This window comes from Pyrus communis, chromosome 12 (genome assembly GCF_041283825.1).
Source record: "Pyrus communis isolate YQ-2024b chromosome 12, ASM4128382v1, whole genome shotgun sequence".
In the NCBI taxonomy this organism is placed as follows: domain Eukaryota; kingdom Viridiplantae; phylum Streptophyta; class Magnoliopsida; order Rosales; family Rosaceae; genus Pyrus; species Pyrus communis.
Genome location: NC_142576.1, coordinates 8,159,700 through 8,277,378, shown reverse-complemented (window position 1 = coordinate 8,277,378; position 117,679 = coordinate 8,159,700). Strand labels below are relative to the sequence as shown.

Genomic DNA, 117,679 nt, shown 5'->3' with positions numbered 1-117,679 from the left:
GGACGCCGTGAATGCGTTGGCAGTGTCGAATGACGGGACCTTGTACACCGGGTTGACGGATTGTCGGATCTGGGTGTGGTCCAAATCGTTCGGGGAAGATGGAGAAGACGGGAGCAGGGTGGGATCTAGGTTGGGTGGTTCTGGTTTTGAGTTTGGGGAAGACGGGGAGCGAGGGGAAGAAAAGGTGAGGGGGAGGAAGGTTGGGGGGGATAGGTGGGAAGGGTTTGAGGGATGCAGGTGGGTGTCCAAAGAGAGAGAGAAGAGAGAGAAGAGAGAGGCGAGACAGAGAAAGGGTGGTGGATGAAGGTTGGGGGGGACGAGTGGGAAGGGGTCAGGGGGGGTCAGGTGGGAAGGGGTTTTGGGGATGGAGAGGAGAGATAGGCGAGAGAGATGGGGGAGAGAGAGATTTAATATATATTTTTTTTAAATTTTAATTATTAAAATATATATTTAATTATATTTTAATCCAGTTGGATTTGTGAGTGGTCCCCATATCTAACCACATCAGCACTTGACAGAAAAACTGACGGAGGTATGACATTAACACAAATTCGTAAGATGAGGTATGACATTGTCATTTTAAAAAGATGAGATATGAAAATTTCGTGACACCAATAGTTAAGGTAGTTTTTTATACTTTACCCTAAAATAATTTATGATCGCACGATGTAGGATGAACGGACACGATTTGAGAATCTCTAGAATCATCATAAAGAGAATTCAAAAATGATTCTCTTTCGTAGCTATAAGGGTTATGTATTCTGCTTAAGCGCGTTTTTTTAAATAAAATAAAAAATACTGAAAAAAGGTGATAAATTTGGTAGTGAAAGATAAATATGCAGATTCTATAAAGCATAAATGAAGGACTAAGAACCAAATTAAAAATAGATGACAAATTGAAAAGTGTCCCTGCCTGTCCAGGTCAAAAAGATTAATAAAGTTATGAATAATTCCCATGCAAAAGTTAATCATTTACTATTAAATTATTCATCAGTGGATTTTATATGGACCATGATTTTAATACAATTATTTATTAATTCAGCTGCTTCCAGTGTGAAAGCGTGAATATTAAGGGTGGCAAATTCACTATACTTTTGTATTATTTAACAAACAAAATATCAATGACCCAAAAAAGAAAGAAAAAAAAGTTATCATTATATTTAAAGAATTCTGTGGTGTATTAATAAGATTAAATATGAAGCCAATTTACTATATATTAAACACAACTTGTATAGTATATGAAAATAAATATGTAGATGCACAAGCCACTTAGTAGCACTGTATAATAATATTGCTAGCTTATTGTGAGATTAATTAATTCCATTTCTTTTGATGTTGATAAAATTGTTTGTTAAAAAGAAAAAGACAAAAGACAAACGAGGAACCATGATTGCTTGTGTGCTACACCATATAATTAGAGACAACATATGCATAGTGCATGTGCAGGTCCCAACCTTGCTGCTACAAACATGGATTATTGAATTTTTTAAAAAATACAAATTTCTTCTAAACAACTTTTGTCTAGGACCAGGACAAAGTCAGAAAGCTATATGAATGGAAAATCCTTAAACAACAAAGTCATAAATTAAAAAGTTAAATAATTACTAAACAAAATACTTATAAATTAATTCATAATATTTTTCGTACAACATATTACAACCTCTCTCCACGCGTTTTCATGTTTTAAAAGCGTTGTATGACAACTTCATTACTAATACAATCAAATATATTTCACTATAAAAATATCCATATTTCCCTTCATCCGTTAATTACTTTCCCATTCGATTTATTAATCGTTGGTTCAGAAATTTCATGGCATAAATGCTCTTTCAACATTGACAGTAGCAACTAAAAGAGGTAATGTTAATGTCACAAACAATCACATTTTTTTTTACCACCCAAAAACAAAAACAAAAAAAAAAAAAACTGAGTGGTGGCGTCTGCCCCTGCTGAACCCAACGTGGCTCTGTCTATGGCGCTAACTCATGCCGCAACTCACAATACGGCAAGTTTGGATGAAACCCACCCGTAAAGAGTAGGGGTGGTTCGGTATGGGATCCCATACCGAAATCCTTGTCCCGATTCTCAAACCGAAATTTTTGGGAATCTCAAATTCAGTACCAATCCCAAACCAAATTTTCGGGAATCCCAATTTTCGGGAATCCCGAAATAATTTCGGGATTTCGGGACAAATCGGGAATCCCGAAATGTTTTTGGGCTTTTGGACTAAAATTTGACATATTATGTTTTTGGGCTAAAATTTGACATATTATATTTTTGGGCTAAAATTAAGCTTCAATCTACCCACTACCCATTAAAGTAGGTTGAATATTAACCGATTTACCAGTAATCATCTTAACATTTACACCAAGGTTAAGAGCCTGGCGGATGGTTTCTGCACTATCATGTCTTGGAGGGTCGAAAAGAGGCAACAATCCAACGAACTGCCATGGACCACCAGAACCTTCTTTTGTTTTCGCCGGCACTTCCTGTAAACATATACCAATCACAATTATAAGCCGGTGCTCTACTTCTTATAAAACTGAAAAAAGTGCAAGAGATGCTAAAAACGTCAAGGTTGAGTATAAAACCTGTCTAGCAACAGCCAATGACCGAAGCCCACGTTCAGCATATTTGTCAATAATGGTAAAAGCCTTCTTCTTGAAATCTTCTTTGCAGAGGCAGAGGTCCAAAATCTAATTACAGAAATCAATTCATTAGTCTGTGAGTATGAAGTTCACCTCTCTAATACCAGCTCGGGCATGCGTATAAATGAATTCATTAAGATGAGCATATCCATTGAAAATTCCGTCCCAGAATTAATGAAGAATCAATTATAGGGCATACAAGAAAAGTTGGAAATGATTTATACCTCCTTTGGGTCGGCAAGCATTCCAACCATAGCAGCATCAATGGCATCCTGGTTTTCAGTTCTGGATGACCTTGCAGCTAGAAGAATGACATGATCTTTCTCCACACCCTTTGCAAACACCTCAATTAAAAAATAATATATATATATAAAATATTTATTTCTATTCGGTATGGGAATACCGAAAAAATGGAGATGTAATACCGAATCCCATACCGAAAATTTCGGTTTGGTTCGGGATGACATACCGAAATTTTCGGGAATTTTGGTTTGGGATTTTTTTGGTTTGGGATCGGGATTTTTTCGGTTTGGTTTGGGATTTTTGGGATTTTTTTCCAGCCCTAGTAAAGAGTGCTATGCACTTGTTGTTGGAAAATTTAATATTAATTTTATTATATTAAATTAATTAATTGAACGAAAATTAGAAGTGATGCCTTGTGGTAGAAATATGTGTCTATTCTAATGAAGAGTTGTAGCTTTTGACTCTTCATGAATGGTCGCATGTTTTTCAAAGAGGTATCTCAAATTCTATAAATATGAAAGCCCCCTATAAACATAAGATAACTTTTTATTTTTTTTTTAAATAATCATGTAGAGTGTATTAAATATTAGAAAGTCTCATTGAGTCCATATGAGAGGATTTTCAACACAATCGTGATTCATGGAGTCTTGTGATTTGGAGTGCTACTATTACAAGGACATGGTCGTTGTATCTTGGGAGACATACGCTGATCAATCATGAGCACCGTAGTGGGGAGTAAACTTGTCTTAAAGACAAAGTGTCTAACACTTGCCTCGATTGAATTTTTAGGTTTTTTCTAATCTATTATGTCATGTTCATTTAACATTGGTTACTCATGTGCATGCATTAATTTTGATATATAATTGCAAAAATTATTTCTTGATTTTCCATGTGATTTAATATAGCAATTAGAACATAATTTTTCCAACACTTGTGTACATAAAGAGTACTGTGACGTGCGTGGAGCTGCCTTAGTTTAGATCTCTAGCAATTTTTATATATTCACACGAAGGAGTGGAGAGGTTTAAATCAATAAAAACTCATCATTCACAAGATTAGAGATTCAAGTTATCTTGTGAATTAGATGCACAAAACCAAGGTTCTAAAAGACACTAGGCGCTAATCGGGCAACAGGTTGGGGCCTGTCGCCTAGGTGGACTAGGTGAATTTAAATAAATCTACTATATTTCGTGTAAATAAGTGTCTGTTTATACTTAAAATATATGTAATTTCATCATAAATTACAAAATAGAATGACATATATATTATGAAGTATTAGAACATATTGAAAACATGGGTAACAAGCATATAATGTGTGTTCATTTAAATATTCAACAAGTCTCTTACAATTTATTGAAACAAAAAAAAATGCAAAATGAAAGTTATCTATTTTCTATCTAATTGAGTCGCAACCTAGGTTAGTGCCTAGGTGAGTCTGGACAGACTAGGTGGTCTAGGTGTCATTTCTTAATTTTCAAACGTCTGAGCATTAATTGGGGTAGTGCTAGGCGAAGATTTTTAGAACAGCGCACAAAACAAGTGGAATTGGCATGTTTGAATAGTAGTCCACAAAATAATACTTCAAGCAAAACTTTGTTGATCAAATCTGCTTTACAACTAAATGTGTTTGTTTGTTTGTTTTTTTTTTGGTTGCTAAAAATGAGGGTAAAGGCAAAAGTTTAGACAAACTACTCAATAATAAGGATAATGCTAGAAACATCAAAACTTTAAACCAAATGATGTGTCATCAACAGGAAATAAACACGTTAATAACAATTTAAGCAATAATCTAATTATTAAAATACACATCATTTGGTTTGCAAATTTTGGTTTAGGAATTTGGTATCCCTAGCATTACCCCAATAATAAATCAAGACAGGAACATCCCAAGTCGATCCTCATAAATAAAACTAACTGAACAAGAAGGACAAGTATCAAAATAAAATATCCTAAATCAAAATCAAGACTATAAGTTGCTAAACTATCCGCTACAAAATTCTTTTCTCTATAGACATGACGAGGTTCTCATTGCCAATGTCTTAAAAGCAATTTTGGGTAGGCCAAAACAAGGGGACCTAAATGATGATTATTGTCAGCAACTTACAACATCAGATGAACTGTGACTGCAGAGTCTGATTCTGTCAGTAATTTATCAATCCTTAATCTCCATGCCAATTGTAAGCCTAAATAGAGACCCCATAGGCAAAACCTTTTTTGGGGCTTTTTATACAATTGAACCTCGTTCTTTGTAAATTTTCGAGTGTTTTTTTTTTTTTTTAAATGAATCTACCGCTTTTACAAAAGAAAAAAAAAAAGGAAGAAAAAAATCTACCTTACAGCAAGTGCCATATTATCAAATTTAATAGCGTAACGATGAATTGCAATTTGCAACATGTATCCATCGGTGACTTTACTGATCACCAACCACTGGAAGATAATATTTATAAAAATAAAAGGGAACAAGAGGACAAATGCTTGGTTGCTTTAAATTGAGGTTTAAGTATAAGAGGAAGCACAAGTAATCATGTTTTTTATTAGTCACCAAAACAAACCAACCCCATAATTGTATTATCCATTGGTGGCAAAATGATGTCAGTTTCTTCAACTCGTTCAATCTAACTGTCGAAAAGTGAGAGTGATATGTAAGAAATAAAAATGAGTGTGTAGATATCACTATCCATACTGAAGTTAGTTATGATTAAAATCAAGGCAAAGTTACATAAAAGTGGGAATATGAAGGCAATGTAATTGCCAAACTAATCATCTGTATCCTCCGTATAATGAGAACAGCTTACGTAAGACGAGTTCACTTTTATTGTAACACCTCGATTCAATATTGAATTCCCCTTGTCCATAACTAGAATTCCCATTAAATTGTCTTGGTGGTGGTGGTGCGTATATTCATCAAATGAGTTTGCCCTCACATTTTCTCCTCTCTTTTGGACGAAGAGTTCGGCCATTGCATTAAAAAAGGTAACATAAAAGAAAAGGCGTATAAGAAATGGGCCTTAGTCGATTGAACGGGCTATATTCCGGCCCAACATTTTTGTCCTTTAAACTCTGTTTAGGCCAGCCATTTAGTCCACCAACCCAACCCAATTTACCATCTTGATTCCCTGCCGGTGAGAACAAAGCATGGTGATCCAATTGCATGGTAACAAAATAAAATTGACTTTATTTTATCAACTCGAGGGATCTCTAAAATCCGATGGTGTAGGTTTAAATCCTAAAAAGCGTGATTCTGTGTCACTATTCTTTATATTTCCAATTAATATAACGGAATCATAATTTTATTCACAGCATCATAATAGATTACTTTTATGTCTGAAATCTAACGGCAACAAGTATTTCACGTATCCAATTTGGGTTGTTTACCCACGTGGCCTAATAACACGTTCAATGATAATGGACAACTGGGCGGAGCGAGCCCAGCCGATTCTTCTAATTTGCACCCACGTGTCTTACGCGTCAAGACACACATCTTTCTTAGCTTTGCTTGCGCTGCCGGCTTTCCGGTGTTGGGACTTGGATCGATTCGATGCTTCCGCCAGCCGCCTTTATGGATTTCTTTCCCGCTTCCCACGCTCTTGCCCAAGCGCGTCGCCTCCACAAATTCACTTATACTCTTGTATCTTTCGTTAATAATTCATTTGCAACAAGTCATAATAAATTGAATTTTCACACTTAATTTACTACATCTGAACCATTTATATTCATGTAAATTAAATATAAGACATCTTTTAACAAACTGAAGGTAAACTGATGAAGTTAAAATAACTAATAACATGTATACGTTGATCGCCATATAAATATTTGCACAATAAATTATTGATTTGTTCATAACAAATTACAATGAACCACAATTTACTATTAAATGTTTTTCCAGTATACTGGTCCATAAGACAAACTAATATTTAACGACTAGTTTGATAATGTTATAATCCAAACAATGTGGAATACACCGCTACGTTGTAAAATTTTCAAAGTTGAAAATGCGCGTACTCTTCAAAAGTTTGAAATTAAATTCAAGGGGAGAAAATATGCTTCCGTTGAAGTTGACTTCAAACATAAAAGTAGCGCCACCCAGAGTCGTTACTAATCCTCGCTGTTTCCTCTCTTAATTTAAATCTCTGGAAAATCCCAACATTTCCACCTCGCCCCTCTCTCTCTCTCCCTCGCTCGCTCGCTTTGTATTCTTCTTCTCCAGAAGCTGCTGTGAGAGCAAACCAGAATCTAGGGTTTTTACATCGGCGATGGCTTCCAATCCCAAGGATCCGAAGCAAAGCGGAGGTTTCTTCGCCTCCATGGCTTCCACTTTGACCAATCTCGGTAGCTCCATGACCAAATCCGTCAACGGGTATAAGTCAAAATCCCTCTTTGATTTCATCTTTCGAGCTGATTTGATTCGTTTGGAGTTTTTGGGCACGGGGATTTGGATTTTTGTTGTTGTTGAATTATGCTTTCTTGGTGTCAATTTTTAGCTCTGTTAGTGTTAGCGGTTACTATGAGCTTCCAATCTGATCCAGTTAGTTACTAATTTGGGATTTCTATTGATTTGTTTTAGAGTTTTTGATCAAATTGGGTGTCTAGTTTGTTGGATTTGGGCTGTACTTGGTGCTTAATTACTTGTAGTTCTGCCTAGTTTTGAATCTCATGTCTGCCAAATCGAGGTTTTCTGTTATGTGGTTGCTCCGTGCGGTTCTGATTCAATAGATTAGTAATTTATACTCAGTTTACTAAATTCAAAATGCATGCTCAGAAACTAGTTTTCGATGTGTGTTGATAAACTAGTTTTTGTATGTATTGAAGATTCAGATTGTGACAATCCCTGGTGTTTCAATGTGCAGCATAATGGGTTATGAGGGGCTGGAGGTTATCAATCCAGACGGAAGCCATGAAGATCTTGAAGACGAAGCAAGGAAAGGAAGATGGAAGCAGGAGGTACACTATTTGTTATGGAAATACCAGTTTCTCTATATGATAGTAGACATAAGGTTAATGTCTTGGGTTTGTTCTAATATAGGTGTTAGGGGTGCAATGAATATGTTACATTTGCATTTTGAGCACGATGGTCTGCCCTCATAGCTCGTCTTGCATGACCTTTGAAGCAGCGTTATTACAGAGGGCCATACTGTGTACAAAAATAATCACATAGGTGATTTAGTACACCTCTAAAATCATGCATCATGACATTTCTAGTTTTCCTTTGGAGAAGGTGGAGTATCTTCTTTATTAGGTGACTCAGAGGAAAGTTCTCAGAAGAAATGAAATACTCAAAACTAATGATAGATCACATATGCATCAAGCAGAAATATAATTATTTTAGGGAAGTGTTATTGGCACTCCAAAAATCTCATTCTACACTCCTCACAAGTGTGTTTTTCTTTCCTAAGTATAGAATGAGATTTTTGGAGTGCTAATAACAATTCCCTTATTTTAATACTAAAGGAATTTTAGTATTGTTTATCTCATGACGAGGACAGAGCATGATCACAGATATTAGTTAGCCTATCACCATTAGATTGTGTTTGTTTTGGCTAGATAGAATTAAAGGACACAACCTTCGCTAAACCTGGAAAGTATTTCAAAAAATTTGTCAATGTATCTACCAGCAGGCTGCCCTCATCTGGGCTTATCACCATTTTTTTACTTAGCCTGTTTCATATTAATTTTTTTCCTTCATCATCAAAACCATTTTGCTGTATTCTCTCTTTGGAAATCACCTTTTATGGCCTTGAAAAGTTTCCAGCTTAGTCTTTCCAAGTTTAGTAATTCAATCAGAGCAACAATAAAGCACATAAGATGTCAGTTTCTTGTATGGCAGCTTCTATGTGTCCCATAGATTACTTGTATAGTAAGATCGTACGGGTGGTGAAAAAACCTATAAAATAATTCTTTCAAATGCTTTCATGCATACTCATTATAGAAGCTCTTCCCATTTTTTCTTTTTTTCAGGATCGGGATAGTTACTGGAAGATAATGCAGAAATATATTGGCTCTGACGTCACCTCACTGGTGACCCTTCCAGTACTTATTTTTGAGCCGATGACTATGCTACAGAAAATGGCAGAGGTTTGTGTTATCTGTAATTAAATGGTACTAGAAAATCTTGGTTCAATCCAATACTGTTCTGCCCAGAAAATCTCACAGTTTTCCAATCATGTCACAGCTTATGGAATACTCCCATCTGTTAGATCTTGCAGATGAATGTGAGGATCCATACATGAGATCGGTATATGTTGGTATGTATTCTCTCTCTCCGTGTGTGTGTGTGTAGACATAGATGTTTTCCACTCTCCTCTCTCTCCTCTGCTGTTTGGGCATGCACTGTTTGGTGACTAAGTTACGATTGCTGTTTGCAGCATCATTTTTCATATCTGTCTACTTTGCCTATCAACGAACCTGGAAGCCATTCAATCCAATACTTGGTGAGACTTATGAAATGGTTAATCATGGGGGCGTTACATTTTTATCAGAACAGGTGTGTTCTAAGCACCAAAACTATCAATTCTATGTTTACTTGAGATTTACGATGCTTAGGCATGGAAATAAAAGAGTGTATTTTGTAAATGAATCTCATATTGTTTGGTTTGTACTTGAAGGCTTACTGTGATCATATAATTGTTGCTGCAATTTGTATTTTATTAAACTTATATTCTTCGTTTATTCCTTCCAGGTCAGTCATCACCCTCCTATGAGTGCTGCTCATGCTGAGAATGAGCACTTTATTTATGACATAACTTCAAAGGTGAAAACCAAGTTTTTGGGGAACTCAGTTGATATCTATCCAGTCGGAAGGTAACCCTATATGATCTTTCTCTGTGGAGCTGAAATTGCATAGTGAGCATATATTTAGTAATAACTTATGCAACCTTTAAATGTTTTTCAATGCAGGACGCATTTGACCCTCAAAAGAGATGGTGTAGAATTTGAATTGGCACCCCCTCCAACAAAAGTTAACAACTTAATTTTTGGACGAACATGGATCGATTCACCAGGAGATATGGTTCTGACCAATTTGACCACGGGGGACAAAGTTGTGCTGTATTTTCAACCATGCGGTTGGTTTGGGTATGACATCTTTCTATTGTAGTGCTCATCACTTGTAACATTGTTTGCATCATATGAAAGCTTATTTGGTAACATCTTGCGAGAGGGTATTTTGGCCGTACAGTCAAAGTTCCAGGTCAAAGGATAACCTTATAGCCTTCTATTAAAAAGACGTTATTCTAAAATTGCGAGTCTACCTTGATATTGTCATGTTAGTTACCTACTCCAAATGCGAACAGTTATATATAACTATTTTCTTTAAACACCATGTATAACTTCGTTCTTCCCTTGGTCGTGATTGTGTTATTCAAATTCATGCACCATACGATTACTTATAGAGCATGACTGGTAAGTCAAACTATTCACATGATGCGATGATCAGAAACAAAAATCTGCTAACGCCACGATTTTAGACAAAACTGAGTGGCAGGGGAAAATTCCAAGGATTGAGGACCAAACTGATCTGAAAAAGACACGTAACTAAGCCCAGTCTTTTGGGATGAAGACTTGGTTTGGGTTCAAGGATTTTAATTATTAGTTATCAACTAGTGCATGCTCTATGTTGGTTTCACACTTCTATCTGAAGGAAATTTTTGGTTTCAGATCTGGTCGCTATGAAGTAGATGGATATGTTTATAGTTCTGCCGAGGAACCTAAAATATTGATGACTGGAAAATGGAACGAGTCAATGAGTTATCAACCCTGCGACGCAGAAGGGGAACCACTTCCTGGCACTGAACTGAAAGAGGTTTAGTTTCTTACCAGCTACACATTGCAGCTTGTTGAATCTTATTTAGGAAAACCTAGAGTGAGCTTCTGTACTGTGCTTGTAAAGTGGAATTGCATGCACCGACTCCTAAAGGAATTGAAAGCTATATTTATCCTTTATATATCTGGTGTCCAGTTGATGTATGAAGTTGTAGAAACGAATAAATCTTTACAGTTCATAGGTGCTCCTAATGGTTTTGATTGCCATTTTAGAGAAGATTCGTTAGCTATTTATAAAATTTTGGTTCGTTTCCGATAGGACAAAAGAAACGCTAGGAAATTATTCTATTTTTTCAGTACAGGAAGCTGTGCCAGTAAGCTCATAGGAAATTATTGTATTTTTCTATTACAGGTTTGGAGAGTTGCTGATGTTCCACAGAATGACAGTTTCCAGTACACACATTTTGCACACAAAATAAACAGCTTTGAAAGTGCCCCTAAGAAGTTGTTGGCATCAGATTCTCGCTTGCGTCCTGATAGATACGCACTGGAGCAGGGTGACCTATCCAAAGCCGGTTTTGAGAAGAGCAGGTCTCGATCTATCTTTAATTCTCTCTCTCTCTCTCTCTCTCTCTCTCTCTCTCTCTCTCACACACACACACACTCACACACACACTTACAAAATACAGTACTGAAGGGATTACGGATATCCACAGCAAGCTTGATGCTTGTTTTGACTGTACAATTTTACATCGATTTAGTAACACAAACCCGAATGAGGAAACTGACATCTTAAATACATCTACCTGCTCTTTGACCAGTCTGGAGGAGAGGCAGAGAGCTGAGAAGAAAAATCGACTGGAAAAAGGACAGGAGTTTACTCCAAGGTGGTTTGACAAAACAGATGAAGTCTTCAAGACAACATGGGATGACATGGACGTGTACCGTTACAATGGGAAGTACACCGAACACCGGGCTGCAATAGACAACTCAGACAGCGTCGAAGCGTTTGACATCAAATCAATAGAGTTCAACCCCTGGCAATACGAGGATTTGGCTGCTGCTTAAGGTGTATCGTGTGATTGTTTTTGCCTGTATAATATTTTTTTTTTCTTCTTATTTGTTGTTCTTACCTCTGCTCGCTCCCCTTCGGAGTTAGTATCGTGACGATGGAACCATAAGACTCACAGGCTTTTCCGACTATGATATTGCTGTGTTGTGGTGTATCTCTCGCGATTGTTTATTTATGAATAGAAGTTAACAAATTGAAGCCTGACTTCTTGTCTGCCTGAATTTCTTGAAATCGAGTAGCATTGTCTGGTGGGAGCATTTTAGCTCACCACCTTAACCGTGGGTACGTGTGTATGACTATATGAAGATCCTTGGCTGCCGCATGGGAGGTGTTTTGCCTTTTCGCAAGTCAGTTTCCTGACGATAGTTATAAGACGGGAGAGAAAGGATTCTTGCCGGATCCTCTTTGGGAGGATTCCGGCGTCTTTCAATCACATCCATTTGTCGTGCATCGTGCAGTTAGTTTTTATTAAATACTATTTATATTCAATTTTAAATAAAAAAATTTACAATAATTTCTGACCACGTGATGTACGATGAACATGATCCAACGAGGATCCTCCTGCTAAGACGAGAAATGATTTCTGTACACATTTTTTCTTCTTGTACACATGGATGGATAGGCTTTTCCGGCTATGACACGTGTAAGAGAGCGAGCTGCTTCCAAAGTTCATGGCGATGGAGCCGCTTGCTCAGAGAAAGATTAGGGTTTTGTCTTTTTGAGATGTCTGATGTTTATCTTTCAGTTTCTTTCTCCTTCGTTCTCTCTCAAACGACCTTTTCAGACTTTTGCTTTCATCACTTGGTCCTCCCTTATCCACTCTCTCTCTGTCTCTGTCTCTCTCTCTCTCACCACAAAAAATTAGGCCTCCCTTTATCCCCTTAACTTATCGTTCTTTGCCTAAATTTGTGAGCTTGGACCTTCTATTGCAAAATATAATGTGGATTCGGGGTTTAATTAGGCTCGTCTGGAAGTGTTTTTAAATGTTTAAAACATTTTTGATGAAAATATTTTTAAACTCAATCCTAGGGATGACAACGGTTCGGTTTGGAGACGGAAATACTATATCTATCCCTATAACTGCAAAAATTAACCATAACCATAACCATAAATTAACCATCAGGTATTATCCATAACCATACTCACCGGGTAACGAATTCTCCATTGGTTAACGATTATATCCATCTTCATCAATACAAAAAATATATTCGTCCAATTGACGCATGATAATTTAGGAAATATATTAATTTCATCACTATATAATTGATGATAAAATGATTTAGTGAATAGATCTTGTAAAGCATAAAAATTAAAGCTAAACATTGATAATGTTGGCTAATCTTTGATATCTCATATAAGTACCATTGAATTATCATATATTTTGATTCATATATAAAATTTCGAACTTTCCCACAAAATGAAACTCACACAATGCAATTTTTATATTTTCAAGGTAATGGATTTGGTGAATAATGAATATATATATATACACACACACACACACTATTTAATACTTTAATATTATATAATTATATTATATGGTTTGGATTCGGAGATGGATATGAATTGGAGACCTCTATAACCATATCCAAAACCATAACCGAATAATATTCACGGTTTTTCTGCATACCCAAAATATACCCAAATTTTCATATTTAAATCCAATCCATTTGGACGGTTAACTGCGGTTATCGGATCTAACGGTTAGAATTGCCATCCTTACTCAATCCACAACCTAAACGTGAAATCAGAAACAAAAGCACAATTTAATTAATAAAAAAAAACGAAGATACGCTTCTTGAATATAATCAGAACAATACTAACATTGACAATAAGAGTTTAGCTCATGACTCAGTGCATCATGTACTTGTTGAACTAATAAACTTGTTTTCAATAAAACTTTTATTAAGCAAGTTATAAACTTTTTTTTTTTTTATAATTTTAAAAAACGACTAATTTGACTTTCTAAATTGAATTATTACCCATTTTCTTCCTTTTTTTTTGGTAAATGCAGTTTCATCCATTTTCTTCCTTTTTTTTTTTTTACGATTGATTTTTCAGTGTGACTGATAGTAGTACACTAAGTGTTACGATATAAATAATAGGATATATATGTTAAAAAGTTAATAATTTAAAAAATAAAATTTCTCACTACTTATATAAAAATACGTAATGTACTATATGTGTTTCTTTTATACACATGATTGGTTGGTCAGACTAAAAACGTGGAAGTCGGAGGAAGAACCTGAGCAAGTGCAGCAAACGTCGCCCCCCACGCACGTACAGTAAAAGTATCCGTACAGGTACAGTAAATTTTAAATTATTTGCAAGTACAAATTTACCGCAAAGAGAGATGATTTTATGTGAACGAGATAAGATTTTAAACCAGGAACCCGGAGACAGTTACACGTGTCGAAGACGCAAGTGATGTGGCTCAAACGTAGGAACTGGTCCAAAGAGGTTTTGCTTTACGTAGCCGGTAAAAAACCCCACCAGTTACCGGTTGGCTCCGAATTATGGGGACGAGGTTCAAAACCTTATTGGGGGTTTAAGAAACAAGAGAAAAGAGTTGGGAGGTTTTTGTGGGGGGTTTTTGGTGATCCGACACAGACAGACCCATTTTCGTAGGTGAGAACATTTGTGTTTTTAGACACCGATTTTTGTGTCTTTTTATGAAGAAACAAGTATAATTCTCTTTTTTGGTGCAGAGATTTTTGATTTGGATGGGTGCTTTTCTTCATGAAAATGAAAACCCAGATCAGATTTTTGAATTTATTTATGTAAAGTTGATTTTTTTTTTGTTTAATTTTGTTTGCTCTGATGTGTTTTTGTGTGTTTGTACATTTGAATTTCTTGGAATTTTTGTCTGCCTAAATCTGATCCCCCTGTCCTTTTCCTGTTAAAATATATGAATTCTAGAAAGTGTGTGTGTCTTTCTCTCTCTCAAATATAAATATGATTTTCGAGATTAAGCGTAGCCAAGTTGGATAGATAAGGAGAATTCGGATTAGATAAGAATATTGCTCAAATAAAAATATATAAGTATAATTTTGTGATCTGCCATTTTACATTCTGTCAAGAGTTTAATATTTTGGTTTCATGCTGTGTTATTAAAATATTACATCAATATATATATATATATATATTTTTTTTTTTTTTAAATTGTTGGTTGAATAAAGAAAGGTGTGATCATTTTTGTTGGTTTTGCAGAAACTGAGGGTTCCATTTCCATATCAGGCTCAAGTTATTATATATTGTAATCTGCAATGGGTTGAATTGGAGGTTTTCCAACTACCCCTTTTACCTGTAAGCCTTCTTTTACCCTTTCAAGTTTCAACTGTCACCCTTCTTGTCTGCATTGATGCATTTTGCATTAATTTTTCCTTTATTTTATTTTATTTTTATACAAATGATATGAATTTGGGTCCTAATTCCTACACTTACTTATTTTTCTCCTTATTCTGAAGATCTGGAAGTAATAAATAAAATGTTTGGTCAAGAATTAAAACTGCATTGAATCCTTAAAATGCTAAAAAAAATAAATAATTAACTTCCCAGAGTAAACGAGAGGGAAGCAGGAATACTTCATTTGCTTGCACAGAATTTTTGGAATTTATTTTGACTATGATCTGTTGTTGTTCCGTGCTTTACTTGGTTGAATTGGTCCCGAAATTAGTCTTCTGTTTGTTTCAGAGCTCAATTTGGCTTTAAAATGTCGGGTTTCGCAGCAATTGGGACAACCACTTAGGAGCATATAAGAACTTATCTACATTATATCAGTGTTGTTAAAAAATAGTATGACTTGTTTGATATGTTTCTGTCTTGGTGTTGTTAATCAATTTCCTCTCAAACTTGGTGCGTATCTATTTCGATTATTTGGCACAAGTTCTGTTCTTGTTTCATCAGGATAATCCTGCAATCCACTGCCCAGCTTCACACCATACGTTTATGATGTGTCCTATCTATGGAACATGACAGAAACGTTAACCTATATTCCGAACGTTAATTGCTGATGAACTTCTGTGGTCTTTTTTTTTTCCTTCACATGCATTTGATGCAGGACTTTCCTGGCTGCTAATTTGCTAATTCTTTTGTCTCCAGTTTCTGTGTGTATCATCATTGAATGCAGATGTGAATATCAGGTCATTACTCTTATCATATGTTTTTTATCTTATTGCAGTGGCAGATGTTACTTTTAGCGGATGACTCTTTGTACTTGCGATGAATGACTGAGATATGGTATTGCAGCGGAGGTTGGAATATGGATTCAATGGCTACCGGGTGCCTGAGGTTCCTCGAGCTTCTAGATCAGCTAGGGTAAATAAAGGCTCCCATGACCCATCTTATAGTCGTCTATTGACAATTTTTTTCATGTGTATGAGGAGTCCTGATTGCATTTGTCATTATTATGTTTATTTTAGGGGAGGGGACCTATCAGGAGTAAATTTGAGGCCAGTCAGATTCATGCGTTTGAGAGTTTGGCTAGTGTAGCTGGTAAACTATTGCAGGAGAGCAAAGACCCTCTGCCAACTAATGATTCTTGTGGAAAGGATCCGCATTTCAAATTTGACGTTATTACTAAAAGCGAACAACAGGATAAAGGAAACTTGTTGAAGGAAGAACCTTGTGAGTTGGGAAGCTGTGATGAGGAAACCTTTTTATACGTGCACGGGTTGCAAGAGCGCCGAGAAAGCTATACATTGAATGGGGTTTCACATTCTCAGGAAAATTTTAGTTATGAGATCAACACGGTGTCAAAAAGTTTAGATTCAGAGGGGATCAATATTGGTAGGGGATTGGGTGCAGTTGATAGCAGAATTTTTAGTGGAAGCTATTTTAACAAAGTAGTCAATGACTCTCCCTTATCCGGAGAGACCATTGTAGATCTACTTAAGAGGAAGCGAGCGACTGAACCATCACAGGATACCAGTATAAAGGAAGAAAGAATCGAGTTTCTAGGCAGTTCAGAGGATGTAATGGAAGTAGAAGAAAGGCCTCATGAGCTGGTCAGTTCTGGACATGATGTGAAGACTCTGTTTTCAAGGGAGTGCAAAAATCGAGGACCTTTTCTCCGCCACCGTTCTAATATTAGAGAAGTTAATAGAGATGATGATGAAAACACCATGACAAAGGAATATGAACACCCACCAGACAACGGTGATAGGACAATAATGAATCTGGCTGCATCCGGGCATGGTAATCGGCTTTACAATGCACTGTTGTTTTTAATGTAAAGTAGGTTTTGGGTTCTGTGGTAGCAATTCATGATCATATCAGTGTTCTTGTCTTACAATGGAAACTCTTTTTCTTGTGTACTTTTATTGTAATCACCACACCTTTCTGGATTTTATGTTATTTATGATAAGTAATAGCTCTGATACCTAATTGATGGTTTCAGATGGGAAAATAAGGCAAGTTAACCGCAGTTGGAGAACTTGCTACGCACATCAAAGGTCACAAAAGATTTATCCTTTCAAAAAGAGAAAGCTCTTTAATTGGAGTCCACTCAATACATCTGATAGAGGGTGTAACTGTGAAGACATATTCAACTCCCCCGACAAGATAGTAAATGGCGACAACTGCAGCGCAGGTTCAATGATTTGTCTGCTTTCCATTTTCAACATATGTGTAGATAGTGATATACTCTGCGTTTACGTTTAGGGTTTGGATTTTAGGGATGTATTCAAGTTTGGCTGAAAAGTCCTAGTTCTTGAATGCAGCAGTTGGATCATCCTCAACGACGGGTCAGCAAGTGCCTCCCAAGTCTAACAATTGTAATGTTATGAATGTCTGCAGTAAAGCTTTACAACATAATTGTCGTTTTATGTTATGATTGTCTTACACACTTATTTCTTTTGTTAATCAGTGAAGCTTAGTATTAAATCCTTCAAGGTCCCTGAGCTCTTTATTGAAGTTCCTACAACCGCAACTGTTGGTTCATTGAAGGTTTGTGTTATTGCCTTTTCTGATATGTTCATACGTAAACTTTGCGTGCATATTGTTTCTTTAGGCCTAGTTCTATCTTTTGAGGGGATGGCGGTGGTTAAAACTAAAAATACTCTCTGGTTTTTTGAATTTCATATGAAAGATCAGGTCAAATCAAATGTGTTACACCCGAGCGATTGAAGATTACTTCAATTTATGTCATACGATTTTTTGACATTATTCTGGTTTTCCTTGAGCTGGATAAATTAAGCATGGTTGTCATATATTGATTTGGATGATTGTAATTTCTTACACCGAGCAAGGTTGGTTGGGTGGAGTGTATAGTTTCAGCCCTGGGTTTATATTTTTTGGGAGCACTAGTGGCTGAAGTAAGGAGGCATTTCGCTTTTTTGGTTGTTCATTGCTGGAACTTAACTACTAGGTTATGATTAAGAATATGCTGAAGGTATGTAAATTCTTTCCTTTTCCGTGTATTTGATGTGGCATCTTAAGTGAGTAGAGGAACAAAAATAGATCCATAATTCGTTCTATCATTTTGTCTAGATTTTTTTGGTGATATCTAGTTAGGTAATTTTTCTGCAGAGGACAGTAATGGAGGCAGTAACGTCAATACTCGGAGATGGATTACATGTTGGCATCCTGGTCCAGGGAAAAAAGGTCAGAGATGACAACAAGACTCTACTTCAGACAGGGATTTCTCAGGATGACAAGCGACATAATTTGGGTTTTATATTGGAGCCCAAACGGGCAAAGCTTACGTACCCTCCATTCAGTGAAGATCCATCTTTGGTATCTGGCAGGTCTCAGGAGTTAACCAGGTGACCATATAAAAATGTGTTAAAACTTATGATTTAAATCATCATATTCGTGCCCCACTCTGGGTAGTTCATACTCGGAATTACTTCTTGGTTTTCAAATCTTAGATTTAATATCGTTGCTTATGTTTATGCCAGTATGTTTTATTGACAGGCATTCGACATCTTTGGTGTCAGAACCGGGGACTTCAGATGTCTCGATGAATCCTCCAATACTCAGTTTGGGTGGTCTCAATGGTAGAGACTTCAAAGTTCCTTCTCTTGCTGGTACTTCGATTGGCAAAACTCCGCCAACATGCCAAGCTCTTGTTGCAGTTCCACCAGTTAGCATGAAGGCATTGGCTGTGGTTCCTTTCCATCGGAAATCTGGGCATCAAGAGTATGTACAGCGCCGAATCAGGAGACCTTTCTCTGTTCCAGAAGTAGAAGCATTGGTTCAGGCTGTTGAGAAACTTGGAACGGGAAGGTTGGTTTGAACTTTTATTATAATTATTTCTTTTGTTATGGCTGAGGAAAATTAGTGGCACGATGCAGATTGTGACAATTTTCTTCGGTTGCAGGTGGCGTGATGTTAAGTTGCGTGCTTTTGAAAGTGAAAAACATCGAACTTACGTGGATTTGAAGGTTTGTGTTTTATCTGATAATTGTTTAGTAGAAGCAAAAAACGGAATGGTTTACAACATTGTTGCCATTTAACAAAATGTGGAAAATGGGAATGGGGCAGGACAAGTGGAAAACACTGGTGCACACAGCAAGGATCTCCCCGCAGCAAAGGAGAGGAGAGCCGGTTCCACAGGAGCTTTTGGACCGGGTCCTTGCCACCCATGCCTACTGGTCTCATCGGCACGCCAAGCAGCAGGTGAAAGTGGCGGTCTGAGCCCGGGGCTTTGTAAAAGAGAACTGGAAGGAGAAGGGTATGTTGTCTATATGTAAAGATTACAGACAGAAAACTTGACATGTAAATGTGACTTGATGTAAAATGCTGCCTTTAACTTGACCCACAAGACACCAAATCTTTTATTTCCCAGTTAAGTAGTGTCTTGTGATTCAATGCACAATTAAATTTTCAAAATTTTGAGGGTTGTTTCTAGCAACATTTGACTTGTCAGGTATACCTTAATCTTGTTGTGTACCTAATACTTTGTTTTCTATCCTCTCTCCCTAAAAGTCAATTTCGTCAAGCCATTTGAAATAATAGTTTTTGAGTTATTCTTACACTTGAATATTCGAGAGATACTCTTTGTAATCAATTTGTCACGCGGCAAGTTTTTATTGGATAGGTAGTTCGGTTTTTTCAACACGTAGTAAATATTGATTGGTTAAGTGACGTCACGAAAAGTCTGAGACTATAAATAGATTGTAAGATTGAAATTACGTGTTCATAACATTAAATAAAACAAATGAAACAGCTGATAAGACAGAAGCGTAATCAACAACAGGATCACAAACACACATTATTAAATACATAACTAAGATCTATAAACAAGAATCCTCAGGGTGTTGTACTATGCACATGGTTCACCATTGGTGAGAGAAAGGAGCATGTGAAGGAATTTCAATTGGTGGATTTCTCATCTGTGTTTTGGGAATTCCATGTGCTTAACTTGGGGTGTGCTATCCACACACCCCATTTTACTTCTCACACACCCCTTGATTTTTGTCTGTTGATCTTCTTCAATTCATCCAATCCGACGGCAGAAAATTAAAAAAGTGTGTGAGAAGTAAAATGGGGTGTGTGGATATTACACCCCGCTTAACTTGAGTTGATCACTTAATTAAGCACTAATTAAAACTAGAATTATTATTTAAATTGAGTAGGTAGAGAGTTATGTGAAGTCAGCTCTTACTACAAGCAAAGTTACATTAATGATGATCCATAATTAATAATTAGAGGATTCGTTTATAAGAAAGTCTTGTGTATTTGGTATGGAAGTTGTGTATAATGCATTGAACTTATAAATTTGATAAAGTATTAGAGTTAATCTTTTGCATCTGAAAATCACGGTTAAATTGTTTGTTTGTGATGAGAAATTTTGTATAACGGTCATTCTGTTACATGGATGTTATTGGTAGTTTGATATGTGTCTACTTCACTTAGTTTTACGGTTTGGTCGTATTTGTTTTCACTTGCACTTAAGAAATTTTAGTTAACAGGAGACATCCCGATATCATAACACGAACCGAAAAGCAAACTCTAACAGAGCTTCTTTCAAACAACATAATTGTCCTATTTTTTCTTCTTATCTTCTAATTTATTTATCTTATGTATTCATCTTTTATTAATTTTTTTATTCATAATATTTCTATTTTTGGTTTTTTTTTTTTTTGAATCTTATAAATGAAATGACGAATTCGATTTTAATTTATTCCCATCATCTCTTAGTGTAAATATATTAACGTCTAAAAAATGTGATAATGATTAGACACAAATCTAAAAATTTAAACTTATCAAATAATAACAGATACAGGGTGAACAAAAATATTCTAAGTTGAAAACTGGCACCAACACTTCCTTTTTATCCTCTTGCATTTGCCCTTTTGTTTTTAAGTGCAGGATAGAACAAATCGATGAATGATCAACAAAAACAAAAAAGAAGTGCACAGTACACAGACACAAACACACAAACACACATGACCAATCCAAGTGAACGAGTCAACCTCCAATTGGAACAATTTGTTGTGGGAAGCACTTTCTATCACCGTCTTTCGATGAGAATTAAAAACTCATCCTTTTCCTTTGGTGCCACTTTCTGTTTCTGCTTTTTGAAAGATGCCCCATTCTCATTTCTCCTGCTATTTCCACTTACTATTTCTTTCCGACTAGTTATAAAATAAACCGTTTAAGTTAACAGTCTAATAACATACCATAATTATTGTTTAATGAGATAAGATGGTGTCATTAAACGACACGAACATGACAAACACGAGATGATTGCCAAGTTTAATATCATTTGTATGTGCGTAAAGGAAGGTCAAGCTGTATGGGGGTCCTTCACTAGATCCCTTTCACCTTCCCAAGTATTGTGTGGGCGCATGAATGACCTAGTTCTAGGCCTTAACGCGAGAATTTCTCGATAAATAGAGGGGTTTTTTTTTTCTTCTCAAAAGTGAATAAAACGGGAGCGCAACGCACAAAGATAGGTTGGTCATTTTTGGATGTCCTCGTCCAATAATGATTTGTCGTTATTTCTCTTTTGACTGTATTATTAGACTAAAACTCGACATTGTATATTTATTTTATATAATTAATTCACGATTTTATGACTAGAATTTTTCTCCAAAATTGAAAAGAGTAATGAGATAACTCTGTTTTCATATTGACACGTGACCACTAGGAATAAAAACCGTAGTTGAAGTTCACGAGAGATTTTAAATATGCTCCGGATATAGACGTACACAACATGTCATTACACAATTAGAGAGACAAAGTAAAAAAGCTTTTCTCCACTTAAATACTGACCTGTCCTAGTTCAACCGACTCCAAATCGACGGTTGCTGTTCCTCTATTGACCCACAAAGGAAACCTTAAAATTCTAAAACCCAAACCTCAGATTGTTCCCTCTCTCTCTCTCTCCCCCTCTCTCTCTTCTGTAATCTCTCAGTGAGCTTCAGAGCTGGAACTTAAAGGTAAGTTTTTGTTAGTTTTGTTGTTCAATATAACTGTAACCCGTTTAGCGGTTTTGTTTGACCAGCATTCCTGGGTATTTCAATCGTTTTCTGTTCGTAGTTGACTTGGTATTGAATTAATTAATTAATTCTGTTTTTTTTTAATCGAAAAGTTTGGTCCTTTTCTTCTCATATGTATTTGCTTTTTATCTGTCAAGTTTAAGGTTTCTGCTTGCTTTTTATGCTTTAGTTTGTGAATTTCTGAGGTTTTAAGGTTTCCATGTTTGTAGATTTACTTGCAGAGGTTTTGATTTTCATTTTTGTGTTCTAATGGATTTTTAGGGTTGAAGAGGGAAACTGATTTGGTAGGAAATTCTGCTGCTTTTTCGGATTTGGGTTTTCTCTCTTAGTTGAGATTCTAGAGAGAGAAACTGTAGAGAGAGAAATTGCAAAGTAGATGACCATGGATCCTCGTCTTAGGGCTTTCTCTGATTCTTTCAATGGAGTTCAATTGGGAAACCAACCTTTACCCATTCTTTCACAACCAACCGTTGTAGCCGGATCCCGATTCGATGGTAAAACCTGCTTGGACAATAATTACAGAAATTTCGATTACCCTCAACCCGGTCTTACCCCGAATAGTGTATCTTCGTACTCGAGTGTGAGTCCTGAGGATGATTCTGCCGAAGATTGTGACTTTTCGGACGTAGTCTTGAAGTACATAAACCAGATGCTCATGGAAGAAGATATGGAGGAAAAAACCTGCATGCTTCAAGAGTCGTTGGAGCTTCAAGCGGCCGAGAAGTCATTCTATGAGGTCCTTGGAAAGAAATATCCCCCCTCCCCTGATTTATACCGGGGTTATGCCGGTCAATATGGTGAGAGCCCGGGTGAAAGTTCATCTGGAACTTGGAGTAACTATATCACTAGTACTTGCAACAGTGGTGGTTATTTCGGTGATAATTCCTCGATTCAAAGTCCAGATGGATATTCGTCTCAGTTACAGGGTCTTCCGGATTATAGCATTTCTCAATCATTTAACGGGTCTTCAACTAGGGTCAGTAGCCTCGACGGGCTGGTGGATGCTCCTAGTAGTAGTATTTATACCCCAGATTTGAAGACTGAGAGCCAATCTGTTTGGCAGTTCAGGAAGGGGGTTGAGGAGGCTAGTAGATTTCTCCCTTCCGAGACTAGTTTGGTTGTTGATTTGGAGGCAAATGGGACGTCGGTACATGCGCCAAATGTTGGGACAGGTGCGCCATTTGTCAAGGCGGAGAGAAAGGATGGAGGAGAATATTCTTCTGGTAGGTCAAGGGGAAAGAAGAATCTATATAGGGACGACGAAGATGTGGAGGAAAAAAGGAGCAGCAAGCAAGCCGCTGTTTCGTCTGAATCTCCTCTGCGGTCAGAGATGTTTGATGTTGTATTGCTTTGTAGCACAGGGGAGGGTCAGGAGCGTTTGGGTTCCCTTCGTGAGGCCTTGCAAAATGGAATGAGCAAAAGTGTGCCACAGAACGGGCAATCCACAGGATCTAAGGGAGGAAAAGGTCGTGGTAAGAAACTAAGTGTTAAAAAGGAGGTGGTGGATTTGAGAACCCTCCTAATTAGTTGTGCACAAGCAGCTGCAGCTGATGATCACAGGACCGCAAATGAACTGCTAAGGAAGGTCAGACAACATTCCTCACCTTTTGGAGACGGGACACAGAGACTTGCTCATTGCTTTGCTAATGGCCTTGAGGCACGCTTGGCTGGAACTGGTAGCCAGATTTATAAAGGTCTTGTTAGCAAAAGGACATCGGCTGCCGATTTCTTGAAAGCTTATCATCTGTACCTTGCTGCATCTCCATTTAAGAAGATGTCTAATTTTGTTTCGAACGTCACAATAAGGAATTTAGCAGAAAAATCGACAAGGCTCCACGTCATTGATTTTGGTATCCTTTATGGTTTCCAGTGGCCCACCCTTATTCAACGGATCTCATGGAGGGAAGGCGGACCCCCAAAGGTTCGGATTACTGGAATTGAATTTCCTCAACCAGGATTTCGGCCAGCTGAGCGAGTTGAGGAAACAGGACGACGTTTGGCAGCTTATGCTGAGAATTTCAAAGTGCCGTTTGAGTACAATGCTATTGCAAAGAAATGGGAAACCATTACACTTGAGGAACTCAAGATTGACAAGGATGAAGTTCTTGTTGTGAACCTTTTATATCGGGGTAAGAACTTGCTTGATGAAAGTGTGTCTGTGGATAGCATAAGAAACAGGGTTCTTGCTTTGATAAGGAGAATCAATCCAGACGTTTTTATCCATGGAATTGTTAACGGAGCGTACAATGCCCCCTTCTTCGTTACCAGATTTCGAGAGGCGTTATTTCATTTTTCTGCGCTGTTTGATATGCTTGAAACTGTTGTTCCACGCGAGGATCAGGAGAGGATGTTAATTGAGAAAGAGATCCTTGGTAGGGAGGCTATGAATGTTATAGCCTGTGAGGGCTGGGAGAGAGTCGAAAGGCCAGAAACGTACAAGCAATGGCAAGTTCGTAACTTGAGGGCTGGATTTGAGCAAATACCTTTTGACCGAGAGCTTGTAAAGAGGGCGGCTAAGAAAGTGAGCTCTCTTTACCACAAGGACTTTGTCATTGATGAAAATAGCCAGTGGCTGTTGCAGGGGTGGAAGGGAAGAACCGTCTTTGCCCTCTCTGCTTGGAAACCTGCTTAAGAAATGTCAAACGATACAGTGCTTATAATCTGCTTCTCAGCTTCTTCAACACGGATGCTTGGGGAATTAAAGGTAATCATGTTCCTGGATTCATGTTTTTGTAATCTTTAAATCCTCGTCTCTCCCTCCCTCCCCTTGTTATCATGCTCTCACATTTGTAAATATGTGGCAGGTAAATGGGGTTGCTGACTTTAATTGTTGATTGTTAATTACGGATCAAGGATGCTAAGAGATGTTCATGAGAGATGCTTTGTCTCCTTGGTAGAAATCTTGCGGAGTTGTCGAGTAACTCTTCTCTTCGGTCAATTTGGATCGTGTGATGTACTCTTACCATGGTGTCTGATAGTCCGATAGACCCATCCAGCAAATTACCGGCTCGTTCTTGTTTGATTTTAACAACCAGCAAAACATAATGTGCAGTTTTACACCAGTTGTATTAAGGAAACTCTTTACTTTTGCTCATTAGTCTCCTTCCTCCTTTGTCTTTTTAGTTAGAAAGGAGTGCAGCTGAACATTTTGAAGTGTCAATAACAACTTTCGTAACATATTATTATTTCTGAGACGTCTGGCGTTGTCCTGCATATAACATTTGGTATGGTAGTTGGCATTTCCCTTGTTTGTAAACCCTACATGTCACGGAAGTGATTGTCGCACGCCCTTTGATCTCTATTTTTGCTTTTGGATTGAATAAATCAAAAGGCAGACAAATAGAAGTGTGGAATGAGAAAGTGGTGTGCGGCAATCAACTTTCCAACATCATAATAATAAAAGAAGGCAACTCTTTTGCCACTTTGATGGAATTTAATTAATCCTTCAATTAGTACATGAATGATAAACAGCTGTTAGTGACTATTATCATTTTATTAGGCAAACCCATAAAATAATGCAATGTAAGCTCATCATTTTACATCTCTTGGCGTGTCACTTGGATGTGCCAAGGGCGTCGCACTGACGGTAAACTTGTTCTAAGAAAGTCATTCCGCTTGGACAATCAACCACAGGTTGCCATGTACGAAACTTTCTAATATTTTGGGAGAATCTGCGGTCTTCCGATGTGTATACACCAAAATCTCTGGCTCACTCGTCAAGTTCTTCAGGCAACCTTGGCTCGTCGAACCATCGAGGAGGATCATATCCAGTCCCACCTAAGAAAAATGAAAAATGAAACAATTCACCTAAACTTCAGAGACCCAGAAAAGGATTAAATGAAATCCCAACAAAGTTAATTAGGAAAGTGTTAAGTTAATTACCAAGAGGATTACAACGACAGATTCGCCAAGCAGTCAAGATGGAACCTTTTGCAAATCCATACTTCTTGTAAGCTTGCATCGAGTACTCACTGCAGGTTGGTACATAACGGCAACTCTTCAACATCAGAGGTGAGATTTCCCCTGCATTTTTTACCCAATTAATTTACTTCATTTTTCCTTTGACAAGCGATATTCTAACTACTCTAATTTAAGTCGAATGGAGAGCAGAAACTGCTTTAGCTAATTGGTCTAACCTGAATTGGCTATTAATCGCGTTTTTCTAATACAATTAGAGGTGAGATTTACACTAAGTTACACAGTACGCCAACCATAATTTAGTATCGAAGTAGCCATATATGGGAGTCCATCGCGGCCTATTAGTCTTAATGAAGAGATATATCACTAAACCGTAATGCTTACGTTTTAATAAGCGATAAATAATAATTAGAAAAGAAACTTACTTCTGTAGAATTTGAGTAGAGATAATGCAGCTTTAACCCCCAAACTGTCCACTTCCTTATCTGATTACAAGCAAACTGCCTTATGAGCATGGAAATGTTCAAAAATCGAGAGAGAGAGAGAGAGAGAGAGAGAGAGAGTACCTTGTGGATTGTTTGGGTCGGACTGCGAGTCTCCATTGGCTCCATGGATTATTGGGCGACGACGAGCCGTACAAGAATTGTATTGAATGGGGTAAATTTTGCCGGAATTGAAGCTAGGGTTTTGGGATTGGGGATGAACAGCTATAGCCAGAGGTTTCTGGTAGTTAACCAACATAACGACCGCCATCTTCAGCTACCCCTTCCAGTCATACGTGCTTACGATATTTTCTTCGTTTTCTTTGTTTTTTATCAGTTTTTTTTTAAATAAAAAATATCAATATGAAATTATTTGGAGAAACTTATTTGAATTTCTTAAATAGTACATAATATTGGATGATGAGAATATATTTTACGGTACTTTTAAAATAACTTATAGTGCTTTTAATGAAAGTGATTTTGAAATCAATTATTAGTAAAAACATAAGTGAATCATTGAAAATCATTTAAAATACTTTTTGTCCAAAATACGCTTTTAAGTATTTTTAAGACTCAAAAACACTTTTATCAAAAGCACTTAGTAGTTTTAGCACTTCCAAATAAATCCTGAATGGCTGAAACTAAAGATAAAAGATCTTTATAGTAGAAATCAAATTTAATAGCTAAAACACTCTTAGCATTGTATCATAATGTCATTTAACATTATTCAATAAAAATATTATTTACAAACAAGTAGCAAAGAGTTGTAGCCACGAACAACAAAAAGCAGAGGCCAACAAAGCTGCACCAAAGTAGCAACAAAAGACGGAAAGAGTACACCAAGTAAAGCGCAACAGACAAACACTAACTATTCATGGGGATATTCCATTCCCATGAAATAATCTCATTGGCAACGGGCAATTTCAAAAATCTTATCAAAAGTCTAATAGTGGGCAATTTCAAAAATCTTATCAAAAGTCTAATAGTGGATTTAATTGAGTTGAGAACCATCGTAGTCGGTTGACATTTATTCTTGAATATACGTTTGTTCCGCTTCCTTCAAATATAAAAAACAGTAGCAGCAAGACACAAATACAAATGACAATAGAGATTTTTTCTTTCAACCGTAAACAACCCACACGAGAAGAGGAGGCCAAGGGAGCTTTAGCCAATACAACACTCGATCGCCGCCGAATACTAAATACCATCAATATAAGGACATCGAAAAAAGAGGTGGCAATGAAATTCTGTAGCACTAGAGTAGAGGACGCACAAGTGATACATAGCAAAAATCAAAATCCTGTCTATAATGTAAAGCTTGCATTTAACGGCCAACCAGAGAGAAGAAGCTCGTCTGATGAATATTTTGATTATACCAGACAAGTTTAGACCAATATACATTAGGCTTAGGCTGTCGAAACCTATCCAAAGCAGAATAAGTAGAGTAGATGCTAAAAGACAAAGGAGTCCGTCGAATCATATTAACCAAGCTAGGATTTTGAACAATATTAGACAGAAATTTAAATTTCCAACCACTCATGAGAAGAAGTGTGAGTTCAACACAAATTAGAACCATTCAGAATATTGCAAACCAAAGCAGTTTTAGGCAGTGCGGAACACAATGATATTGCAACCCAAATTGACAACAAGATGACCAACGGATGCCAATTGTATAAAAAAATATTTTACCTAGTGTGAGCTTTTATATAAATTTAGTTTGCTTAATTATTTTTCTCTCTCAACGCTCAAGGTTGAATATCTTTGCTTAAATGAATATCGTATTTGTTAATAGTGGCATACTATGAAATCATTTTATGGCATAAGCTTAAAAAGGTTTGTTTGCACCATACTTCATTAATCTTGAAACTATCAAGTACCGTCAACTTCATACATTCAGGGACGTATTGAAGGATTGTGTTGAGGCACCTCTGGCGAAGCACAATAATTTTTCTCCAACAGGAGACCAATCATAACACAACACATGTCAACATTAGAATAAAACTCCTAGAGTCCCACATTGACCGTGAACGAAAGCCGAAGACCCTCCTCAACTATAAAAGGAGATCTTTCTTCCTACAATCAAGGACAAATGCCATTATTGTACTTAAACTCGTCATTAGAACTCACTAGTGATGATTATGCTTGAACCTATGTGTTATGTAATCTTTTCACTATTAATGAGAGCTCTACTCTGTGAACGTAGCCCAACTTAGGATGAACCACGTACATCCTATGTTTGCTTCCCTATCTTTATCTTTCTACAAGTTCACCCACTTAGGATGAACCACATACATCCTATGTTTGCTTCCCTATCTTTATCTTTCTACAAGTTCACCCACTTAGTGGCTGGAGCAACTGTGCGAAGTTGCAAACTTACACACTTTACGTTGTTCCAAAGTCTCACTGATTTTGTGCATCAACAAGGTTAAAACTTATTATTCCCAAACACGACCATGTCCTACATATTTTAATAAGTTTAGGGCTTGTTTGGTAAGTGCCTTTAAATGACTAAAAGAGTTTTTAGAGAAAATAATTTTGGAACCAATCCTTATTAAAAATGTAAGTTAATCATGGAAAGCACTTGACGGGCTTCCTGCAAGAAGCACTTCCAATGCTTTTAAAACTCAAACATTTTCCCTAAACGAGCTTTCAATCATTTAAAAGTACTTCCTAAACGAGCCTTTAGTTCTCAATTGGCAAGGCAGACAATGAAGGAGAAACTAAGGTTTCCCTGTCAAAGAACACCAAAATTCACAAGCCAAAATAAGGGAAAAGGTAAAAACAAGCTCTGGCGCATTATTAAAAGTGCAGGCACAGTGACATGCTAGTTCCTTGATCCCTGCATTACAAATTAAAAACTGTTCAAGCTGCATACACATATGCTATTCATTTTCTACCCTTTTTGTCCCAGTATAAACAGAAACTCATACGGGGAGATGTTCGCTTTGGCATTACAGAAGCCAAAAATCAAAATCGGGTAGTGATCTGGGAAAATAAAGCCTTAAAATCCTTGGTCGGTGTCCCAGTTCCCTCCGGCTTTGAGGCCAAATCAAATGCCTTGAACTTGGCCTCCTCGAACTGCAGTGCCTGATCAAAACGCAAACAGTTCAGCACAATGCATAACAATTGCTCGAAAAGTTGATACTGGGATGCATGCTAGCTTTGAGGTAAGCAGAGAAAAAGGAAACAAAGAAATTATTTATTCGCACACCCCTGTACACAATACCTGAACGCAGACTTCTGCGACATCAGGTCTAGCGATGGTTCTTGTTTCGGTCTTAAGAAGCTCGTCATCCTTCCCTATAAGTAGTTCACGGATGCCTCCTTCTTTGTCTTGCAAGCCTCCAGCCCTAGTTTAACCATAGACGTCTAAGTCAGTTGGAAGTCAAGGAAAAAAAACAAGACCAGATCGGAGCATAACTAGGTATAGAATTTAGTGATTTGAACTTCTGTTGACACTAGACTGATGCACATAACAAGCAGACAATCTTTAGTAGGAAATGAAATCTAGGCATCGTTCCAGCAGACAAGATTTAGTATCTGTATTCATGAGGGATCACAACAATAAAGGGCTGTTTTGGTGTTTTAGAAGTTCTCAAACATTGTGTTGGCCAATGCAAAGCAGCATAAACAATGGCTTCGTATATCATCATTGTGAGGGTGGTTGTCACAAAAAGACTTGTATTTTTCCCGTAAGAGTAGCAAGGAAAGCAACCAGTGATTTTACAAAGTCTATTCAATACAAACATATTGTTTGAACCGAGTCTGAATATAACTGGACCAACCTTATGATTGTGTATGGAATTCCGGAGTCAGCCAAATACTGCTCAGCCTTCCTCTTCCAAACCTGTGTTGTAATATATTGCATAAACATTTATAATTAACATATAAGCAGGAAGGAATAGATCAGCAAAGTCAAATTCCATTTCCACAAACAGAAGGCCGAAAAGCAACCACAAAAGGTGGTAATTCAAATGTAGAAAGGGATTACTAACCAATATGTTGCCATTAGCCAATTTGTTCAGGGGATTGTTAAGATCTGTTCCGCCCATAGACCCAACTAACACAATCTGCTTCACTCCCGCAGCCTTAGCTGTTCACATTTATCATATAATTCAAAAATTACAAGTTGAAATGAACCATGTTTCGATTGAATGGAAACAAACATAAAAATTCTCACCAGCATCTATTTGGTTTTTCTGTCCAATCCAATCAACCTAAGATGCAAACCATGTATCAGAACAAGGAGCAAACCAGAGATTCTGAACACCACCGTTGTAGAACCACCTACTTACAATGTCCTAAAGTCATAAAAAATGACAGAAATTACCTGTTCAGGATACGACCCGTCTTCAAAATAGAACTCAGGCCTCCCACCTTTGGTCGGATCAAAGCCAGGTTTCATCTTAGGCACAGCGCTTGTAAGGATTATGAGAGCATCGATGCCTTGGATTGCAGGTAGAATGCTGTCAGCATCCCTTATATCTCCAACATAAAGATCATCTGCTCCGCCAATGCTCTGTTTGCTCTCTTCAGTCCTAACCAGACCCCTAGCAACATACTGGTCTGACCTCCCCTTTAACTTCTTATAAACTAGTTTACCTGCCAAGTTTCCACCAATAATACATTTCAATCAGAAACCTATCCTTAAACAGAAGGGAAATACAATTTCCTCTCCTGCTTCCGTCGCCATAGATGTTGAGCAAAAATAACCCAAACAAACACATTCACAGTAACAAAACATACTTCCGTTGCCATAGATGTTAAGTCAACTCAAACTACACACATTCACGATAACAAAGCGCGCTAACTGTTACCAAAATCACAAAACCCCAAACCCTAAACCGGTCACTTTACGCTTCCAGCGTGCAACACACCGAGCATCTCTCCCACTCAACAGACATGCTTCTCCACAAAAAACACCCAATTATCTCACACATTTCTGCTCACACACTATGGGACTTCACAGGTCCAATTACCCTACCATTAATCCCACAACCCAAATACTAAAATACACATCTTGTAATGCTTTGCACTAAAAGTTCTTAAATTTATTGAGTCCATGACTCACTCAGCATTACAGATTCATAATCTAGGAAATATAAACAATAATCTACTCGAATTTTGAGAGCTGTTATTGGTACTTCAAAAATCTCGTTTTGCTCGTGTATTTTTTATTTTAAATATAAAAAGTTTGGACTACTAATAACAATTCATAAATTTATTGTGTAACAATTTATTAGTTTAGATGAATTTAGTTTAATTATCTTTATCGTTTATAAAAAAGAAAACTTGAATCCAGATTAAAACTATATAATCTATAAAACCGAGCGCCCAATCAACACCTATTAATTAATTAAATTAATTTAAAACAGTCAACTTCGAGGTGTGTATTCAATTGGAAATTTGAAAGATTTTAATGGAATTATAATTCCATAGATTTTTATGGAGTTTAACTGATTTATGGAAATTCTATGTAAAATTTTAATTCAATTCCCTCGAAATCTCATGAGAAGAGATGAGATTTGTAGATGCTTAAAATACCCTACAAAATCTCTCAAATTCCCTCAAATTCCTCAACTTTTCCAAATTCTTTAAATTCTAATTCTAATTAGGGGTGGTTCGGTATGGGGTACCATACCAAAACTAGTATCCCGAATCCCAAACCAAAATTTTTTGGGACAGAAATTTGAAGACCAATCCTAAACCAAATTTTCGGGAATCCCAAATTTCGGGAATCCCGAAATATTTTCGGGATTTTGGGACAAATCGGGAATCCCAAATTGAAATATGAAATTATGAATTGTTCTTCAAATATATAATTCAAGAACTAGGAATTTCATTTCATTCACACTACCATTTAATTGAACACTGGCATGCCTGACTGTTTTTATCATAGTCAAAATTCAAATTAATTAAACCCTTTTTGCAATATGTTGAGAGACAAAAAAATCAAGCCTTCTAAAATCATCAGCCATGGCAGCAGCAATAATAAAATCCACATGAATATCAAACAAAACATGAAAAATATGCAAGGTGTAGGGCATTCCAGGTTGCAGAGCATGAATTAGAAACTACTAGCATCAATTATAAAAGAATAATATATATATAATAATTAATATTATATATTTTCGGTTCGGTATGAGATTCCCGAAATATCGAGAAGCCAATCCCGAATCCCATACCGAAATTTTGGGATCGGTTCGGGATAGGATCCCGAAAATTTCGGGAATTTTGGTTTGGGATCGGGATTTTTTCGGTTCGGTTCGGGATTTTTGGGAATTTTTTCCACCCCTAATTCTAATTAAATACATCGGAAATATTATAAATTTCTTTAAAATTCTAATTGATTACTCCGGATTTATAAGGATTTTAATAAATTATCTTAAAATCCTGATTGAATACATATTGAATTTCAGAGAATCACTTCCAATCCTAATTGAATACCTAAATTCATTAAAATAATTAAAATATCTCAAAATTCCAATTGAATACCTGTTAAAAATTCTTGTTCAATAATTAACAATTAAAACTTCACTTTCAAAAACTAATTAAAAACGAGAGAGAGAGAGAGAGAGAGAGAGAGAGAGAGTACCAGTTCTACCACCAGCTCCAGTGACAAGGACGGTGCTTGCACCCGAATCCGCCATGGCCTTCGTGACAAGAATACAGCACAAAATGAAGTGGATTGAAATAAAAGGGTCATCTTTCTGGAACTGCCACCCAACTACATTTACCATCTTTCTGGAACTGCCACCCAACTACATTTATGACATTGATTATTATAGATAACCAAGGGAACACGTGCGTGGTGCCACTGCCACCGTTGCCATCATCACTGATGAGACCCAAAACTTAGTTGTACGGACCAGTTTCCATTTGCTGAATTGTTCTTCACTGGTACCTGTTAATTCAATGAGTTTTGTCGGTGGGTTGCTAATCCTTTTGCTCTTGTGAAATTCTATTACCTTATTATGCGCCTTATCTCTTTGTCATTTGGTCATGGGGACATGAACTTACATGTAAATGATTTACCGCGACATACGTTCTCATAAAATAATGATATGCGTAAGATTTTTAATATAAAATTATTTATTAAATCGAGATACATTATGATGATGAAGTGTCCGGTTATTGGTTTTGATGTTTTACATTGGATTCAGACACTGCAATGTAGTGTTCATTTCCTGGTTCAAATTTTTACATTTGGATTCGGACATTGCATTGCAATGTCCGTTTCCTTTTTTCTTTTTCTTTTTTTAGTTGAGTATACTCCTCCATGTAAATGAAGAGCGAGAGAGAGTGATAGAATATACATGTTCTAACTATTTATAGGATTAAGTCATCTCAAGATCAGTTCCATATGAATAGAAATTAAATGGCCAAAGCCTCTTCCCCGACCTCTCTTCCCCCTCAACTCCTCTTTCTCTCTCGCACCCCCACACCCCACCGTTGTTAACAAACCCAATTCAATTGCAGGTCATCTGTGCTAAGTCTAATTTATTTTTTGGCAATCCCTTATTGTTTTAGCTTGTTATTTGTCGTCTCTTTCTTCTTCTTCTTCATCATTGAGATTTCTCTCTCTATAATTCTTCCATAGTTACGAAAAAAATCTCTGCAACTAGAAGACATTGGTTTGCACGGCCCCTCTTTTTGTTGTTTCGTTAACATTAGCTGAGATTTTAAGGTTAGGGGACTTGCAATTGAGGGATGTGGCGGTACTTGGGCTGATTTTTGAGAGGGTGAGGTAGTAGGACGATTGGGGTTGGGTGGGTTGTGGTGGTGTTGGGGCTGATTTTGAGGTAGGATTGAATTTAATTTAAAATTTGAAGAGTTGGTGGTTCAAGGTTGAAAGCTTCAAAGTGAGGGAGAAAGAGAAGAGTTGAGTGGAAAAGAGGAAGGATAAGAGATTTTGATCATTGGATTTGTATCAATGGATGAGATCGATTGGTCTAGAGGATCTCCACAAAATTAATCCGAAGAGGATCTAAATCTGTATTTATAATAGCTTAAGCCCATATGACATTCATAGAAAGAGAAATAGAGAGAAGGATGTAATAGTCAAATTCTAACTATTTATAATGACTTAAAACCTATGTGGTAATGTATCATTGACCTATGCCTAACTAATAAAAATATATTATTGATTAAGTCCAAAACAAAAATATGGCTTCATAGTAAAGTTTTTATTGACTTTTGGCTAAATTACCTTACGATTTATAATCCCATTAACAAGTTGTAATACAGAAACAATCAAGGACAGATCTAGAGGGTTCTCTTGGGTCCCTGGATCTTATGAAAGTTGAAAAATATTGAGAGAAAGTCATTGGTGGAGCCTATGCTTATTTAGTATGGGACTTGAGCATGTCCACAAACTGTTCGATGAAATGCTTCTTAAACAGAATTTGACAAGTTCTGGCAAGTGATGTTCAACTGACTTTAGGTGGGACAAGCCTTGACAGGTAAAGCTTGGCATCATGCCGTGGAAGTTTTAAAATAGAAAAGGTGAAAAAAATTTGGGCGCTAAACACGCTCGAATCTTATACATTGGGACCCTATGAGGTTAGACTTCCAGATCTGCCATTGAAAACAATAATCAATCAGATGCAAGTTAATTGGAAAATCATGTGAGTTTCATTTACTTTTTTAGCAGAATATGGAAGTTACAAATTTTCACAAATTTGACACTTTAGCATTCCCTTCTTGGTGACACGTTGCGACTATTAAAATCCTCAGATCTAGAATGGGGCAAGGTGAAAAACAAACGGAATCAAAGTCATGCTTGAAGAAAGAAGTTTGGACTGACACTAAGATCTGGAGACCATTCTAGACACGACTCGTCACTTTCTCATCCTTAATCCGATCAATGCATCATAACAAGTTTGGAGCAAAGGATTTTTCAGGAGTTTTAGACTTGGCACTGGAGTAGGGTGGCACTCTTATTATCCAAGTGGAAATCTTTATAAACACTAAGATTGGGTGGTAGCATTTTTTACCGAGGGGAGTCTAAAGCTCTATCCCGGACCTACAAGCTTATTCCTATTTCACTTCGTTACTCATTACGTCAAAGTTAATTTATTTCAAAAAGATTGTCAGATTAAACTATATTCCGCAATAAGGAAGCAAAAGACGAAATCCAAGTGTTTTACTCTAACAAGCCTAATAACTTGAGTAAAATAAACTTAATAAAATATCTCCTAAGGCATCTAAGTCGTTCCAGGAATACAAAAGCGAATTCCATCTTACATCCAACTTTTCAGCTATGCATGTTGAACTCCGATCATAGGTCTACAATATAGTTAAGAACTCCAAAATATTAGATCTTTGAGAGACAAGCAAGCAGGATGAACCAGAATCGGCTAACTCCAAGCCAAAAAAGTAGTTTGAAGGTGCCACGCCCAGGACTTGAGATTGGTGGAAAAATAACCTCAAATCCAAAGCACGAGCTAAAAAATTAAAATAAATAAAGAAACAGAAATAATGGAGTGCAAAATTAATTCCTCTTATAAAAAAAAAAAGACTCAAGAATTCTTTACAAGGCTACAAAGAAAACAAATAAATTAAACTTCTCTTTCTCACATCTAATCCAATCTCATCCCATCTATCCTCTTAGATGGTTTAGTTCGTAAACTTGCATAATAATAGAGGAGTGCGCTTCAACAGCTCAGTAGGGACAGAACATTGTTACAGTAAATTAACAATACTAAATTAAGTGTCCTGAAATCATATAACAAAATACCAAATTATTAGCAATGACAATGCATGAGTTCAAATGCAAACTCTTTGACTATTCTCGTTAATTCATATAATAAAACACGTGGACCTGCACGTCCTATACCGTGCATTTTACCTCTGTAGTGGTGGTTCGAATGTTCTATTATACAAATTAACCACATGTAACTCAATCATCTCAATTTCCCTTTTTGTTAGTCGTCTTGCAAAACTCTTCGTCGCCAATCCCGAATTACCCTAAAAGCAACTGTGCACTGTGGGTTTGCCTGAGACTTCGTACCTAATAAGAGTTTGGCTCAACTACACAAAAGATCATTTCCATTACCCTCATTTCTAATTCCATTCTCAACACCGAAGCTCCAACCACATGACACATCATGAGTGATTTACAAATACTTTCATTTCATCATTCACATATACCACAATATATTCTCAACCAAACATAATTCCCTGGTCAATAACAAACATACACCCAAGAGAAACATTTAACAAATTAGCATCAAATCACATCAATCAACCAATAAGATCAATAATAATAACATAACACTTCGCAAAATTTAATATAGCCAATCTCTATAAAGGTCTGCCATATTTTCCCTACTTGGGCTCCAAAGTATTGCACAACTCTCTATTACAAGAGTTCACCACCTTGATAAAATCCTGAGATTGTAGTACTCTTCTCCATATATCATTAGACGAAAACGAAATCAAAATTGAGATGAAGTATGGTTAGGGTTTGGGATTTTTCTTTATTTCCACCTAAAGAGCATAAGAAAGAAATGAGAGTTTTCTCACTGATCGAACTCTCTCTCGCCCTCTCTCTTTCTCTCCAACCCGACAAGGGTATATATAGGCATCCTCATCTTCCTGATTTGCACTGCCTGCATCTTCTTATTCCTTTGGGTTCAATCATCACTTGCCATGTAGCTAAAATGCCACTAACCTAATCAGAACAACCCCCTATGCTGTCTGATTCTAGCTGCTGTCACGTGGCAAGCTAGCCACTCATTGGCTGCCACATGGCGCTTATTCATTGGCCCAACATGTATATTACCTTAAAAATTCATCGAGTTAGGAAAGGTAATTGAAAATATGCTAAGAACTTGTATTAACGTCCACTATCTTTTTATGAATACCTTCTCAATAAATAAGCTAAACATATATTTTTTTTCAAATATTTCTCTTGTTAATAAATTCTTGGGATCTCACAGAAGGTCATTTTGTTATGCATTCCAGAGAAGTTATTCTGGGATAGTTCGCTCATGGTCCGTTGGAAACTATCTATCTTCGAAGCAGAGCACTCTCAGAAGCATAGTTATAAGCAATTATGGGACCATGATTTTCTGGTCCCATGACGAGTGGCACCTTGGGTGGCAAGAAGGACTGGAATGCACATAGCCCATGAAGTTCAGAAGATCGGACTAGCTAGGCTTCCTAATCTGAATCGGAGTAAGGTATTCGAACATGCTGACTAGTTAGAGGCATCGTTAGACATCCATTTCACAACTTGCATTACTTGTCTCAAGTACAAAAACTCTAGTTCAAGTCCAATTAGAATATCTTGGTGATTAGGCAACTTAATCATAATCCTAGGAGGATTGGATTGCTTATCCTAGACTTCTTCCTAAATAGTCTCTTGATCTAACTGGGATTACTTTCCCTACAAGGACTCCTGAGATCTCTATAAATACCCTAACTTGGGTATTTATCAAGCGTAATCAATCACATATGAAGATACATCTCTCTTATATTCTCTTTACGACTAATAGAGGCTCATCTTTCTACACGTTGCCATCTATGCGTAAACATGTCCACAAAGAACTCATCTCATCACGCCCCTCCATAGGCTATTCGTCAAGGATGTATTCTAATGTATCACACATCATATCTACTCCTTTCTTAAAACTACAATTGTGGTTTTATTCTCCTTCGGATATATGTAAATAGTCCAATCTGGATTCAACCACACCCCCAAACAACCCAATTCTCCTTTTCACCATATATCATGGATCATTCAGCCTAAATCCCAACTCCACCAATAGATGTGTGCGATTTTAGTTCCAACAATGAACCCTATTTATAATTGGAACCATAGTTACTTATTAACTACTCACACAAGCTTCGTTACTTATCCGAATTTTTATTTTCCGGTGCACCATTCCTATGGTGTAGTATTGGTTTAGTCACGAGGGACTTCAAGTGCAGTTATGTTGGAGTTGAGCATCTGAATTGACTAGGTTCATTGCCTTTATTTATCATTTATTTCAACACTTCGATTTGCGAGCTTACTTGCTTGTTTATTAGGTACTTATCTATGTATTTTATTAAAGTACTAAATCAATTTGAATTTTATTTTAGTCATACAGTTATGTTCTGACTTATCTATCTACCCTGAATATATCTGGAGACCGGGGCGTGACACTTGATCACCCTTGAAAGGGTGGAAAGGTTAAATTCAGTTGCTTTTTTTTCGCTTGTCTTTTTCTTTTCCAGAATGTTTGAGGTGTTTATGTTTCATTAAATAAGGTTTAAGTTTGGATGGTATTAGTCGTCTCTGTACTCTTGTCCACTTATTAGTTCTATACGTGTATGATGGGCTTGATGTTGTGGATACTTTTGTGGATTGATAGAATAAACAAAATTGGAGTAAAAGACCTAAACCCAAACCATCGAACCAAAAAAAAAACAAACCCCAAATTGTACAGTAATTTCAATTCGATTTTCGGTTTGTAAGGGATCATTCACTAACATTTGAACAATAAATCTCATATAGATGTCTTCGTCTATATACCCCTTGAACTTGTACACCATATCCGTTTCTACTTTGAACTTTTATTTGGCTAATTACCCTCGTGAATGTTTATAAATAGTTAATTACTTCTCCACCATTAGGCTACTCAACATCGCATCCAAAATTCCTTTCATCTTTATCTTTTTCACGTGGCATCACGTGAGCCAACTAAAAGGGTAAAAACGTCTCATATGTAGATAAGCCATTGTTATACTCTATATAGGGATTGATAGATCAAGCTGCCCACACAATCTAAATGGTTGGATTTACCGTGGGCCGAATAGTCATTTTACACTCGTAATTTGGTCATAGGTTGCGCACATGACAAATATGAACGGAATAGTGTAAAATTTAAAAATATGATGGCGATGAGGAAATTGACTATTTGAAAAAGTTCAAAAGATAATTGATTAAAATAAATTCAGGTCATTAACCAAATACGACAGATGATTCGATCACAACGTAAGGAAAAAAGTGAAAAAATATTAATGCAAACTTCTGAATACTCTGGGATACAAACTTGGGATTTGCGATCCCTAGTAAGACCAGTACATAATCATGGGGCAATTTTCTCTTAGATAGGAAGGGCTCTTGCACAAAATATATGTTAGTAATTGTTCTATAGACCTATATGAAGAAGAAATCATGTAACAAAAGAGATTCTCATGTATTCAAATGTTACTTTGAACTTGGAACGAGCATGAAAAAAAATTAAAAATACTTAATTAACATTGACTTAAAAATTCAAAACATATATAGGCGAAAATGTCTCTAATGTAATCTAGATACCAAACAATAAACCCTAATATTTTGAAGTTATTCTGGGCTCACAAATACATGACATTGGGTTATGTTGTCTTCCCAACTGCCAAGTCGTTTCCTTTCCTACTCTACACGGCTAATTCTCTGATGAAAAAAGGAAGCTTTTTCACAGTATTCATCTGAAATTGAGGACACATAATGCAACTAATTCAACTTCTCTCTTACTTTGGCTAACTCAGCAGATTCATGTGATTTTCCAAGTCAATGATGCCAATACAAGTGTGAAGTGTCTAGTAGTAGTATCCAGAGACTCAAGAATATGGTGATACGATTGATAGAAGTATATTACTAATATAGTAATAATATGATGAGTAGACTTTTGAAACAGTAAACGCATATAATATTCACCTGTAATCTTGAACACATCATTTTCCCACGCAGTTTCTTGCGCATCAATTATGCTACACAATTGAGTTGTTAATTATAATTAATATCAATGTTTAATGAGTATGTCCCTTTCTTTGCAAATGTCGACTAAAATGCGTACACACACACCTTATGATTATTGTATATCTAGCGTGATTAGCATGAAGTTCCACTAATAATTATACTTGTGATTAAATTTTGACTCCTTAAAATCAGGAGTAAGAGGTACGTGATTTTCCTAATCACGACAGTTCGGTATACGTTAATGTTATGTTATTAAATTATTTAATTACACAGGTTGTTATTTGAATGTTTTTATTCACGACAATGTGATACACGTTAACGTAAAGTTATTACACTGATTGACTAGCTCTTAATTTTGTGGTATTTCTGTTTTTTATTTTTAACTTTTCAAAAATGAAATGTTTAAGTGAGGGAGTAGGATTCTCTCCCCTTTTTTTTCCCTCCCCTTCCCTCCCCTCCTATTTGAACGGTCATTGTTAAACCACATCAACATCTTATACTAATTTTTTATAGCAAGAGAAACACAAAATAAAAGAATGTGAAAGGAGGGGATGAAATGGGATGGAAAAAGGAGGGGAGAGAATCATAATCCCTAATTGAGTCGTTATTTGAATTTTTCTAATCATGAGAGTGTGACATGCGTGATGTTATTAAACTAATTGATTTGGTATGAGCAAATGTAGTGGCTCATAGGCTTGGAAAGTATAACTATTTAAAGGTGTTTTTTTTATTTGTATAATGTGCCCTTTCATTTTATTATTAAACAATTTGGTGAATCGTCATTTGAGTTTGTCATATTGTTAAATTGATTCATTGTGAATCGTTATTTAAATTTTTTTAGTATTAAATTGGTTGATTTAGTGAATCGTTATTTGAATGTTTAATTCAAATTTACAATACGAAAGCATACAATATATATTTTATTATAATTAACATCGGATCACAATGAGACAAGGAAAATGAGATTTTTTTTTTTTTTAATTTTTAATTTTTATGATGAGGAAAAATGGGATGGTAAAATCCCAAAAACATGAATATTTCCTCATAAAAACTTAGTGCATGTAGGGCACAAATCTAAGCTGTGACTGATGTCTCCACTGCAACCTTCCCAGAGTAACCAACTTTAGATTTCCTATCAGCCTCCCAAAGCTCTGGTATTGCTTCCCTGAGGTTGTGAATGCTTTCCAAAGCATAATCTGCACCTTTTACTCTCTGAGATGTGCCAACCTGTAACATTCAATAGTGACAATAAGATCGCATCAGCTTATGACCAACTTTGCCAACCTGTACTGATGTACAAGTTGATTGATGATGATTTCTTTAGGAGTTGTGATGAGGTCCGTTGTATGTGAGTTAGTATGATCGTGTCTGAATATTTTTGGTATAAAGTTGTCAATAGCTTACCAATACAGTTTGAAGTCCCACTCTTTTGCCAGCTTGTATGTTGCGGACACTATCTTCAAAGAATAACTGAAAGAGCCAAAAATACAACCAAAATTGGGCATAAGTGAATGATCTAAAGAACCTGGAGATATTCAAATTTTGAGAAGAAAATATAAATGTTTCTTACTGTTCTCTGAGGGTTAATGTTGGCTATCTTGAGAGCCCGTTCGATGGCATCTTCGGATGGTTTGCAGACAATTGGAGTTTTGGGTAGTTTGGAAGTGGGGTTTGGTGTAGCAAAATGGCCAATGATGTCAAAAATCTGGGAGCTGCTAGTAGTGGTGGTAGTGCTGCTTAATCCCACGAATTCTATGTCGTCTTCGTCGTCAGAGACCGTGTTTTTGTGAATCGGATTGAGGGTCTCAAAGCAGATAATCCCTTCAAAAATGTCTTCCAATCCAAGCCTGCTTAGTGCTTTAGCAGCATGGATCTTGTCTGCATTTGTGAAAATCTGTTTCACATATAAAACAGAAATAATTAGCATAAAGAAGAAAGCTTGAAACTCTTGTCACGTGATGTGAAAGACAAGGGAATAAATAACCGGTTACACAGTAGGTGCTTACAATTTTCCTGTAAGGCAGGTTCAGCAAGAGGCTCCTCAAAATTGGGTCCGGTTTTATGTTCTCATAAGGTAATCTTCCATGGACAAAACTGTGATATTCATCGTAGTCAAAGTCATAGCCAATTGCCTGCAAAGAAGGACCCGCAAAGTTATGCATAATTCATTTGAAAAGCTCAGAAATAAAATAATAAAATGTCAAAAATATGGGAAGAATTTAGAAAAGAAAAAAGTACCCTGAGACCAGCCATTGTTGTTCCATAATTCTTGTACAGAAGGTTACCCAACTCAGGGATTATGCTCCTGTCAATGCCAAGCTTTTCAACCATATAATCTGGAGGAAAAGAAAAGGGGAAATAATCAATACAAATTATATTGATATGAAAAATGTGGAACGGAAGGTTTCCTCAACTACCCTAGCAATCTGGCCTAACCCACGTCTGCAGTTCCAAGGCCTAACTTAGAATAAAAAGTATTACCTTCTATATTGATTCTGCATGCTGTAGCAATGCCACTACTATAGGGATACAGTGTGTCATCAAGATCTGCAAAAGTTCAAACAATAGTGGTCTAAGATGATTGCTTTACAAGTGAACTCGTATTCGCACATAAATTTCCAAAATTAAAAGGCTTACCGAACAAAAGGCAGTCGAACTTTGTCCTCTGAGCCTGCATGAATCGATCGTCGAATTCCATTTCAGGAAACCTTCAGAAAACGGCGAAGAGAAGTGAACATTAAGTTCCATGAAAGCTTAAATCGACACAAGTTTATATCAAGTTTCATTTTCAGTCTCAAACTAAACTTATCCATCATCATATATGGATGACAAAAAAAAAGTTGTGGCCCTTATTGACTCAGATTACCACCAAAAGAAGAAAAGGTTTTTCAAAGGTGAGTAATCTGAGGCCAATACCTAATAGCTTAGCTTGGAATTGGATAAGGGTTTCTTAGTTTCTGAATGGACAATAAACAGCCGCTACTATAAATTGAATCAAGAGAAGAGGTGGACCAATGGCTTTATGGGAATTTAGGTTTGGATATAGATTAATATTACAACCTAGTAAAAGTTGTATTTACTTTATAAGATTAGGCGTTAGATTAATGCATAAAGCTAAAAACGAAAGTAAACTTAAACAAAGTTTCATGTGATTATTTCAAGCACTTCCCGTAGTGTATCATAACTTTAGGGAACAAGAACAACTCATTCAATAAATTTTTACAACTTAAAACTATATTTAATTTGAATCACAAGAAAAATTATTGGGTTCATTGGGCGAGCCTCAATGTATGAACTGCTTTAGATAATGATTGGGTTCATTTGGTGTAAATTGGATTTGATCTAAGAACCAAAATTTTTGTGCAAAGTGGATGTCATATGAAATGAAATGAACCACTTTTGCTTATATAAATGATGTTTGAAGGAAACCCAAATCTTCAAAAAATGGGTTGGAAATGCCTTTGATCAAAAGATTGAATATTTGACTTACCAGATTAGAAAGCCAATACCAAATTGATGAACTAGAGAGAAAGAGAGAGTTTCTTTCTTGCAAGAAGAGAACTCTGGGAAGAGAGAGAGAGAGAGAGAGAGAGAGAGAGAGAGAGAGAGAGAGAGAGAGGGAGGGAGAGGGAGAGGGAGAGCACAACGCTAAAGGTATTGAAGAACGAAGGAGTGGGAGGAGGAATGAGAGGAGAGGAGGTGGGTTTAAATAGGCAAAACCGTTGAGAAATTCCCACGAGTTTATGTATTTTAAAATGTTTAATTAGATTATTAATTTTTTTTCATCTCAAATCACGTTCAGTTAAATTAATTTTTAAATGTCTAAGACTCAGAGAAGTAACAAGAAAATGAGAAAGAAAGAAGGTAACAGGAAGAAGGCAACTGGTTTCCAAGGATTGAAAAGGTTGAACCAAACGTTGTATTATGTGGACTCTCTTTGTCCAGACATTTCCAGTTTTGCCACAATCTCCATCTCACCTCCCTTCACGGTCCAAATTTACCCTTGTAGTCCAGACATTTCCAGTTTTGCCACAATCTCCATCTCACCTCCCTTCACGATCCAAATTTACCCTTGTAGTTTATTCTCAATATTCCATAAATACCCCTGCATTTGAAAGCTAGTAGTAACTGGTAACTTGTTTTTGAAACAAGTGGATGCCAAAGATTGGTGCCAACAATGATGACAAAGGTGGTGGGAAGGTGCATATTATCCTTTGGTTTGATCTAAACTCTCTAAATTCAGCATTCTTGCTAAGAGGTATATATGCCAAAGATAAATATTAATGGGGTTTTCTCAAAAGTGGAACTTTTTATGGATTATGTCACCTCATATTTTTGGCACAATGTTTTATAATTTTGATACATGTTGACGTTAAACTGTAAGTGGCAGAAAGTTTATGAAAAATCCCACTTTTAAAATCCTAGTATTTCTCGCTTATCTAATATGCTAAGAAACTGCTATTCTAATTTGGGAAGGAAAAAATTGAAGTTGCTTACAGCATACTCAATAGGATCCCAAGTATTCTTATCTTATCCATTCATACGCTTGACTGTTAAAGGTGTAATAACTAATTTCTACGACTTGACGAAAGATAATTGGATTCATTAAAGTTGTCAAGGTGATCCTCTTAGTGTATACCAGTTGTGATTCATATATTTTTGTCGTATACGTATTATAATTTGAATTGATTATTTTCTTAAATATCATTTAAAGAACAATTTTGACAAAAAAAAAAAATCAATGAAACGATAAATTATTTAATCTATGTATGAGCAAATTCATGGTATTTGTAACAATTAGGAACTTTAGGATGAACTAGCTATTTTATTTGATACATATCGATGATTACATTTGATTGAATTTGTTCAGCGATGTTCTTCAAATGATGTTTAAGAAAATGAATTGTTTTTTTATGACATTTGTACGATGAAAATTCGTTAATCACAAGTATTTCTTTAAGGAAATAATATTAACTAAAGAATAATACTTATGTGATTTCAGGACGTACCTTATATTGTGATCAACAAATTCTTGATTATACATATCAAAATCGAAACCGTTCATGACATACACAAAAAAAAAAAAAAAAAAAAAAAAATACATTTCTTTGTTTTAATAAAGGTATGAAGAAATTATAGAGCAGTATTAGTAACAATTGTTTAGTTGCCACTTAGTATTATATAGTCTAGTGGTACTCTTCTTTACTTGTAAGTGAGAAGTCTTAAGTTTGATTCTCGTCAAAGACGATTTTAATCACATTATTGCTAACCTATTATGAGGCTTAACCCACTCCCTTAGTGCAGATAAAATCGTTTGTTAAAAAAAAAAAAAAAAAACAAATTTTTTGTTAACTAAAGTAAATTGCAAAATAAAAAATTGGGGGTTGGCCGATTTAATTGGTACCCAATAATCTAGATGCTTCTGGACACAGGTTGCATCTAGGTGGATCTGATATTTATATATATCACTGTCTAAAATGAGCTCTAATGAGTAGTAGAGACAAAAACCAGCATATGGGATGGTCTCTTTCATTCTCAACCTTCACTCAACACAGCTTTAACTTTACCTAAACAAACTGGTTGTGCAAGCTACAATTATGAGCCTGGACACATGTCATTGCATATGATTTCGCTCATACTTTTCTCTTTTCATTTCTTTTTTCTTGAAAGAAGGCAAATTTCAACAAGCAAACAATGATATGAAATGGAGTCTAAAGATTAACTTTAGGTCAATCAGAAAGATGATATTTTATGCATGAAACTAGACAATCATTGAGGGTGCTAATTAGTACATTAATTGGTTTAATTAATTATAATATTTGTGGTTGAAAAATGCAGCTAACCTCCACCATTTGTGGTATGCATATAGCAATGATGGTTATAAATTACCGTGTCACACTTTCTTCATGATTTACAAACCCCTCTAACTCTATTTTTTTATTCAATGTTCTAAAAATCGACTTTGGCAGTCATCGACGTTTAAGCAAAAGAATTATGCGATGGTTAACCGTCGAAATTAACCAATAAATGAAAAAGAAAAATTGAAAAAAAAATCAGAAAATTGCCTAAAAAGTCTAAGTAAGCGCCTGAACGACCTAGGTGGCCTAGGTGGTCTATGAGGTCTTGGCGTGGTTGAAAACTCTATGAAAATCAGAGTATGATCATTATGGTTTCAAGATTTTTTCAGAAGAGAATTGCGCGCTGAGCTTCTCTCTGCCCATTTTGGGTTCCAACGTAGAGGAAAGAGAAAATGTGTACATCTCCAATTCCTAAGTGACCATCTCTCACCCTTTTCTCTTTTATATTTTCACCGTTATCCAATGAGGCTGTGCCACCCAACATTCTAATTAACAGAAGTGTCAGCCACCTTCCACTCAGCCAATACTTTTTATACCACGTGTTTGATGCAGTTATTTTTCTTAAAATTCACCACAAATGAATACAACATCTAAAAATATTTTCTAAAATACTATTGACTTGTAACCACTTGAACACTAAAGAAAAAATTTCAATAGTTTTATATGTCATATTTTAAATAATTTTTTTGAAAGTACATCGATATTTTTACACTAGGGAGAAGGGGAGTTCGGCTAAATCACACAATGGGTAACCTAATTTGGTATTGAATTCACCATTCATGAGATTCAAACCAAAGACCTCTCACTTCTAAGCAAAGAAGAATACCACCAGATCGTAGTACTGAGTTGCAAATAATAAATTTAATTAAAAAAAATGCCTAGAACTCATTTAGGCTAGCATAGGCATTTAGATGCTAGGTTCCTCCTTGCCCCTCAGCTAGCGCCTAACTATTTTTAGAACATTATTATTTTTTAATATAATGATATATTACACTAAGAAGTGCGGAATTTGGGTAGGATATCATAATAAGCTAAGTCATAATAATTTGATATTAAATTAGTCATACACGAAAGTCGAATCTAAGATTTTTTTATTTACAAGTAAACAATAATAACACTAATGCTAAGTGACTACGTAACATGAAGTTTAAAGCAAACCATTGCGTCATTTACATGATCAACACGCGCGCACTAGCTTGGTATCTGACACGCATAAAATTTTTTTGATAACTTGTATGATATGCATCAAATATTGCTCAAAATATTCAATATCAGCTCCATTCAGTGGATTGTGGAAGATGTCTGCATCTTCGATTTGTATGAATTATATACCATAAATTTGAGAGCCTAACCTCCATAATTGAGGGATGGTGGGGGAAGTCATATCCAATTTTTTTTTTTAATAATTATAGATGATAAATTGTATGAATAATTGTTGAAATTAACCTTTTAAATAATAAAGGTGTCACCACAATATAGAAGATATACGTGATCAATTTGGAATAATTTATGACTTTACATGCCCTTAGCTAGGTGTAAACGCAAGATATATTGGATTACTTTGTGATCTATCTTGCTTCCTTTAAACTCATCAATATATATATATATATATAGGTAGCTCAAATATATGTTAATTAATTAGTAGTTAGTGTCATGAGTTAATGTGACACTAACTACTTATTTTGGTCAGGCCGTCTTTGAGATTTTAGGATCCTGTGCGAAATTTATAAAAGCGTCCCTTCTTAAGATAAGTCTTAACAAATGTAGGACAATGTATTGACACTAGAAAACAATCACTTAAATCAAAATAAAATTTAACACTTACTGATTGCAAGTTTGAAAATGTCATTAATAATAAGTAAAAACAGCTACAAACATAATGTTCACTAAATAATCAAAAGCAGTTCAATCTTAAACAACCAAACAAGAAAACAAACTTCAAAAACTCTAACTTTAAAGTTTCACTTGAATATGTAACATTATTATATAATAATATTGAAAAAATATCGTCTTTTATGGTATATTATTGGCACTCAAAATATCTTATTGTATTGTAAATTTTTGTATTTAGAAAGAAAAAAAATTACGCTTATAAAGAGTGTAAGATGAGATTTTAAAGTGCTAACAAAATCAATTTTTGAATATAGAACATTATTTCATAACAAAAGCAATTTTAAATATAAAATATTATTACATATAAATATTAGATGACAAAAATTTTGGGAGCCCCTTCAAATTTGGGGCTTTATGCGACTGCACCTTTCGCACCCCCTCAACGCCCCCTCTGATTTTGGTTCACTCTAGAATATACTCATATGCTAGAACTGTTCATTTTAAGATCATATTGTAAAAATTCACTGAAATTGAAAAATTCTTTAGCTATTTGATGATTATTATGAATACCGTCATAAGAGTATTGAAGTTTTGCAAATATTTCTATGATGACATAAAACTTGGATATGTTGGAGAATTGGATCTCACATTGGTCATATAATTAAATAATGTCCAATTAATATTTGAGAGTTTCCACCTCTAATATCATTGAGGCATTTATGATAAAACCACACACCTAGTAATTGGTTATGTTGAGATAATCGGTAATATTGGTAGTGGACCATATTGAGCCTATAAGGTTTATCAACACATACAGTTTGGATTATATGATCGTTATTTAATCGTCATGTTTGCTAAAATTACTTGTTTGCCTATTAATTAGAAAACTAAATTATATTGTAATGTAGTATTGAAGTTTGGCAGAGTTGTATTTCAATGAGAACTAAAACTTAAACTTAAACATGCAGTTTGAATACATTGTAAAATAATTATTAAAAAAAAACGAGTGGTTAACACTGTATTAATTTATTAACTCGTTAACACTTGAATGCTGAGCTATATATGTGTGCATAACATCAATAAACATTTCTAAGTTGGCCTTATTGAACTTTATTTTATTTCAATATATGATGCATGTGTATGTACAGACATGTATCTAAGATAAATAATATGGCCACTTACGATTGAAGCTTGTGCCGCCACTAATACTAATAAAGTTTAAGGGCCACCATAATTTATAAGGAGGTAGATTGTCTGCCCTCTTATTTGGTGCTCTTCTCATCCCATCTTATTTTGTGCGGTCACGGTTAAGTCACATCAATATTTTATATTGATTTTTTTTTATAGAGATAATAAGACAAAAAATAATAGGAATATAAAATGTTGACGTGGCTTAACCGTGACTGCACAAAATAGAAGGGGATGGGAAGGGCACCAAACAGGAGGGCAGACAATCTGCCTCCAATTTATAGAGGGCCATGACACATGAGCCTTGATTTTTTTAATGTGCCACGAGGAAATGATTGAATGTGACGATCCGTTCCTAATTTTTCATGTAATTTTCTCTCTAAGTGTGTAAAATGATGTTTATGCCCTTTTTGGCAAAAGTGGAACCTGACATAGACGTAGTTATTCGGCTTCAAATTATTTTTCTCGTTATCGTAATTAAATAGTACTCGTTGTTATGGTCGTGTGAACGTAAATTAGACCCAAATCAGACTTGTAACGAAAAAGTTACGCCTAGTTAAAGTGAGTTAAAAACGGGTAGATTATGTACACGTGCGTGTTAATTATTCAATGTTTGAAAACCACTATTTTTTATAAGGCACGTTAGATTTCGTGTGATTTCCACTATACAAAACCTTATCATTTTTCTCTGTAAAAATATGACCACCAACCAATTAGCCTTTCTCCTCATAGAATACAGAGAATATTCCGTTAAAGTTAATGGAATATCAGATGCCATTAGACTTAATGGAATATTCCGTTAGTTCTGCCAGCGTGTGGCCCTCGCATGTGGCTGTGACTTGGCAGCGCATGAGGGCGCGTATAGCCACCGACCGACGTGTGCTTGACATGTACGGGTCCGTGACATCGAGTAGAATGCTTTGGTATATTTAAACCCTCTGTTTGAGCAAACTATGGGGGTTTTTCCTAACCCTTTTTTTTATTATGTTCTTATTAATTAATTAGTTTAGTTATTTCCCGCATAGGTGAGACTTATCCCAAGGATGTACGAGGACAAGCAAGGCTAAGAGGCTATGATCCATCGACGTATTAGTGAGTGGGCATTTGTTTTCGTGTGTGTGTGTGTGTGTGTGTGTGTGTGTGTGTATAAACTTTATAGTTTTCACAAATACTTTTGGATTGAATTATGCCTATCATGCCATGTTTTATTTAATTTTAGAAGATTTTTTTACATGGTTGAGATTTATATACTATCATGGCATGTTCATATACATTTTACCTGCTTATCATACATTGCTACACCCGGTGTTAGTGCTCGCCTAGGGACAGGGCCAGTCTTTCACGTGTATGTTCACATTCACACCGCATGCTCGCCTTAGATCCAAGTAGGTGCCAGTCCTGTCGTACATGTTGCAATAGGCAACTCCGACTCGTATGTGACTGCAAATAGCACCAGTCTTCACGTGATTGTAGCACTAGAGCGTATATTATGATTACACCCAGTCCTGTTCATGTTAGAAAATCCTCTACATGAACTCATGTGTCAGCATAGATTGATGAGCACCTAATTTTATTATAGTACTGTTGAGATGTGGTGATTTGGCATACTTCTGAATATACTGTTGATTTACATTTGATTTCATATTTATACGTAGTATGATTTTCTGGAAACTATACATGTTTTATGGCAAGGGGTTAGTATATTCAGAAAATAAATGAGTTTTATAAACCTTTGTTTTTGCCCACTCACCCTTCTATTTTTCGCCCGTCCAAGTCCTAGTTAGCTAAATTATTCTGTGGCGTACAAGGAATATCCGGCGGTTCTGACATATCCATAAATAATATAGGGACTTTTCATATTGTGTAATAAGTACTTAACTAGTTTCGACTGCACTACTTGTGTCATCTATGCTCTGAACATTTGTTCTTTATGGGTTCTTCCTACTACTGCGCATTCTCTACTTTAGTTTAAATAATTGTTAGTTTTAGTTTAAATTTATCCATATTTTTATGCTTCACTTCTCTTTTTGGTTACGTCACCTTCGAGTGATGGCCAGCATGCCTCGACTTCGATCGGAGTGTGTCATTGAAGGCCAAATATTACACTAGAGGGAAAAGAACAAAACAAAAAGGACTCCAAAGAGAAAATGGGTAGACCCTTGTTAAGTCATTCTTTCCTATTCACCATATCCTTAAAATTAAAGGGCAAGATCCTTACATATATATTTGGGTGTTTCAGTCCTTTGAGAGAAACACTCGACACACTTTATGTCGTATTTTAACAATATAATTGTTTATTTATTTTAGGTCTTTCTTCAAAATTATCTCGGTTATAAACCACTTAAAGAAAAAATCCTATGACCATTGTTTTGAATAATAGGCATTTTAGTGTTCTTTGAAGTACTGCATTCATCTATTTTCTTAAATAAAATATGTATATTTTAAATTTATTATTAAGGGAGAGATGATGGTTTGAAACTACTACAATAATTTAGGGAAGATGAGAGTTTCAAACTCGGGACATATGGGTAGAAACTAAACACTCTATGCACTAAGATACTAGACTACATGCACTGCAACATGTATTGAATTTGTCTAATTTTTTATAAAAATAATCTAAGAATTGGTCAAGTTATAAATTATTATAAAAGGAAAAAAATATTGCAGAACTTGGTGGTGGCTTACAACCAGATGGGTCTTATGAAAGGAGCATTTCTGACTCTTTCCCCCTCAATTATTTGAACTACCTGGGCTGGCGATGACCACGACCCTTGTATTGTTGTTACTAATATACTATGATTTATAATAGTATAATTATTTGGACTCCTAGCTTCCAGTTGGTGAGGTTGTTTAGGAGAAAGCTACACCAACGGAGAGTTGTAAGAACCATGATCTGTCTGTCAATATTTTACTGTTGCATTCGTTTCTATGCACTCGATCTAGGAGTTGTTAGGATTTTTTTTTATATTTTTTTTGCATAAAGCCAAACATGGTTCGCATAGTTTTTTGGTTCCTCTGCATATAATTTGGTTTCATCAGTACATTTGAGAGAAAATTTTCAAGACTTTTCTATCATGTACGTCATTGCGACAGTGTCAACTAATTGAACACTCTAGTTAAATTGAGCGGCAGAAACAATCCCGCATAAATATTTCTCTATACCATGAGATGAGTATCGTGTATGAACGTATAAACGCAATAACGGTAGTATACACAAAAATATCTTGGTCTAAGGTCGTAGATTTATTGGCCTTATATCAAATGCATGTTCTGTACGGCAACACCAATAGCGAAGGGCCTTTCGTTTCCAAAGTAGTTTATTGATTTCTTTAAGTGAAAAAATGGAGTTTAATATTTGATTTAGCGAGGGAATTTCTTTTGCAGAATTGAGAAGTAACATCGGGGTCAAGCTTTTACTAAATATATTTAACCAATCAAGAGCAGGTAGCATAATAACGATCAATCTGGATTTTTTTAAAGTATTTAATTTGTTCTTGAATAGGCTAACTGTTGTCTCGTGCTGCATCAGATGAGAGGAGCCAGACGTAGACAGCCAGCCTACGCGCAAGCGGTATGCGTACTCAGTTTTCTCTGATACCATAGTAACCATACAGACTACAGAGTCGTTTTACTTACTAATATATTTCAAAGTTTTGAATTCTACGTACATGTGTAAGAGGAATGTTATATATACCCGGTGCCTTGTAAGAAAGCGCAAACAGACTAAACCATATGATTCGCCTTCGTGTGTCTGTTTCACCATATATCAAAGTTATTAATTTAATTAGTTGGGGTGTTTAGATTGGCTCCTCCAAAATATTATTTGAGTTTCGAATATTTGTACTTTCGTGCAAAGGCTTTATACATTTAGCACTATCAAATAAGAAAAGAACTTTATCTGATTAAACATAAAAAATAAAAAAAGTGTCAATTAAACTCACTTATTTAAATTCTCCAAATATTATGAGAGTTTTAGAAGTGCTAACCTTTGACTGTTGGGGTTTGGTAGATTAATAAGTGTTCGGCGACTGGGAGCATAATGTAATGGTGCATGCCGCAAATCCTACGATGTGCTAAACTGTTGAGATCACCGGAAACCCTAGGATCTGCTCCTTGACAATTATCATCTCAACCATTCAATTTCCCTCGACAAACCATCATTTAATCCAACATATGATTCACTAACACTATTGTCCAGTAATCTTTATGTTCACTTGTAATTAAAGAGGTCATAAGTTCGACTCTCATGAATATGGAGAGTTTGTAATCAGTTATTAATTAATAGTCCATTGTGTGACTTAACTCAATCCTCACACTAAAATCATTGTATCAAAATTTAAAATGTTATTATCTTGTGTATATAAACTCTCTAATAAGCTCTTAATGATTTAAGAATTGTGGTAGCAAAAATATGTCATTTTCAATTTTGACAAATTTGTACCTACAAAATAATTAAACACATTTGGCCAATGGATTTATGATCCCTAAGTCAGTTTCTCTAAAAAAAAAAGAGTTTAGGACTCAATTGCATATAGAAAAAAATTTCTAGAAATTAGTGTAGAATGGAGTATTTATAGGAGATGTGGCTGGCCATAGGGAGAGGGATCTTGAGCCATGTGTCGGTGTCATGTTGGCCAAGGTATGTCATCTGTTGGATGGAGGAGCGCATTATCAAAGATATTATTTAATTACTATTATCTTAGAATTATCTCGTAAAATTCTTGATTAGATTTGATTGTGATTCCTTACTTGATTGGGTTGGTCTTTAATAAGAAAAGCTTAAAAATAAGCATTAGTTATTAATCCTATCTTTAATTCTCTTATCTTATCTCCTTGCCATCGGCAATAGAGCTTAGAGAAGTCATAGTCAGTAGTCAGGTCTTTTTGAAGGTTGAACTGCACATGGCACAAATGTGGACCTCCAATTTAATGAGGGAATTCCCATCACTTGTGGGTAAAAGTCCACGTGTTAGCTCCTGGATTTTTTTAATTAATATTATCTTAGAATTATCTCGTAAAATTCTTGATTAGATTTGATTATGATTCCTTACTCTCTTGTCTTATCTCCTTGCCATTGACAACAGAGCTTAAAGAAGTTGTAGTCAGTAGCTTAGAGTTTTTTGAAGGTTGAACTACGCATGGAAAAAATGTGGGCCTCCAATTTAATGAGGGCATTCTCATCACTTGTGGGTAAATGTCCACGTGCTAGCTCCTGGATTTTTTAAATTATTTTTTGCTCCATGAATGTCCCCACACCTGCCGTGCTATGGTTAGGAAGTACAAGAGGTGTAAAAATCCCAAGTTAAGAAGCCTTGTCAAAAATGGATTTTTCGATTGCATTGATTATGAGCTTTGACTTGTAATAAAAGTCTTCTAGGAGATGGAGTCCAATTGCCTACAAAATTTATTTTAGGGTTTGTTGGATATTAGGGCTTAAAAAGATAACTCTTTGAGCATAACCTGAAAGGCTTTATAATTCTGAATTGGAAAAGGATCCTCTTCGGATCCCTTCCACCTAATCCTTATGACCCACAAATCCAAGTCCTTGAAATTTGATCCAACGGCTAAGTTATTAAAACTTTTAATGGGGCCCTTTGTTTGTAACCATTTGATCAAATTTCAAAGGCCCAAATTTGTAGTTCATGAGGCTTAGGTGGAACGGATCCGGAGAGAATCCATTTCCTTCTGAATTTGATCTTTGTTTAAAAATAGGTAGACACATCATCTACAATGATATCCATAGATTTTTCTATTATTTACAAGCATGCCAACCTAGTAACATTAATGCTAGATTTGTAGTGGAATGCGGTTATATCCCAAACGTGGAAAGTATAATTTATCAAGTTAATGCAAGAGTCAATTTTTAATTTTTAATTTTTTAAATTACTATACGTTAATGCCATATTTACTGCTTCAAATCTTTGAATACCTTTTTGCACTCTTTGTCCTACTTGTGCCTCTACACCCTCTTTAAAGCCTTGAAAAAGGGTTTTCACCGGTTAGTTAATCATAAGAGGAGTTTGAGAATTGTTGCTCGTCCAGTTAGACTTTGGTTCTCTTTCAAAGTGATTGGGGACTTCACATTTAGGATGACTCGAATCTACTCTAGATGTGCGTCGTTTGTGGTCTCAATGCGCTGGAAGTTGGGGCAATGGTGATTTCGGTTACCCTCGACGGTGGTCTGTAGGTTTATGATGCTCTTCCCGGCGATCAACTCGTCTGTGTGTTGGTTGCGGTACACATCATTCGTCTCTAGCTAGCGAGCAAGCTGCTCATGATTGCGTTTGGTGTTAAGCTCAAGTTGAACTTGAACCTGACTACCCTAAAGTTTCTTCATGTTCCCTGTGTTGCCTACTTCGATGTAAGGTGTGAGGAATTATCTTTGAGCCAAGTCGAGATTGGAAACTGCACATGGGTTCAGGGTTTAAGTGTTCATTAGAGCGTGGGCCCAACCGTGAATGTATACTCGTTTGCGAGCCAAGTCGGTAATGAACACTTCTCAGCACACTAAGGCAGAAGATAATGTTTTCACAAGGGCCAAGGCAAGAGTGCACGCTACCTAAACACCTGGTTCGTGGCTGGTTTAGTAGTTGCTTGTCGAGACACTTTTGGAAAGAAATATCATCATCAGCTCCTATCCTACATCGGGTTACCTCGTCAAGAGTACGCTGCATTTTGATGTGCTTAATGAATAAATTCTCCAAGGTGGTTTAATACGTGATGGCATTTGTCAAGTCTAACATGAGGGCATTTGTCAAGTCTGCAACTTACTGGGATATTTTGGATCAACATTTGGAGTGTTGAAGCTCAGTTGGTATGCATTTTTGTGAGTGGTGGAAGTGTTGTGAACAGTGGGCACGAAATTTAAGTTGAATGGGTCAAATTTTTTGAATAATGGGGTTTAAAAAACCTTTGGTTCAATCGTTAGTCCAGATCAAGCGTGCAAGTCCAGTCTGAATCAAATTTGATCTAGAGATCAAGGGCCGATCCAGTTGAACCACTCTGGGACCGAACCAGGGCTTGGGAACCAGGTCGGACATGTGAGCGGCTGGAACGGGTCAGGTTGGCCCACTTGGCCTTGGGTTGGCGTAACCTAGGCTTGTGAGGGTTAGGCTACACTATAGCTGTCTGCGTGTGTACTTAAGCCTGATGTGCTTAGGTTGCTTGTGTAGCTGTTAGAGCTGCTCTGTGGCCTACTTGTGACATCCCACATCGCTCAGGGGAGTGATCCTTATATGTATATTCTCATCCCTACTTAGCACGAGGCCTTTTGGGAGCTCACTGGCTTTGGGTTCCGTAGGAACTCTGAAGTTAAGCGAGAAGGGGGCTAGAGCAATCCTATGATGGGTGACCCACTAGGAAGTTGCTCGTGAGTTCCCAAAAGCAAAACCGTGAGGGTGTGGTCGAGGCCCAAAGTGGACAATATCTTGCTACGGTGGTGGAGCGGGCCCGGGAAGTGATCCGCCCTGGGCCGGGATATGACAATTTGGCTTGTGTACTGATGATGATCGTGGTATATGAATTGACGTGCATATTCGAAAGGTGTTTGATTTACATAGATGGTATGTTATGATGAAATATGAGTGACAATTTGGTATCAGAGCCTAACCCTGGTCGCGTGTGTGCCGACGAGGACGTCGGGCCCCTAAGGGGGGTGGATTGTGACATCCCACATCGCTCAGGGGAGTGATCCTTATATGTATATTCTCATCCCTACTTAGCACGAGGCCTTTTGGGAGCTCACTATCTTTGGGTTCCGTAGGAACTCTGAAGTTAAGCGAGAAGGGGGCTAGAGCAATCCCGTGATGGGTGACCCACTGGGAAGTTGCTCGTGAGTTCCCAAAAACAAAACCGTGAGGGTGTGGTCGGGGCCCAAAGCAGATAATATCGTGCTACGGTGGTGGAGCGAGCCCGGAAAGTGATCCGCCCTGGGCCGGGATGTGACACTATTAGTTCTAGGCTACTATGACTGCAAGTTTTGAGCTGTTAAAGTGGCAACATTATTGGATGTGGCTCGTGGTAGGGGGCATCCAAGCGCGAAAAGCGACGGCATAGGGTCACGTCATGTCCCTTATTCTCTAGTCTATGTCCATGTACATAAGGGATATTGTTCATCGTGATTTCAGAACGTTCAATCATGTTTTTCCTTCTCTAGGCCAGCACTATAATCAAAGAATTAAAATTTTGAAGATTAGAAGCACCTAGAAAAATTCAAAGAAGGGGAATTTTGAAAAGAATTTGAGCGAGAGCTTCTTTGAGAATTAAATCGAGCTCCCAATGAAAAGCATCAATTTGTGGTAGCAAAAATTCACCGTCTTTAGTCTTGACGAAGTTTTACCTATAATACTTTTGATCAAAGAGTGTGGGGTAGGGGGTGTTTTGCTAATGGATCTTCGATACTTAAGTTAGTTTTTCTGAAAAGAGATAGAGTTTAGAACTTAATTGCATAGCAAAAGCTTACCAATTAGTATAGAATGGTATTTATTGGGAGATGTGGTCAGCCATGGATAGAGGGATCTCGCGCCATGTGTTAGCGTCCAGTTGGCCAAGATGTGTCATCCGTTGGATGGAGGAGAAAATTATCCTGAAGATATTATATTATTTAATTAATAATATCTTGTAATTATCTCGTAAAATCCTTGATTGGATTTGATTGTGATTCCTTACTTAATTGAGTTGGTCTTCAATAACGAAAGCTTAAAGATAAGGATTAGTTATTAATTCTATCTTTAATTCTCTTGTCTTATATCCTAGCAATAGGTAACATAGCTTGGAGAAGTCATGGCCAACAACTCATGTCTTCTTGAAGGTTGAATTGTGCGTGGAACAAATGTGGGCTTCGTTAATTTAATGAGGGCATTATCATCACTTATGGGTAAAAGTCTACGTGTCAATTCTAGAATCTTTTAAATTACTTTTAGCTCCATAATTATAATTGACTACAATTTTTGATATCATGATAACAGTTATCTGACAACTCATATGTTCATTAACAACTGATTATAATAATTGACATAATTAGTACAAATCAATAAGCATACATGTACCTAATTGAGTAACGTGATCCGTTAGTCTCAAATCGTATATCAACAACTCAAATAGATCGAGACTGACATGCAATTAAATGATATGTCAATTTGTCAATATTACTAGCCCCACAAATTATTGGTGATGAAACATTGTGATCACCATCTTTGTTTGCTTTCCAAGAAGGAGGCCATTAGGGTTTGGATTTTGATGAGGGTTTTTTTAGCCTCAAAAGGCTGTAGTAGTTTGTCTATTTTGATTTACTAGGAAGCCAATCAACAGCCTTCATTCTATCTAAGGTCCCTAGAAAAATGAAAGTCCCACACAACAGCTATCATGCATATACAGATTGTGGAGTACCATCCAACTCAAAAACAAATGCATGCAGTTCTATCGATCCCCGATTCCCATTTGTCACATTCTTTGGTTAAAAAGGAAAGAGATCCCTCATCGTTTTTATTCATTTACTGATCTAGGTCAAATATATGTAGCTAATGCTCCTTATTGTGAATGCAGTGTCCCTATGAAGTGTATGTTCCTTGTTACAAGAGCCTAATCAGAATCAAATACTAACCAGCAAATTATTGAGTTGGGAGATGTAAATACTTGCAGGATTGATCAATAAATCGGAACGAAGGGTCATTTGATTCTAGAGAACAAAGAGTCTCGTTTGGTAAGCATAATTAGATTGAAATTCTGAAAGGTCATTTAAAAGACATGTTTGAAGATATTACAACAAGCCGCATATTTGTAAATTTACCACCAAACTTTAGGACCTAATGAAAACAGCTGTATGAGACACACTTTTGTTATATTATATGTGAGCTCAACATCGCAATCTACTTGTAAAGTCGGTTCCTCCCAAGTAATTTTAAAAAAAGGCATTCGTCCATTTCTCCACTAAATAAAGGAGAAAGCAACAAAGTCCTATATAGTCAGAATCATCACACATTCACTATGAAAGATGCCTGAAAGTGACCCCTCTCATCCAGAAGAAAAGAACAAAGCAAAGAAAACAAAAGGCAGTACCGCCCGTCGCTCCTCCTCCATGAAACTCAAAGTCCATGCCTAGATTAGTAGATTCTGACTTCTAATCCAAGTGTCAAGTCCTAAACCCTAGATCTACTGCCACAACGTTCACACTCACATAAGCTCTACGACGACTATAACTCATCATGATCCATGAGACATTTCGACCCAAAAATAGAACGATCCATGCGCCTGAGAGCTCAAGTTCAACGATCGGTGTCCAAGGGCTTCAAGTTATGATTAAATGTTTTTAACCACTTCAATTACAAATTGTCTAGAATTTAAATATTTAGAAATACTTTTGGGAGGTTCTATGGCCACCCCCAAACTATTAAAAACAGTCTTACACTGTGGAGACACTTGTTTTCTCTAACATGACATAACTATGGAGGTCATCATGAGTCGTAGTATTTGGTAGAAACCGTATTAAATTATTTAATAATTCAGTAGCTAGCAAATAGAAAATCTTTAAAAAATTTGGTTGATTTCCTTTAATACTAGAAGTCCAACACGAGTCATTCGGTAGCAACCAACTGAAAATTGTGCACATATATCATAGCTAGAAGCTTAGCATCCTCAAAATTTTCTATTGCTCCATATGGAACAGTTTCAGTGGTTAGCACCATTGTCACCATAATCGTTGTGATCTCCATCGTTGTCTTCATTTACAATGGAGGGTTTTATAGGTTCTGGAAGCGGTTCACAAACTAAATTCTAAGTTGTGTTAATCTATTTTGTCATGGTAAAGGGATAGTTACTAAGGGCCTTTTAGGGGTGTTGAGAGGGTGATTTTAGTTTTTTCTTTCCGAAATAATAAACTTCATTCATGATTAGGAATATTTATATAAACAAAGTAGATAAAAAAGAGTATAGGGATCAAAGTTAAAGAACACCTACAACATCAAACAAAGAGGGAGACCAACACAAACTTAGGTCAGGAAAAATAAAAGAAAAACTAATGAAAATTGCTTGAAAACTTTGAGTTTTAACGATAATGACAAAATAAAGGGTAAAGTGAATAATACTAAAATTGACTTTTTAATATTAAAATGTGGTTTTTCATTAAAGTGAACAGTACCGGAACTTTTCGTTAAAATTTCCTAAAATAAAAGACAAACAACCATAACAAAAAGAAACCTAATTTCCAAAGCAAAGTGCAGCTCCCCGCCGCCGCCACATCTACTGAGCCAATAGCCACCACCAAGGTCGACGCCAATAAGGAAATAATCCGAGGTCGAAGCCAAAAATAGCATTGCAGCACCACACTAACCCCAAAATTTAAAAAAGCACCCGAGCCAAGAAGTCACCCTCTCTAAAATCAAGGGAGATTTTAGTTAACACATCAATTTAAGTGCATGTGGAAAGTACAAATGGTGAATTGCCCTAATGGTTAGGCTTCATTTTCAATCTATTGTGTCTTGGATTCAAACAAAGGCCTCCTCTGCTAGTATAAATAATAGAAGAGTGTTATCCACACACTCATTTATACTTCTCACACAAATTTTTTAAATTTCGACCGTCGAATCAAATCAATTGAAGAAGATTTATAAAAAAAAAATTAACAAAATTATATAAGAAATAAAAATAAACATGCTAATAACACTTTTTAAATTTGCATTTTAATTTTAGTAAGGGGTGCCTTCAATATAATTTTTATTTTTTATTATTGGTCAATGGTGCCTTCAATGGTTTTTTTATTATTTTATTATTTTATTATTGGTAAACGTGTACCTTCAATAGTTTTTTTATTTTTTTATTATTGGTCAACGGGTGCCTTCAATATTGAGTGTAATAGAACCACACGTCTTTAACTTCCAGTTTGAACTGTTTGTAGTAAAGACGATCGCTTATAGAGAACCACACGTTTTTCCTTCCAGTTAGAACAACTCGAGCATTTGTTAACTTACATCTGAACTGTTCTGGTAAATCATGATTAGGAGTGGGAATAAAAATTGTGAAACCAAGGAACCGTACCGAATTCAGAAAAAAAAAAAATCAGAAAAAAGCAAGTTGACTAAAAGTCAATTTGTTTTCAAAAACCGAACCGAACTGGATCTGTGTAATTTTAATTCGATCCTCTCCTTAACAGAACCAGTCTGAACTTAAGGTATCGTTTGGTATACAGACAGGACGGGACGGAACGGAACGGGAGCAAAGATGCCTTCGGATGGAAACAAGGAGGAAGAAGGAGACGAAGAGGTTATAATTTTGTGTTCCACGGATGTGGAATGAGTCGTTCCAGGGGGTGAGGTGGAACGAAAATTGACCCAAAACTCATCCCGTGGAACAGCTCGTTCCACCCGTTTTAGGCACACCAAACGTGGGACGGAACACCTTGTCCCACTCTGTTCCGTCCCGTCCCACGTACCAAACGGTACCTAACTGAACTGGTTGTATTTAATATTTGTTTTTTTTAGATATCAAATAACCTTAGCCAATTCAACGTTCATTTTTTGCCATTTAGTACTATGGTCTAATGGTATTCATCTTCACTTGTAAGTGAGATGTCTTAGGTTCGATTCTCGTCAAAGGCGAATTTGAACCATATTATTGATGGTCTATTATGAGATTAAGTTCCTCCTTAATTTAGATAATATTGTTTTTAAAAAAAATAAGGACTATTTTTTGACCCAAAAAAAAAAAATCAACGTCCATTCTTTTAGGCCCAAAAAAAATATAACTAAACTAAGGCCCAAAGCCCTGTAACTATACTAAAACCTAATACCGAACACATGTACCTGCACCAGGGATGCAAGTTGGATTGGAAATTCCAATTTGGACCGATAAATTTTGTTCCGAGTTCGAACATATCTGATTTTGAAAATTTCTGAAAATTTTGGTTGGCAATTGGAATGTGATCCAAAATTTCTCAAACTTAGTTTTATAAAAAGAAAATGGTACATATATTAAACTAAGGATAAAAGCATACGAATTATTTATCTTGTTTATTTTTATTTTATGTCATACACACGTAACAGCATACAAATATCGCAACAATTCAGAAAGAATATTAAATGCTGGATACATAAAAGCTTGTAAATTTTCAAAACAATGCAAAATATCCGAATTATGTTCTGAAAATTTTGTGACAAAGAAGTTTCTAGTAAATTTCGATAATTCAAAATTCTAAAATTGAAACTAATATTTGATTCCGAAACATTTTTGAATTGGTATTGAAATTGGTATTGAAATGCTTCTCTCTGATCCGATCACACCACTCCCTCACTTTCTCTCCCTACACTTTTCTCGGGTGTCAATCTTGGTTCTTCTCCACTCCGCTTTATTCCCTTTCTCCTTTTTCTTCTTTTCTTCTTCTTTCTTCGGTGTGCTCTTTTTTTTTAAAACGACGTACGGACGTAGAGAGTGGCCGGAATAAATGGCGTAATATATGGGAATTTGGGGATTCGATTATCAGAGTTTAGAGTTTGTGATATGCCGTGTTTGGATCTTGTGCTTTCTTTTCTTTTTTTCTCCTACACAAAGATATACATGTATAATTCGATTAGAACCGAAAACCGGTCGAACAGAACCGAGCAAAACCGAACCATGCCAGTTTAAGAAATAATTAAAATAATTTTAATTTTAAGAAATAATTTTGTTAGAATTTTGTCTAAAATTATCGAATGTTATAAATAATAGTTTCTTCTAATGGTAACTTACCCGTAAAGTTGATTACATGAACATGCCCTTTGATTTATTGTGTTTTCACACAACCCCTCAGATTTAAAGTTTTCTCACCCTGAAGTTTTGAACGTTACGGTCCCATAAGGTTTAACATGCTTTCATATAACACCCTTCAACTAAAATGAGGCCATGGATGAGGGGGATTGGAAAACAAGAAATGGTATTCCTAAATTTTCATAAACAAGAAATCGTAGCCGAAGCCAGACCGCACCTATGGGATATACAGAGCATTTTTACAGTCACTTTTGGCAAAAGACGTAGCCTTTTACCCGATTCATCTCATATAAACACATAATCCCCAAAAAATAATCACTATGCACCATGCAGGCACAACATCCGGCTGAATGGGTATCTTTACCCTCCTTATCTTCTTCTTGGAACCCTTCCTTGAATCTGTCCTAGTTTGTGTGCTCGTTCGACTTGAATGGCCGTTCTCCCAATACTCGAACCAAGTCCTCTTGGTGAAGGACTTCCTTTTCCAGCAACAGCTCTGCAATCTATCCTATCTGCTCCTTATGCTCCTCTATTAACTGAATGGTGCGGATGTATGCTTTACCCACCCATTCAATAACTTCACTGTCAATGATTGCACCGTTTTGCTACTGTAGGGCTTCGTCATCTCAAATGAATCGTCCCTCTGAGGAAATGAAAGAAGACCTACCTTGTTGCTGAAGTCATACACTGCAACTTGAGCATAAGTCATTTTGGTCACTTTCTCCAAGTCGTTCTGCGCTCCAGTTGAAATCTTCCCCAACAAAACCTAATCCAAAAATATCACCGCAGTTAATGACAAGTCAGTTGAAAAAATCTCATAAGCTACGAAGATGTCTTTCGTTTTAAAATTAGAATGTGGTGCCATCATAGGCTCATAGCAATACCCCAACTTCAGCTTTCTACATACATGAGCCTGATCATGCACAACTAGCCAGAATTTTTGTTTCTCTAGTAAACTAAGATGTACTGTCACAGATGTTACGAACTTTATTTTTTCTGTTCAGTCTGAGGCATTGTGCTTGATATTTAAGACAATTGGGTTATTGTAACACAAGACTGTCTGCAGTCGGAAACTATTCAAACATTGCAACACAACATATATTATTACTAATTATACAGATTTAAAGGACAAAAGGCATAATATACTTTCGGAATTAACCCTTAGAAGTTTTCTTTGTTGCCAAGATGGCATCCTTGGAATTTTAAACGCTATATTTCAGGTGAATTCGTACTTCAATGAGTGTGAGACCATACTAAAGTGCCTTTGTAACGTTTAAGCGTTGAACCAAAATCCTAAATTGGGGAGCATATAAGTACCATTCTTTAATAAATCAAGATTTTCCTTCTTAATTATAGAGCTTATCAGAAATTCTGGGAAAGATGGAGCTTCACCTGCTCAGCAGCTCGGCCACCAAGGGTCATGCATGTCATATCAAAAAGCTGCTCTTTCGTCATAAGAAGATTTTCATTGGAAACATACTGAGCAAACCCCAATGCTGCAGTACCACGTGGAACAATAGTTACTTTAAGTAAAGGTTCTGCATATTCAAGGAACCAACCAGCAACAGCATGACCAGATTCATGGTAAGCGACAGTCCGTCTTTCCAGCTTGCTTATAACCTGCATAAAGAGTCCAGCAAACAGTTAAATATCTTGGTAAAAAATTTAGAAAGTCTCTCATGATCAAACAGTTGTTTACACCATTGTTTTAGGTCGCGCAGGTACAAACTTAGAATTAATGATGCCAAAAAAATTATCTCACTGTTGCAGGTCCATAAAAAAATCTCCTAATTCTCAGCTATTAATCTTTGAATCATAAGGGAGTCGACAACTGCACAGATTACCATGCAGTGGCAACAGATACCTTGTTCTTCTTTTCTGGGCCGCCTATCACCCTGTCTATAGCCGCCTCAAAATGTTTCATGGTGATCTTTGGACTTTCATTTCTTGCAGCAATCAAGGCAGCTTCATTGCAGATATTTGCAATGTCTGCTCCAGCAAATCCAGGAGTGAGAGCAGCAAGCCTCTCAGAGTAAAATGACGGTTCCTGATCCAGCTTGAGCTTGCTCAGATATATTTGAAAAATCTGGTTACGACCTTTGATGTTTGGTTTATCAATGGTAGTCTGACAGTCAAACTGACCAAGCTTCAAGAGATCCAGAATATCAGGCCTATTAGTGCCAGCAAGTACAACTCTAGCAGTGGTTCCAAATCCATCCATTTCTACAAGCAATTGATTGAGAGTACTTTCAGGCTCGTCATGGCCTCCTGAACAGCCTCCACGCCCTCTTGCCCGGCCAATTGCATCAATCTCATCAATAAATATTATACTGGGTGCGCACTGTCTTGCCCCTAATAAGCTTCGAACCCTTCCCAACACCAACAAACATTTCCATAAAATCTGAACCAGATATAGATAGAAAGGGCACCCCAGATTCACCAGCAGTTGCCTTTGCAAAAAGCGTCTTTCCTGTTCCAGGAGGACCAACAAGAAGAGCACCTTTCGGAATTTTGGTTCCCAATTCCTCATATTTCTTCAGATGTTTTAGAACGTGCACAAACTCCATTATTTCTTGCTTAGCCTCATCGCAGCCAGCTACATCTTTAAAGAGAACCTGAATCAAAATGTGGACACTAAAGAATTGTTATGTAAATAACTGCATCCATGTTTGACTTTATTACTAATAGAAGAAACATGATGAAGGCAACACAAGGAAATGAAATGCATACTTAACCTTGTTCTTAGCATTCTTATCCAACTTTGTGACCTGTGCTTTGCCTATGTTGAATATTCCTCGGCCGCTTTTTCCACCTGGACCAAAATGCTAGGCATTTTTCTGCTCATGAACCAAAGGGCTCCCAGAAGCAACACTGTTGGCCCGTACCTTAACAACTCTTTGGACCACATTACTTGGGATACATAAATTACAGGAACAAAATCATGACGGTCAATCCCTAGAGCTTCTTGGGCTTCCTCCAACTTTTCTTCAAAAGATTGAACACTCCCAATGTTAAAATAATATTTAAACTGGGTTACATTTCCTTGGGAAGGAGAACCATTAACAGTATCACGGACAGAATCATCACTATGAACTTTTTCACGTACGGAGCTCCTCGCGTACACTTTTGCAACTGATTTGTTTGCAACTTCAATGTGATCGACCAACCCAAGTTCAAGTAGCTTATTTTTTTAATTCTTGGAAACTTATCTGGGAAACAAATCAGCTTAAGCAGAAATTACTAATGAAAATGAAATGGAAAAAATAAGCCAAATAACAACATTGATGCAGAATGTTTGACGCGAACTTAGACAATAAAGATATATAGACGAGAAGACACAGAGGCCTCAGGGAGGAACATCTGTTTATTCAATCATTCGAGACTCCCTCTACTGAACTATAAAGGCTCTATTATATAGACCTTGCTAGAAACACGAAGGTAACGTATTCAACAGAAAAGTAATCTGTTTTTTTTTTTTTTTCTCTGTCAAACACATTAAGGTAATCTTAATCCTACGCGAAAGCAATCCAAATAAACTAGTGTCTCTAATTGTAGTGATTACCTCCTTCGTTTGATGAGGATTAAGGAGTAATGATGTGACAATAAAGCCAAAGAACATTAGGAGCAATAAAATCTTGAATCTGCTTCGAAAACTGTCCCTGAGTATTCCCCTGACCACCTGCACTTGATCCCTCTGATGAAAAATGAAACTAATGGGCATACTAAAACAATGTTGCACTTACCCAAAACACATCAATGGGGAAAAACCTACAAAAATCAGAATGTGGCACACCTTTGGACGCTGATTTCTGTTCGCCCCCTTTCGGAATCTCCTTCTTATTTTTCGGATAATAATTTTCGTAATCTATAAGACCAAACCATTGCAGACATCCAAACATAAACACATTATGCTAAGCATCAAATTTTATCAAACCAAAAAAAATTCTCAACTTTTGGGCAGCAAGCCTTACTTTTCTTTCCGGCGCCTTGGCTGGAGAACAAGCGACGAATTCTATGGATTCCCAGAACAGACTTCAAATTCTCTGGATTCCCAGCTCCATTGTAAGCTATATATCCCCTCAGAATCCCTACGCAGCCATCAACGCACGCATTGCCGAGCGGCGTCGACAACGGCGGAAAGGAATCGTGCAGCAGGGTGTTCCTCCCGTTGTAAGTACCCGAAATCACATTCTGCGCAGAAAAATATCAAATTTATCAACCAACTAAAAAAGAGAACTTTAGGGAAAAAAATTCAAAACTTAGGATTTTTTATGTTATAATTCTTACTCTTTTGAATTTTGGAACGAGCCGAGTGGGTGATCGAGCGTCCGATGCTTGAGAAAACCATTGTATCGAGCCGCAGGAATCGTTTGAGGTGGAGAATGGTACTTTTGAAACCGTAGAGAGAGTTCTGCAGGTCTGTTTGGTTGCCGAGAAAATTTCTGTTGGGAAAGTTTTCTAGGGTGTGGCAATGGGGAGGGAGAGAAAGAGAAGTTTGCCGGAATTGGGAGTGGGAAAGAGCAGGGGCGGAGAAAGGGAATTGTTTGCTGCCGCCCAGAATCAAGAAACCGACTTCTTATTACTGAATTACGTATTTGACCTTTGTTTTGGGACGAGGGGATGTGAGTGGAGTAAAGGTTAATTTGGTCAATGTGCAGTGTTTCTTCAAGGTTTTTTAGAGCCTGAAAATTCGTGGCAAATATGTATGGTTTGGTTTGGTCACCTCGGTCCCCTTTTAACAGAATTGTGTTACAAAAATCGTAAAAAAAATTTATGGGATTAAAGATGAGAAGTGTTATTGGCATCTTAAAAATTTAATTCTACATTCCTTACAAATGTATTTTTCTTTCCTAATATAGAAAGTTTGGAATGTAAAATAAGATTTTTAGAGTACTAATAACAATTCCCTTAAAAATTAATGGATTTTGCAATAGTTAAAATAAGGTCGTTCACTCCTTTACACACACCTAGAGAGAAAGAGGGGGCCAAAATCAAGTGTAAACGTTCCACATTGTTATATGTCGCTTGAAAAGAACAATGCCCAAAGACACAAAGTCAAATATTTTATGAAGAAAAAAGAAACGATAAATACACTTAAAATAATAAGAACTTTAACGAAAAACTTCTAGTATTGTTCACTTTAGCAAAAGATCATATTTTTACACTAAAAAGTCAATTCTGATACTATTAACTTTATCCTGAATTTTGTCTTTATCGTTAAAACTCAAAGTTTTCAAACTCTTTTCATTAGTTTTTCTTAAAATAATTTGGTGTCTTTTCTCATGGCTCGCGTATGAATGCATTCAGCCGACTTTAGAGTGCAAATAATAGTGGGAAAAAACATTCTCATACAGAGTTTTGTATGAGTTTGCTTCGCCTTATGATATGGGAGGCAAGGAGTGACACAAGCAATTGCTCACTATACTTAGATTGCGATACAAACAAACATAGAAAACAGCAGTGTCGAATTGCTTCCCTCGAGAGTAATGTAATCTACATACATAAGTTTTACAATATAATGAAATAAGTAGCAAGGCTTAGAATCAGTCTCATTGTTGTTGGTTTAAAACGTGAAGAATTTCAAAGAAATATGAGAATTTCAGAAAAAAAAAAAAATTGATATGAAATAACTGTTGAACATTTGGTATAGGATTGTAATTTTGATATTTTCACTAAATTTGAAGAACTTTAGAAATCGAATCGAAAGAAAGATTGAGTTAAAAAAAAAAATGGTGCAGAAATAATCAATATCGAATAAGAGTTAAACGTTAGTTCTCTTGACACCATATTAAGATGAAGAACAAAAAGATGAAAGTAAGTGCAAGGAAAGGAGCCAGTACACTTGTGTATCCAAAAATAGTTCAAATGATTGCAATGAGTCTAAGTTCTTCTTATATCTCTTTACATACATGAAGGCATAACCACTCTTCTAACAATCACTAACAAATTCTCTGATGATGGTGCTGTTCACTCACACTTTTCATGAACATTTTGTTAATTTCTATCATTTGATCATATTTAATTTATCGATCCGACGGCCAAAAATTGCGAGAGGATTATGGAAAATAAAAACCACCTTTCTCCTTATACTGACTATAAAATCTACATCGCAATTTTTAGCATACATATCGTTATTGTTCAACATTGTATAGTTTACGTTTATGGATTCATCCAAAACTATGATTTATGCCCACGTCAAAATAGGAAGAAACCCATGATAGAGAAGAAGAAGAGGTTGGAGATGAACGAGAAGAGGAACATGTAGAGTTTGAAGAAGCACTTGATGGTTTAGGGTTCCTAATCATGAATGGCACCATATCTTGAAGCAATCCTTGGGAGCTTCTCTCTTCTTCCACAAACTCTTGATGCCGGTCCGGAAATGGGCCGGGCGGCAGATCCGGAACTGGATCGGGAGTAACGCTTCGCAGACTTTCATGGGCTTCTCGGTCTTGGTCTTCGGCTTGGGGCTCCGAGGTTTTCTTCTTGGGCTTCTTCATTGTCGGGCTGGAGTTTTGGGCCTGGTTGTTAAAGTCAAAAAATGGATATGCGAAGTGTAAATGGAGCCCTTCATAGGTGATGATGAGCATGTCTGGGTCCTCACTGGACCTCTCTACTTGCTTTTTGGCACTGCATCTTGGATTTGTGCACCTGTAGTAGCTCCTGCAAACAATTCAAAAAATAAAATAAAATAAAATAAAAAAACTTGGTAAGAAATGTAAATCGAAAGATTAAAGTAAAATAAATCATTTGAACGTTTACTTTTTTTCTATTTATTACAAGCGATATTATTACTTTAAGCTACAATATGATGAGAATGAATGGTTTGAACTCGGTATACAGTGGGTTGAAAAAGAAGGTCTTATCCATTGGAACAATCCACCGGCCACTTGCAATTGAATGTTTAATGTAACTGTGTGATTGTATCAACATGTCAAACCTTTGTTTAATGGCCTAGTACTAGGGTTAGACCTGGCGTAAGTAGAATATTTAAGGATAATCTACCTTCTTAAGGTCTTGAATAGGGTAGTTGGCTTCATGCCGCAGCACTAATTAGAGAGTATTTCGTGAACTAATCAGCTTAATTAGTATTAAAGTGGTATAAGTCATGCAGATTAAGTCCAACTCTTGCACACATAAGATAATAAAGTGGTTTACGATGCTTATAGGCTTTTCGATGCAAAGTTTATTGGTTTAGGTACCTAATAAACAAATGACGCGATTCTTGTTCAACAATTATCATTTGTTTTAAGTTAATTAATAATTATATATTTGTGGTTTTGTTTTTTACTTTTCTAATAGGAACGTACGTCTTATATCTTTTTATCAAAAATAGCGTTAAACACTTTTCTTGAAGTTTGCATTATTCTTCGTAAGAGCTTATGGACTTTGAAGTCGAAGTTTGTTTTATAAACAAGCAATATTAGAAGATGGAGAATCGACGGCCTTGGATGTAGAACTGAGTGTTCATAACCGCTTGAACTACACGTTTACTATGGCTGCAATAATATCAAAACCCTAAAGCTTTTAAAAACAATTTCAGATAAATGGGAAGAAGAAGGAGCTATATATAGTAAATATTACCTAGGATTTGGGCTATTCTTAATGGATTTTTGGCCATATTTCCTCCATTTATAACCATCATCAGCCATTATTCCATTTCCACAGCTTTTGATCTTCAGAGTATACTTATGCTCAACCTTACTCAGACCCCCTTCTGGCAATGACAGCCTGCAAAATAAGAAAATGCATTTATACCAAACTACAAAAAATAAACCCAATCAATTAAATTCTACAAAAACGAGGAACATAAAATTATTGCAACATATATATACAAACCTGGCATTTGAAAGTTCTTGGGGCTGGACTGTTCCCGTTGTGACAGACAAAGCAGTCTCAATATCTTGGATTGTCGGACCAGAATAGACGTTAGGGATAAACCGGTTGATAGCCTCTTTGCTGAAAGCACTAGTCGTTTGGGACTGCACAGATTCCTCCGGTAGCACAAAGAACGGTGACTCATTGTCCAGAAGCTCCCTCACCAGCTCTTCCTCTGAGCCGTCCGACCACGTAGCAGCCATTGCTTCCTCCATTGCTAATAGAAAAAGAAGAAGAAGAAGAAGCTGAGAGGAAATGAGTTGATAAGATGAGAATTATAGAGTGTGTATTATCTGGTGAAGAAATAAAAGAAGGGAAAATTAAGGTGGAGCAGATGAAGAAGGGAAGTCGTCACGTCTACGTGTTTGCCTCTTGACTTTTAAAGTAAGAGGGTTTTGGTTTCGTATGCATTCTACTTAGACTTAGCTAAGAATTCTATTCCCGTCAAACAGTAAACATATTTGGTAAACTGAACAACCAGCTACGGGCATTTTTTTGAAAAATTAATGGGGTCATTTTCCTTGTGCATATATATGCATGCTAGGGTAATTTCAATGTCTTCCCTACCGAGATCAAATTCAAGAACAATAATTTTCACGATTGCATCAAATTCAAAAAAATAATTCCGGTTTGCAAAACACTGGCCTTCATGATCATCTCGATATTAATTTACCGGAAAAAGAGTGGGTGAGGTAAATTGTATAAGAAAATTGCCTCTCTATTTTCTATGGATGTATACATTTGTGTATTTTTTTGTTGAATTGAATAAGTAAAAAGAGAATAAAGCACCAAAAATAAACCGAGAATGTGCAAAAAGACAATCTAAATTGTAGAGAAAAGGGGGTTCAAAATCTATTTGCATATGAAGAAATACATCAATTCTAATTAATGTAACTAAATCCATATTTGAGAAATCGCTTGATAGCTAGTGTGGAAAATTATTTACTTTTTTTCAAAAAAAATGAAAGGTAGACAAAGCAAGAGTAAATTTTCTTTCAATTCATTTTCTTTTGTTGCTTTGCAGCATTCTCTGTGTTTTCATTTAGTGTGTTATTTGTCTTGTTATAATGTTTTGATGAGAAGAAATTTTGAATGATAGAGGCATCAAAGGTGGACCAAAGCTACCTGAACCATGACCCAATTTTCAACCCAAAGCAAGAGTCAACCACTAAAGAATCAATAAAAATATACGTTTTCATTATTTTCAAACAGATTACATTCTCTCCTTTATTTAAATAAACAGATTAAAAACTTGAACTTCATTAATTATCACTTCTTTTTTAAATTCTTTAAGGAAGCATATAATTGGCTAGCTGGATAGTTAATTACTTTATAAAAGGAGTAGATATGAACTGTGAGAGGCTTTTTAACAAGAACTTCCTAATTAGAGGAGATGTATTCTCATGTTATCAATTCATCACGTGTCAAGTGTTTATTAGAAAAATGGTTGGTTTTAACTTTTTTAACACGTCACACATATTCATTGAATAAGCAACATCATTAGAATTGTACGTTGATTGCAAGAGAGAATCTCTCCAATTAAAGTGATGAAACTATAAAACCCTACTTTAGTTTTTCCCTCAACTTTCTTTTCCAACTCTCCCAAGTCTCGATCACGTGAGATGAGTAGCATGCAAAAAGAAGATATAAAACAAAATTAGAGCCTCCCGTAATTAAGGTTTATATATACTCATACAAGACTAAGCATGCATGTTTATTGAATATTGCCAGAAAACCGATCCACATTAATTCCAAGAGTTCGGATTTTGCAATTTCCAAATCTCTACGTTTCCATTATTTTAGATTTTAGAGAGATTTGTTTTTTTCTGTTGATGGGCTGGCGGTGCAAACAGTCAATGCCTATGTCTAACAACATAGTGGTCCACATGCATGCATGCCTCGATCTTTCTCACAAGAAAGAAAACAAAATTAATTATCGCAACTAATTGTCCACCCAAATTCATCAATTAGGAGACCATTAGAAGCTAATAGTATTTTGTTAACTTGACAACAATTCAAACAAAGTACACGTGATCAATGATATAGCTTGAAAGAAACAAAGCTATGTACATATACAACCACGTATATATATTGTCATTCCACCACAAGTACTTTGAAAAATTATTGCATGACACTAAAATATAGTCAAGTAATATAAGTTTACGTGTTACGTGCATGATTGATGGACGATAGCCTATGCTTTATAGTGTAGTATATATTAGTTAATAATCAAACTCTATGTTACATCACTTATTTAATTATCACATAAATATGTTTTAGTGTCGCACAATAATTTATACTTTTTATCACCCAAAACGATTTAGAAAATAAACAAAGAAAAACAGAAAAAAAAATCTAGTGTGGTTCAACCATCGTCACCATAGCTAATATATTTAGAAAGTTTATCTTGCAACACGAGGGGAACCGAGTGGTTTCTTCAAAGTGACGGCAGGTTTTGGAGGTTTGTGGCTTTGACTTTTGTTAATCTTAGAAACATAAACAGAGGGTGCGTACTGTCTCCCTCTCCCCTACCCTACCCGCATAAAAACACAAAACTGGGGTTGACCGTCAGACAATCGGAAAGAGAGAGAGGCGTCGGTTAGCGGATGAGGGAAGAGGTGGAGTGGGCGCACGTTAGGAACCAAAGAAACCAAGTTATCTTTGGTTGGAAAAAACTTGGACGTGTTCGTTCGCCAAAGTCAACCCTTTTTAACGTGGGACCATGTGGGGGACACGTGTGATTCTGGTGTCGAGCTTCACGGGTGAGGGGTAGGAGCGCCTCGAGCTGTCGAGGTCTGTGGTGTCGGAGGAAGTGGAGGAGGAGGCGCTTGATCCGAGCAGTGACGCTGTAACTCATCCTTTGGGGTTAAAACAAAGAAGAGAAGGACGGGGTGGGGTCCTAAAGAAACTTGGGAATGCTTATGAGCACATGTCCTAATCGATCGTCCTTGGCAAGGGCATCTTCCTCTAGTACTGGTAGTCAAAAGACTCGAAACCTAGTCTTCTAGGTGGTTTGGCTACAAGTGGAAAACTGCCACCACTGTTTCTTTACCTACGCGGCAAATCCCATCGAAACCTTGCCAAGGACAATTGCCCAGGCAAGGAGAGATTTTCTTTCAAATTTGGTTTATAATTTCATTTACATCACCCGTGAAATCAACTATAATTATGTGTTTAAAAAGTGATCTCTTTGTCCAATAAAAAATCGACGCATGGCACGCTTAATTGCATAAGAATATCTCTTCCACGCTAAAACAGATTTATTATTACATTTTAACGAATATAATTTTCTTGCTTGTAAGTTGCAACGTAGCATTTCTCTTCCCACTAATTTGAGAAGAGTAATGTTGCTTGATACTTTTTGAGACCTAGCTACCTTAACGGCTAGAATTAGAAATACCCCACTCACAGGTCACATCCTAACAATTTTCATCTACTATGAAGAGAAGAACTATGCTAGCTTGACACATTAGACCTAACGGCTACAAACCGAACACTCTCATCTTCCATTTGCACTATTTTGACAGTTAAACAACCAACATTTACATGGTGCATGTTGTCATTAACTTATATTATAAAATGTGTATTTATTCCTAAAACATTATACATATCCATGATATATGACCGATGTGAGCATTCCAGTAATACCACCACGTAGTTCGGATTCTATGTGCTATAATATAGGCATACAACACGTATAATATTTCATGGATTTAGAATACACGATGGAACGTGAACACTAAATGACGATGCAACAATTACATTGAAAAATTCTTTGTGCATTTGATTATGGTTTGTATTATTTTTCCACTTGTCTGCAAGAAGGTGTGAACAATGTCCCACATCGAAAATTAATAAACCTTACAAAAGCTTATACGAAGTTGAGCCATTCCTTCATTACCAATTGATTTTAGGGTGAAACTTCAACTTCCTTCATAGCGTTGGAGCAATTAGCTCAAGAGGGGGATTTGAGGCATCATAAATTTTAGACAACTTTGCAACACAGTGTGTGATATGAACGTCAATTTCCTTGTGTCAAGATTTCAAATGTGTCAAGATTTCAAAGGCGATCTAATGACCATTGCTATTGGTCCAACACCGATATTATCTCTAACTTGATCACATGTAATACCAACATGAGTATAATTTTACCATAAAAATACCTCAGTATAACAGTAATGAAACCATTCAATATAAGTTGAACATTCTTCAACTCTCCCATCATGTTGGACCCACTTTGAGAGGATTTGGTTGGTCATGAGCCTCAATTGGGTTTACAGCATTACACGTATTGGGCCTTCTCATTGCATTGTGCACTCCTAGATGCAGGCCTCCAAAGTAAAACCCATTTTATGTCTGCCTATTTTAATGAAAAGTGGGCCCAGAGACAAAAATAATAATAACTCCACGTTTTAAGGACATGGCCCATTAGCCTGATAGGCCCCGGCCTACCCTTTTAAAATTCCACTTGGACCACAAAATATTTAATTTAAATTTTAGCCCACCGAATCACATTCAAACGGATTCAATTTCCCGCGCAAACCACCGACCCAAAGTTGGCGCAGACATTAAATATAGAAAAATATACAGAATCCGCTGGATTTGTGCCACGTGGAAATGCACGTAGGTACAAACTCCCAGTAACAGTCTGACACGTCCTCCCCCCCGCGCGCATGCTTAGCTGTCATTCCCATTTTCCTTTTTTTTTTTCTTTTTTTTTTTGGCAAATTTGAAAGTTTTATATAAACCGCGCGCTCCGTCTTCTACTATATATTTGAAGAGTGACCGATGGAGTGCGGAGGAGCTGGATTGAAAATGGAGGAAGATTGTACGACGCCGAAGCGGAGAGAGTGCCGAATACCGGAGGCGAAAATGTGTCCACCGCCTCCGAAGAAGAAGGGGGCTGGGGAAAAGAAGCGGGAGCCGCCGAAGAATGGGTACTTCCAGCCGCCGGACCTTGATGCTCTGTTTGCTCTGCCTCCGAGAACTCAGTCGTTGTCCGTAGCAAGCTCAATTTGTTAATACAAGATGATATTATTTGTTGGTTTTCCACGGTATATAGTTTTTTGTTTTTGGAATAATTTCCCTTCTTTTTTCTTGGATTTCTGCATATGTTGTGATGATATCGGAGCAAGGGTTGAGGGAGAAATGTAGAATGCCCAAAAGATGAAAACAATAAAATAAAATGTTGCAGTCTTTTCAATTACACGAAAATAAATAATTTACGTATTTTGATAAGACTCATAAGAGAATTTGTTCTATAATCGGGATATAACTTATGTGAGTATAAATATTATGAGCGTTGTAAAAACAAAGAGAGATATAGTCAGAGTAACAAGCAGATTTAGGTTTTTAGTATAATATAATTTTTTCTTGGGATAACCTTGTGAGAATAGAACAAACTTTTTGTTTGATAGAGAACATCGGAACGAAGAAATGAAGCTTATTGAATAATGTGATTGTGTCGATTATATGCATTACCACATTTGCCTATGCACCAATATTGTATACCCTTTTTGTTTTTTCTTTACTACAAATCGAAGTAATTGAGGAAAAGATACATAGAATGCAATGATTTCCAAATACATGATGAAAAATATTTTCTTTGCAAGTGAAGAAGAAGCGAAATCCAGCTCATGTTTGATTTGAAAAGCTTGATATGGATGGGTCATAAATATTAGAAAATTAGAAATTAAAGAAATTTATATTGGTTGTTAGACCACATATAAATATAAGAGCTGGTTTGGTATTGTTGTGCTTTGAAAAAAAATTGTTTTTGATGTGCTGTAAGAATAAGCAACTGTGAAATAAAGCAGCAGAGTGTTTGGTAAACTTTTTTGTAAAAGTGCTTTTGAAAAAAAAAAAACAGTATTATAGTGTTTGGTAAACTTTTATGTAAAATAGATGTGAAAAAAGCTGGTTTTTCAAAGCTGGGTTTTGCAGCTTCTTGTTTTTGGCTTTTTTTCACCCAAAACTGTGAAAAAAAGCTGAAGCTGAATGTTTACCAAACACAAAAATAGCTCCCAGTTTTTTTTTATACCAGCTTTTTTCAAAATCACCTCAGTACCAAACTAGACTTAAGTTGTATAACTAGATTATCTAATACTTTTACATATGTTGTGATGATTTCGGAGCAAGGGTGGAGGGAGAAATGTAGAATGCCCAAAAGATGAAAACAATAAAATAAAATTTTGCCGTCTTTTCAATTACACAAAAATAAATAATTTACATATTTTGATAAGAGAATTTGTTCTACAATCGGAATATAACTTATGTGGGTACAAACATTATGAGCGTTGTAAAAACAAAGAGAGAGATATAGTCAGAGTAACAAGCAGACATAGATTTTTAGTATAATATAATTGTTTCTGGGGATAACCTTGTGAGAATAGAACAAACTTTTTGTTTGATAGAGAAAATCGGAACAATAAATGAAGCTTATTGAATAATGTGATTGTGTCGATTATATGCATTACCACATTTGCCTATGCACCAATATTGTATACCCTTTTTGTTTTTTCTTTACTACAAATCGAAGTAATTGAGGAAAAGATACATAGAATGCAATGATTTCCAAATACATGATGAAAAATATTTTCTTTGCAAGTGATGAAGCAAAATCCAGCTCATGTTTGATTTGAAACGCTTGATATGGATGAGTCATAAATATTAGAAAATTAGAAATTAAAGAAATTTATATTGGTTGTTAGACCACATATAAGTATAAGTTGTATAACTAGATTATCAATCTCGTGGATGACGAATTTGATACCAAATTAGGTTGTTCATTGTATGATTTAGCTGAACTTTTCCTTCCCTTAGTGTAAAATATAGGGGTTTTAACAAAAAGCTCATAGTACTGTTCACTTTAACGAAAAATTACATTTTTACACTAAAAAGTCAATTCTGGTACTATTCACTTTACCCTTTATTTTGTCTTTATCGTTAAAACTCAAAATTTTCAAGTCTTTTTCATTAGTTTTTTTTTTAAAATATATTGTTGTACTCAAAAAAGAAAATTACTTATACCTATTAGATAATATTGGTGATTTTCACACGTGGCACAGATCGGATGGGCCATCACTCTCATCCAACGATTAGGACATAGCATTAGGGATAGGTGGGTAGACAACCCAGAGCACGTCCACCGGATGTTTATGAGAGGGTGAGAGAATGTAGTGGATGTAGATGATTTAAAATGGTGATAAATTTATTCCTTAGATTCCAAGACAGAACAGTTGTGGACAGGCCCACGGGAGGCCCAAGTAAAGATTGCAAATAAAGAGACCTTACCTAGCCCCACTAATAAGCTACAATTATCATTATGCTCCCTCGACCAAAAACAATCATTATATTCAAACCATTGACTACTTTTAGGGCTTCAGGGCAAGTCTTAGGATGTTGACCATTGGCTTGTTGAGGGGGAGGATAATACATGCGTTGGGAATGAATTTCACAGAGACATGATAAGTAAGAATGTTGCATGAGTTTATAAGTAAATTGGGTTACTTTTTATATTGTTAATCAATTTTATTGTGGAATTTTAACTTTCTTCATGGGTATTAGAGGTTAACCCATAGGTGAAGCCCAACGACCATATGTGCTATACGTTGTCACCTTGTTCGTGATGTCCATATGTTAGGCTTGAAAATTCGTCACACATGAAGATGCGAGCTGAGAATGAATCTCACATTGATGAGAGGAAAGACTTTGCATGAGCTTATAAGTAAATTGGGATACTTATATTGCTAATTAGTTTTATGATGAAACTTCAACTTTCTTCAATAGATTCCTTTAAATTCTCTTGTCTGAATGTTAATATGGATAGAGTCATTTATCTAACGTGACATTATTTCATTATGCAAATGTTATAATTGAAATCATTCATTCTCTTTATCATCGTCTAAAGACTGATTCTAGAAAAGTTCATTCAATTTGGATACCATTTAACCAGCTATCCATATGTATCAAACAAACCAATTTGAAAAACAAATAACTCATGCCGGTCGCCCTTTACAGATTTTGTATAACTGCATTATTGGTCATCCGACCATATAACGTGTTATATTAAGTTTCACAAGCATCCAATTTCATTGCAACAACTTAAATTACATTGACAGCATGTTAATTGTATTAGTTGAAAACAACCACCTTAGAAAAAAGAGCAGCATTGTGTTGTGTAGTTTGGATTCAAAGACCAAATAGGCAAAGAAAGATGCTCGCTTCCTAAATAATGTGACATCTAAAACACAATGAATTGAATGTTTAACTTCATGATCAAAGAAAACTTGACAATTTCTTGACCACAACATGAACTTTGGTTTCTGCTTAACGTCCCTCCAATAAGCAAACAGCAAAAGGTAATTATGATAATTAATCGGAGATTAGTGCTGATGGAACTGGTAAAAATCTTACTTAATCCACACTCTAAAGTTCAGCTCGACCAACAGCAAAGCGGAGCAAACAAGTAGAAACCATCTCAACAGTGAAGTTGAATGAACAATTACATTTTCGTTCCATCTCTATCCAAACTCTCCTATATTATGGTACCTCGACTCTCTCTCTCTTCACAATATTACACCCTCATTGTATCAATCTAGAGAGAGAGAGAAAGAGAAATGGGATCTTCTCACCTTCATTGTTCTACTTCAATGGCACCTTTGCTGTTCTGTTTTTGTGTCGTGGCGTCGTTGATGCCGGAGTTTGCCACTGGCATAACAAGGCACTACACTTTTAATGTACATTTTTTCATCACAACTTGAGGGCCTCAATATTTTTATTTAAACTACGTCATGTTTTACTTTTTTTTTCCCTAAATTTAATTTAACTAGTTTGTAACTTTTTTCTTATATTGATATGTATACAGGTTAAGTACCATAATGTGACCAGATTGTGCAACACAAGGAGCATTGTAAGTGTGAATGGCCAATTCCCAGGGCCTAGATTGGTGGCAAGGGAAGGTGACCAAGTCCTCATCAAAGTGGTCAATCATGTCTCAAACAATGTCACCATTCACTGGTACGAAATCTATCTTATTTAATTGTTTATTAACAAGGCGATGTATTAAACTGCAAACATTAGTGGAATGGTTAAATGCTCTATTTACTTGAGCTACAAGTTTCTTGTATGAAATATATTTGTTTTTTTTAATAAGGCGATATATTAAACTACTCTAACCTATGAGGGAGATACAAATTCAGTTATAAAAAAAACGAACGTTATTCTAACCAACTAACTTATCTCGCATCTGCATCCAAAATCTATTTATTTGAATTAGCAAATGTGGAGAGTGAAAGGATGAAGCAAAGCTACTAATTCATGTTTGCTTTTGTTTTGTATGTGAGAGCAGGCATGGGGTGAGACAACTTAGAAGCGGATGGGCAGATGGTCCAGCTTACATTACCCAATGCCCTATACAAACAGGCCAGTCATACACATACAACTTTACCATCCAAGGGCAGAGAGGGACTCTCCTATGGCATGCTCACATCTCATGGCTGAGATCCACCCTCTATGGACCTATCATCATTCTCCCAAAGCTCAATGAGTCTTACCCTTTTGTGAAACCCTACAAGGAGGTCCCCATTCTTCTTGGTAATTAAGTATAGCAAGCTGGCTAGAATTTGTGATAATTGTAAAAATTTGGACATTAATGTTTCTGGAAATTGTTTTGATTAGCATGGATTTGGATTTGTTGCAGGAGAGTGGTTTAATGTAGATCCTGAGGCTGTGATTAATCAGGCTCTTCAGACCGGTGCAGGGCCTAACGTTTCAGATGCGTACACCATTAACGGTCTTCCGGGCCCCTTTTACAATTGTTCCTCGAAAGGTATTGTGTTTTTGATGTACTATTATATTGTCAGACTATGAATTAGAAAGCAAGCATGTCAAACTGTTTGACAACATAACATATTATATTATAATGCATTTTTATGTGGGTGGGTGTTTTTTGCAGATGTATTCAAGCTGAAGGTGAAACCAGGGAAGACATACCTCCTCCGATTGATCAACGCTGCACTCAACGACGAGTTGTTTTTCAGCATAGCCAACCACACTCTCACGGTGGTTGAAGCCGATGCTGTCTACACCAAACCTTTTGAAACCGACACGCTTCTCATCACCCCAGGCCAAACCACGAACGTCCTCCTCAAAACCAAGCCCAATTCTCCCAATGCCACCTTCCTCATCCTCGCAAGGCCTTACTTCACCGGCGCTGGAACCCTAGACAACACCACAACGGCAGGAATCCTCGAATACGAGCACCCGATAACCACTCATCACACTTCCATCAAAACCCTTCCTCTCTTCAAACCAAGTCTTCCACCCATCAACGCCACCAAGTTTGTCAATGTCACCCAATTCGTTCTAAACTTAGCCAATAAATTCCGTAGCTTGGCCTCCAAGAAATTCCCAGCCAACGTTCCCCAAACCGTGGACCGAAAATTTTTCTTCACCGTAGGACTTGGAACATCCCCATGTCCCCAAAACTCAACTTGCCAAGGACCCAATGGCCTAAAATTTGCAGCTTCTATTAACAATTTCTCTTTTGCCCTTCCATCAACAGCAATGCTTCAAGCACATTTTTCTGGACAGTCCAATGGAGTTTACACCACAGATTTTCCGGCCAATCCGCTTGTTAAATTTAACTATACCGGAACGCCGCCAAACGTAACAACTGTGGCAAATGCCACCAAGGCATTGGTGCTGCCATTCAACACAAGTGTGGAGCTGGTGCTGCAGGACACTAGCATTCTTGGTGCCGAGAGCCACCCTCTCCATCTACATGGGTTTAATTTCTATATAGTCGGACAAGGAATTGGGAACTATGATCCTAACAAGGACCCTGCTAAGTTTAATCTGGTGGACCCCGTCGAGAGGAACACGGCTGGTGTTCCGGCTGGTGGCTGGATTGCGGTTCGTTTCATGGCAGACAATCCAGGTACGCTCAATTCACAATTCACAGTCTAGTAATATAACATGTCGAACTACCTTAACAAGTAAATTATAACTTTTAATGGTATGTGTTCAGGGGTGTGGTTTATGCACTGTCACTTGGATATCCATACAAGTTGGGGGCTGAAGATGGCGTGGATCGTCCAGGATGGACCGCAAGCGAATCAAAAGCTGCCACCTCCGCCGTCCGATCTACCAAAGTGTTGATTTTGCCTCGCCATCTGCTCGGATTTCCCTTTTTATTGAGTGATCATGTGTTGATTTTCCTCCCTTTTGGCATTAACTTAATAGCCATAATAATTTGAGTCTTGAAAAGAATAATTACGGATTTCTCTTTCTCCGAAGAGATGATTTTTTAATAATGTAATGTTTTTGGAGTGAAAGTATTCCTTTATACTGTTGAAGAATGAAAAGTTTCACATCGGAAGCGAAATTAAACACGATTTATACAGAATGATTCGACTAAGTGTATAAATCCCGCTCACTGGATTGCACGTGTGGTTGAGTCGAAGGCCTGTCATCTGATCATCTTTGTAAATATCTTATCGTTTATTGAAAAAAGAGCTGGACCTCCCTGGTGTGCCAGAACCGAAACTCTTTCACGATTAAACCTCGTCAACATAAAAAAAAAAAAAAAAAAAAAAAAAAAAAGACTACACAGATTTATTGCTGTGAAGCAGTGAATTCTACAGCATTAGGGAGGAAAAATACTGCTCGAATTCTTGATCGATGGTTGGCTTCCTGCTGCCGCCTGATTGAGCCTCTGCAAACACGACGATGAAAATTCTATGCCACTCAGTAAATGGTAAAAACAAAGATTAATTCCACATGTAAACGCAGATAGAAATTTCTAAAGCAGAAACTTTCAATAAAACACCTGAATTATCTTGGTTCACATTCCATCTTCCCGACGAAAGTACATATGTGTTCGGGTTCAAACCGTTCGGGTAGATGAGATCTTCGTAACCCGTGTCCGTACATTGCTCAATGCAGTCGTCTCCATATTCTGCGAAAATGTAATCCACCTGGTCTCCAAATTCCTGGATGGGCTCTTCAAGATTCTGAGATTCTTGAATTTCACCATGAGGATGCATAGGTTGTTGGTCTCCGTTCGCATATTTTAGTTCATCTGCACTATGGCTGATGCCGTTCGCTGATGAAGTGGAAGGCCTATCATATTGGCATGTCTGTGCATGCACGGGTCCGAGTTTTGAATCACCATAAACCGACGTTGCAGAATCAGAATCTCCAACGAAACTGTTGCTACCTCTTCCCGATTCAGGTTCAGACCCATCATCCAGGGATGCCCCGTCTATCTTTCTCTTCAGTGTCTGTTTTATCATGTTCTTTACTTCAAGGTTTTCATCAAACATGGAGATGGATTGACCAGATGGAAATACCCATTCCAAGCACCTGCTCTTAGTTATTGGCAAGCCCAATTGCTCCTCGTGAAATTTTCTTTTCTTCATCGGACATAGAACATTCATGACAGGGAAGCTGTTTATGACAGTAATAGCAGAACAAGGATGAGAAAAGCTGCAATTACCAATAAAACTTTGCCAAACAAGAACAACCAACTATTTCAGGTTTCCTAGGTTTATAACAAAAAGAGGGGTAAGGTCGACACGGGCCTTGTTTGGGAATGCTTCTGGAAAAAGCGCTTTCTAACAACCAAAGCGTTACCCCCTGGCCCCCTACATTTGACTGAAAAACTTAACAGTGCTTCAGGATTATAGAAGCACTTAATGGAGAAACACCGGCAAGGGTTTTTTACATGATCTACTAAAAGCACTTCTAGCAAAAGCACTTATGAGCATATGTGCTTCCAAAGAAGAAGTACCAAACAGGTCTTCCATTGAGTCTCATCTAAAACAAAGTGGAACTTAGTCAAATCACCAAAAAATTAAGCATGTGAAACTGATCAACATCAAGAACAAATATACATATCGGACAGAAACGCAATTAATATATCACAACAACGAAATAAAGAAAAGGAAAACCCGAATGTATTTAAATCCACAGAACTGAAAGGTATAAAAGTACTCAACTGCAGCAAACAAAAACAGCGAAAACATAAATAAACTAAATTCAGAATCAATCAGACTTTTACGGTCATTCAAACACCACTTAGCCCAACTTCCCCAGTGGAAATTAAGAATTGACCACTCTAAAAGGCGTCGCGAAGTTGGCTAGAACAATTTGCTCTCCTGGTCACCAAGTTCGAGTCTTTCTTCTTGTAGTTTGGATTAGATTAATTAGAATATCGCTTGAATAAAAAATAAAAAAAATCAATCTTGAACATGAATCATTGAGCAACTGAGGCCAGCGAAGCAACAGCTGGGGATCCAGTTCATCTCTACCTCGTAATTGCTTCCTATAAATCCAAATAATTATCCCAAAAATGATAAGTAATTAATAACACTTTCTAAACTTGGCTACATGCAGATGAACTCAGCAGTAACAATTAAGCAGCTCATCAAATTTAGCTACTTGATTAAGCCAGACAATTAACAAACAAATATTGATCTGAAAAATGATTAAAAAAGCATTAAGTCAAGCAAAAAAAAAAAACCCAGATATTAAAACCTGTGGATCTCAGAAGGGTTCTCTTTGAATCCTTCCATCTCCATGTCGATCCAGAGAAACGAACTCGACGAGTTACCCAACTCAGCTCAACTCAGTGAGACAAGAAAAATGACAGACACCGCTTCGAGGATTTCTACCTCAATGGATACGGGAGAGATATGGATAAGGTTTTTTAATCCAAATGATCCCGACATTGACATAACCCCTTCATTAGGTTCATAAGATTTGAAATTAATATAAGTAATTTTTGAGTTTGTCCAAGATTAATTATTTTGATTATTTTATAAAAAGATTTTATTAAATAAGGTTAAAATGATAAAAATATTCTTAATTTTTGTCAAATTATTTGGTCAATTGTTTATTAAATTGAAGATTTTTTGTAATTTTGATTTTTATTTAACATAATTTTTCATGTAATGATTAAAATTATTGATAAAATCTGGAATCACTTTTACTGATTTTAAATGTCAGTAATCAAAACGAGGAGTTACAATTTTTTATTATAAAGCATATTCCTCTCTCTCTCTCGTTTTTTTTGCCGCATAAACTTTAAACGGTTAGAAGGTAGCGCGTGTAATCCAGGCAGGGAGATTTACTCTTGCGCGTGTTCCGTTTTGCATGGGATTCGCGTGGTGGATGCTGAGCCGGATAGAGCCAATGCGAGACCACGTGGTTTGGCGCGACCATCCTTGCTTCAGTTAGCCTCATTATTTATGCACTATTTACACAAACACACCAATTTTTTAATCAAATCGTACCACCACTTGCAGCAATGCTGATAACAACCTTCTTATTTGTCACGACTTCACTAGCACTAAAAATTAAAATGTTAATTATATTAAAGCAGAAGGTGCGGCAGCGGAACGGCAAAAATAATCATGATTATATTTATAGTAATTATATTTATCGATTTTTTTCTTCCTAACCGTTAATAATATGACCTACTAACACTTACTTTTCAAAAAAATATATCTATATTAAAATCTCATCATTTTCTTATTTCTTTATCTAAATTACGTATTAATTAAACTTTCTTTATTAATTAAAAAAGGATGAAAATATATTTTTATATTCAATCACAACAAAAATGTTAAGGACAATAACGTAATTTCATAAAACAAAATTTTATTGTTTTTTGCCTACATATGATTTTATCATCTCTAAATCAATAAATAAATAAATAACAAAATAAAAATCCTCTCTGCCTCCCTACTCCCATGTTCTCTCTCACAATCTCACTCTCTTCCTTCCTCTTTTAATTTAAAAAACAAAAGTACAAAATTTCACACACTTTATGTGTGGGCATGTAGTAGTTAGTATAATTAAAATTGTAATTTGTCATTAAAAAAGTAATTAAATTTTAGTATTGTGCCTTAATGGAATACATGTGACATGAATAGAAATAAAAAAAGGTAAGTCAATAAATGAGAAGATTGCTAGCATTTTCTAAAGACCTTTGCATATACCTAACACAAAACCGGGCATGATGTCAATGTTAATTACACTAATTGCTACATATAGTGTAACGACTCATCCCCAAATATTATGAATTTTATAATTTCAAAATGTCAAATTATGAAAATGCCCTTCGAGGCAAATGCATTGACTTTTGTTGTTCACCTTGTTGTGTCACGTAATATTCGTTTTATTGGCGTATTCTTGTAGTACTTAGCGTTACGGAAGTGTGGGCGCAAGCGGAATGTAATTTGGAGTTACAACGAAAGAGTTATTAATGAATGAAGTTAAGGGCAAAATGGTCATTTGACCATAAATTTGGAAGGCTCCAGATTTTGTTGGAGCATCAATTTGGTGCCACATGTGTGGCTGTGATGGAAAGAAGAGGAAAGAAAGGAGGGGGGTTGCTGCCCAATCGGGAAGGAGGTGTTGGATGTTGACCAATCAGAATATAGAGCAAGGATGGGAAATGAGAGATGAGAGATGAGAGAAGAAGGGGAACCCGGTCCCTTCCCTTTGACCCGATTCGTACGCACACCCCGACGCCTTTCACGACGTTTCTCTGGCGAAATTCGTCGAACCACCACTCAAAACTAACTCCGCGACCTTCCTTCTTCACGTTTCACCCCAAAATCAAAAGAATTGGGCCCTAATTCATGAAGGCGGCGACTCGCCGTTTCTACAATCATCACTGTCGACCATCACCATGGTTTGACTTCCCTGGAGGCTAAGAACAAATGCCAAACAAGTTTGGGGGCGGTGGAGCATCTGAGGAGACGAATCGATAACTACCCATTTCTAGGGTTCCGACGGTTAGTGGTGGTTTTCAGGCCACTTCCCAGCTGAATTAGACTTCGACCCAGGTATGAAAGTTGTTCCTCTCATTGAGATCTTCATTCCTATAAAATTTGCGAATTTTTGGAGTTGTTGAATTTTCCAATGAGTCAGGGCTGTCGGCTGCCATGTGTGGCAGCATGTGGCCTTTTGGGCGGCCGCCTCATGGCGGCTCGTGCTGTGGTGCATAGGGGAAACCCCAAGGTCCCTCCTTAGATTTTTCGACGTGAAAAATCTGAATTCGCTGTCTGTTGTCCTAAATTCTATCATTTAGGTTTTACTAAATGGTTCCTAATTGTGGTTAGGTGCATCAATAGAAAGTGACTCCATCCTCGCTAGCTTCAGCGGTTCCCCGGGTAACAAAATATCTATAAGTGGACCCTTTCTAAACTTGCATGTTTTTATAAAATATTAGGCTTGCTTGCATTGCATATTACATGAATGGAGCATGATTTATAATATGTTTTATAGATTTTCATACTTATGATTTAATTAAATTGCTTTTATGGGATATTTATGATTTATCGAATTTATGTTTTATAAAAGGATATGAATTATTGGGTTCTCGTATATGAAATTCTATGGCTTTTGAATATGATTTTATTTTATGGATTTATGAATGTACGATATCATGGATTTATGAAATGAGGCTTTAAGCTTGTGAGCTCCAGATTTGATATGAGTTTTTGAGGTATGTTTTCAGTACTTATCTAGCGGGTTATCATACAACACATCCACACAACACGGGTATGTAGATGTCTATGGCCATATGACACAATTGGGGATATCTATGTATATATTTATTCTTCGGTGTAACTCGGAGTCATACAACTTCACCTTCGGGTGATGGGGTCTACCATGTTTCTTCACTCGCGTAACTAGTGTCACACAGCTTCACCTTCAGGTGATGGACATGTACTGCCTTCGAGTGAATAAGGAGTGAGATATTTATGACATACCCCCAACTTCACTTGGAAAACCAGTGTCGGACAGCTTCACTAGCCATGGCTAGTGTCGGTGTGTGATGTATATATTTTCTTCTCCAACATAACTTGGAGTCGTACAGCTTCACCTTCGAGTGATGGGGCCTACCATGTTTCTTCATTGGTGTAACCCAGTGTCATACAACTTCACCTTTGGGTGATGGATAGGTACTGCCTTCGGGTGATTATGATACCCCTAGAGAGTACAATATGGATGAGATTTACAGATTTGCCTTCACTACCATCTCCGAGCATTGTTTTATGCATACATGTTTTACAAATGATTTCATGGCATGCTAGAGTTTTCAGAAAATTTACCATACATAGTACTATATGGATTTTCAAAACAAGGGGTTAGTATGTTAAAAAAGAAAATGATTTTCTTATTAGTAATTATTATTATAAGTTAGGGTCCACTCACGTTTTTTGTTTTACGCCCCCTCAGGAGTTAGATTAGAGGCACACAATCCCAATGTCATGGTACATTCACATAGGTATATTCGAGTCTTCTCAGTGTATGACCATTCCCTTTGTTCATACATTTTTATTATAATTCTTTCATATTATTCTTAATTAGTTGTAAGCTCTGAACATGTTCCTGCATCATCATTTTCGTTCTAATTATATATTTTCTTTATAGGCACGTTTAAAATGGCTTCGTTACCCTCGGGTATGGGCCAGCACATGCCCATCCTAGTATTAGGGGAATATCGGGATCGAAGCATGTCATATAAACCGTCAATTTTATTTTTTTTCAACAATTAAATTGTTTATTTTTCATCTCAACTTATTCATTTTCTATATTATTCAATGATATATACCATAAGAAAAATTACACAAAAACTTCGTTTATGATTTTTTTTTCCTTATTGAAGCTTTTATTTGCAAGAGCTTTTTCTATAGAGACAAAAACACAGAATACATTCATATAACTCCACTAGTTTCGAATCATTTCAAGGAGATACAAAAACCCTAACTCCAACAAACCTAGCACAAAACAAGCAAACCCAAATTTTAAAATTCCAGTTGCACTCCCAATAGACTTGTTACTTAACCAAGCCAAAACTATAATTGACACCATCTATAAAAACTTCAAACTAAGTTTACATCCGTAAAATTATTTTCTGCAAGATTAGTCTCAAAATGCTAGCATTTCTGGAAGATTAATTTCAAAATTTTCCACTCTTTTGCATATCAATTTCAAAAATCCAACAATTCTGCAAGATCATTTTCAAAATTTTAAGTACTTCTGCAAAATCAGTTTCCAAATTCTAGCATTTCTACAAAATCAGTTTAAAAATTTCAGGAATTTTGCTAGAAGTTTCAAAATTCTAGCATTTTTACAAGATCAATTTCAAAATTTATATACCCAAATCATGAAAACCTCAAAAATGAAATAATTTCAAAAAAAAAAAAATTATATATATATATAAAAATAAAATCATATGTTCCAGTTGTTCTCATAAAAGAAATAAAAAACACTAGCAAATCTAGAAACCAGAGAAGAGAGAAAAGTACGAATAAGAAATAGGAGAGAGAGGTAGGAAGAAGGAAAGAGAATGTGAGAGAGGTAGGAAAAACGAGAAGAGAGAGGTAATTACCAAAGAAGAAAGAGGAGAGAGATCCATCTTTTTAACATATAGAGTAATTCTAGAAAAATTAAAATTGTAAACTAAATTATGTGTCATTAATAGAAAATGAACACGTTTATTAACGTTTAAATAATAATTCACTCATCAACTTCCATGTCATTTGATTTACAAAATTTAAAAAAACAGCCATGACATCACCTACCGCATGAATAAGATTTGTCCCTTTATACAATAAATAAAAAAAACGTTCTCTCCAGACAAGAAATCAATCTAATCCCTTCAAGTTGATCACAATTTTTTCTTTTCGTTCCTTTAACATACCTTGCATATAGCGGATTATCCATCATCATCCGTTCTAGACACCAAACGAGGCCATAAATGCAACTCTGAAATTGAAAAATCCTAGCAGTTTCAGTTAATAACCACAATTTCTCTTATTTCTTTAACGTTACAAAGGATTACAACTCTTTCAAGTTACACAAACACCCCGGTGTCTCCTCTACAAAAGGTGCCCTTGGCTGGTAAAAGCTGGGATGCTGATTCCCCCTCTCTGTACAAAACCCTATCAACTGAGACCATGCTGTATAACTGTAAAACTATGGTTCAAAGTAACTACCTGACAACAAGCGAAAAAAACGAACCCACACATCCTCAGTCTAGTTTTTCTCAGAGACCGATTAGTTTTGGCTATTGACAAGGACCTACAATCAATTGTTTCCCCTAAAATCGCCTCGTAGAAACAACCATGAAATCCAACCACACAGTTAAGTCTTCTTCTCACCAATGCAAACCAAGATGATGAACAGGGGAAAAATTCATTCCAACGCTGATGCTCAGGAAGGGTAATCATAAGCTGTACGAAAGTGAAGTCCGGATCCTATGTGTCCCGATGTGGGGAGTGCCCAACAGCAGATATTTGGACCCAGTACCTACAGCAGTCAAATATGACTTGAATGTAATCGATTTGTATAACAAAGTAAAAAAAATCCAAATTCTACCATAGGACTGAAAAAGTAGATTCAGATTGCACTGTTGGTACTTCAATTTGGATTGGTCACACTTCTGGCCTAGTAGATAATGATTCTAGTCTCTAGCTTTTAGGTTCAACAGAGTAGAGAAGCTATATAGGCTAAATATGATCCAAGTTGTCACTACAGAAACTAAAACTTTAAACCACAAAAACAATATTAATGAAGAGTCTGCATAGGTTTAACCACGAAATAAAAGTAAGCGGGAAAATACCGTTGTTAAATTTTCATAGGCACCGAGATCATATGGATGGGAATAGATTTGCCCTCCTTTCTCTGCAAGCCACATGGCTCTCACTCCTTCATAGTACTGCCAGAAAGAAAGAAAACGAAGTGCTATGAAATAGCGGTCCAGATATCTAAATCAGGTTTGCCACTAAAAAGAGAACAATGATATACAATTTGTTAATTCCTAATAACCTCAATTGTGGTCTTGTTTTGCAAAATGAGGTAGATATGCCAACCTAAAAGAACACTCAGTGCCACACATAAGGGAACTAGCAACAGCCCAGAAATGACCTGAAAATTGAAAAGAGAAAAATGATTAGTAAGCTGTCTCGTATCCAAGGCTCAAACATAAACCCAGCATGTAACCTTACATATGCAGTTCGAAAAGAGTCGCCAGTTTCCTGGTCATCTTTTTCGGGATCATAAGTTAGGCTACCCAAGAGCAAAACCTGAAAGTTTTAACCGTAGATCCAATGTTAAACATGATGAAATAAACAATGTGAGGGTAAACCCACCCCCTCCCCCTTAAAGTAGATAATATCGTTTATTCAAAAAAAAAAAAAAACATGATGAAATAAACAAAAGAAAGGAAAGAAAATAATATCTTAAACATTCACTATCTTTTCACTACAACAAGATTCAACTTCTATGGCTGCAAAACTAATGTATGATAGAAAAGAAAGAGGCATATTTTATATGCTAGAAAGGAAAGAAATTTCCCATCAGTCAATGCAAGCAATTACAGCAGTCAGGAAAAAAATGCCAATGTCCAGTTGGATTTAATAACATGATAACTTACCAGGGAATAGAGGCATGCTATTGCAGCATAAACAACAAAGATGAAGAAGACCTTATAGTTTGCATGGCCGACGCAATTATTAATCCATATGCAATGATGATCCTTTACAACCAAGAGGCAGCACATTAACACATTATCGAGGACATACAAGGCATCAAAGGATAACAAAGATAAAGCATACCATTCGCAATACACATCGTTTACATACACGACAATGATGTGCACGAGCTGGCTTATAGTGAGAACACTTTTGGCAATATCTTAAATCCCCTCCCTGCAAAACCATTCACCAAAAGTCATCTAAGATGCAAAGACTCCCACTTTCTATAATCTGTACTGCTGCAAGTAAAAACTACATGTATCTAAGAACTTTTACAATCTACGTTTACTTTTCTTTTCTAAATAACAAAATTAATAATAACTTTTGATAACCAACTGAGATGGAACCTTTATCCAACAAAATAGAAAGTAGGCAACAAAATTCCCAGGATCTTTCAACAAGATACAGAACGTAACCTTAAAATCTTAAGGAGTGAAATGCAAGGACAGTAAATTCTTATTAAAACATAATGCAATAACACTACTTTTTTTTAGAAAATTAGGAAAACCACCGTAACAACCAAGTTCTATAAGAAAACACTTCAAGAGCTCAATTGTAGGGGAGAAAAAACCGAACTATCACTTGTCATGTTCTAATTGGCTCTTAGTTGTGGTGCCCTTCTTTCATTGCAAAGCAAGAAGGATGTTTTTCTAAAATATTAGGTTTCAGGTGGTGTTCTCTAAACTGTAATCTTATCAAGAGCTTTTATGTGAAATTCCCTTTTGCAAAAGAAAGATATTATACCCAGAGGCCTATCCCCACCTAAACCCACCCCATCCCATGTCACCTTCGCTAATGCCTAAGGGCCTCGTTAGGTAAGTAGGATTGGATTGGAATCTATAACTGTCCAATTTCAAGGCAAATTGAAGGTAGAAGTGAATATTTTTCATTTGGAGGGGATTAGAAAAGGATAAGATGTGAAGAAAACTCATCCCTTCTAATCCTACCATTTTGGAGAGGATTGGAATGGATAAGTTGCCTTTATGAGTAATCCATCTACTATCCTCTAATTGGTCATCATTTTTTTCAATTATCCACTCGACATGCCTCAAGCTTAGGGAGTTGTCCATTCCAATTCCAATCCAATCCTACATACCAAACGAGCCCAAAGATTATTCATCATAAGAGTACAATCAGGCACAAGTACATGTGGCAGCACAAGTGCTCTAGCTTGAAAACGGCATACTATCTAGAACAAAATAACATTGAAGTTTGGATGTTTTGTTCAGCCAATTGAGAAATCACACCAAACCTCTTGATGTCCGCTAATGCTATTGTGGCCAAAGGAAATTGGAATTTTATGCAACAAACTGTGAGAGGTTAAAATTAAAAAATGAATATTGGAGGATAAAATGGGTTAGGGTTTCTAAATATAGATTTTCCATTTGATGCATGCACTCCATACAAAGATCACACCCCTTGAGTATAAGTGCTCGAGCATACTAGCAAACATGTGAACAAAGGAAAGTTGGCATTTCATGCAAAAACTAATTCATTAGGTGATGCAGCTAAGTCTGAATAACAAAATCAGGGAGGTCTAAATTTAGAGAGACGGTTAGTTTAATATAAATATGCCATTGATTTCGGTGCAGTACACAAAGATCATAGTCTCGAGTATCAACATTGGGGCATGCCGACAAACACGAGTTGGCCCCATTTAATTTATGTGAGGACATTGTTTATTTGTCAGGGCTACTGAACATTAAGATCCAACAGGAATGACAGAGGAAATTCAAGGGCAAGCAAACCCTATTGGATTGGTTTTGGTTCAGGCTTAATAGTTGAAGATTGATATAGGAGACTAAAGATCAGGATATGCAATTGTAATCTTGTTTCTGAACTTTCTTTTTTGGAAATAAAAACTGACGTAAGACTATGCCATTCAAAGACAGTAGAAACAACAAGTATCGGAAGTTGGAACCACATGTCCATGTTGGCTTAGCAATTAAAGCACTGCATTCACTGATTCATGGAAGGCAATATAATTAATGGCACTTCTTTATATTCGCAATGAACATTAGAAACCACGACATGGATGCACTGCAATCTACAGTATACCAATTTCCAAACTTTCAATATCCAAAACTCACGCAGTCCACCCTCGAGAACAAAGGGTGACACAAAGCGTGGAGCATACATGCCAAAGCTATCTACTTGCTCATAATCTACAAGTTCCTTGGCATATCGGGCAGCTTCATTACAAGTTTAAAAGTTCAAACTTTTTTACTGTTTCAGAAACAACGGTTCATCCACTGTATATCAAAAATATATCTTTCCTTTTAAATCCATCTTAATTGTTTTGATTCTATTGCGAAACCAAAAATACGTAACCAATGGTTACAAATTTTACTAAACCAGGATACAAAGTGACTCGAGGACGTTACACAAATTGCCTACTACAGTCTACAAATATGTTATTTTGCTGATTTCCCGACGACTCGAAATCAGCTCACATAAATTAAGCACCACTGCAGAACCTAAATTCTTATATTATTATCTCCTCCGTAGTTTCTACAATGTCTAACAAGTTAATCCAAACTAAAGCACACTGCTTTCGATTTCTGGCCAAAGATAAAAATACCCCTGATTTCCCAATCCATATTATTAACATAATTAATCAAATTCAAATAACAAATTCGAAATATATGCAGAAAATTGGCATCACCAAAATCACAAAATTCCAATTTTACAGAAATGAACAAGAGAAATTGGTTCCGCACAAACACGACGCAGTTTTGAGATTGGAAAAGGTACGAATTCGATACCTTGCGCTTGATCTCGTGGATAGGGTTACCCGAATCTTCGACGTCGGGCATGTACATGGATGGAACCCGACCCGGATCCCTGAAGACGGAGACGAAGTAATTGAATACGCACATGACGGCCACGCCGGTGAAAACAACGGCGTTTATCAAACCTGGCGACGACATGAGACCGAACCAGCGGTCTATGAAAATGAAGACTGTGGAGAAGTAAATGTATGCGATTGCCAAAACGACGACGGTCACGGGTAGAGAGAAGCCGAGGCTTCGCGTCATTGTTTCTGGAACGTTCTCCGGGGGTGGCGGACGGGGTGGCGGAGGCACCGGCGTCAAAACGACGGCGTCTCCCGGGGCGAAGGGGTGTGTCGTTTCAGCTGGCAGGATGCGAGGATTTGGATGTTGGTGACTCGGCGACCGGGTTTTGCAAATCTGAAGATAGTGCCGGTCGTTTCTGATTTTACGGTATTACCCTTCATATTGTACCTTTCTTACAAATGAGACCTTGTTTAATACGGAATTGAATCATAGGATCAATTGTTTTTCTTTTTTAGGTAAATAAATATTTTGTTAAACAAACAAACAAACACCAAGGGACCACACGGACGAGCCATTACCAAACCCAAAGGGGGATGGTTAAGCAACAAACTGAAAATTACAACACTAACAATGTTACTTATACAGAAATTTACTGATTTATTCTTGTTAAAACACATGCATTTATTTAAGAGTACAATACCATGTCCATAAAAATATCAATTATATCTTCACCTATAATAAAATATGTGAATTAGTAATAACAAGCAGCAGTACGACCATTTGACCCAAAAAATCTCACAATAATTGATCAGTCTCGCATAATACTCATGTATTTGCACCAAAATATTAGTACCCAATGAACAAAATAAAAAAATTGCATGAATCAAATAAATGTAGATGAGTGCTTCCACTAGTCACCCGCATGCACGTGAATAATTTTAGACCGTAAATACATGTGAATCTCATACTATAAGGCTCATATGTATCAACAATCAGAAGTCAATTAATCTAAGTTCCTACCATTATTCAATAGATATCGAACCAATATTTCAATATTTAACTAATGTGTTGGAGATGCATGAATGAAGTAGAAACTTGAGCTGAAACCAGTACATAATTGAGACAGATTGCTTAAAAAAGAAATATTGACATTCTATTACATTTGAATATTACAACTTTTGAAAGGCATTACAAATCAAAACCCAACCCAAATCTTTCACAGGGAAGGAAAAAGGAAACTACTACGTGCTAAAGCATAACCTCAAAGCCTGAAAACCCTTTTCCACTACGATCCCTTTTCTGGGGAGCAACTGGACAAAAAGAATGAAATGAAAACACAAGAAATCTATGAGCAAAACGTGAAATTAACACTTGGGAAGATCGGACGGTGGAGGAGGCAGCTTTTGGTTGCGTCTCTTTCCATCCAAGACCACCCAAGCCATCTTCAACCCCCAGCTGGTGTGCACTTCTAGGTGGCAATGCATGAACCAAACACCTATTTGCATCACCATATACAAAAAAAGAGACAAATCAGATTGCATAACCCTAATTCCATGCCAAATTTCTTCCCAAGTTAAAGATATTTGATATTTGTTGGAACAAATTATCAATCATAGGAGGATTAATCAGATTGCATAACCTTAATGTGACGGCTAATCATTTTGCTACGTTAGCACATTATTTAAACCTTTATGAACTCAAGTGACCAACCTAATAACCTTGTCAACAAAAAAAAAAAAAAAAAAACAAAAATCATAAGATAAGTAGGTTATGATGATACTGTGTCAATTTTATAGTGATGATAATTTATTCTATTTGCTCGGGATTTATAGTCTAACAGCATAACATGTTAGTTAATTGATAAAAAATGATTACCCGGATTATCGGCGAGGAACCGAATGGCAACCCAGCCACCAGCGGGGACACCGATGGTGTTCCTCTCTGCAGGATCAACCAGGTTGTATTTTTTAGGGTCATTTTTTGGATCAAAGTTTCCAGAGCCCAATCCCAGCACAAAGAAATTAAACCCATGTAGGTGAAGCGGGTGGCTCTCAGCCCCAATAATGCTAGTGTCCTGCAAAACCAACTCCACACTAGTGTTGAAAGGCAGCACCACCACCTTCGTCCCACTGCTCACGGCAATGTTGTTGGGTGGACTCCCTGTGTAGTTGAATTTGACTGCTGGGTTTGCTGGGAAATCTGTGGTGTACACACCCTTTGGTTGGTTGAAGAAATGAGCTTGCAGAAGAGCTGTATTGGGTTGGACAAATGTCACATTGTTAATGGCTGCTGCTAACCTAGTATTATTTGGGCCTTGGCATGTTTGTTTTTTTGAGCATGGGAGTATTCCCAACCCAACAGTGAAGAAGAAGCGCTTTTCCACAGTTTTTGGGACATTTGCTGCTGGGAATTTGGGACTAGCCAAGCTGAGAATTTTCTTGTTGTATTTCATGGAAAATAATGTGTCATTGAGCTTTGGAAGCACTGGTGTGAAAAGCTGCTTTTTATTGTTCTTGCTGTTGCTTGAGGAAGAAGAAATTTCATATTCCAGTAATCCTGTGGTTGTGGAGTTGTCGAAAGCAGCTGGGCCGGACACATATGGGCGAGCTGCCATGACAAATTTTGCATTTGGGGACTTAGGTTTTGTCAGCAGAAGCACATTTGTGGTCTGTCCTGGTGTGATCAGAACAGTTTGGGTTTTGAATGGCTTCACATAAACTGCATCTGCTTCGACTACAGTTAGGGTATGGTTGGCAATGCTGAAAAAAAGCTCGTTGTTGAGTGCAGCATTGATCAACCGCAGCAGATACGTCCTCCCCGGCTTCACCTTGAGCTTGTATGTATCTGCTTCAAATATATGGTACATTGTATACTGTATAATCCACAAGATTAATGCTCTATTTATGCATAAGGAATTGTTGATTACTTACCTTTGGTTGAGCAGTTGTACAGCGGGCCTGGAAGACCATTGATGGTATAGGCATCAGAGACATTTGGTCCCAAACCTATTTGTAAGGCTTGGTTGATTACTTTTTCTGTGTCTGCTTTCCACCATTCACCTGCATTTCAATACAAATTTCTTGGTTCGGAAATATTTTGTGTAGGACATTGAAGAGTACGTAGTGTGCATTGATACTGTGGAAAATGTATTGATAACATGTCGATACCTTTCATTGGCAACAATGTTATCGACACATTTTCGCTGGCGTAATGACAATTTATAATTAATTGATAAATTATATAATGTTCATTAATTACCAAAAATGATGGGAACTTCTTGGAAGGGTTGGGGGAAAGGGTAAGGCACATGTCTTTTAGGGAGGATGACTATAGGTCCATAGACAGTTGCCCTAAGCCAGGAGATGTGGGCATGCCAAAACAATGTGCCTCTTTGGCCTGTAATAGTGAAGTTGTAGACATAACTTTGCCCTGTCTGAATTGGGCACTGTGTGATATATGCAGGTCCATCTGCCCATCCACTCCTTAATTGCCTGATCCCATGCCTGCAAATTTCTCCAAATTTAAAGCATTATTATTTGAATTTTGAAAAATATTATGTGAAACTACCAAAGGTAACAAGTTCACAAGACAAGAATTTCGTACCAATGGAGTGTGACATTGTGCTGAACTTTATTCACCACCTTGATCACAAGCCTGTCACCTTCCCTTGCGATGATCCGAGGCCCCGGAAACTGCCCGTTGACAGTCACAATGCTCTTGGTTTGACAAAGCCTTGTGACACTTTGTGACTTGATCTGTGCAATGTAATAAACAGAGAAATGATTAAGTAATGGGTATTATTAAATATTATATAAATAGAACCGGTTTCAAACTTTTTAACAAACAATAAAACTAAGACACTAAACTTGAAATAAATGTATATAACCCACGGTTTAGTGGCACTTTATTGTTTGTTCATAAGTATCCATACGGTTCAATTGGAAAATGAAATGCAATCCATACATTAAAGTTGTAATGCCTGGTAACCCTAGCATGCTTTGCAAGTGCAGGCTCAGAAAACACACATATAAATGCACAAACTGCAAAGAAGATTGCCATTGAACTTGAACCCATCTCTCTGATCTCAATGATCACTCAATCTGCTGAAATTTTCAATTGCTGATGACTTTGAGTTGTAAGGATGCAAGAAAGATTAGGATAATGAGGCATTTTATAAGGACTTTTTTTAATCAATTAGGTAATAAAAAAAAAATCAGTGAGATTTCATTGCAGATACCTTCAGCAACAAATTACATGTTTAAAATCAGACCAGACTACGAGTAGAGCTGCTGGTCAAGTTTTACTTTAGAGTGCTGGTCAAGCCAGATAATTATGTTTATTAATTAATTAATTGTCTCCCTAACGGTCTCAATTGGTGTTACTGAAATGCCCCTTGCAGTTTACATTATAGTATTCGTTTATCAGCACTTTACATGGGTATTTAAGTCAAGTTAAAATTTGACTGTCGTTTTTGGTAGAATATAAAATAATGGATGGATTTGAGAAAATGGGGCGCAAATGGCATATTTGCTTGGTAGATTTCAACCTCCTACCGTTGATGCTTACCGATCAAGGCAAGAGTAGAGAAGGAAGGTGTTAACCAAAACCATCTTGTTGGCTGTCGTTTGTTATATACTTATCATAATGTACAATCCTAACAGCTTTGATGTTAATGGACTTTGTTATGCTCTTTACCCTTTCAAGTTTCAATGGCTCATTTTAGAAAATCCACATCTGATTGGCCACCAAGCCGACATTTCAAATTAATAGTCAGAAGGAGATTGAAGATGAGTTTGTTATGAGTATTTACCCGTTGCACCCGAAGTCTCGAGTTGAGTTTATCCCTTCCCAATTATCGCTTGTATAAGAAAAATAATGAAAGTTTACAACTCATTCATATGGTTATTATGATTGAACGAGTGTGGTTAGCAACTTGGCATAAACGGGTGATGGGATGAGTTTGACCAACACCTGATGGGATGACTGTGATTCGTGTGCGCTCGATGTTTGTAAGAAATTTCAAGCAAGATGAGGGTAATTTTTCCCTTTCTATTAGGGTTGGAATTCAAGCTGGTTGGATGATCAATTCAATCCTAACTTCTAATTTATCCTTTAGATTTAAATTTAGGGTTTGGTATCATTAATTTTGGAAAAGAATATAAATCCAGCCCAACCCAAGGTGCAAGAGTAGAGCCAAGAAGTTATACATTAGTGGACTATAATTTTTGGTTTTTTTATTTCATCTATCATGCGAGTGAGGTGGGATAATTTTCACCAGATGGATAACCTTCATAAGACTTAGGATAAGAAAAATCAATTACTTAAGTTTTGTAAGGGGCACTGTAGCCCACTATAACCTAAGGACTTACATGTAATGGGTTCAAATGCCATGTGGCATTTTCATTCAACCACTACAATGCCTCGAGGCACAGCCAGTACAAGAGAAGTCAAGCAATAAAGCTTGCCTAACAGGGGCAAGACAAGAATGAAATCAAACATAACCAGAATCAATAGAATGCCCATAGTTGACAGGACCATCAACAATGAAGTTTGCCTCTCCAAATGTGGCTAAATCGGGTGTTAAAAAAAGGTAAATTGTGGTTTGATCCCCGAAACTATCACCTCAGTTCAAATTGACCTTCTAAACTATTTTTTTTTTGGTAAATTAACCCTTTGAACTATTTAAAACTATTCAATTAACCCCTTGATGTTAGATTGCGGAATCAATTCCATCAATTTCAAGGGAAAATTAGTCATTGCATCATTAATTATTATTTGTCAGCTATAACCACTAATAAAATTTTGAACATGGGCATAAAATAATTCAAAATTATATATAGCATAATGAGAAAACATAAAAAACCAAGCGTTTACATAACGGACCATGTCACATTGTCATTACACATTATTTTGTTTTCACATGTTATGATTACATTGTTGGTTATAGTTGACAAGTAAGAATTGATGAAGGAAAGACTAATTTTCCTTTGAATTTGACGAAATAGTTGATGAAATCTACTAACAAGGGGTCAATTGGTTTATTTCAAATAGTTCAGGGGGTCAATTTCAACTGGAGCAATTATTCAAAGGGTTAAATGACAATTTACCCGCTAAAAAATTGGGAAGCTAAGAGGTGAATGTCTCAAAGAATAGTCTTGAGGAAGCCAAGAGATGATGAAGAAAGTTGAGATTCCACCATAAAACAATTGGTAATATATGGAGTAGCCCAACTACTTATAAGTACAGACATATGCCCTTCTTTACCCCAATAGGTGATGTTTGAATTCAAACGATATGACACATCTTAGTGGCTTCTAAATCATGGGCAAAGCTACATGGGGACAAGGAAGGGCTGACACGCCCCGATCCCGATATCTCTCAATGACTCGGATGGGCATGTGCTAGCCGACACCTTCGTTACCCTCGGGTGTTGGCCAACACGTGCCCATCCGGGTAATTGAGGGATATTGGGATCGGGTCGTGTCAAGAGCGGCCGCCCCTTTGGTTGTCGAAAATTGCCATTGAGAGTAAGGATTTCACCCCTATGGTCCTCTGAATTGCTGCTAAAATCTGATGTCCTACTTTGTTGTTTATGTGTTTTATGCTTAGGTAATTCTTTTGTGTTTTATTTTTTCTAAAATAGCCAGGTCAAAATGGGGTCGTTTGAGTTCTGGGATAAAAAAAACATAGAACGACATCGTTACGGAGGGCTACGGTAAGGTTGTCATTATTCAATAGTATGTTAAGTTGTTTGATAATATGGAGGAATTGGGTGTGAAGAGAAGTTTCAAATCCTATGACGCTCTATTTAAGGCCATATGCGCCATAGTTGGTATATAACGGCCAAGAGGTATTTTAATGCAATGTTGAGTGAGGGAATAGAGCCCAGTAGGCATACTCATAAATTATACGAGTCACTAGGTAATGCCTGCAAGGAGCTATTGTAGAAAGAATCGAGGGGAAGATACCTTGTATCTCTTCCATAAATGATGTTTGAGTCAAGAGGCAATGATAAAAAGCTAGATAATTTCACCATTCTCATTGCTCTGAAGGCATGTGCGAGGTTAAGGCACTCACATATGAAAAAATAATACATGGGTTTGTGAAGAAACATGACAATGTTGCTTTGAATATGTTTGTGGGTTATGCATTGATTGAATTGTATTCCAAATGTGGAGAAATGGGCGAGGTTGTGAAAGTTTTTGACGAGTTTTCACAACTGAATGTGTTTTTATGGAGTGCGATAAAAAGAAGGTGGAAGCTTCTACCCTTTTATATTTCGCCCTCCCCTCTGACAATTCATGGCTCCGCCATGTTCGAAATGATGATAAAAAATTAAGCAACTATCTTAAACAAAGGAAACTAGTATGCTTGCCAGAGAAAAAATTATTTATCACATTTTGTATTTCTCTTTGTGACCAGCAACACAATCGTACTGATTGCTTGCAGGAGAAGAAAAATTTGCCTATAACAGTTATATACACTCACTTTGTGACAAGCGAGACAAAACTAAACATGTTTTATGAGATATTTTCTCCGATTACAGCCTTGCAAGCTTCACCATTATCTTAAAGTAACATTGACTTAAATACGTAACTAAGTTATAAAAGAGATATATAAAATTTAGGCGCTCGTGTGTTGAAACTAAATTGCGAAATCCAATAGACAACCAGTGTAAATTGTGAATAATATATACATAACGTTCAGGGCGGTTGCAAATGTTATGCTGAATTGTTCGAGGGCAGGAACAGGACTCCTGTTGTTTCTTGCATGATTAGTCTCCAATTCTCCAAATTAATTGCTCCTGCGTCCTGTATGGCTCGTGAATCAGAAAATTGAAATCAGGAATAGGAATCCCATTATTGAGCAGGTAAGGGACCAAGTTAATTTCATGCGTAGAATAAAGCTATTTGCACGGGAAGATTGGGAAAAAAAAAATATCTACAATTAGAATGTCAGTATTTAAGCTTTGTTTGAGATACCGTCATAACTGAGAACGTCTGGGTTATAATAAAATTTCTCTCTTATTTTAACTATTTATAATGAGTCTTAATGAAGTACAACAGTTTGTATTACATTGTCGAACAAACCAATAATGGAATGACACGTAATCGTTCTCTCAACTAGCTATCGTGTAGTGAAGCCTTTCAGTATTAGACTTTTAACTTGGGAAGAAATATTTCTTTAAATTGCTTCCTTCTATTTCACTCCACAATTTGCTCAGCTATTCTTGAAATTGCAGAATAAGTTCCAATAATAGAGCACACCACCCCCACACTGATAATCATAATGCAAGTTGCAATCTGAAAATTAGAACAAGAAAACATTTGTGAAAACCCTTTTATTACAGAAGACTTCCAGTAATTAAATTGCAACTAATTACAATGATGGCTTGCTTCTTAATTACCTGCAACTTAGTTAATCTACCTCTGTGTAGCTTGAGATAACACATGCATGGGAAGACAACAGCCTGCAAAGGAACAAAAGAAAAAGTAAATTAATTTAACTCGTCGATAAACTGCATGCAATACTCTAGGGTTATGACTTATGCGCATATATAAGAAAGAAGATACTCACCACTAGCATTGCTACAAAGGATCCAATCAATGCCATCACAGAGCCTGCATTCCAATTCACAAAATGAATTTATATTAAGGGTAGTGCTTTTCACACACCTTTTTACACACCCTTATTAATTTTTATTCATTGATTTTCGTCGATCATCCCATCCGACCGCCAGAAATTGAGAGAGGTGTGTGAGTGGTAAAAATGGATATATGGATAGAACCACCCTATTTTAAAAGGAAATGCTATTATACAGTCTGATATGCTATGTCACTCGATTATCAATTAAAACTCAACAAGATTAACTTTGTTAGTAGTTGATATTCACAGTCCAACAACTTACCAAAGTATGGAAAATTCATTGCCACAACCAAAGTTGATAGAACTAGAAGTGTTCGAACGAAGATCGAAACTAAGTGAGATCCCATCCAAGCGTCGGGAAAGAGTTCCTCCAAACTCAAGGCCACTGGTGTCATCGTCAAGGCATACTTTGTCATTGGGATCACAACCTGTATAATCGAGAAAAAAAATGACATGGTGAAAATGTATTTCGAAACTAGGGCATAATTCGATAATTGGGATTCATATATGAAAAGGAACCAAGTTTCTTGAACCATACTGTTGTCCACACTGAAATTTTAGAAGCAACAAATTGTTTGGGCATGTTTAGAGTGAACTGAGAGTGGGTTGAGTCTCCAAACATCATAAAGCCACATACTGCTACGCCAGTGTATATGAAGAAGCAAAAAGTAATACTGCAGCACGAGATAAATATAAATTACTATGTCACACATTTTTGAAACCTTGAAAAATAAAATGTCAAGTCTTAAAAATAACGCCAATGGTGGTCACCTGGTTATTAGAACTGCCGAAAATTGCGATGGTTCCCTCATCGATGTGTAGATATTAGGGAAAACCGAATGGCCAGCGAAGCCGAAACCATATATTCCAATTGTGACAGAGATATCTGCAAGGTTTAGGGCTGATCCTTTGTGATGAAATCCAACTTGGTTCACCACACCCACCCACAGCAAGCAAAGGGCAACCAAGATTGAAGCAACTACTCCTCCAACTGAAAACATTGGTTCAATTGTACATTTTTTCTAGGGTTTAATTAGACGTCCAAAAACATAAAGAAAATTACAAGATAAGTTTACAAGAAATTATCAGATAAGTGATGAGAACATGAAACCTGAGAGGTAAGAGAGCAAACTAAGGTTTTGAAGCCATACTGTTGGAAGAATTACAAGGGTTGATGTGATGGCAAAGATTTGGTGGCAATCCAGATGGATACCAGCAAATGTCATATGTGTGTTTGGGAATGCTGATGCCAAGTTATCACTCATCATAGTCAAAAACTCTACACAAGCAGCCTACTAGAACACAAATAATCACCCTTTAATGCATAATATTGTAAGAAGGAATAATATATCTCATCTTTTAATAAAATGGAGAACAGTTCAAAAGCCACAGAGGTGCACTTACATATAGTTCTAGATACAATATTATCTGCATGACCAGAACCCTAGTGTTAGTTTTGCTTCAATGTTCAAACTTCAAACATAGAAAAGAAGGCTTGGTTGTAATTCACAATCTGACAAAATAAGCATTCATTGCAAAGTTGGACTTACAGATAGGAAAAAGCGGCCAGCTGACCCGAACGCTGCCTGGCCAATATCCGGGTAGGTTCGGAGTCCCGGACAGCTTTCTAAGCACCTCTTCAATAAAATTCCAGTATAGCAACAGATGACACCAAAAAATGCAAGCAGTATAAGGCTCAACCACCCTCCTTCCCTAATAGCATATGGGGTTGTAAGGAGCCCTATCCCACAAAGCACATTGATTCCTGCATAAATGACAAATAAGAAAAGTTCATTTTTCTTTTTAATACAAGCGGTAGTGTAGAGTGGGGTTGAACACAGGATATTGGTATAAATACTCCTAACCAACTGGGCTAGAATGCAGTTGCGAAATATGGAATTTCTCATCTAAATTAGCATGAAGTTTGATAGTTATTACCATTGATTACAGCCTGAGAAAAAGAACAGCATCGCTCTTGCGGTGGTGGCAACTCATTCAGGGAGGAGCATTTTGAGACGTAGGAAGAGTAAAGTTTGGCAGCTTGGGAAGGTGAGGGAGGAATTTCTTTGTCTAACCAATTTTGAGAGATTAGTAATCTAGTAGAACTGGAATCAGAATCAGATGATATTGAGTGCCTCTTGTCAAGGATAGAGAAATTAGATGTAATACTAGAAGCTCGTAAAAACACGAAGGAAGGTGGTGTCACACTTGTGTACATATCGATCGATTGCCTGCGCAGATGCAATAACGAATTGTTATCAAGAGTTTACATGTGAAAAGCCCTAAGAAAAATTGTTGGTACCTTCATTTGTTTGTAGTTTTTCTTTTGTAACTTTTATTTGACGATACAACAAATTTTCATTAACGAGTGAGATCAATCCATGCTATGACGTTTTCCATTAAACTATCTATTATTAGGCTCTATTTTATTTGTTAAATTAAAAGGAATTGAACGTAAATTCAATCGTAATCCTAACTCATTGTCTCATCTTTTCTCACTAGCTACTAGAGTAAATTCCAGACTTTTTATTTGTCATCTTACGGTCATGACCTTGAATCCAAAATTCCTATTTATTTTGCAAGTGCGCCTTGTAACACAAGTCGTTAAAATGTTTCAAATTCCCCTCTCTAATATCCCTGGTAAAAAAAAAAAAAAAATCCTAATAGTTTTGTTCCCGTCAATAATTAATTCTATCCTTAAACATTTCTTAATTCTAAAATTTAGTCACAAACTAACCAAATATAGTAAAATACTGGTCATGAATCAATAATTATTTTCTTATTTAATCAAGAAGAAGCGATCCATACCTAGAACTCATCTGATATTAAAAAATACACTAAACAAAAAGCTTGTTGATAAATTAATTCACATCTGAATTCGTGATATAATTTTACAATTTCACAGCATAAAAATCTTCTAAAATGTTATTAATCATGTTATAATCTGTGAAGGAATTACCTGTAGCTTTGAGGCCATGCATTAGTATTAATGTCAATGGAGTTCTGTGATAAGTTTGGTGTGGGAACTCTGATGATATCGGATTCGGAGTCGGTTTCATACTGCTCACACCCCCGGTGTGCCTGGTTTTCTTCATCCTCGGTGTGAAAGTGATCGTCCCCGCGATCGGGACCGAGATCCTCGTCCATCTTCGTCCCACTCATCATGATATATCAAGCACTCTTTTGTCCGTGATTACCCTTAATCAAGCACAATTAAAATTTTAATTAAGACACAATGTTTACGAGCATCTTGGTCTTATCGTCACGGACTAAGAAAATTAGAAAACCTAATCAGGATTAGAGCAGAATAAAAGAAAGGAAGAAGAAGAAGATTAGCACTTAACTGGTTGTGTCAGATGGGGAATTTGGTTTCACCATCTACGTATGAGTCCTACGTTTTAGGAGATGACAGCGTGCATGTTGCTGTATGTGTGTGTGTGGCTATTAGACTCTTTCGTGAATCAAGACGTACGCGAGTCGGTCGATTATTTCGCTCTCGTTCTTTCAGCTGGACTCTCGTTCCGAACTTCAGGCTGTGTTTTGGTAATGAAAGATTTTGGATGCGGTCTCTAGTTATGAATATTCTTTGATTAAAATCTTGTTGTTTTTCAATTTTTTATAATTAATGTGATAATTTATTTCTATGTATGTTACTAATTTTTTAAATTAAAAATTAAAATTTATAGTTGTTTATATTAATGATATTTTAAATAAAAAACCATAATTTGTGGGATTAAAAAAATTAAAATATAAATATACTATTGTGTGTGTGTAAACATGGATACATTCATCAAAATTAACCAAAAAAATTATTGTATCAAAACATGGGTTCATTCTTCAAAATCAAAAAAAAAAAAAAAAAAAAAAAACGTATTAGCCTTAATAACATTAGTAAATTTGTCTAATTAAACTTATCATGGATACATTCTCAATTCAAAGAAAAAAGAATGTACCCATATAAGTTTAAAAATGGATTAGAAAAAAAAAATTGAATAGATTTTATATAAAAAAATATATATTGGTACATTTTACATATAACAAATTGGTATATTTAAGAACGAGTAAATTTTAAGATTAAAATTTGAAAAAAATTACATGAATGGGTAAATATAAGATTAAAAAATTGAAAAAAGCTAATGGGTACAAACTTATTTTAATTTTATTTATTTATTTTGGAAATGTTTTGAATTGAAAATTAGTTAGGAGTTTAATAAAGGTGTGAGTATTAAAATTCTAAACCAATTATTAATTTTTATTTTAAAAAATTATGTAACTGACATGTATATTCATTATTACATTAATGCTAGGAACTTAGATCAAAATTTGAAAACTAATAAGGTTTCAATCAATGAACATTAGTAACTAGGAGCCGGATACTAATTTTTCCTTTAGTAATACTAATCAAATTTGGTTTGTCATATACTCCATATTCGTGTAACGAATTTATTGTTAATACACAAATTTATTGCTAATATTTTTGCACGAAATTACAGTATTGTCTATGATTTTATGTGAGACCCGTCTGTAATTTTCCATGTAATTTGCACCCCGAGTGTGTAAAATGATGTTTATGTCCTTTTTGGCAAAAGTGAAACTTGACGTGGATGTAGTTATTTGGCTTTTAAATTATTTTTCTCATTATCGTAATTAAATAGCACTCTTTGTTACGAATGCGTGAGCGCGAGTTAGATCTGAATCGGAGTTGTAACGAAAAAGTTACGTTTAGTTAAAGTGCATTAATAACGGGTAGATTTGAACACGCTTGTGCTAATTATTAAGTGTTGGAAACACTATTTTAGATAGGGTGAGTTAGATTTTACAGATTTTATGTACATTTTATATTGTAAAAATTTTATCCCTCCCCTCTTTAAAGATCTATCCCGTGACTTGCTCTACCTTACCCACCAATCAACTTTATTCCCATATTTTCTCCCCCAATTAGACACACACACACACTCTCTCTTTTCTTCTTCTTCTTCTTCTTCTCTCCCTCACCCGTCACTATCTTCTCTGCAACAACCTTACACCACAAAAAAACTTCACAGATCGAACCTTAAACCACCACCATTAAACTCCTCTCATCCCCACGAGTCCATTCATACAAACCGCTCTTAAAATGGACGAGTTTTGCGCTTCTAACTCGGAGCAACTCAGAGCTCCGACTCAGGTGGAGGTTCCCTGTCAATTTCTAGCTTGTGTTACAAGGTTTTGGGAGATTTGGAGGCCACTACACAACTCCCCGTGACCACTAACCTAAGTTGGGAGATTTACAAGGTCATGGCATGTTCACATACATTATACATGCTCATCATACATGCTTGCACCGATTTAGTACTCGCCCGGGCTAGGGCCAGTGTCATATCCCAGCCCGGGGCGGATCACTTCCAGGGCCCGCTCCACCACCGTAGCACGATATTGTCTGTTTTGGGCTTACCATTCCCTCACAGTTTTGTTTTTGGGAACTCACAAGCAATTTCCCAGTGGGTCACCCATCATAGGATTGCTCTAGCCCCCTTCTCGCTTAACTTCGGAGTTCCTACGGAACCAAAAGCCAGCTGTGAGCTCCCAAAAGGCCTTGTGCTAGGTAGGGATGAGAATATACATATAAGGATCACTTCCCTGGGCGATGTGGGATGCCACAGCCAGGCTTCACGTGTATGTTCACATCGCACCGCACGTTCACCTTAGATTCATTGTAGGTGCCAATCTTGTCGTACAGGTTGCAATAGGCAACTCTGACTCGTATGTGATGCGCCTAGAGCTAGTCTTCATGTGATTGTAATACTAGAGCATATATTATGATTACACCCAGTCATGTTCATGGTGGAACTTATCTGCATGAGATCATGTATTAGCATAGGTTGATGAGCACCCGATTTTATTATGCTACTGTTGAGATATTGTGATTTGGCGTATTGCTGGATTTATTGTCGATTTACATTTGATTTCATACTTATACATAATATGATTTTCTCGAAACTATACAAGTTTTATGGCGAGGGGTTAGTCTGTTCAAAAAATAATAAATGTGTTTTATAAACCTTTGTTTTTGCCCACTCACCCTTTTGTTTTTCGTCCCTCCATGTCCTAGTTAGATGATTACTTCGTGGCGTATAAGGAATATCCGGCGATTCTGACATACCCCTAAATAAATGTAGGAGCTCTTCCTGTTGTGTAATAAGCACTTTAACTAGTTTCGACTACACACTTTTATGTCATCTATGCTCTGAACACTTGTGTTTTATAGGTTCTTCACACTACTGCGCACTCGCTACTTTAGATTAAATAAATGTTAGCTTTGGTTTTAAATTCATCCATATTTTTATGCTTCACTTTCCTTTTTGGTTACATCACCTTCGGATGACAGCCAGCATGCCTCGACTTCAGTCGGGGTGTGTCATTTTATTTGTTAATATTTATTATTGAATTTTAAATAAAGGACCAAATCGTCGTTTCACTTCCATGATTTTATTTTTTAATGTTTTTATTGAATTGTAAATAAAGGATCGGGTCGTTTTTCACTCTCTTTTTATTCACAAAGAGCATTTTGCTTTGTCCCCCTATCAGATATGCATTTAAGATGGGAAGTGTTATTGGCACTCAAAAAATCTTATTTTACACTCCTCATAAGTGTAATTTTCTTTCCTAATATAGAAAGTTTGGAGAGTAGAATAAATTTTTTGGAGTGCTAACAACAATTCCCTTTAAGATTCATATCCATATTTATTCCTGAACAAAATTAAGGATTGAAAAGTCGGGAGAAAATAAGAGAATGAATTTGGGGTGGGTGGGGTGGACGGAAGAGAGAGAAGATGGAGGGGGATGACAAAGTTAGAAAGGGGTGAGTGACTAAGAGACAAAATGGGGATGTTTGATGCATTTCTCATTTTAAGTTTTTTTTTTTTTTTTTCCTCTTCGTTTTGTTCTTTGACTACAAAGAATATGTAAGAGGATTAATTTGTAACAGAGCCTTTGAAGTCTTTTTACATAAGGTTAAATTGGATATTAAAATTTGTTAAATAAAAAATGTGTTAATAAAATTTTCATTAAAAAGTGGATTGGGAAACAAGACTATGGGGTGGGTATATCAACACTTTGCTTATAGGTGGTATAGATTATAGATTATTGATAACATGTCAGTATGTGATATCAACACCATCTTAAGAACATAACAACAATTTGTTCTCTAATAAAAATGTGAAGGATGCAATCCCCTTTCTTGTACGATATTGTCATTAAGTGATAACATGTTGATACATTTTGTTGGCTATGATGATATATCAACACAATATCGAGAACACATCAACAATCCATTTTATAAGCGGACTATATATCTAACAGCCAACGTATATGGCATGTTGATAATTAACGAAAAGTTTTATGCTACAATGTTGAAGAGAAATCTTGTTTATAAGCTTTGACAGCAGGTGAGATTCAAGTTACAAAACAGAGAAGGTTGTGACGGAAGGGGCATAGAGAAATCTATCTTTTGTCGACTTGGTTGAGCTTGCCAAGGCCATTGCAACGAACACAGACGATCTGAGCCTCGTCCTTCCTCGCTGCATTTGCTCTCAAAGTTGCCCCTCCCTTCCGAACGAAACCTGCCCCATCGCATTCGGGACACCTAAAAAATCAACACGGCAAGCACAATTCAAGCTTCCATATTTAGGGTTTTGAATAACCATAAAAATAGAATCATGCTTAGCAAACAAGGAAACCAATGAAATGCAAGAGTGTTCATAAGTAATTACAGGTCCTTCCTGGAGAAGAGGATTGGAAATGCAGTGCCAAGCAAAGCAACGGCAGCAGCACCGGCAATCAGGTAGGGCGTTCCATCAGCTGATACATCTCCAATGGCAGCAACCACCGTCAACGATTTCTTCTTTTCAGAGTGCATTCTGAAGAGGGAGGGGCTCCGGACAACCACTGCCGCCGACTGTTTCAGCGGCTGTGCAGAAATCATCGTCAGAGGTGAAGACATTGATCCCATCTCGGAGGTAATTTGGTAATTTGAGTTTCTTAGGGTGGAAGAGCAAAGGTTCTGGTTTGGGTTCAGGGTCTATGGATATTGCTTAAATTTAAATGGATAGGGCCACGTCAGCACAACTCAAAGATATCTGTGGCTTTAGAGATAAGGCTGGGTCCACGCCATTGACGCCAACTTCAATGATTCAATAGAAAGCAAACAAGTTAAGTGCATTTATCCGCATAGGACGTCCTGAGTTCGAATCTCACCCCCAAATACCGTCTGTAGAAAAAGAAAAATAACAGAGGTCCACGGGCGCCTTACTCTTCTCCTTTTCCTCAATCTTGTGGAGGCCTAGTCCGAGCGGACGTCCACCAACTCGTGGTTGGAAGTAAACGAATTGTTGGGAGATTCTGTGGCTTGTGAAAGCAATGAAGTAAAACCTTGCCGACAGGCTGTGGCAGCGATTGAAAGGCAGCACTCTGGGCAGTGGCACGTTAAGAGCCAGGGGGTGCAATGCTGTGGATGAGCAGGACCCTCAGCAATGAGGGCGATGGCACGAGACTAGCATTGCTATGGCTCAGCATCTAATGTCCACATGGTCAACTATACATTCCATGGAAGCGCAGAGGTTTTTTAGTGGAACCCGTTGTGCACAATCATGTGTCTTATCTCGTTGAAACGGAAAACGGAAAACATTCTCCACCTCATGAGATAGATACTTGGCTGTTACACATAAAGGTTTGGTATTGCATATTGCATACCAAGAAACTTGCTCAAAAAAGAATGGTCAAGGAGAAATACTTCTTTTACAAGCTAACAGATTAGACCACATAAATGTCTCCTCGCTATAGCCTATAGCGGTAACCTAATTCATGTTTGTAGGTTGGGAATGAAATCTTTGGTAGCATCAAGGATCTTTAGCTAGGATGATATTAATACTACCTTTGTTAGTTGTTTAGGACTCAGACTGGAATGGATAAACCGCTACGTTCATAGGAGAAATGATAACATTGTGTCCAACCTGAAGGCAGAAGAATTACTCAATAAGGAAACTTATCGATTCCAATCCCCGCAGAATAGCACGATTTGAGGGACTAAGTTTCCTTCATGCTCTAATCCCCTCATAATGAAAAAAACATTCACCTCTACCTTCAATACATTACGCCTAGGCACCAAACGAGCCCTTGAACACATCAAATCCATGCTACATAACACATTAGGAGCAAACTCACACCCCTAAATCCTTCCTGGTTTTCAATGAACTGGTACCTAGTCATCTAGAATCATGGTGGCAATGGTTGAAATTGAGTTTTTTATATGGATTTGCAATTTATGAGTGATTACGATCGCCTCATTTCCAACTGGAATAAGAATTGGAACATACAAATCTCAGAAGTTAGGAAATTAGTCACAATCTACGAGGGATGAATATAAACGATAAAGAGCATTTTAGAACAACCGAAACTGAGAGACCGCATCTCAAATCAAATCTTGCACGAATGTAAAAATACAACTCAACAGCATACAAGAAGTGAACCAGTAATCAATTTCAACTAAAACCAGAACAATCCTATAACAATGCTAAAGTACAACAATAAAAAATAAAAACAGCCATCAGCTTCTAGGTTAATTCACTGCAAATCAGCAACAAGCAAGGGCCAAAAATCCTAACAGTAATACAAACAATAGCACAAAGCCTAGTACCTCGGTTAACTAACTTTCGAATGCAATGCCGACCGGCCACTCTAACCCTTTGGCTTTACTTACCCTCCTCCTCCTCCTCCTCCTCTTCTTCCTCTTCCCCAAATGGGTGGAAACTAATTCCCTCTGTACCAATTCAAAAATTACATCTCTTCGACGGAGCCCCAATTGAGAGACTCTTCAATTCCCTGTCATGTATTGCTATTTACACCAAACAAATAACAAATGTACAAACTTTGCCTTCCTTAACAAGGACATTAGCACAACGTAATCAAAAATAGAAGAACCCGAAATGACACAACACTAAACCTCAATCAGTTGTCTTCCAAAGCCCAACGCTGGCTCCTCCTCCGTGATGGTCTACTGAACACATTGCCAGACCGACTTCTCGAGCTTCTCAGCCTGCCGAAAAAAGAGAAGAGATTGCGAAAGGCCTGACCGAACCCCCCACTCTCTCTAGCCCTTCTCCTAGAAGCCCATGAAATCCTCCTAGGAGCACCGGCCGTATTGAACCCACCATCCATCTCGGTGTAAACAACTGGAAGCTCGCGCTCCGCGGCTCTTCTGCCTCCGGTAAACCTCCCCACAGCGAATCCGCCACCGGGCAATCTCCAGATAGTCAACCCCACTGTCTCCTCTTCTCCAACCACGCCATTGTTCTCTGGCGAAGCCATGCCACTGCCACGCGGGCCTCTCACATCGGTGGGGAGCTGGTACCGGCAAACCGGGCACGAATTGCGGATCGAAAGCCATGGGAAGATACAATCTGAGTGGTAGATGTGCTTACACGGCATCTCCCGCGCTTCAGAGTCGAGCTCGAAAGCCTCTTTGCAAACGGCGCAGTGCAACTCCGTCGAGACATGGCTGTCGGCGATTTTGATGACGGGCATCGACTCAATCGCGGCTTTGGACGCCGGAGGGTGGTCGAGCCGCGCAACACCGTTTTCCAATTGTGTCAACTGGTGGAGCAACCGGTCGAAACCCGAACCCATTAAGATATCCGACATCGACGACGGCAGCGGGCGGAGACCCATCCCAGCTCCATCGTCATAGAACAGCTCGAAACTTCCCGGGTCGGATTCTGTGTCGGGTGGGCCCCGGAGAACGATGACCGGGTTAAACGGGGACCGATCGCGGCCGCTTCTCTGATTCCGGTGAAGTATAGGCGGGCTCGGACTCTGCGAAGCCGGGGCGCTGTCAAGGAACATCGCGGCGGTGGGAAACGGGTGGTGGACCGGAGACGATCGGGTCGGGGTCGGGATCTCTTCAATAAACCCAGCTCCGCAATCGGGGCAGAGGATCGAATCTTGGGTCCGAACCCTAACATGAATCGACCGGTTACACGTGTAGCACCAGTAGGACGATGCGGCCATGGAAGCCATATGAAGGTATCGGAAACCCTAGAAATTGCAGAGAAAGAGGGAAAGATGCTTTCTTTCTTCCGTTTTCGAAATTGGGAAAAGTTTGAATCTTTGTTGAAGTATAATCGAAGCTCCGCGACCCAGATGAATGTAATTGAAATCTCGGAAGCTCAGATCGTCGAGTGGGATTGGAGGCCCAGTGAACCAAGAGCAAAGAGGAGAGAGAGATGTAGAGAGAGAGGAGGGTGAAAAATGAGAATAAAAAGGTTTTGAAGTGGGCAAAGCGAAGGGTAGCGCGTTGTACGATAAAGCGTGGTAGTTACGCTGTACATTCGCCAAAGCGATGTAATGAAATGAAATCACTTAAGAAAAATAAAAGATGAAAGGAATTAACTACATGTATACCCCTGACTATTAGTGCTTGTTCTATTTTGGTCTTCAAAATTTTAAAATGCTCTCAAAATTAGGATTTTCTATAGATTCTTCACTATCTCATGTTTTTAGCACAGTTCCCGCTGTAACACTATAAAATATTGTGTAAAAAACATGAGATGTAGTAAAATTTATGAAGATCCTCACTTTAAAAAAATCTCCTTAGCGTTTCTCAAATTTTAATTGTTCCACCGATGTCATACTACAAGCGATAATGACTAGTGAGGGTGAGGAGAATATTGTTTCGATTATAAGGACAACTCTAAATTAGACCAATTAAACTGATTTGGTTGGTTTTGTTCGTTTTAAGAATAAATGCTTACCCAATGATTAGGTCATGTGTTGTATGAATTGAATTTTGGTTATAACAGATGGGTTAATACAATGTCTATAAAACATCATTCTATTAACTTTTAAACAAACTCATTTTATGGGCTTTTTTTTATACTAGCGATGTTCTATTTTGAACTTATATGAAATTCATGCAGAGGGAATCCTACTTACTAAAAAAAAAAAAAAATTATATTTGCTCCTATCACGTCTCAAAAATCTGACCATGTGACAACGCCATGTGCCTCAAACCCGAAAACACAACGCTCACTTGTTATATGCTCGACACATGTGATGTTGTCACATGCCAGGTTTCAAGGATGACAACTCCAACTAATTTGACTATGCTTATGTCTGAGCTTCATGTCCTCATCAAAATACTTTCAAAATCTGAAGGACCAACTTAAAAGACCAAATTGAAAAATCCCAAAAACTTGGGAGGCAAATCCAAATAACTAAAAGTAATAAGTAAATAACTGAAGGTCTTCGATTCAACACTTTATAAGCTGTGAATTTGCTTGATTGTGGTCACATGTAGTGTGCAACTCCCACTAGCCTCAACCAGGTCCGAAGGGGGTGGATAAACGTAGTTCGCCACCAGTTATTTTATTTTCGGAATATATATATATAGGTTATCTTTTTTGGTCTCATGCCTGCACATAGTTATAGTCATCCACGAGACAAAAATATGCAAGAATTAAAATACTTAGTGGACAAGAATCCTATTTAAGAACTAAAATAATCATCAATAATAAATAAGTCAATCAAATAATATTTTTGAATTACACCTCTATTATAACTTCTTTAAAATTATAAAATTAGTTTGATCTTGCTCATATAAATTTAAAGAGATTTGATTGTTTATGGATTAATATACAAAAAATAAAAATATAATATTGTGATAGTGTTGGACTAGCTCTTAGTTAATGTGCAAAATAAACTGCACATTTTAAAAATATTGCTATTCATTTAATCCGATGGTAAAAATTTAAAAGAACCGTGTAAAAAATATAAATAAGTACGTAGATTGTGCTATCATATTTTAAACATAATAAGTATGAAAAAAAATAAAAACAATAAAATGGTTTTTACTTTTCAAACATAATTCTTTATGAATAAATAAAAGAACATAATTAAAAAATGGTTTTGAGCTGAGCTGAGTGTAGCCCTTACAATAGTGGGGCTTACGCAACTGCATACGCAACGGAGTGTCTCGACTGCCGTGGCAAATGGGCCACAAAAAGACGACACGTCGTGTGGAAATTATTTAATTATTTTTTATTGTTTAAATAAACGATATTATTTATATTAAAAGAAAATGAGTGAGTTTAGTTTCACGATGGACTATCAATAATGCAGTTCAAATTTGTATTAAGAAAAAATCAAATCTAAAACCTTTCAGTTAAAAAAAAAAATATATATATATATATATATATCAATAGATGGTAGTACTAAGTAATCGTGTGAATTTATTTTAGGAAAACTAATGAAAAGGGTTTGAAATGTTGAATTTTAACGATAACAACAAAATAAAAGATGAAATGATTAGTACAAATATTAATTTTTTAATGTAAAAATATGATTTTTCGTTAAAATAAATAATACCAAAATTTTTTTTTGTTGAAGTTGCCAAAGTTACAGCTTATTGACGGGCTTTTCTAAGAGAGTAACGAAGTGGCGGCTCTCCTACTGGGGAATTTACCGACCACATACGGTCATACCAAAAGACATCGGTATATTATCATCCGACACAGAATATTACACGTTTCCACCACCATTAAATAATATATGATATAATTAAAATACTATAATAATTAAAATAAAATATTAAAAAAAATAAAAGGCCAAATCAGATAAATGGTCCCTGTGGTTATAGGGTATTCGAAAGATAGGCTATGTGGTTTAAAAATTCAGATTTAAACCCTTATGATGAAGCCTGTTAGGATTTATGCCCACATTAAAACTTCTGTTTGTTACTCCGATAGTAGCAAACGCCACCCTCTCTTCCCTCTTCATCTTCCCTTCTTTCTTCTGTCTCTGCAACCTGCTGAACCAAAAACAGAACCAACGCGATAGTTTAGCGGTTCATAACTAAAACCCCATTCCCAATTCTGTAGCAATGAAATCACAAATAGAATTCTTTGAGTGAAATCAGAAAGGTTTAGTTCACGTTTGAATAGCCACATTATGGCTTAGAGGAGCGGATGGAGACATTGCACCAAAATAATCAGGTATTGCTGCAATCTTGATAACCCGCAATACCCATAAGGGAAAAAAAAAAAGACCCAAATTTCAAAAACCCAGATGGAGATAGAAGAATGTATGATGAGGCTGAAATTCTGAAGATTAATTTCAAGATTGTGGAGGACAGATTTCATCGAAGACGAGCAATAAATTCAAGAATGGTGGGTTGGTTGAGAGCTATTTAGAAGGCTCGGAGATGAGAATTCAAATCAGAGAAGTGCTGCCAAAAGTGGAGGATCTTTGTGAACAACATGTTCCTGGGCTGGAATGGTGGTTCAAAAACCTCAATCGGTGAAAGGAGATGGCTACGGGTTTGGGCATACAGAGTGGAGGAATGAGTAGCTTCCATAGCTTCTATTTAAGATGGGGGAATCGAATCGACCGATCAGGAAGATGAAATTGTCTCATTAGTTTTGTTTTTGGTTCGGCAGGTTGCAGAGATAGAAGAAAGAAAGGAAGACGAAGAGGGAAGAGAGAGAAAGAAGGGGTGGCGCTTTCTACTAACGGAGTAACAAACAGAAGTTTCAATGTAGGTATAAATCCTAACAGGCTTCACCACAAGGGTTTAATCCGAATTTTTAAACCACATGGGCTATCTTCCGAATACCTTATGACCACGAGAACCATTTATCCAATTTGGCCAAAAAATAAAAAAAAAATTATAGATATTAAAGTATTTTTCACTTTACTTTTTTCTTCTTGCTCACCAAATCATGTGTCTAACTTAGAAAAATAAAAATAACCAATATTTTTTGTCTCTCATTTTTCTCCAATTATACATATATATAATTTTGAGTTATTCTCACTTTACTTACCTCAAGTTTTATCAAAATCACACTTGACTAGTT

The 117,679-nt window shown here is 36.6% G+C and overlaps 14 protein-coding genes and 2 pseudogenes across 21 annotated transcripts; 5 read left to right on the top strand and 11 right to left on the bottom strand.

The window, feature by feature from the left end:
- Positions 1 to 6,857: 6,857 nt before the first annotated feature.
- On the top strand, positions 6,858 to 11,925 carry LOC137744695 (oxysterol-binding protein-related protein 3A). Its single transcript, XM_068484463.2, has 10 exons — positions 6,858 to 7,248; positions 7,739 to 7,832; positions 8,847 to 8,963; positions 9,061 to 9,133; positions 9,254 to 9,372; positions 9,568 to 9,689; positions 9,786 to 9,962; positions 10,545 to 10,689; positions 11,062 to 11,240; positions 11,471 to 11,925. Exons 1-10 carry the CDS (start codon positions 7,145 to 7,147, stop codon positions 11,715 to 11,717), a joined length of 1,377 nt encoding a protein of 458 aa, XP_068340564.1. The 5' UTR covers positions 6,858 to 7,144; the 3' UTR covers positions 11,718 to 11,925.
- Positions 11,926 to 14,195: 2,270 nt separating this feature from the next.
- LOC137745051 (telomere repeat-binding protein 5) lies at positions 14,196 to 19,576 on the top strand. Of its 5 annotated transcripts, none has more exons than XM_068484912.2 (11): positions 14,196 to 14,349; positions 14,932 to 15,027; positions 15,902 to 16,038; positions 16,143 to 16,917; positions 17,120 to 17,311; positions 17,445 to 17,495; positions 17,588 to 17,667; positions 18,250 to 18,485; positions 18,637 to 18,948; positions 19,043 to 19,106; positions 19,207 to 19,576. In XM_068484912.2, exons 3-11 carry the CDS (start codon positions 15,958 to 15,960, stop codon positions 19,357 to 19,359), a joined length of 1,944 nt encoding a protein of 647 aa, XP_068341013.2. In that variant the 5' UTR covers positions 14,196 to 14,349; positions 14,932 to 15,027; positions 15,902 to 15,957; the 3' UTR covers positions 19,360 to 19,576. The 5 variants fall into 5 exon arrangements, with proteins under 5 accessions (XP_068341013.2, XP_068341010.2, XP_068341012.2 ...); XM_068484909.2 differs by having other exon boundaries at positions 17,442 to 17,495; XM_088681818.1 differs by lacking the exon at positions 14,196 to 14,349 and adding an exon at positions 14,706 to 14,763.
- Positions 19,577 to 21,962: 2,386 nt separating this feature from the next.
- Positions 21,963 to 25,363, top strand: LOC137745874 (scarecrow-like protein 9). The gene is made up of 3 exons (XM_068485908.2): positions 21,963 to 22,109; positions 22,431 to 24,873; positions 24,974 to 25,363. Exon 2 carries the CDS (start codon positions 22,546 to 22,548, stop codon positions 24,799 to 24,801), a length of 2,256 nt encoding a protein of 751 aa, XP_068342009.2. The 5' UTR covers positions 21,963 to 22,109; positions 22,431 to 22,545; the 3' UTR covers positions 24,802 to 24,873; positions 24,974 to 25,363.
- A 200-nt stretch (positions 25,364 to 25,563) lies between these two features.
- Positions 25,564 to 26,920, bottom strand: LOC137745875 (membrane protein insertion efficiency factor). Its single transcript, XM_068485909.2, has 4 exons — positions 26,654 to 26,920; positions 26,513 to 26,572; positions 26,052 to 26,192; positions 25,564 to 25,946 (listed from the first exon to the last, which is right to left on the bottom strand). Exons 1-4 carry the CDS (start codon positions 26,838 to 26,840, stop codon positions 25,879 to 25,881), a joined length of 456 nt encoding a protein of 151 aa, XP_068342010.2. The 5' UTR covers positions 26,841 to 26,920; the 3' UTR covers positions 25,564 to 25,878.
- Positions 26,921 to 29,333: 2,413 nt separating this feature from the next.
- On the bottom strand, positions 29,334 to 33,234 carry LOC137745142 (NAD(P)-binding Rossmann-fold superfamily protein). The gene is made up of 7 exons (XM_068485033.2): positions 33,165 to 33,234; positions 30,900 to 31,171; positions 30,750 to 30,786; positions 30,565 to 30,662; positions 30,355 to 30,416; positions 29,796 to 29,919; positions 29,334 to 29,656 (listed from the first exon to the last, which is right to left on the bottom strand). Exons 1-7 carry the CDS (start codon positions 33,217 to 33,219, stop codon positions 29,537 to 29,539), a joined length of 768 nt encoding a protein of 255 aa, XP_068341134.2. The 5' UTR covers positions 33,220 to 33,234; the 3' UTR covers positions 29,334 to 29,536.
- Positions 33,235 to 41,208: 7,974 nt separating this feature from the next.
- On the bottom strand, positions 41,209 to 43,984 carry LOC137745163 (suppressor of disruption of TFIIS). The gene is made up of 8 exons (XM_068485065.2): positions 43,795 to 43,984; positions 42,942 to 43,012; positions 42,786 to 42,851; positions 42,543 to 42,640; positions 42,311 to 42,436; positions 41,875 to 42,198; positions 41,709 to 41,774; positions 41,209 to 41,531 (listed from the first exon to the last, which is right to left on the bottom strand). Exons 2-8 carry the CDS (start codon positions 43,000 to 43,002, stop codon positions 41,379 to 41,381), a joined length of 894 nt encoding a protein of 297 aa, XP_068341166.1. The 5' UTR covers positions 43,003 to 43,012; positions 43,795 to 43,984; the 3' UTR covers positions 41,209 to 41,378.
- Positions 43,985 to 63,066: 19,082 nt separating this feature from the next.
- On the bottom strand, positions 63,067 to 68,527 carry LOC137745682 (ATP-dependent zinc metalloprotease FTSH 10, mitochondrial-like; annotated as a pseudogene). Its single transcript, XR_015954376.1, has 8 exons — positions 67,205 to 68,527; positions 66,889 to 67,108; positions 66,711 to 66,782; positions 66,480 to 66,611; positions 65,653 to 66,126; positions 64,782 to 65,532; positions 64,310 to 64,537; positions 63,067 to 63,683 (listed from the first exon to the last, which is right to left on the bottom strand). The product of XR_015954376.1 is annotated as an ATP-dependent zinc metalloprotease FTSH 10, mitochondrial-like (transcript).
- Positions 68,528 to 68,973: 446 nt separating this feature from the next.
- Positions 68,974 to 71,530, bottom strand: LOC137744721 (putative WRKY transcription factor 49). Its single transcript, XM_068484507.2, has 3 exons — positions 70,754 to 71,530; positions 70,499 to 70,645; positions 68,974 to 69,577 (listed from the first exon to the last, which is right to left on the bottom strand). The coding sequence occupies exons 1-3, from the start codon at positions 71,005 to 71,007 to the stop codon at positions 69,085 to 69,087; spliced, it is 894 nt and encodes a 297-aa protein (XP_068340608.1). The 5' UTR covers positions 71,008 to 71,530; the 3' UTR covers positions 68,974 to 69,084.
- Positions 71,531 to 75,583: 4,053 nt separating this feature from the next.
- LOC148692273 (cyclin-dependent protein kinase inhibitor SMR4 pseudogene) lies at positions 75,584 to 76,030 on the top strand (annotated as a pseudogene).
- Positions 76,031 to 79,361: 3,331 nt separating this feature from the next.
- On the top strand, positions 79,362 to 82,199 carry LOC137744807 (laccase-17-like). Its single transcript, XM_068484606.2, has 6 exons — positions 79,362 to 79,530; positions 79,659 to 79,810; positions 80,142 to 80,386; positions 80,493 to 80,621; positions 80,748 to 81,731; positions 81,822 to 82,199. Exons 1-6 carry the CDS (start codon positions 79,411 to 79,413, stop codon positions 81,950 to 81,952), a joined length of 1,761 nt encoding a protein of 586 aa, XP_068340707.2. The 5' UTR covers positions 79,362 to 79,410; the 3' UTR covers positions 81,953 to 82,199.
- Positions 82,115 to 84,501, bottom strand: LOC137744808 (uncharacterized). The gene is made up of 3 exons (XM_068484608.2): positions 84,332 to 84,501; positions 82,623 to 83,242; positions 82,115 to 82,508 (listed from the first exon to the last, which is right to left on the bottom strand). Exons 1-3 carry the CDS (start codon positions 84,373 to 84,375, stop codon positions 82,432 to 82,434), a joined length of 741 nt encoding a protein of 246 aa, XP_068340709.2. The 5' UTR covers positions 84,376 to 84,501; the 3' UTR covers positions 82,115 to 82,431.
- A 5,103-nt stretch (positions 84,502 to 89,604) lies between these two features.
- On the bottom strand, positions 89,605 to 94,558 carry LOC137745695 (DHHC-type zinc finger family protein). Of its 3 annotated transcripts, none has more exons than XM_068485693.2 (7): positions 94,116 to 94,542; positions 91,432 to 91,524; positions 91,251 to 91,352; positions 90,823 to 90,900; positions 90,644 to 90,742; positions 90,438 to 90,533; positions 89,605 to 90,124 (listed from the first exon to the last, which is right to left on the bottom strand). In XM_068485693.2, the coding sequence occupies exons 1-7, from the start codon at positions 94,386 to 94,388 to the stop codon at positions 90,029 to 90,031; spliced, it is 837 nt and encodes a 278-aa protein (XP_068341794.1). In that variant the 5' UTR covers positions 94,389 to 94,542; the 3' UTR covers positions 89,605 to 90,028. The 3 variants fall into 3 exon arrangements, 2 of the variants coding, with proteins under 2 accessions (XP_068341794.1, XP_088536829.1); XR_015953805.1 differs by having other exon boundaries at positions 90,108 to 90,124; positions 90,688 to 90,742; positions 94,116 to 94,558; XM_088680703.1 differs by lacking the exon at positions 91,251 to 91,352 and having other exon boundaries at positions 94,116 to 94,544.
- A 721-nt stretch (positions 94,559 to 95,279) lies between these two features.
- On the bottom strand, positions 95,280 to 98,293 carry LOC137745944 (laccase-17-like). The gene is made up of 6 exons (XM_068485977.2): positions 98,112 to 98,293; positions 97,752 to 97,903; positions 97,407 to 97,651; positions 97,079 to 97,207; positions 96,024 to 96,992; positions 95,280 to 95,643 (listed from the first exon to the last, which is right to left on the bottom strand). The coding sequence occupies exons 1-6, from the start codon at positions 98,220 to 98,222 to the stop codon at positions 95,513 to 95,515; spliced, it is 1,737 nt and encodes a 578-aa protein (XP_068342078.1). The 5' UTR covers positions 98,223 to 98,293; the 3' UTR covers positions 95,280 to 95,512.
- A 3,965-nt stretch (positions 98,294 to 102,258) lies between these two features.
- On the bottom strand, positions 102,259 to 106,067 carry LOC137744147 (amino acid transporter AVT1E-like). Its single transcript, XM_068484017.2, has 11 exons — positions 105,754 to 106,067; positions 104,733 to 105,025; positions 104,345 to 104,559; positions 104,199 to 104,222; positions 103,906 to 104,086; positions 103,566 to 103,785; positions 103,333 to 103,468; positions 103,057 to 103,222; positions 102,726 to 102,769; positions 102,556 to 102,618; positions 102,259 to 102,451 (listed from the first exon to the last, which is right to left on the bottom strand). The coding sequence occupies exons 1-11, from the start codon at positions 105,957 to 105,959 to the stop codon at positions 102,353 to 102,355; spliced, it is 1,647 nt and encodes a 548-aa protein (XP_068340118.1). The 5' UTR covers positions 105,960 to 106,067; the 3' UTR covers positions 102,259 to 102,352.
- A 3,942-nt stretch (positions 106,068 to 110,009) lies between these two features.
- On the bottom strand, positions 110,010 to 112,176 carry LOC137745008 (uncharacterized). The gene is made up of 2 exons (XM_068484853.2): positions 110,546 to 112,176; positions 110,010 to 110,418 (listed from the first exon to the last, which is right to left on the bottom strand). The coding sequence occupies exons 1-2, from the start codon at positions 110,782 to 110,784 to the stop codon at positions 110,277 to 110,279; spliced, it is 381 nt and encodes a 126-aa protein (XP_068340954.1). The 5' UTR covers positions 110,785 to 112,176; the 3' UTR covers positions 110,010 to 110,276.
- A 34-nt stretch (positions 112,177 to 112,210) lies between these two features.
- Positions 112,211 to 114,161, bottom strand: LOC137745557 (putative E3 ubiquitin-protein ligase RHC2A). Its single transcript, XM_068485519.2, has one exon. It carries the CDS (start codon positions 113,844 to 113,846, stop codon positions 112,779 to 112,781), a length of 1,068 nt encoding a protein of 355 aa, XP_068341620.2. The 5' UTR covers positions 113,847 to 114,161; the 3' UTR covers positions 112,211 to 112,778.
- Between the last annotated feature and the right edge of the window lie 3,518 nt (positions 114,162 to 117,679).

Excerpts from the sequence above, each read along its gene's own strand:
- LOC137744695 (XM_068484463.2), top strand. The coding sequence starts at position 7,145 with ATGGCTTCCAATCCCAAGGATCCGAAGCAAAGCGGAGGTTTCTTCGCC. Across the intron at positions 7,249-7,738 it reads ATGACCAAATCCGTCAACGG|CATAATGGGTTATGAGGGGC; the intron begins GTATAAGTCAAA and ends TTCAATGTGCAG. Across the intron at positions 7,833-8,846 it reads AAGGAAGATGGAAGCAGGAG|GATCGGGATAGTTACTGGAA; the intron begins GTACACTATTTG and ends TCTTTTTTTCAG.
- LOC137745051 (XM_068484909.2), top strand. The coding sequence starts at position 15,958 with ATGGTATTGCAGCGGAGGTTGGAATATGGATTCAATGGCTACCGGGTG. Across the intron at positions 16,039-16,142 it reads GAGCTTCTAGATCAGCTAGG|GGGAGGGGACCTATCAGGAG; the intron begins GTAAATAAAGGC and ends TGTTTATTTTAG. Across the intron at positions 18,486-18,636 it reads AGGTCTCAGGAGTTAACCAG|GCATTCGACATCTTTGGTGT; the intron begins GTGACCATATAA and ends TTTTATTGACAG.
- LOC137745874 (XM_068485908.2), top strand. The coding sequence starts at position 22,546 with ATGACCATGGATCCTCGTCTTAGGGCTTTCTCTGATTCTTTCAATGGA.
- LOC137745875 (XM_068485909.2), bottom strand. The coding sequence starts at position 26,840 with ATGGCGGTCGTTATGTTGGTTAACTACCAGAAACCTCTGGCTATAGCT. Across the intron at positions 26,193-26,512 it reads TCTACTCAAATTCTACAGAA|GGGAAATCTCACCTCTGATG; the intron begins GTAAGTTTCTTT and ends TAAAAAATGCAG. Across the intron at positions 25,947-26,051 it reads CTGTCGTTGTAATCCTCTTG|GTGGGACTGGATATGATCCT; the intron begins GTAATTAACTTA and ends CATTTTTCTTAG.
- LOC137745142 (XM_068485033.2), bottom strand. The coding sequence starts at position 33,219 with ATGGCGGATTCGGGTGCAAGCACCGTCCTTGTCACTGGAGCTGGTGGT. Across the intron at positions 30,787-30,899 it reads ACGGGTCGTATCCTGAACAG|GTTGATTGGATTGGACAGAA; the intron begins GTAATTTCTGTC and ends TTTGCATCTTAG. Across the intron at positions 29,657-29,795 it reads TCGCAGAAGTCTGCGTTCAG|GCACTGCAGTTCGAGGAGGC; the intron begins GTATTGTGTACA and ends CGTTTTGATCAG.
- LOC137745163 (XM_068485065.2), bottom strand. The coding sequence starts at position 43,002 with ATGGAATTCGACGATCGATTCATGCAGGCTCAGAGGACAAAGTTCGAC. Across the intron at positions 42,199-42,310 it reads ACCTGCCTTACAGGAAAATT|ATTTTCACAAATGCAGACAA; the intron begins GTAAGCACCTAC and ends TATGTGAAACAG. Across the intron at positions 41,775-41,874 it reads ACATTAACCCTCAGAGAACA|TTATTCTTTGAAGATAGTGT; the intron begins GTAAGAAACATT and ends TGGCTCTTTCAG.
- LOC137744721 (XM_068484507.2), bottom strand. The coding sequence starts at position 71,007 with ATGGAGGAAGCAATGGCTGCTACGTGGTCGGACGGCTCAGAGGAAGAG. Across the intron at positions 70,646-70,753 it reads CAAGAACTTTCAAATGCCAG|GCTGTCATTGCCAGAAGGGG; the intron begins GTTTGTATATAT and ends CTTATTTTGCAG. Across the intron at positions 69,578-70,498 it reads AAGAATAGCCCAAATCCTAG|GAGCTACTACAGGTGCACAA; the intron begins GTAATATTTACT and ends AATTGTTTGCAG.
- LOC137744807 (XM_068484606.2), top strand. The coding sequence starts at position 79,411 with ATGGGATCTTCTCACCTTCATTGTTCTACTTCAATGGCACCTTTGCTG. Across the intron at positions 80,387-80,492 it reads GGAGGTCCCCATTCTTCTTG|GAGAGTGGTTTAATGTAGAT; the intron begins GTAATTAAGTAT and ends GATTTGTTGCAG. Across the intron at positions 81,732-81,821 it reads TTTCATGGCAGACAATCCAG|GGGTGTGGTTTATGCACTGT; the intron begins GTACGCTCAATT and ends GTATGTGTTCAG.
- LOC137744808 (XM_068484608.2), bottom strand. The coding sequence starts at position 84,375 with ATGGAGATGGAAGGATTCAAAGAGAACCCTTCTGAGATCCACAG. Across the intron at positions 83,243-84,331 it reads AACCCTTCTGAGATCCACAG|CTTCCCTGTCATGAATGTTC; the intron begins GTTTTAATATCT and ends TGTCATAAACAG. Across the intron at positions 82,509-82,622 it reads TGTGAACCAAGATAATTCAG|AGGCTCAATCAGGCGGCAGC; the intron begins GTGTTTTATTGA and ends TCGTGTTTGCAG.
- LOC137745695 (XM_068485693.2), bottom strand. The coding sequence starts at position 94,388 with ATGACGCGAAGCCTCGGCTTCTCTCTACCCGTGACCGTCGTCGTTTTG. Across the intron at positions 91,525-94,115 it reads TCCACGAGATCAAGCGCAAG|GGAGGGGATTTAAGATATTG; the intron begins GTATCGAATTCG and ends ATGGTTTTGCAG. Across the intron at positions 90,743-90,822 it reads ACTCTTTTCGAACTGCATAT|GTCATTTCTGGGCTGTTGCT; the intron begins GTAAGGTTACAT and ends TTCAATTTTCAG.
- LOC137745944 (XM_068485977.2), bottom strand. The coding sequence starts at position 98,222 with ATGGGTTCAAGTTCAATGGCAATCTTCTTTGCAGTTTGTGCATTTATA. Across the intron at positions 96,993-97,078 it reads GTACAACTGCTCAACCAAAG|ATACATACAAGCTCAAGGTG; the intron begins GTAAGTAATCAA and ends TATTTGAAGCAG. Across the intron at positions 95,644-96,023 it reads GTTCCTCGCCGATAATCCGG|GTGTTTGGTTCATGCATTGC; the intron begins GTAATCATTTTT and ends TGATGCAAATAG.
- LOC137744147 (XM_068484017.2), bottom strand. The coding sequence starts at position 105,959 with ATGATGAGTGGGACGAAGATGGACGAGGATCTCGGTCCCGATCGCGGG. Across the intron at positions 104,087-104,198 it reads TATTGTATCTAGAACTATAT|GCTGCTTGTGTAGAGTTTTT; the intron begins GTAAGTGCACCT and ends GTGTTCTAGTAG. Across the intron at positions 102,452-102,555 it reads GTAGATTAACTAAGTTGCAG|ATTGCAACTTGCATTATGAT; the intron begins GTAATTAAGAAG and ends TCTAATTTTCAG.
- LOC137745008 (XM_068484853.2), bottom strand. The coding sequence starts at position 110,784 with ATGGGATCAATGTCTTCACCTCTGACGATGATTTCTGCACAGCCGCTG. Across the intron at positions 110,419-110,545 it reads CTCTTCTCCAGGAAGGACCT|GTGTCCCGAATGCGATGGGG; the intron begins GTAATTACTTAT and ends TTGATTTTTTAG.
- LOC137745557 (XM_068485519.2), bottom strand. The coding sequence starts at position 113,846 with ATGGCTTCCATGGCCGCATCGTCCTACTGGTGCTACACGTGTAACCGG.